The 144,179-nt window shown below is 44.6% G+C and overlaps 4 protein-coding genes across 4 annotated transcripts in view; 2 read left to right on the top strand and 2 right to left on the bottom strand.

The window, feature by feature from the left end:
• Positions 1–15,366: 15,366 nt before the first annotated feature.
• FOXI3 (forkhead box I3) lies at positions 15,367–18,045 on the bottom strand. Its single transcript, XM_074865011.1, has 2 exons — positions 17,346–18,045; positions 15,367–15,956 (listed from the first exon to the last, which is right to left on the bottom strand). Exons 1-2 carry the CDS (start codon positions 18,043–18,045, stop codon positions 15,367–15,369), a joined length of 1,290 nt encoding a protein of 429 aa, XP_074721112.1.
• A 62,760-nt stretch (positions 18,046–80,805) lies between these two features.
• Positions 80,806–88,390, top strand: LOC141942057 (histamine H2 receptor-like). The gene is made up of 4 exons (XM_074865010.1): positions 80,806–80,824; positions 80,942–81,230; positions 86,447–86,623; positions 87,715–88,390. The coding sequence occupies exons 1-4, from the start codon at positions 80,806–80,808 to the stop codon at positions 88,388–88,390; spliced, it is 1,161 nt and encodes a 386-aa protein (XP_074721111.1).
• A 3,533-nt stretch (positions 88,391–91,923) lies between these two features.
• Positions 91,924–136,380, bottom strand: EIF2AK3 (eukaryotic translation initiation factor 2 alpha kinase 3). Its single transcript, XM_074865482.1, has 17 exons — positions 136,055–136,380; positions 129,351–129,480; positions 114,418–114,612; positions 112,317–112,447; positions 110,036–110,270; positions 109,612–109,774; positions 108,113–108,250; positions 107,492–107,614; positions 106,683–106,903; positions 106,227–106,339; positions 105,070–105,192; positions 103,661–103,810; positions 101,892–102,660; positions 97,342–97,509; positions 96,678–96,779; positions 94,191–94,253; positions 91,924–93,112 (listed from the first exon to the last, which is right to left on the bottom strand). Exons 1-17 carry the CDS (start codon positions 136,315–136,317, stop codon positions 92,936–92,938), a joined length of 3,264 nt encoding a protein of 1,087 aa, XP_074721583.1. The 5' UTR covers positions 136,318–136,380; the 3' UTR covers positions 91,924–92,935.
• Positions 136,381–143,498: 7,118 nt separating this feature from the next.
• Positions 143,499–144,179, top strand: part of RPIA (ribose 5-phosphate isomerase A) — a 17,918-nt gene continuing 17,237 nt past the window's right edge. The window contains exon 1 of the mRNA XM_074865481.1: positions 143,499–143,746. Coding sequence (XP_074721582.1) covers positions 143,564–143,746 — 183 coding nt within the window. The 5' untranslated portion in view covers positions 143,499–143,563. The remainder of the gene's footprint in view (positions 143,747–144,179) is intronic.

The following is a 144,179-nucleotide window of genomic DNA, read 5'->3' as shown; positions in this document are numbered from 1 at the left end:
TGTTCCTGGGGTAATGTTCTTGGGATCTACTTGAGGGAATGAGAAAAGCAACTTTGTGTGTGTGTAAACCTTACAGTGGAGGACCCTGTTCCCCAAAAGGGTTAATGCAACCTCTCTTTTCCCCCAATAGCTTCATGGCCCTAACAGCTTTCATTGTGAAATGGGTGCAGGTGTGGGCTATGCTTTGTTGATCACAATCCCTTTTGCAGAGGAAGCTTTGAATATGTTTGACATAATCAGCTCACAGCCTTTGCCCGCACTCTTTCATAAACAGGCCATTTTCACATCCTTTTCATGGGATCCGACAAGCGGAAAAATAATTAATGTTACCTCAGCCTAACAGTGACCCAGCTTTGATTCAAAAAGACGGCATGTTGCATAAACTAACCATTTAATTGACTGATAGAAAAAGCCCACATGTATCAATTCTGCCTCCATGTATTATGATTACTGGGGCTTTGCAAGGATTGTGCTCCTTGGTCATAAAGCAGAGCTTAAATTTAAGCCCATGAAGTGGTTTCAGAAGGACTGATTGAGCATGAGCTGGGGATTATCTGTATTTATGGTGGCAGGACATGGGAGCAGAGGAATATGTCAGTACCCAGCCATCATGGCGCATGTTCAGGTTATGTCCAGGTTATGTTACATGTCCTTGTGTGAATTGACAGTGGTCAAACATTATCCAACCACAGGACATTTTGGATGCTGATGGCACTACACTGCCACATTGCCATGACCTCAAGGCCAAAGCTAACTGGTATATACCACAGTTAGGACGACGCCTAATATGAATAGGACAGAGTCACCCTTGTGGTAACCCACCAAAAAGAAATGTCCAAGATGAATCTCAGTTAAATTCAGATAGGGTCTTGAAGTAGCTGTGGGTTGAACCAATGAACCATCTCCTCTTGTGGTTGTAGAAAGGCAGCCATTTTAGTAGAAAGTGAATGAAACCAGGATCCTCTATTACTAACCACCATGAGTGACCATGAGTACAGTGTGGAGGTGTCATGCACTAGTGGGGCAGTGTCTCCCCAGGAGTGGTTCAACACAAGCTCATCACTGGCTCACTCAAAGAGAGTTCTGGTGGATCCTCTCATATTCTCCTGGACAAGAGGGCTCTGCAGACCACTGGGCATCCCTTCCTCACCACATCATGCTATAGGAGCAAATGAATCATCTTGAAATTGCTCTGGTTCCTCTTCTCAGGCCAACCATAGGCATAGAGCTTATGTTCTTGTGCTGTTAAATGGAAGGGCTTTCATAAAAGCAGCCGTGCAAGTAGGTAAAACCAGGTAGGTTGGTATCTCACCAGCTCTTACAATGCAGTGGCAGAGGAGTGTTATCACAAATTCAAACGGAAGACATTTGAACCCAAGGGAAGGAAAAGTCTTTCCACATAGGTGCACCTGGGCCATCAGACCCTGCTCTATTAGATGTCACTCTTGTCCAGAGCTTAGAGGATTTTAAAAGGATATTGCCTATTTCTATGCTTGGGAACAGGAAGGAAGACTGAAATCCTCCTCGTCATAAAGGAGCAGATAATAAACAGGAGCTGGACCTTGGTCTGATCCCAGCAAGGCAATATCTGTGTTCTTAACCCATCCTACCCATGGGGATCTCAGGATGCTTAGAGTCCTTCCTCTGGCTATTTGGCATCTGTACAGCCTTGCTGGGTTGGCAGACACCTATGCCAGGCTCAGGTCCAAATTTCTGGGACTTGCAAGCACAGCATCATTGACCAAGCTGGAGGAAGCTCCTCCTGGCACCACTAGTGCTTTGAAGGTGTGCTGAGAAAATTGCCTTTACTAAATCCACTTCAAGGAGGGTATTCACCCTGCAGCATGCAGTCAGCATGAAGCCTTGGGGTTGTCTGGAGAGCCTCCAGGAAAGGTCCAAGTGAGTGGTAAGAAGCTCACCTCTTGCTGCAGCTGGCCAAAGATCAGGCTGTGTGCCTTCAGGCGGGATGATATCCAGGTTCCATACCATATTTCAGAGGTAAGGTGCCTTCCCCTCTGACATCCAGCACTGGGCAGGCAGAGGGAATGTCATCCTGTCTGAGCCAGGAAGAGGAAAAAATTCTTCAGATAACACCAGCTGTTGAATGCACCACCTTACATGGCCCCCTGCCAGTAATTCTGATGCAAGCCCTTCTTGCTTACACAAGAATTTCCCCCTGTAATGTAGGAGGGGAAAAGATTGTCCTTTCCCATAGTCTGAAAAACCCTGATACAGCAGGCCAGAAAAGCACTTAGTGAGACAAAGAGATCGATACTTGTGAAGCACTTTACCAGGGCTTTAGAAGACACACCGATTTGCTGGTGTAAGGACTCCTGAGCTCAGTGCAGGTGCAGCAGAGGTGGGTGAAAGGAAGTCAGTGCATCTTCATAGCCACAGACCCTCAGAAAGCTGCTGGAGACACATCACAGGCTGTTTGTCATCGAGGTGATATCAAGTGCCTTCATGATTAGGTCAGCTAGGAACAGGTGCAGAAATCCCTCTTCCTCAGAAACCTTTACTGTTCTCCCAGTGGGCCATTTTGTGTCCCTAGCAAACATTGTCTTTAAAATTATCATAAATACTGGAGAGGGAAGAGCTGGGGAGCAACCATTGTAGTTCAGCTGGTTGCATTTAATTTCATACCCACTAACACAATCCTCTGTATTTCCTCCCTGTCCTTTGATTCTTCATGTTTCTGGCTTGTCTACCATGCTGTTCACATTGAATTACTCTCTCTGTCTCTCACTCATTCTCTTAGCTTTTTGGTTGGTCTTCTCTGAATTTTTTCACAGCTATTCCATGTCTTTTCCATGTCCAAGTACTCCAGTTCAACCTGCTGGGGAAGGAGGGCCTGAAGAAGCAGCACTGATCTGTGGGTGTTCACCAGTGGTGGTGATGGTACCTGTGGCCACAGAGGCCAAGATATGGTTCCTCCACTGGCTGGTGTGCAACCCATGAAACACCATGGAAGACGCCTCCACTGTGCACCAGACCTAAGACTGGTTGCTCCAGCTCCCACATCTGTGCCCAGCTGGGGCTGGGTGACCTCTCTATGCCTTGGAGACAGACATGAAGTTTCCTGCTTTCCCTGCTATGCGTAATGCCTCTAAAGTGAGCCTGCACAGGCAGGGGCATTTACTTCTCTGCTCTTCAACTTAAAATCTGTCCCCAGCACAGGCATGCCGTGTAGGGAGTATCCCAAGCTTTGCTGCTTAATGGTCCCAGCCTGCCCTCCTCTGAGCTGCTCTATTCCGTCAACATGGGGTCATTGTCCAGAAGTCCAGTGAGTGACCCGACTGCAATAGAGTTGTACTTTCCCTGGAGATGTCTGCAATGGGGCAGCTTGCCTGGGTGGGCTGGGGTGCCCCTGCGAGCTCCTAAAGCTGAGAACTGGGGATATTAAAATGACTAGGTGTTTCCCAGGGCATGAGGGTGGGCAGCAGAAAACAGGTCTGAATTGTTGCTTCCTTGTAGTGATGTTGGGACAAAACTATTCGGTACTTGTAACAGTGACACAAAGGAAGGGCTTGTTTAAAACCCAGTAAGCACATCAGAGACAATCCTGCAGCCTACCTGCCAGCCCAGGGAGTGCATGCTCCTCACACCTGATCCATCTCTATTAGTCCCTAGCACACACACCTTCTCCAAGCACCTCTCTATCTTATAATCAGCCACTGTGTAATTCCCATTCATTGGTATTTGGGAAGTCAAAAGGCTGAAGACTAGGATGCTCTTAAGTACCTAATTCTGCCGTCATAGGAATAAAGTAGGGACACCACAGGCAGCTCTGAGATATTCCTCAGAGGGAGACACAGGCAAAATCCTGGCCCTGGTCAGGTTTTATCTTCAGCTGGAACCAGAATATGCTTTGAGGCATGAAATCCACGAACTGTCTAAAAGCAGTGCCATCACATTCACCTTTATTTTGGAGGAGGCTACAGATTTTATACCCTGTGGGGATGGCAGCTTGCTCGAGGACTGATCCTGCCAGCCTTACTTACAATGGGTATTATCTTACTCTACCTGTTAATTCCCGCAGAGCACTGATAGAGTAGGATGCTCTTCAAGATGAAGGTGTGCGTGGGGGGATCAGCCCTTGGTAGAAGAGTTTTAATGTGAAATAAGATCAAACATCGCAGCCACACCTCTACCTCCAGCAGTTTCAGCCTACACAAGAAAAGGGAACGTGCAGAGAAGCAGAGTGCTGGTACCGGTGCAACTTCTGGAAGGGTTTAGAGAGGAAAGAGAAATTGAAGGAAGGGAAAGGGAAAGGGAAAGGGAAAGGGAAAGGGAAAGGGAAAGGGAAGGGGAAGGGGAAGGGGAAGGGGAAGGGAAGGGAAGGGAAGGGAAGGGAAGGGAAGGGAAGGGAAGGGAAGGGAAGGGAAGGGAAGGGAAGGGAAGGGAAGGGAAGGGAAGGGAAGGGAAGGGAAGGGAAGGGAAGGGAAGGGGAAGAAGAAGGGAAGAAGAAGGGAAGAAAAAGAAAAAGAAAAAGAAAAAGAAAAAGAAAAAGAAAAAGAAAAAGAAAAAGAAAAAGAAAAAGAAAAAGAAAAAGAAAAAGAAAAAGAAAAAGAAAAAGAAAAAGAAAAAGAAAAAGAAAAAGAAAAAGAAAAAGAAAAAGAAAAAGAAAAAGAAAAAGAAAAAGAAAAAGAATGTCTGGAGCTGAAAAGTAAATTTGGCTCTCTACTAACATCCATGGACCTAATTGGATTTACTGCCTGAGTGCAGGAAAACTTGAAAAGATTATGGAAAGAGAAAAGAATTTGAGATTAACACATACAGTACATTTCAATACAGGTGTCGGGACAATTAGAAATGTAGTTAAGCTTTGGAAAATCTTTATAAACCTGGAAGGGATTTAAGTCTGAATGTGATTTGGTGTGCCCAGACCTGATTCTTCTAGACCAGCCAGGTGTTGGAAACATGTGAAAGGATGGTTTGGGGGATCTTCCTCCCCTCTGTCAAAAATCTTGAAGAGAGGGAAGGAAAACACAGAGAACTCTGTCCCCACTGGAAAGCACGAAGGGATATTTTCCCTTTACCTCCTAGGACTGGTGGTGATGGACTCAGAGCAGCGATGCTGGTGGAAAGTCTGCGTCGGTCAGAAGATAAACCTGCCTGTGTCCTTCCAGTGAAACACAACTGGAGCGACTCACTGGTTAGGATTGCCCATGAGGGCTGTTTCTCTTCACTGCTTGAGCGGCATTTAACAATCAGAGCTATTGAATTCTATTTCTTGGTGTCAGTCAGTCAACCTGGGCCCAGCGTGGCTCCCTGTGCTGCTTTCAGAGGAAATGAAGTTGTCCGTACTGTGAATAGCAGGATGCATCCAGGGGGATTTACATCAGAAGAGGGACTTGGCCTCATTCCTTCAACAATTAGAGAAACACAGTGGTTTCTCTAAGTGTTAGAGCAAAAGAAAAAAGACCTCTTCCATGGGCAGTGAAACAAATGAATGGTTCCTGATGGCTTTGTCTTATCTCACTTAACCCCTCTCTCCCTCCACATCTCCCACCTCGCCCTCTGGGCATGCAGCAGCATGGTCTGAAGGCCAGGGATGCTGAATTATAACTGTTTCCCTGGGGGAGGCACTAATTTGGGTCTCTGGCCCCTATGCCCTTGATGGATTTCATGATATTTGCAGTATTATGGGGAAGGAATTGATCCAACCAGAGCAGATCTGCTCCCCTGCATTTGCACTAGAGATCTAGGGACTGATTCATCCATTCCTGAAGGAGACCTCAAAAAAACAAAGCAGGTGTATCGCACCAATTACTCCAGCTCAAAAGGGAGACAAGGGTGATTAGCTCAGATGCAGACATCTGTGCTGGATGAAACTAATCCCACTCTTAGAAAGAGTTGAGAAGTTTTGGTGAGGATCTGAGAGCCAGACATGTAGGTGGGCAGGGAGGGCAGGATGCAGCTTGCAGGTAAGACACTGAATCGTACGTGTCTGCAGGTGGGTGTCTATAAGTGAGCGAGGTGTCCAAGTTCTGTAAGAAGCAGGGGAAATATGCTCTGTACAGTCAGAGGAGACTAGGGAGTGAGTCACGCAGTGAAATGTCTGACATGAAGTGAGCTGGGGCAATTCCTCTGCTGCAAATTGACATGTTTTTCTAGACTTACTGAATCAACACTGCTTAACAGCTGAGGATCTAGTCACAGTGGCTTGGCCAGGCAAAGGCCACTTCTGAGGTCAGTTCAGAAGTCATCCCTCCTCCTGCTTCCATCATCCTCCCCGCAGAGCCACTGAGCATCACTTTCTCCTAGTGGAAACAGATTGCCAGTGGCAAGGCGAAAGCAGCATTCCTACATCCAAAGCATTTCATCAAACCAGAGGTCAGGAGCTCATCTGTCCACCAAAAAACTGGGGAAAAAACTCCCCCCACCCCTGGGAACGGGGAGAGCAGATGCTCTCAGTGCATTGCAGCAGCTATGTGGAGGTGCACAAGTGCAAGGAGCACGTGTTACGTGGGGAGCAAAGCTGCTGCTTGGAGAGAGCTCAAACTGGGTGGAATCAGATCAGTATCGCTCCTGGATGGAAACATGATTGCACTGGGGGTAGAGAAGGGACCTGAACTGCTGTAATTAGATTATCAGATCTCCAGAGCAGGATTCGGCTCAGAATACATTTTAACCCTTTCTTCTAAGATTGTGGCATGCAAACTAAATATTGCTACTACAAAACCTGAGCAGATTTGTAATGCGTGTAAACAGCTCACAAGTTTCTGGTCACTGCAGCTCCCAGCTGCTGGTATTATTTCTGGCAGGTCTAGCACATTTTCAGGTGTTCCGTGGTTAAGAACACGTCTTTCACACTGTGAAAATCCCTTGGGAGAGAACCAGTCTCTGACTGTGCAGGTGACTTGTGGGGTTTAGAGGGAGGAAGATTAAATGCTGCTTCATTCCCTAGGCAGGAGCAATGTTCCCCCAACAGCACCATGCCCCTATGTAAATCAGCTATAGGTAAGATTTAGGCAAGGAATGCTGTGATCCACTGTGCTTTCCTGTAACAGCACCAAGGAAGGACAATTTTAGAGCCATGCCAGAGCATTTCAGGCTGACTTGGCAGGGAAAGGACAGTTCTGTGACGGAGGCATTGGGAAGCATGGATTTGACACCTATCTCTGCTATAGCACTGCATGACCTTTAGCAAATCACCTTCCCATGATGTTCCTTGACCCCTTGCAGTAAAATGGGGCCAGTAACACTTCCTCGGTCATACTTGTCTCTTTAGATTGTCACCTTTCCAGGGTAGGGAATGAGGTTTCACACTGCGACAAGCAGCTGCTGTCTGGAAAGAAACAGCGTTCAGCACTATGATAAATAACCTTAACATTCATGACATGCTCATTGGTCTAGTCTTCCCACTGCTCACTTATTCCCTGAGAGGAACAATGAAAACAAATACAATCCCTTGTTCAATTATGAACATTCCCTGATTCTTTGAAGGGTCTCCTTGGTTTCTTGTCAGGTCTGCTTCCCTGCTGTGCTGCCAAGGATAAGCTGCAAATGTTGAAGAGGAAGAAGACGGTAATTTTTTTCTCCACCAAAGTATGACAGTTCTTATTATCTTTTGACACATACTGCCTTGGCTACCAAACCCAGCTGCTCTCCATCAGCTCAGAGGGGGTTACATGCAAGCAGGGACAGAATGGTCCCTGCCTTTCTTGTGAGCTGAGAGCTCTGTCTGGAGAGGCTATGGTTTATTTTCACTTGCTAACTTGTGGGAAAGCCACAAACTCATGTTGCCTTCACTAGGATGTAAATCCATTTCCCTGAACTTGAAGGTGAGCTCTGGTCTAATGAAGGGCCCTAATGAAGCTTCACCAGCACAAGGACAGGGTGTCTGGCTATTGCTCTCATGAGTATTGCTCTCCTGTTGTCCAGCAAAGGTTGTCCAACCTTCTGTCACTGAGACATCTGATGGTTTTGATGCTACTGATCAGATAATGATTTGGGCTCACGATTTCAAAACTGCTGCCCCAGGTGCTGGGGACAGCTTAGGGTGCAGTGGAGCTGCAAATCCTGATGCACCACAAGTCTCACCTCCTGCCATCTCCAGCCAGGCTGCCCTTCACAAACAGCTTTTTCTAAAAGAAATGCAGAGCAGCCTGGACATGTAGGAAACAATATTTCCCTGCAAAACCAAAAGCTTTACAGTTCATAAGCAGTTCTTGCAGCAGGAAAGAGAGAACGCACATGACATATTGATCATGTTGCACTGCTGGAAGGTGCCTACACTGATTAGGGCAGTGCATGATCAAGAATAAAATGAGTAAAAAAGCTCATCAAACCTTCCTGTCTCACCTCAGAGAAATTCCCTGGCTGTCCCCAGAACTTAATGAACCAAAGTAAGACTGAGATGCTGCTGTGTAGGAAAAGGAAACGCTATGCAGGAGTTTTCTTCTCCTATAACTCTCCCATGACAAAGGAGTCTCGTCCATGGGTTAGGCCTGTGTCTTGCTTTGAAACCTCCTTGGACTCCTCAATCTCCGGTGGCCATGGTACTATTTGTAACCAGATATAAGACCACACGTGAGAGATACCCTATATCTGCAGATATCCATGCATTCCTGCCCTGAGGGAGGTCTAAAAGCTTGGCCTAAATCAGCTGTCCAGGCTTCCTCTGCATTGGATGGAGAGAAATAGGACCTACAGAGTGCAACTTGTCTGTCCTAACTTAGCCAGGTTTTTTTTAGGGTGAGAACTGCTACAGCAAGCTGAGTGTCTTTGGTGCTCCTGTACTCTGCACTGGTGAGGCCACACCTTGAGTATTGTGTCCAGTTTTGGGCACTTCAATACAAGAGAGATATCGCGGTGCTGAAGCGAGTGCAGAGGAGGGCAACGAAGCTGGTGAAGGGCCTGGAGAACAAATCCTATGAGGAACGATTTAAGGAGCTGGGGCTGTTCAGTTTGAGGAAGAAAAGGCTGAGGGGAGACCTCATCACTCTCTACAACTACCTGAAAGGAGATTGTAGAGAGGTTCGTGCTGGTCTCTTCTCACAGGTGATTAGTGACAGAACAAGAGGGAACGGCTTTAAACTGCAACAGGGGAGGTTCAGACTGGACATTAGGAAGAAATTTTTCCCAGAAAGAGTGGTCAGAGAGTGGAATAGGCTGCCCAGGGAGGGGGTGGAGTCACCATCCCTGGATGTGTTTAAGGGTCGTTTAGATGAGATGTTGGGGGATATGGTGTAGGGGAGAACTTTGTAGAGTAGGGCTGATGGTTGGACTCGATGATCCCAAGGGTCTTTTCCAACCTGAATGATTCTGTGATTCTGTGAAATCAATAGGATTGGCCAGAGCTTGGCTCCAGCCTCTACTAAGATGGAAACTTGAAATGATGCTTTCAGTCACACTACTACAAATATAGAAACGTAAAATGGCTCTGCTGGATCAGACTGTCAAACTCACTGTCCTGCCTCACAGTGCCAAAAGGTGGTTGCCTAGGGAAGACTATCCCATACAGTGGTACTTCCCCAAAATTCCCATTCCCATGCTCCAACACTTTGCAGTTCAGGAACTTTTTACCTAAAGATTTCCTACACTCTGCTGGCTTTCCTTTCTATGAACCTGTCCTGCCTCCATACAAGCTTCCATCCTCCTGATGCCAGGAGATCCCCAGGGCATCTCCACCATCAGTACGGCACCTCCACCTCCTCTGGTCTGCTTTGAACCTGTTGCCTGGCAGCTTCACTAGATGTCCATTGTCTAGACTGGAAGAACACTTACACAGGTGAAAATATCATTACTCCCCACATACAATATAATTTGGCCTCATTTGAGTATCATTCACTTTGCCGAGGGAAGTCCAAGCTTGGTTCTGCTACGTGTTAGCTTTGACTCCCTCCACTTTCTTGGAGCTGAGGCACTAACCCTGTGTGTTTCAGGATTGGTATTTGTGGTGGCCCCAAAGTGGTAGGGTAAGGTGTGGGTTCTGCCACCCTCTGAACCAGCCTGGGAGGGAAATGGCATAGCTCAGTGCCGCTATTTACTTTAATTAGATATAAAAACAGCACCACCTGAAGAGTCCAAGGGCAGATTAACCACTGGTCCTGACCTGATTTGTCACTGTTTATTGGAAATGTGGACCTGCTGCATGGCGAGAGCTTTGCTTTGTCAATAAATCCCAGACACAATGGACTGCAGGAAAGGGAAAATGATCCGAGGAGCCCAGGCAGACGGGGGAGACGCCTTCTGCTCTCCTACGGCAGCCAATTGCCTGGATCAGGCCTACGATGTTTAATTCACAAATGTGCAATCTTTAGTTCCTTTTACGTGTCCCCAGGCAGTCTTGTAGACACCACCTGAAGTATATTAGAGCCTGGCTGATTATGGGTCTGCTCCAAAGCCCTCTGAAGTCAGTGGGAGTCTTTCCCCTGACTTCACTGTGTTTGGGGCAGGCCCTGGATGAATATCCCTCAGGTTAGACAATTTAATCATCCATTCAGCAGTACACAAAGCAGATCACATACACTTTTAGCCTGCATTGTATGGTGTTATGAAACGAGAAGATTATTTGATATGATTCAGAGATAGCTCAGGTATAAGGTAAAAAAAAATATAACACCTTTGATGTTTTACATTACACTTCAGTTATTCCTTGAGGGGCAAATTCTCGTCACCTTACCCAGGTGAATATTGCACTCGGTAATTTGGTCAAAAACATTCCATCAACCTTCTTTTTAATAGAAAATGTTGAGGGGGAGAGATCAGCTTGATGGAGATTTCTGCCAAAAAGAGAGAAAAAGGTAAACCCATGTTTTTCTTCTTTCAACAATCAGAGAAAAAAAAAAATCATTGGGAACAAAAACCTGTTTTGGAGAGATTTTCTAACAGGACAATAAAACTAGTCTCTTTTTTTTTTTTTTTTTTTTTTTGCCAAAGCCTAAGGAGAAACAATAATTTCCCGACAATTGCAGTCTCCACCTGGCACAGTTATTTCTAGCTGAGGCATCAGCCATCCATGCACCATCAGCCAGGCCTGATTCTCATCTTGCCTCTCTTGGATCAAGCTGCAAAATGAGGCTTTGTCCCTCTTATTTTGTGTGCTATCAGAACAAGACTGACAAGACTACCTTTCATGAATGAGCAGGGTGGAATTTAGGTACATCGCACTCAAAGTCGGGTGAGACCTGCAGGGCTTGTGGGGCCTTATCTCAAGAAGTCTGATGAAGATTTTCTATTGCTAGAAATACAGAGAAGGCAAGGGCAGGATTATCTGTAGTTTCCTTGAACGCTACTACTTCTTTTGAACTATTCCTAAAGATTTCAGGGAAAAATCATCCTCAAGCAGTATAAAAAAGGCAATAAAACCTTCCATACAGGCACGATGTACTGTGCCCAACTTTCACGGACTTTGTGAGCGACAGGGGAAATCAAAAGCCTCCTCCTTCAGAGGAGATGCAAACCAAGTCCATGGCCAGTGGCAGTAATTGAAGCCCTATTTCCAAAAGAGTTGGCGAGTGATGAAACCCAGTGCGGATGGCTGTGTTCTGCCTCTTGAATCCCCTCCCACCGCCCTGCAATATACTCAGTATTGCTGGGGGTGGGGGGTTTAACTTTACTGGCACAAGAGTTTCCTTTGTTGATGGGAGCTGGGTCTCCTCTAGGGGACTGGGCTGATCCAGCTGTACTGGCAAAGCCTTTGTAATGTGGAGTAGCTCAAGTGCAGACCTGCAGTGGGTGCCTGCCTGAACCTTTGCTGGCACGTCGATAAGGCCAGCGCTGAGCAAAGTTAAACGACCCCGTGCTGGAGAAGTGCCACACGTAGGAGCCAGCAAGCATCTGTGTTACCGATCCAACGCGTCTCTCGAAATACATTTGGACTGTACTTCTGTTCAAGCAGGAACTGCCTTTTTTAGTAGTTGTGTGTGCTGGAAAAGCCACAGTCCCTGGCTGGGAGTGTCGGAGGGTACAGGCAGCACAGGGCAGAGGGACCTGGCAGTTGTGCTTGCAGTCATCAGCACAACCATGGTCTCACATTGAGTATCGCTGCGCTGTATCAGTCTTGCCCAGTTGAAGTGGCATCTTTCTAGATGCCTCAAAAGAGCGGAGAAACCAAGCAAAGATAAGATTTCCTGCGACGCTTAGCTTTAGAGTCCAGCAGCTGGGACCCTCCATGAGATCACTGCTCCCTCATAGCCAGAAGAAGTCATTTCACAGGGGGATTCCTGTGGCTGCCAGAGCAGAAAGGATGGAGGCCTGAAGTTTGAGCCTGTCTCCAAGAGGATATTTCTCTGCTGACTTCCCTGGGAGCCAGCTATGCCCTGGGTTGCTGGACTATCATCTGATGCAGGCTGGGAAGAGGCTCATTGTCATGGAGAACTGCCCATCCCAGGCATGGCCTTGGCATTTAGAGGAGAGTGGGGACTCTCAGGGTGGGACCAGCAGGCTAATTGCCTTTGTCTTCCCCCTCCTTCAATGGGGGAATCCCAGTAAATCCCCAAAACCCATGACAATAGCCCTGCTGCTTTTAAGTGCCTTCCATTAAACTCAATCCTCTTGCCCTCCCTCTCCCAAGATTTGCTAAAAGAAGAGTCTCTTTTAATGACAAAAGGAAACCTAAAAGGCTGCCATTAGCTCATTTACTTGGCTCCTCTCCTCAGACTAGGTGTCTATTTGCTGAAATCTACTCTGAAAACTACTGGTTGCTTTACCAAGACCCCGCCAGCCCTTCGGGTGGTGTGTCCCCAGGAGGGGCCGCAGCCCCGGGTTCCAGCTAAGGACTCACTTTCCCTGGAGGGAGCAGGATTTGGTGCTAACGGCAGGAAAGGTGCACTGGGGACAGTCAGACCTTCTGAGAGCCCACCACCACCCCTCAGGAGCAGGGCTGGAGCACTGCAGTGGGACAATCCTTCCCTGGCTCTGCTCTGGCAGGCTCTGGCTATGCCACTACCCAACCGATGTGGCACGAGAAGGTCTGTTCAGCCATGGGGTATTTGCTGAGGACATACTGCCAGAGGCAGACCACACAGCAACACAACCTTGCCACTGATTCAGGATCCTCAGGAGCAAACTTTTATGGGTACGGTCTGCAGAAGCATACAGCTGATGGAAGTGGCAGAGGGTAAATCCTGAAACAAATCTGGGTGGAAGAACACGAGCTGGACACGTGTGCGTGTCCCACATTGGCTTGCTAAGGTCTGACAACAGGCTGGTGGATCAGGGAAGGGGTGCAACGGTCACTTAGATACGGGCATTAGGTAGTTCCTGGTTTAAATGAGGACCTGCTCTAAATCTTGTGAAGATGTTGGGAATCCCTCCACCGCTTCTAGATCAAACTCAGCATTCCAAAATCCAAATAAAGCTATTCCACATCTGGTGCGATCAAACTAGAGCAGGGCAAGACTGACCACTTTGTCTTTTTGCTACTGGCAGTCTGCCCTTTCCCTCCCATTATCACTACCACTGCATCACCCGAGACGCAATTAAAAATCAAGACATGGAGGAATTACCCCTAAAGCCAGGAAGATGGTATCTGTGCTGGGAAGGGGTGAGCGAGAGGGGGATGAGGCAGGAGTTGCCACCCGCCCACTGGTCTCGGCTATTGCACAAATGGCGGTTGGCCGGTGCTGGGGCAAGTACTTGGTCCCGATCCCAAGCACATGGAAGTCATCTGACGTTTCGTCATGGCTTCATTATATTTTGGATCAGGCCAGTGGTTTGTCTTGCATCACCACCCTGTATGTTACGCAGGTAGCCAGTGAAGAGGCGCTGCGTGCCACTGCCAACAATTTTGTTTTCCGAATAGCCTGCAGGGATGGCCTTACATCACGGCAGATGCATATATGTTAACTAGCAGCAATTTCATGCTTAACTTCATTACTGATGCTACATTCCTCATGAGGACATTTATATTTATGCTCTACCCGCACACAGCGCCCAACAAACAGCTTATGCCAACGGCAAGAATTGGGAGTTGATCGTTTTGCATGATGGCTGCTCTAGGACGGGTTCGGGTCCCCCTTCTCAGCTAGCCTGCCACGCTAAGCAGGTGCAATCCTATTTGAAAAACTGATTTGCAAAACGGATGGAGCCAACAGACGAGCTCAGACTTCGTACCTCCTGCTAGCTAGCACCACGCTGGAACCAGCCCCGCTGCTTTTACTTTTGCAAGCTTTTATTTTTTTAACTAAACCAGGCTGAAAAAAGAAGTTGTAATTCAGACCACTGACAAAAACAAACAAACAAAGAAGCCCAGCATGCCCGCTCTGCACAGTGAGACTATGAGACTCAGCAAGTCAGCTCAGATGCGTCTAAGAGCCCAGAGAAGTCTTTTTGTCTTACTGTGCAGATGAAATTGTTTATAAACCTTTGCACCTTTTATCCCAAACCACGTGAAAGCAAAACCTGTCTCCCACAGAGTTTTAAAATACCTCAAACATACTGAGGAACAACCAGGCAAAAATCTAACAATTGTTAGCATTTTATTCCCAACAGCTGTTCAGCCTGAAAAGTTTCATTAATACACTAATGAACAAAAACAAAACCAACAAAAAATTCAAAACAAAAAAAAACCCAACAAAAAAGAAGGGGAAACGAAGTAAAATAAACTTTAACAAAGTTTAAAACACATTATAAATAAGTACAGCTCCAGAGCATAATTTACAAATATAAAACCACATAGAAACATATGTACAGAAGAGTTACATTACGTACAAATATGTATAAAAATACCCCAGTGTTTATTCTCGTGCTAAAGCTGCATGGCTAGAGTTATCTTTGGTACTAAGCTCAGGGAAAAAGATTGTTTTACAAGACACGGCCCTGGCTGTACAATATGCCAAACACAGGAAGACCAGATGAACCTCTGTGGGTTTCGAGGAGGTTTTGGGTGGGTGTTTACCCCGAGTATCCCCCCCGTGCATTGCATATTGCAGGAACAGGGCAGAAAGCAGGGGCTTACAGAGGCAATTGCTGGCAGAAGAGTTTTTTTAATACATTGTACAAGGCACTTCATAAGAAATCTCTTCATTTTTTTTCCTGTTCTCTTCTAAGACTCACTGGATGTCTACACTTGGCTCCTGCTGATACCGCTTTATGGTTATAGTTTTTAAACTCCTTATTCTACATTCAGGATTAGAAACCTCTGAAAACATTAATTCAGTTTGCTTTCGTCTGCAGAATTTATATGGCAAGCCATCTAAACCACCTAACATTTTCCAGGATGGGGAAAAGACTCTGCATCTGCCTTCTGCTGGTGTGTTCTTATTTTGAAAGGTGAGATCTGTCTTCGTGGAAGAACTCCTGGGAAGTGTCCACATTGAAATGCTGTTTGCAAAAGCATATGGTCCTCCGTGCTGCCAGATACACCTGCAACTCCCATTCCCTTTGCAGCGCTCGCCGGCTGACTGCCCCAGCATCCTACACCTCCGTTCCATCCCGGGTGTAGATGAGGCTGTTAACCGTGAAGTTGTAGTAGTGGTTGTACTGGGCTCCCTGGCTGCTGCTGCTGGGATGGAAGGAGCTGTAGTAGGCGGGCGAAGGTCCCGCAACCCGCTGCAGCTGGTCTGGTGAAGGCACCTCCTGAGAATTGCTGCTGGAAGGGGTGAAAGTGCCACTGCTCAGCTGTCCAGCAGAGAAGTTCCTGTGATGCAGGTCACTGCCGAGACCCCCCGTCAGCCGGCTGCCTCCGCTGCTCAGGGAGCTCATGCCGCTGAAGAAGGTGCTGAGGCAGCTAGGCGTGGATGAAATGATGCCGGAGGGAGAGGAGCTTTTTGGATGGTCCCTGGCGGAAGGCGAGGGGTCCAGCTCTGGGGGTGGGCTGTTTCCACAGGGTTTGCCTGCGGCTGGGATAGGTCGCTCTTCCTCAGCCTTCAGGCCCCCCAGAGACGAGGCCGCAGATGCGGTCGCAGGGGTGTTGGGCTCTGAGCGCCGCTTGCGTTTGCGACGGAAGTTCCCGTTGTCAAACATCTTCTCACAGTTGGGATCTAAGGTCCAGTAGTTTCCCTTCCCTGGTGGAAAACAGGAGAAAAAGAGAGAAAGTCAACTTCTGAGGCAGCGAGCCCCACCGCGGGCAGATAAGCAATATCCACGTCCTGTCCGAGGGGCACAGAACCCACATCTCTCCCACACTTGTTCCTCCTCTGCTGTCCAGTACAAGGGTCCAAAACCCAGCTCCAGGACACCATCACTGTCACCCCTCCAATGCCCAAGTGAAGCTTAGTGCCGCAGGGAGGAGGAGAACCTCCTCACCACAGAGCATAAACCTCCCTGGAGGGTCTGCGCCTCTACCTCAGACCTGGCCCACGGGGATGCGACGCGGGGTTCCCCTTGCTCTGCCTGCAGCCACCTCAGCAGTGGCTTCTCAGAAAAGCAGGTGGGCTGGCGCTACGCGGTACACTGAGGGGACAGCAGACAAGCTGCCCCCCGCGCCCAAGACTTGGTGTGAGGGGGTGATGGTGGCACCGGCTGTCCCCACACGCCTCCTGCCCGTGCCCGGGCCTGGCGGGAGCGGTGACCCCACACCGTGTGCCCCGAGGCTCCACACCGGCGCGTCCCCTCCCTGCCCGGCCGCCCCAGCGCTGTCCGCCCGCGCCTCCCTCCGCCGGGCACCGGCTGTGTGCCCCGGGGCAGGGCCGGCGAGCGGTGGGCTGGGAGCGGGGGGAGCCGTGAATCACGGCCGGAGGAGCCGGGCCTCGCACAACCGGCACTGCCGGCCTCGGCCCAGCCGGGCAGCTCGGGGAGGGGGCGAGGGCTGGGACCAGCCGCCCCTCGCCTACAGCTTCCGCGGGGGGCAGCGCCGGGCCCGAGGGGGGCGAAGGGGGACGGTCGCCTCACAGCGACCGGCCTGAGGGGACAAGGGAGCGCAGTGTCCTCCGAGGGGACAAGGGAGCCCGGTCTCATGTCACTGGTGGCCCCGAGGGGACAAGGGAGCCCGGTCTCACGTCACTGGTGGCCCTGGGGGGACAAGGGAGCCCGGTCTCATGTCACTGGTGGCCCTGAGGGGACAAGGGAGCCCGGTCTCATGTCACTGGTGGCCCTGAGGGGACAAGGGAGCCTGGTGTCCTCACAGCGACCGGCCTGAGGGGACAAGGGAGTCCGGTCTCCTCATGTCACTGGTCCTGAAGTGACAAGGGAGCCCGCTCTCCTCACAGATCCGGCCCCGAGGGGACAAGAGAACCCGGTCTCCTCATGTCACCGGCCTTAAGGCGACAAGTGAGTCCGGTCTCCTCGCGTCACCGGCCCCGAGGGGACAAGGGGGCCCGGTCTCCTCACAGCGCCCGACCAGAGGGGACAAGGGACCCGGCGGACAAGGGGGCGGCTGCCGCCCGCTCTCCTCACGGGGGTTCCCCCCCGCCCCCCGCCCCAGCCCAGCCTCCCGCCCGGCGCGGCGGCCTCACCGGGGTCGTCCTCGTCGCGGGGCACCTTGCGGAAGCAGTCGTTGAGGCTGAGGTTGTGGCGGATGCTGTTCTGCCATCCCGCCTTGCTGCGCTTGTAGAAGGGGAAGTTCTCGGCCACGTACTGGTAGATGTGGCTGAGGGTGAGCTTCCTCTCCGGGGCGCTCTGGATGGCCATGGCGATCAGCGCCGAGTAGGAGTAGGGCGGCCGCACCAGCTTCAGCAGCTCCTCCTGGCTGGCCAGGCTCAGCCAGCTCAGCTCCGCGCCGCCCGCCGACGGCGACCCGGGCGCCGAGGGGGACCCCACCAGCTGGCCGCCCCGCGAGCAGCCGTACGAGGCCGGCGGCAGGAACGGCGCGGCGGCGGCGGCGGCGGAGCCGGGCGGGCCCTGCAGGTAGGGCGCGGGGCTGTTCATGCCCCACAGGTAGCCGGCGTTGGCGGGCGCCCCGTAGTCCCCCAGCGCGTACCCGCCCGCCCGCTGCCCCGAGGAGGCGGCGGCGGCCGCGGCGGCCGCGGCGGCGGCGGCCGCGGCGGCGGCGGCGCCGGGCGGGTGGAGGCTGGGCTGGGGGTAGACGCTGAAGTTCTCGCTGCAGTACACCGCCATGTCGGGGGCTTCCTGGGCGCTGCGGGGCTGCGGGGGCGCGGGGGCGGCCGCCGGCGCCGAGGCTCTGGGCTGCGCCTGCTGCAACTCACCGGCGCTCATAATCCCTGGCCATGCAGGGCGGCCGGCGCTCCCCCCCGCTCCTGTCCTCCGCCGGCGGACAGCCAGCCAGCCAGCCAGCCAGCCAGCCAGCCAGCCGCCCCCCCCCCCCCCCGCGGCCCCGGTGGCCCCAGACCAAAAAATCCCGGGGGGCTGCGGCGCGGTGCCCTTATAGGCGCTGCCGTGCTCCCGGTCTCCCCGCCCGCGGCCGGGGCTGGGCGGGCGGCGGCGGCGCGCAGGGAGCAGCCAGTAGCGCGGCTCCGCGCCGGGGCGGGAGGCGGAGGGGGGCAAGGCCGGGCCCCAAAAGCGGCAATGGGGGAGGGACCGGCGGGGCAGCTGCGGGAGGCGCCGGGGATTTGGCTGCCGGCACTGCGGGGGCAGCAGCCCCGAGCCTGCCCCCCGCCGCCCCCCCTGTGTGTGCGCCCCCCCCCCCCCTTCTTTCCCCGACCTCGTCCCGGGGGTCCCTCCGCGCCGCCCCGGCCCTGCCCGGCCGCCCCTTCCCCGGCGCTCAGGGATCCGATCCCCCTTTCCCACGGCTGCGATCGTCCCTGATCCCTTCGGCCCCGAAACCGGCCCCGAATGGAGGTCTGGGGGAGATTAGCATCGCTGCGGTTGCCCCGACGGGAACGCGAAGGGTGAAATTCGCTTAAACTCTTGCTATTTATGTGTAATTTTGCCGGCCGTCTCACAACAGCCGGCGCTGAGATCGCAGTTAATTAGCTTTGGATAAGGAATTGTCCGAAATTAAACAAACAAACAACATCGGCGTGTTCGCCCGTACTGCGGGAGGAAAGGGCTGGCAGTGGCGGGGCGCGATTTAATGAATAAAAGTTGATTTTCGCCTTCGTGCTTCGGGGGAAGCTTGAGGGAAAACGCATCCTTTTGCAGAGAAAAAGCTCTCGGTATTCATAAACGATCCCAACACCCCGGGGTTTATTACGGGGACCAGCTCCGGCAGATCCTTCTCGTCCGGGGCAAAGCACACGATCGGACCCACACGTATCACAAGAAAATTACGGTCAACGGTGCGGGAGAATTTAGAGAGGCTTTGTCAGTCGCTTAGAAGATGTAAATCCCCGGGTCTTAAACGGGATTGTTATTCGGCTTTCTGCTGGTAAAAATGCCTGAAAAAATCCCCTTTCCAGGTACAGATGTGAAGCGCTCTCCCCAGGGTTGCGATCGCCGGGTGTCTTGATTTGACACCAGGATTTTGGGGAGAGAGGAGTGTTTGGGAAAAGTCATTGCGTTTTATGTCTTCGATAAAATAGTTGTAAATGCACACGTAAATCAGTGAAGCTGAACCAGGGCTGCTTTCCCAGGCTACCTCCAATCCCAAACTTTCATCCCTCATGTGATCCAAGCAGGGGTGTAATAACTGGAGGATTTTCACCATTGTATTTTGTTGAAAAACAAGTGGACAGACAGTTTGGAGACAGGGAATCACTTAAAAGTGAGTGGAATAAAGAATTATGATTTGGGGTTTCCTCCTTCAATAAGGGGAGGTGTTTGTTTTTTTGGTTTTTGGCGTTTCGGTTTTTTTTTTTTGGGGGGGGTGTTTTGTTTTTTTGTTTTTTTTTTTTTTTTTTTTTTTTTTCCCTGTTGTTATTTTGTTTCTGTCACTGTTGCTGCTGTTGATTTTATTTTTCATCTTTTGGGGAAAGAGCTTACCGTGTGTATTTGGATAGACAGAACAGCAGGAGAAAATGTTACATTATGTTTTGCAAGGTGCCTTTTCCCTTCTCAGCTTCCTTGCCTTCATTATTTATAACAGCTCCGCATCTCTTTGGAGAAGGGTCACACTGGAAAATGCTGATTTGAAGTCTGACCGGACAGCGGGCATCTAAAGCAAGTAGTTTGTGGGGAAATCACAGCTAGAAAGAACATCTAAAGGACAAGAAGCAGGTAGATTTCTAAAAAGCAACTTCTCTCTGTGTTGGAGGAGCTAAGCCGAAAATGTTATTCTCTAAAATTACAGCAAATCTGTGTTTATCCGTTTTCTCAAAAAACCCACGATCGTTGTAGGAGAGAGAGGAGCAATCACTGGTATCGCCGTATCGCTCGAAATTGCGATTTTTGCTTCAGGGATTTGATGTATTTGGGCAAAGGCAGAGCCATCTAGAGGAACAGCCCGGCTATGACGAGGCGGGGAAGGCAGTTTCCCTCAGAGGCATGGTACGCTGCCTTCGAGTTTTCTTTAGTTGATTTCTCTGCTTCCAACAAAGGAAACGGGTGAGAAAATAGCGCTGAATTAGCTCTAATAAAAATGCGTGTCCTCAGAAAACTCCAGCTTGCTTTACCAAATAGTAAGAAACATGAAACAAAAATAGCTTTAGAGAGGTTGTTACATAGCTGGGATGGCACGGATATGCAAACCAACACTTAATTTAAAGAGTGGAGAGAATAAAGCTTTGATGGTGTGACGGCTCTAAAAATGTTTAATTTTCTTAATGCATTTATCCTGCAAGTAGCGTGCCGCGTTGCCTCAAAACATTGTCAGCTCTCAGTACAAACCTGTTGCTGTTCCTTCTGCCAAGGCACGAGGAGAGCAGCATGAAGAGCTCCAGCACTCTGCGTCTCTGCTTTCTAAATGTTGCTTTTTTCCAGAGAGGTTCTGGGAGACGTTTGCTTTTCGGAAACGCACCAAGAAGCTGGTAAGCCAGGTGCCGAAACGCAAAACCAAAATCAGTTTCAAGGTAAGAATCTGAGGCTACTGACCATCACTGTGAGCGGATTTGGGGTTGGGCTTGAGCAACGCTGTGGAAATTACTCTGTTATTTCCAAGTCGCTGGGACATTTGTTAGCGCTGGCGTTACGAGTGTGGCAGGGAGCTCTGCTGGGTAGAGGAGCCCGTGGCACCGGGCAGTCAGGGCTGAACCGTATCCCCAGCCAGCTGCGATTACCTGCAAACCTCTCCAGCCAGCTGCCTTGGAAAGTGTTTCAGAACTTCCCCAGGAAAAGTGCTGCAAGAGAGCCAGGTCCTTGCCATCCCTGCCTTGTGCTAGCCACACCATTCGCTTTGGTGTTGTGCTTGTCCTTGTCATGCACGTGGCAAGCGCTTTTCCCCCTGCTAGGAAGACACTGTCTTTGCCTCTAAGGCCCTGCTCCTCTGAACATGTAGGTACAGGCTTAACTTTCCTGTTGTGAATCTCAGGTGTGTACAGCTGAACACGGAAACCTGAAAAGGCTTCAGACCTGAGCACCCAGCCTCGCAGCGGGAACCCATAGCTGCACCCACCTGGGTCTCTCTCCCTTTCCCAAGGATGCTGAGGTCTAGGCACGTGTTGGAAGATCAGGACCTAATAGCCCATATTGGCTGCTGTTGACTTTACCAGTAGGAGAGAGAGAGACCAGGATCCCTTCAGTGGCACCGAATTGCTGCAGTGGAGCAGGAACCACAGGTTTGGTTTGTTTTGGCTGCATTTGCAATATAAGTCTCCCTTTTTCCTCAGGGCTGGCAAGAGACAAGGCAGTAACTACTCTATGGCCCACATACGATCTGCACATGAAGAATTCTTTTATGTCTTTCTCCAGACTAATCAATGAAATTGGAAATGGGTTCATCATCCTCAGGGACAAGACCGGAGAATTATCTTTTCTCTTTCAGTGGTCCAGTACTGTGGCTCCACTCTCAAGAATATGAAGGAATTGACTAAGAACAGCTCAAATTTAATTCAAGCTCTAGTACCACCCCCTTATTTGCAGCTAAGCCTATTCCTTCCTAGACTGGATACTTTATACCTATTAATATGCTCTAAGAAATTATCTTTTTTCACTCAACCTCTGATCTGTCCTGCAAATGGGTAACAGAGAATATCTGATGGTGTGCAGTAGATGTTTAACTGCCATAAATTTGGGAAGGGTGTTCTGTGTACGTGTATACAGGTTGAAGTAATTTTTATCCCTTACCTAAGGAGAATAATGTATATTCCTTCCTCCTTGTATCTAGTCATCTATTGGACTGAAGTTCTGGTGATCAAATTTTGCCAACTTACCTTATGATAAGATCAGAGGTTTTCAAATCTTTCGTGATTTTTCAGACCCTACAACATTTCCTGGGGAGGTATCCTCATTCCACAATTTTCAGGCTACTGACAACAGGCTTGGATTGATTTTGTTTCCAGTTCACGGTCTCCATAAAAACACTGTAAGCTGCAGACCGAGGGTTAGCATTTTGGAATAGCAAATATTTTCCCGGTGCGTTTATATGGTGCTGAGTGTGATGGAGCCCCTGGACTCTGCCACAGAGTGAGGAATAAATTCTAGTTTAACACCAGCCGTAGTTACTCCAGAACTTTAGGCTGCTGTGAGCGAACACCATCGCTGAAAGAAGCAGTTCTGCTCTGTGTCCACTCCTGGCTGCTTTTTCTGGCTGCTGCGCTCGCACAAGAGTTTCTGTGGCTGTGGACTGGGGCACTGATCCAGGTTGAGAGGAACACCCTCTTCCCAATCCTTTTTTTTTTTTTTTTCTTCCCTTTTTTTACCCCCTCAGGTTAGTTTTAGCCTGGGCCTGCCTAGTCCCTTCCTGAATGAGAGCTTGTTAGCAACTGATTAGCCAAAGTTTTGATAAAAGCTTCATTGTAACCTCTGTAAGCTATCCGGAGCTGTGCTCCTAATAAAAGTGGGATTAAATAGACACCTTGGGAGTGAGACAGTTGCAAGTGGGAATTTCAGAGTTTTGGGGGACAAAAGGATGTGGCCAGGCTTCAGTAACTGCGTATCAGAAGTGATTTTACCAAAACTGGGAAAGAAGCCTGACTTCTAGTTTTTGGGGGAAAGAGTAGCCTGGCATGAGACAGAAGGAAGTCAACTGTTTGCAGGTGGATTAAGCACACTCTCCAGGTGTTTGGAAACACACTCTCAACACCCTGCATTCCTTCTGCCTCTCCTTGAGTTTAAGATTCATAAAAAGTATTTAAAAATCCCCGTTCTGATCCCACGAATTTAATCCTTCCTCATTTTATTTTTGCAACAATACAAAAGTCCACCTGACAGTGAGGTGTGACTAACTTGGTATATCGGATAGTGCCTTTTCTGGGATGAGTGTTTAATCAGGGGGCTTCATCCCTCCTGTTCAAAGCTAGAAGTTGACCTGGGCTGAAATAAAGCAACATCCCTGTGCTTTTTACGTGGTTTTGATGTGTAATGCAATACTTGAAATGGAGTTTGGTGCTCTGGGTTGGTTGCCCTGTAGTGATCACTCCTGTTGAGTAAGATAAAGGCCAATATCTTTTGGTCTTAATTCATCTGAATAGGCCATCTCTGCCCTGGAATGAGTAATGGAAGTAGAAAACCATAAAGATAAATTTATAGTCAGCTAAGGTAAAAATAATCAAAACTACTGGTAGATAAAGGCAGTAGCTGCCATTACCACCACCACCAGGAAACGGAGGAGCATTAAATTAATATTTCTTTTCCATGTTTGTCTGGGGGAGAAGATCAAATAGTGTATTAGTATCAGTTGCTGGTGAAAGAGCATTTTGGGCTCCATTAATAACTAGGGATTATGTTAAATAACAACCACATAAATTAAATATTTTATGATCAGCCAGTCCCGGTAATTCACGTCTGGGAGAAGTCTTGGAGCCAGGAACATACTGTGTGGGCTATTCATGCTGACTTTTCATTTTGGGACACTAGAAAGATTTTAGAGGGCTAAGAAAGCTGATATTGGCTCATCATTTAAAAGGACTGGGCAAATTATTTGGCTAATGCTAAGACAGTCAGCCTGTCACTGTTAAAGGCAAGAAATACCAGGCACATCACTTGATTAATGACTTCCTAAAGGAAGGCGATGGAATTGATGCACATGAGTGTATGTATATAGAAAATAGGCTTTGTCAAATCAATTTGCTGTTGTTCACCAGTAAAAATGAGCAACTCTTGATGTAACTGATTTATGAAACTGTTTGGTTAATACCATTTTGGAGGTGGATTTTAAAAAAATGGTATAAAATCAACATGGTGCAAAATAAGTGGATTTAACTGGTTGAACAGATCTCAGAATGTCACTGTGAAAATGAATCCTTGAGTGTCTTTACAGGGAAATCCTGTGGAATCTGGTTCATTATTGTGTTTCTGTCATTGGTTTGGGGGAAAAATAAAGAATCATTTTCCACTGAATGTGTAGAGTCTAAAACTGGGGCTATGGAGTGTTAAATAATGAAGAGGACAGTTCACTGACACAGAGCTACCTCCATCTCTGCATGGGAACTGGGAGCAAATGGGAAGAGTGTATTTCGATACAGAGAAGCAAAAGGACACATTTAGGAAAAAAATCTGAGATTGATGAGGTGATGGAGTCCATCTCAGAAATTAGTAATTTTTTAAGAAATTGTTGTGGTTCTTGTGAATAGTGAGATGTTCCTTGTTGTGATCTTGGGGTGAATGAGGCATAGGAATAAGGAATTACAATAATTTCACACTGGCACTGTATTGAAGTGTGATAGCACCTATAAAATCATGAGTAGCAGGGTAAAGTAACAGGGGTGAAGTTGTTTGTTTACCATCCTGTCAAAGGTAAGAGCTATGGGACATCAAATAAAGCTGGTAGGAACCATGTTCCTGAGAAGATAGCACTGCACACAGCGTGCAGCTATGCCTTGAAGCTTCTCAAGGAACTCTAATTACTTACTTATGGGTGACTTGTTTGCAGTCTATAAATATCTATGCAAGAGCAGAAGTATGGGGATAAAGGACAAAGTCAGAACAGGGATTGGTGGCCAGATCTGAAGCAGGACCGGCAGAAAGGGCTCAATTCAGCTGCTCATACAGGGGTGGCTGGGGCTATCTGAGGTGCTTTGCAGTCTCCAGTGGTCTCCCACTGGTACTGTTTCAAATATGTCAGGCACTGCAGAGATCCCCGATATCCTAGGGAACCTCAGACCGCTCTAAACACTCTTGTGTGCAACTGAATTAAGTACAAAGTATCAATTTTTACTATTGTGCATAATTATTAGAACAGTTTACCAGGACTTACTGTGGATTCTCCACCAATTTTAAAATCAAGATGGGACATTTTTTTCTAATACTTGAAAGAAGGCAGCTACTAAGAGAAACCTTAGCCTGGATCCTTCTGCATGCCTGGGGGCTGTCCACAGTGATCGTCCATGTTCCCATTTTCCCACCAACAGTCCTACCTTGAACATTGCACTATACTCCAGCTCCACACTCAAAGTTTTCCTCAGTTGGTTTGCTGTCTTTGCGCTGTGTTTAATTTTGCCCAGTACAGACAAGTTCAGTGATATTTCTGTCCAGATTTTATTGCCCAGCCAGGCAGGTGATTTTGGTAACATAGATACTGCTGTGATGCCTAAATAAGAATTGCTCTCTCTTGGAAGTGTGGCTCTTATGAGAAGGGCTGAGCACCTTGTTGTCGCCTAAGCCAAAAACCCACTCATGAAAAGTGCTCAAAAGATGCAGAGCAACATGTGCTGAGAGCTGCAGGGCTGTGTCTGCCATGAAGACTACTGGCAAGAAATGTTTTGAGCTCTGTTCAGTCTTCTTGGCCGTGTAGATGCTATCTGATATCTGTATCTAGGTCAGTGTCTGATGAGGGGAAGTGGTCCAGCGAAAGGATTGCTGCTAATGGAAGGTTTGGCCAGCAGAAACGGGGCTCTGAGATCACTTTGGGTAAAATATCACTGCTAATGAGCAAGTTAGAGATGTACCAGCATAATACTGTGTGACTTTTGAAAATCAGGTGGACAGACAAGGTAGTGTTGCCATATGGGAAAACCTCATTTTAAGACAGCGATGCAAAACACAAGAGAAGCATCAGCAGGAACACAGCAGTAAAAAGAAAATCCCAGTCAACTCAAGGTTTGTCACCTTTCAGAAATCAGCCCTTCCGTTTAGAACCATGGAACAGGTTCATATGGGCTCCTATGACAGATACCAAGGAAGAATTTCCTTGATTTCTTTGAAGAATTTCAGGCGATTTTGCTACCAGTCAAGGCATGCCTAAGCCTTACCTTGGGAGTGAACCATTCGTGTACCCAGTGACTGATGTTCGTGACTGATTGGCACATGCCAAAGGTTGGCAAACACAATACTAACCAGGAGCAAATATGGCAAGTGCCTGCAAGCTTTCATGAGGCTCTGCAGACTCTACATATGCTAAAAGAAGTGCAAGTGAAAACCAAACAGGCAGCAGTGCTGTAAAGCTCTGATTGGCATTTAGGAAGACCAAAATTAGCAAGTAGCAGAAGAGAAAGCACTGGGTATCCCCTGGAGCAGTGGTCTTCTGCAGTCATAACCTCATCATCTGTCTCAACAACATTTATTTGACATGGCTTGGTGCGAAAGAAAGCAGCCAGCTGCTGAGCCTGGGTGTTGGAAGACATCCTCCACCTGGCCAGTGCTAAGCACAATCCATAGGTGAAAAGACATACCCTGAGCAGGCATACCCAGAGCTGGGCAAAAGTCAAATAGCAAGGGCAGTCAAGGAGAATTGGTTTAAAAAGCAAGGCAGCATTAAAACATTCTTGTGAAAGTCCAAATCAAGATGGTCTTTTATAATAGACACTAAGGAAGAAGAACTAGTGTATCATCCACAACATTCATGCTGAGGAAAGCTCCCTGCTTTCAGAAGAGGACAGGGTGAAGAGATGGGTGAAATATGACCAGAGTTTTTACAGACGACTGATCAAGAGATTAAGAGATTTTCAGTGTTTGGGAGATTATAACGCTTCAGGAGCAGGATGACAAGAAGAATCTTGCTAGCAGAGGCTGCAAAGAAGGGTCAGGAGACCGAAGAAATCTGAGGGGCTGAGAATGGATTGATGGGGCTGTAGTGTGGGTCATTGTCCCAGTCAGGCAATTGTGTGTTATCAGGGAAGAAAAGATTCCTCTAAACAAGGAAAAGTGTGTCCTAGTAAGTGAATTCCCACAATGGTGACCTTCCAAATTGTGTGCATTTCCTGATGCTGAAGCAAATTTCTCACTGTCTTCCTTGCTGAAGGATTCAGAAGGTAGATTCAGTTTCCACAAAGCAAGGGGGACAGTATAGCAAAACCAGTGCAAGAGGCTGGTCACTGGCAAGTTCAGAGATATCAAGAAGAACTTCAGTTGCTCAATTTCAAAGAGTCATTTGACCTGGTGTGTTGCAATAGGTGTGTGGAGTGTCCTAGGGCTATATGATATGTGTAAGAAGCTCTGAAAAACATTATGAAGAGGTGAGGTCAGCAGTCCTGGTCAAGAGCAAGCTGAACAACTGGTTCAACACAATGACTGGTAGCAGACAGGGTGACTTGATAATTCACAGTAACTTCTGGAGTTGCCTGTAGAAAGTGAAGGATGGAGTTGGAGTCAGCAAGGACTTTGGGCAAAGTCAGACAAGGAGATCAAAAGCCCAAGGATGATCACATCTTCAGTGGTGGTGCCAGTTCATCAGATGTGCCAAGTCAGGTTGCTGTGTCCCATGATGAATGATGCAGATCAAACGTTGGCGTGAGCCAGATGAAGACCAGGAGGAAAGGGAGAAGGGATGAGAACTACACAGGCAGGTAGCAGCTGGGTGGACGAGATGGACAGCCCCATTTATCTGAGAAATTTCACCACACAGGACAGCAACAGATCCTTCTACAGAGATCTGAAGGAGGATGTAGCTGGCGCATGTGGGTGTAGATCATCTGAATCAGTCATGAAAAGACACAGACAAATCATGGATGCAAAAATCAGGCTACTCAGTGGGTCCCTGTCCCTGCTCTATGTGCAAAGAAATGGATGGTCAGGAAGGCAAAACAAAAAAAGACAACTGGTCTTTGCAATGAAATGTTACCGATTGTGAGACTGTGTCAGAAACGGTACAGTCAGCAGTAGGATGTACAAAAGGGACAGTCATCTGTGTGAGGAAACTGGCTGCTGGCTGGCCGGATAATCGCTTTCAAGGTACCCTGTTCTTTGTTCTGGTAAAGGGAAGAGGATTAAGATTAGGAAACAAGATTATTTGTTTTCATTTTGATTTTTTTGTTTTACAGTTTTCTCAACAGAAGTGTGGACCCCTAACTACTGAATTTACACCCACCTCTGTAAACTGCTATTTCTTAATCTTCCTTCATAGACCCTTTGGGTCTGCAGTCTGTGGATCAAAGGGGTGGATGACATAAGAAAATGAGTCTGTATTTGCTGAACACAGTGAGCACTTGAGAATGACTTGTGACTGTCCTTTATGGTCATTAATCTGCAGGACAAAAAAATAAAGGGCAAACCTCTCTGAAAGTGGAGATGGCAAAGACAAGGGAACTGAGAGGGAAAAGGGGCAAACAGAAGATTTATGCATGCAGCAGCTTCAAGTTCATCCTTGAGCAATCAAGCTACTTTGAGGTTCCAAACACTGGACCTGTGACACCAGATCACTCTAATGGGCCAGGCAGACAGAGCCCTGCCAGACAGAAACCAGCACCAAGCGTGCAGAAGACGGAAAATCCAACTCAAATTTCCACACTCCCCTCTTGATGGGTAATCTGGCTTTTTACAAGTCAGAAGCTTTCTGCAGAGCAGTGAATTCACGTTGTGTAGTCCCAGAGTTTTGGATGGGATCCCTAAAAAAATACAAAAATCAAATGTGCAGGATGGAGAGAACCAGATGATTTAATCTGGGTTGTAGGAAGGGTGAGTGAGATAGAGGTGATTGAGCAGCATCAAAGGGTGACAATCAGTTTGAATTTCCCCAGAAGTGATGTTGATGCCTGTGTTGCTTCTCCCTGTGCTTTTTCTTTAATTAAATACCAAATGTTCCATTAGTAGTTGGAATAACACGCTGTTCTTGGGGAAAAGAAAGCCCAAGTAATCCCTTTATCTGCTAAAATAGATGATTTCTAGTAGATTAAACAATGGCCTTTCAGCTACCAGAGCATAGTTCAGGCCATAATTGAAGTCCTCTCCTTGGCCTCTCCTCGGTCCCTCGCAGCCAGTAGTCCGTAGAGCCCCATCATCAGAGATAACCTCGGTGACTCTTGTCTGCAGTGAGTGTTTCTCCAGATGAGGAGATTAGTCAGAGATAAAGCATATTACCTGAAAATAATAAGTGATTACGGTCCCGGACTGTCTCTCCACATTCATTTCATGCTGGTTAACCCTTGCAAAACTGGCTGCTGATAGGGTTTAGGTCTTTAAAGAGGAGGGAGGGTGAAGGAAGGTTTCCCATGTCTGAGTGGAAAAGGAGAAATTTCGCCTTTTGTTTTCTGTTTCTTGCCCTGAGTGGGGATTTCTGGGCACAACAGGAGGCACTCGGCTCCTTGCATTGCTGCAGCCCGTGGTCCCTGGAGGAGCTGGAGCTGTGCCTTGCAGTGTTCTTGCAGGGTGCCACCACCCTCTGCCTCCCCGTGCTGGTCAGCTTGAAGCTGCGAGGCCTTAAAACTCCCTTGCAAGTCATCTACCATTTAGTTGGTAGCAACATAGAAAAATACTGGATGCCCAGTACGTACACACTGGCTGTATTTCCACTGCTGCATTAAATAGGATCAGGTCGTGGGCCCAGTCAGTGACCTGCAGTAGTCCATGCTGTTAAATTATTAGCATGAGCCGGGCATGTTCTGGGGTTAACAGTACTCTCCCATGCCCAGGCATGGCTCAGAGGCTATAAACTTCTCAGTGGGCAGTTTCCATGGGACGTCTGCTATGGGGAGTGCTGGCTGGGCTCTGTGGATGTGGGGCCAAAGAACAGTTCCTGGTATTTTTTCCAGCATGGATGTAGCTACTCTGACCTGACAACACAGACCCATTTATAGCTTCCGTATTCGTTCATCAACAGAAGATCCAGAGAAATACAAAAACCTCTCAAGGTTTTTACAGCAAAATGTCAACATGTCTAGGAGAAAAAAAATGAATGTACTGTGTTTTTCTAGAAATTCAGGTTGGTTGCCTAGGTAGGATGGAGAGAAGAAATGTAAAAGAAAATTCAGGTTGAAGAAATGCTTTGAAATCTGTTTATGGGGGATTGCTGTTGTTATCACTGCTGGGAGTGAGCTCCTACGCTGCAGAAAGCAAGTGTCCTGATGGGAAGATCTTTTCCTTGGTCTCCCCGCAAATATTACAGGTAAAGCCCTGGCCCTGTTCAAGTCACTATAAGTTTTGTTAATGACTTCATTAGGACCATTGCCATTTCATTCATAAAAGGCGTCTTCCCAGCGCTTGTGCCATTACAGCATCTTCTGTCTGTCATCAGGCTGGTCTCTGTGAGTGAGGGACGAGCAGGTTCATCCTTCTTCCTTTAAATGCTTCATCAGCCGCTCCCTTGAAAACTGTAAATAAAGGCCGCTGGGGATAGCTTTTCTGCTTGACCCCTCACCTGAAATGAAAATAAAGGTGACTGAATTTCATCCTGACGCAGAGCTCCTTCCCGGGCTGGCTCTTTCCCGTAGCTGTTGACAGTTACCTGCCAAGCCCCATGGTTACCTTTGATTTTGCCGTAATGACATCTCAGTACTTAGGATGGCTCTGGGACTGTAATCCTCTCTGCAGCCTTAACCAATTTATGGGGTAACCTGAGACCAGGCTCTCGCTTCCCTGCAATTTCGCCTCTTGTTAACACTTACCAAAGGTAGCAACAAACTAAATGCAAAAAGTTTATTTTATTGCATGCCTAGAGTTGACCAATATCTGCATGCAAGCCTGCTGTAAATCTCTGCATTTAGAAGGTAGCTGCATGCACCTGAAACATTAAAACTGGACATACTTTATTTCCCCAAAGTGTGCTGCTAAAACAAATGCTTTGTTAGCAAAAACAAGGCAGCGCTCCAAGGAGCTGTCAAGAGCAGAAGTGAGGATTCAGCAAAGTGGGATTTATCCACAGTTTTGCCACAGATTTTCTGTGTGATCTGTAACTTGCAACGTCTTTAAAATCCTTCAAGTCAAAGTCCTTTTATCTGTCTCGTGTGTTTAGACTGTAAGTTCTTCAGGGCCAGGGCTTTTTTGTTTGCCTAACAGCTTTTATAATAACTCTCCTCTGATCTTTAGAGGATCTACCTGTGTGTGTATAATACAGTTATAAAAGAGCAGTCTCAGCTTCATCACATTAAACAATCCTGGCATTGGAAGAGGACGTGAGTCCTGGTACCTGCTCCCTAACCTGTATTAATTGGTTTTTCTATAGGAAATCTCAGGGCAGATGATTTACATGGTGACGGAAGTAGGAGGTTGATCCCTGGGGAAAGCAAACACTTGAGACTTCAAGGTGGGATGACTTCGGTGGCACACTTCTCTAATGACCATCTGATCCAGGAGGTGCCCGTTTCCTAAGCACAGATCAAAGGCAAAAGGTGACTTCTGAAATGACATGCAACCACCTCTTGCATTGCTTGAATTCTCTCCTTCTGCTAGCGTTTGATCTCACTTTACTTTTCCTGTCACTGGAAGCAGGTGGTTGCTTTATTCTCCCTGGCAAGTTTAGATCAGCTGAATGTCTAATGGCTGCAGTGGGAAAATCTCGCAGTTGCGTATCCAGTCCAAACCTTGGTGCAGTCAATGGAAAGGCTCCTCTTCACTGTAGTCAGTTGTAGATGAGGTCTAGATGAGCTGATTTGGAGTGGTTATTATCCTGCCAAACTTGCCTTTAAGAGGTAGATGTGATTGTATTGCGAGGTGAGACTCAAGCTGCCTGAAACCCATGAGCTCGTCCAGACATGTGCCATATGGCCTGGGGATTTTCCATGGTGTGCTGTAGATGCACATTTCCCCTATATTTATTGCTAACAAAGGCTCGTGCTTGTTACTCTGGGCTCTCAGCTCTATATGATGACACCTGACTGCTGGTGAAAATGTCAGGCTCTTGGCCACCATGAGAACTCTGATGAATGTGATTGCAAGTGACAGGCATAAGTGAAACCAATGTCATATTGTAACCAGAGTTACGTTAGAGCCTCCCCAAGACTTGGGTCACTTGTGTGCGCCGCTCTGAATTTCAACTGTTATTCCTATTTGTCCGTAACACAAGGCGTTGTTCTGCTGTACTCGTGTGAGCCTATCTCTAATTTTAACCTTCTCCTTCCAAGGAGAAAGAGAAGCGGAATTTACCTAACAGGCAAGCTCTTAACAAAGCCTCGGATATCTGATACACATAATGGTCCCAGAGGCATGTTTACTTTGGACTGAGTGAGTGAGTGAAAACCATTTTGGAAGGACTTTTTCACCTCTAGCGACTTAACCTAACGAGGAGAAAAGTGATGTGGTTAAAGGGCTATTTAAACAATGGCATTAGTGAGCAGATTTAGGTTCTCCAACAATACATATATGTATTTGCCTTACACAGGTGCATAAATATGCATTGATTTGTATCACAGGACACGTTGCATAGACAGTGATGAGATTTCAGCCATCCTCTGCCGATGGATGCTTTTTTTGGGGGAGCCGTGAACAAACAGCTGATTGTTTTAGCAGGCTACAGCAGAGCTGCCCAAAAATTTGGGACACCACCACTGAGTTCACCAGCTGCCCTTGTTTTCTGCAGAAAGGAGTGTCTGTGCAACAAGGAGTTTGACTTTGAGGGCTCCATCCTGTAAGTGATTTAGGTGGCTGGAAGAGAGCTACAGGTGCCTCAGATTTAGGCTGAAGGATGCTGCTTATTTCTGATCACAAGATGCCATAAATACCCCCACCAATTTATCAAGAAAACTGGAGAGAAGCACGAAATTAAAAACCTCATGGGAAACCTTCCCATGCTGGAGTGCTGCACTACCATGAAAGTTCATGTTTTTAGACCCAAACAGGTGAATGACCTCATGCTGACAGAATAGGCTGTCAACACCCATCCCTTGAAGAAGAGTCTCCCCTTTGTGCTTTGTCTCCTCGTGGCGATAACCTGAATGGAGATTCACAGATTACGCCCTGCCTCTTTCACGCGATGGGGGTCCTGCTTATCGATCACTTCTCTCTTTCAACATCCTCATGGGGGCAATGAATCTTATTCCTAGCCCAAAGAGCACTTGTCAAGAGCTGAGTTGACAGGAGGGTATGTCCTCCTTGGCCATGTTTTCTTGCATTGAATTGTTAATATCTGAGATGGTTCACCTGAACCCTGCCGGTACCCAGGGCAGCGCCTTGCACAAGAGCAATACAGGCTTAGGTAGCACCGTTGACATTTCACATGTGGAATAAGACAGCAAATGTGGGAAGTTAGGGCCAAACAGAGGTGAAATTCATCTCTGTCATGTCCTGTATGCTACTGCAGTCTTACAGAGGCTATGAGATCAACTTTGCAGAAGTACACAGGTACCTCTAAACACAGGGAAATGTCCAGCAGGATGTCAGGAAGGAGCTGCTCAGATCAGGTATACAAATCTCATTGTTTTACATTATAATTAAGGTCCTTGACTTTAATTTAAACTCTTCCCATTGGTTTTAAAGGACCTGAACTCAACTATCATGCATTAGGGCCCACTGGAAAATTCTCTCAAGGTGCTACTAAAATACATAATTGTCTGCCTTTGACAATCTGGTCCCAGCTGTCTTGTAATTTCCTTGTATCCATGCACATAGCATGATGGAGAGAGGTCAAAAGCACCTAGCACCCTCTGAAAACCTCCCTGGCTGTTCGGGGTGATCATTGTCTTGAGAAGCAGGGGCACTTCCATTCAGGTACATGGTTTAGGCTCCTGACCCTGGGAATCTTGGCCATCACCTCCCTGGCATATTGTGAAAATAAACAATTTATTTAAGAGCAATTTTCTCCTGCAGGTGTTTATAGCGCAATGCTGGTTTCAGCATTAAATTCTGTCTTAAGAGATATGTAGGCTGCTACACAGACAGCAGCCATGCAGGGTACAGTGAGCCCTCTTCAATGAACTGCTCCTAGGGGTGGGTAAGCGTTAGAAAATACAGAAAATATTTAGTTGAGGGAAGTTGAGGAGGAAAAGGCACAGGTTGGCTGGTCAAAAAAATACTGACAAAGCAACCCCATGGCTGAGATTCGCAGGTACCAATGAAGCGCCTGATGCTGCTTTGTGTAGCCCAGCAGACTAGAAATGATCACGCAGTGGTTAATGCTGTCGGGAACGGACAATTCCAGCTTATGTGAAGCCAACACAATATTTCCATGCACTCCAGTTGGATGTCTCCCTCCTGGTGCTTCTTGTGTGCAGCCCACGCTGAGCGCTGTGTGCGGGGATGCCAGGGGAGGGCTCTGACATACAGGAACATCCTTCTGCTGAGTTCCCTTGTATCGGGGGGCTCAAGAGAAATATGGACCATTGCAGGGAATTGGTATTGCAGTAGAGAAAATGGCACTGCAGCCCACAGTATGTGAAGGAAGTTTAAAAGAAGTCCATATGTATAAAAACACTTTAGAAAAAAGGCATGTGGCTGGTTTTATTTTTTCTCCATATCTGAATTAGCAATGAGGAGACAGATAAGCTCCCTCGGAGGAGGAGGAAGATGAGAGCTGGGAGTTCGGTTCCTACCCACTTCTAATTGGGATTATGTTGGCAATTATCAGTCCCATCATTTGGTATTTGGGAAGAAGAAGTGGGAAGCTGAGCAGCAATAGTGGGCTGCTCCTGCATGAACTATCCTGGCAAAATGCCTTTTAATTTCATGTGAGCTGTGCCTGCGAGAAGACAGAAGGATCAAGCCGTCATCAAGGAAGATTAGGATTTGGAGCCAGGTTTTGGAAATTGTCTCCTATCTCTGTAATGAATCAGACACCTTAGGTGAAATTTGGATCCTACTGAATAAGCATTTTGGTTTCTGAGTTTAGCAGGGGCCAGGATTTCACCCCTAACTTCAAATATATCCAAACACTGCTGTGCCTGCAGCTTGGAGCTAGTTACCAATGTTACATCCTAAAATTGTATCTATCTCATTTATTTTAGTCTTGTAGGACCTGATTCTGCTCTTCCAGTAACTTAGGGGGCTTCAGATGCTGAGTTCAAGATGACAGGACTGTCCCTCCTTTACCATGCTGCTTTACAGAATTATGATATTTTAAAAGTGAATCTTTTTAATTTAAATTATTCCTGATAATTTAGGTATTATAAAATAATACCTAAATAAAATAAACCAAGTGCAGACTTGGTTTTATTTACATCAGAAATAGTATCCATTTTCCCTGCCCTGGAAGGAAGACACTCTCAAGGGCTTACTGATATTTGTGTGTTTAACTTTAAGGCAGAAGTTTGTTCCTAATTAATTGAATAAGTGCTTTAATCCCTGGCCTGAGGGCTTCCCATAGAGCATTAGCTGTATTAAGAAGGAAATGGAGTGTAATCCCTTTAATATAAGCACAGGAGAACATGAGAGTTTCACATTTCTGGAAATAATTTCTTTCCTTGTTGCATCATTTATTCTAATATCAATTTGCATAAAATACAGTGGGGACGAAGGGCTTCTCCCTCTGCCTGACTCCAGTGCTGAGCTGTTAGCAGCACATGACCCTTGCCACAGTGTTATACACTGGAGCCTAACACTGTGCAAAGAGAAATAACTCTAGAAATTCAACTTATTCCAATGGTGCCTGTGAACACAGGTCTGTGACCGGCTCTCCTCTGTGGAAGATCCTGGAGCTGAGATGTCATCTTTCTGACTCATGCGTTATCACCAGCATTTACTACTATTTGCATTACTGTAGTGCCAGAGGATCTCGTTTCTGAACTGATAGCCAAGCTCATGTGTAGCTACAGGAATTGGACTCTTGGATGAGATTCAGCTCACCAAACCCAGGCTTTCTGAGAAAGCATTTTATTTCTTGCCCAAGTAGATATCTGCACTGGTCACATGAATTGGGCTAAACAAGCCAGGAAGCCAGGAGGGATCAGCTCAGAGGGAGCCGTCCTCTTTGTGGACATCTAAAATTAAGTGAGATTAGTCTTGGATGAGGTGCATCCAAACCTGGTTAATGCTTGATATTTTTTCATGAGACAGAAGACTAAATCTGAGCATCCCCTGCTGTATTACATTGCAAGTCATCAGAGGAAGAGAACTGCAACATCTGGATGGGACAGTTCAGGTGTACTCGACCACCCTCCAAGACCAAGTGGAGATCCCTGCCTCCTTACTTCTGCAATGTTTCCCACCCTTCCATGCAGTGAGGTAAAAATGCTGTTTTCTTCTGGTGAACACACCCACAAAGTAGGTCCTTTTCTCTCCAGTTTCCCCATATTTTGCTCCCATCTTTATCTTTAGCAGGAGCTGGGGATGCTTCAAGAGCTCATGAAGGACAGGCTTTGTCCCTCTCCTGGCCACGCGTCCCCAGCATGGTTGGCTGCAGCTGAAGGAGTGGGTAGCAGCTGCCCAACCCTCCAAGAAGCCCTCACCCCACACCTTCAGGGGGCCCACCCTCCCACCAAGGCCTCCAGGGTTCTGGAGTGCGGGTGTCACGAAGGGACAGAGTTTTCCCTTGTCTCTGGAAACACCATGGCCATGCAGGCACGGAGGGATCCCATTGCACACATACCCTGCCCAGGAGGGGACACCCGTGTTCACCCCCTGGCTGGCTCTGGGGCTGCTGGTGGTGGGGTCCCACCACCTCTTCCCTGGTGGGTCCCACCGGGCTGCATTCCCTGAGGTGTCCAGCTCTATCCATGCTGGTTGCTGGGCTGGACAGGTATATTTTGCATTGCTGAAGTTGGATGAAGTCAACCATACTCTTAACTGCCAAATTGGGGTGCATAGGGATCTTACAGCCCCAGATGAATCCCCTTCCTCCTGCCAGTACCCACCTCCAGGTCTCTAGATCCCGTATCCCTTGGAGCAGTGTGGAGGAGAGGATCTGGTTTGCTGGTTGTTAACTGAGTGACTTTTCTGGTCCAGGTTCCTGGTTCACCACAGTGGACACAACGAGGAAAACAGTGCACTCGAAGGTGAAATACACACAGGACTGTCATCCTCACTGGTGTTTGGGTAATGGGTTTGCAGGGTCTGCAAGGCTGGGAAGATAATAGGAGTTGGTGACAATGTGGTTCTGGGTCCTGGCCAAAGGCAGCCACTAGTCTGGGAAGCCCAGAGGGGGAAAAGAGTGAAATGTCAGAAAAAAGGATTCAGAACAGTAAATATTGTCGTAGTTTAACCCCAGCCAGCAATTAACCATCACACAGCCACTTGCTTACTCCCCCTCCCACGGTGAGATGGGGGAGGAAATTGGAAAAAATAAGTAAAACTCGTGGGTTGAGATAAAGGCAGTTTAATAGGACAGAAGAAGAAGGGAAAATAATAATAATAGAATATACAAAACAAGTGATGTACAATGCAGTTGTTCACCACCCGCTGACCAATGCCCAGCCAATCCCTGAGCCACGGTGCCCCCCCAACCAACTCCCCCCAGTTTATATACTGGGCATGACATCGTATGGTATGGAATACTCCTTTGGCTTGTTTGGGTCAGCTGTCCTGGCTGTGTCCCCTCCCAGCTTCTTGTGCACCCCAGCCTCTGCTGGCAGGGCAGTGTGAGAAACTGAAAAGTCCTTGACTTAGTGTAAACACTGCTTAGCCACAACTAAAACATCAGTGTGTTATCAACATTATTCTCATCCTAAATCCAAAACACGGCACTGTACCAGGTACTAGGAAGAAAGTTAACTTTATTCCAGCTGAAAGCACGACAAATGTATTCTTGCCCATAATGGGTGACATTGTTGGCACGGCATGAGGAGCCCTCCCTAAGGTCCTGTGTGCTGGTGCAGTTATTGGTTCCTTTTTATCACACGATGTGGGAGTGCAGACCCGTGCCTTGGCTGGCCAAGCCACCCCTGTGTGGTGGATGTGTTCGTGTAGCAGTAGAGCTCACAGTAGCACCTTCTATGACTGCACAGGAGCTCATCTCCCCCAGCCCTCTGCCATGCATTGACAAGTTAATGCATTTAATGCTTTAGCATAAAAACAGCTCTCCTGGGTCAGCCTGAGGGCTCATCTCACCCAGTTTCCTGGCTCCAGCAGTGCCCATGGTGGATGCCAAGGGAGAAGACACATATACAGCGCTTTTTCCCTGAAATCCTCTCCCCATCTCCAGAAGTTTGCACTGCAGTGATTTTCAGTGTTAGGGCAGGTGTCACTGGCTTAATATCCCTTAGCAGAGTTTTTCTCCGTAATTTCTCCAATCACTTTGCAGAATGAGTGTTGACATTAGCCAGCACTTAACTTTAAATATGTGATAAGCACATGGGAAATATTACTGAAATAGAAGACGGAAGCACATGCTGATTTAACCTGAGTGACACTGGACCTCAGCAGCTGATCAAAGTATTTCAGCAGCTCTGCCTCAGGGCATCTGAGCAGTCAGAGGAGGCTTGAGAAAGGCAGGAGGAAGATGTTTGTTGCAAGGGACCACCTGAGACAAGAAGAGCCCCAGAAACCATTGCCAAAAGAGTGTACAACTTTCCTGGCCACCCCACTCGGGGCTCGACTGAGCAAGGGGTTTCCCCTGTTAGACTGGCCCCAGGTGGCCCAGGGAACAGAGGCTGTGCCCAGAAGAGCAGCTCATCCTCTCCTGAGCCATGAGGGAGCATTTTGGGTTTGTCTCACTGCTTTTGAAGGCTTCCCCCAAGTCCTAGCAGCTCCTTGTGTTTCTTCCTCTCATTTCAGCTACAGGAGTTTGTACAAGGGAGACTACTGGTGGTGTGAGGAGTACCAGCCACCCGATGAGGAGGACATGCAGGTACCGTGGGCTTTTCCTTGCTTGACTCTAGCCCATGGTGCCAGCTCCGCTCTCACAGCCACAGGACAGCTGGGGACCGGGTTGGTGCCAAGGGGACAGCAGGCATGGGTGCTGTCTGCACCAGCACGGTCTGCTTTGGTCCTCACCGCTGTGACCCCCCCAGCAGGTCACATCATGCCCAAATGCCCTTGGCTTGTGTCTCCATCCCTTCTGCGGGAAATCCCCCTTGTGCCCTCCAGTAAAGCTGTTTGGGGCGGGCAATGCTAATTACACTCATTAAGTCAGGGCACTAACGACTGCTTGCTGAACCGGTGCCTAAGCCTTGGACTCCTGTTGCTCCCCGTGGGGCTGATGGAGTGCGTCAGGATTAGACCCATCCCGGTACCGCCTTGAGGAGGGGGATTGCATTTGGGATGGAGATGGCTCCTTGCCCTGACATGGGCCTGAGAAGACTTCTGCAGGGAAGCTGAGGTTATTTTTTCCTAATCTCCTTGCAGTGCGAGCAACCCCCTGAGCTATTTAATCTGATTTGCCTCGCTCCGCCTGCCCTGGCTTAATTGCTTGTGGCAGCGTGGTGGGGACAGCTGTGGTTTGCACTGGGCCACTGCGGAGAAGTGGTGGGGGGCATGTTCGGTTGCTAAAGTGCTTTGGGCTCGTATGCTCATGAGAGAGGAAAAAAAAAAGTTCAGGCTGGGGAGGAAAAGGGGGGGACAACAACAGAGAAATCATTGTATGAAGGTGCCCGCTGGGGCAGAAGGGCTGTCTGTGGCCACTGCTGCCATCCTCGCCTGGGCAGCAGCCTGGGGAGCCCTCTCCTCTCCTCCCCTCTCCCCTCCTCCTGCTCTGGGGGAGCGCTCCCGCTGCCAGCAGCCTTCATTAACGGTCCTGCTCCGGGCTCCCGCTGTTCTCTGGGGCTGGCGAGCGCTTCCCAGGCAGCCCCAGCCTTAGGTGGCTGCTCCGCTTCCAGGAGCCGAGATCCTGCCTGGGAGGGCAGGGTTTAACCCCTGCCTGCTGGAGCACAGTTTCCGAGCTGTGCATCTCAATTTCTTTTTTCTTTTCTGCTTTTCCATTTTTTTTTAAAATTGTTGTTGTTTTTGGAAGGCTGCATACTTCCTGTGGAGGTCCTGATGTAGTTTGAGAGATAAGAAGGGAGGGAGCACCTGAGATATGTCTACTTTCCTCTGGTTGCAGCTCCCTTTGACTCTTCATTAAATCCCAAGGCCTGCAGAGGAAAGCTGTCCCACTGGGTAGCATGATGATGAGGTACTCGGGAGGCCCAGGTTTCCCTCTTAGCCCTGCTAGGATTTGTTTTTTTTTTAAGGCGATAAAACCACTGTGCTGTTTTTATCTGTGAAATTTCAGATGGTAGCCTGCTCCCAAGGAGAAGATGGGGAGCTCCTTGGGTTAAGGCAGAAAGCACTGGCTGGTGAGCCATCCCCACTGTGGGCTCCTGGAGGCTCCTACCCCTCTGGAGATGCCTCATGAGGAGCTCTGGCCATCCTCAGTGGGGGAAGCCCCCAGATACAGGTAGTTCCCATAGCTCTGCAGCCTCCACCTGCCCTACTGTCAGTATGGCAAAGGAGAAGCCACCCTGGGAAGACCCCTGAGGAGGTGGAGGCACAAACAGAAACCTATGGAGATCCGAAACAACGATGGACAAACCCCATGAGGATGGTCCTTGCTGGCCCCAGCAGCCTGACAGAGCTCACAGCAGGGGAGTCTCTGAGCCCCTAGAAAGGAGCAGCTGGCTTGAGATGGAGCTGTAGTGTGCAGCTGAAGAGGCTGGAGCCAGCAGACCCCCCCAGGGCAGCCATGCCAGCATCCCCATTAGCTTTTCCTCGACATGAACCCTAGAGCCATTCCCTCTCCCACCATCAAACGGCTGCTTGTGCCGGGGCTCACTCCTCCCTTCCACCTGGGGCCAGCAGAGTCCCAAGTCATAAAATGGGCAGAAAGAGGAAGCCATGATGGTCTGTGCATTTTTGATGACAGTTACAGAGCTGCTTTGTGGCTGTTGTATCCCCAGGGGTGTTGACCCCACCAAAGCCCAGGCTTTTCTGTGGGCAGGTAGTGTTGCTTGATGGCGCTTTAGCAACTGTCCTTCCCGCTCACTGCATCTCCATTCACGTGCAACTTTTTTCTGCAGAAGCTGCAGATTGCAGACTCCCAGCTAAAAGGCAAGGAGGGTGCCATATCCCGGGAGGAGCGGGCGATGACCTACAGTGACAGTGTTGTTGGGGAGAGGACCGGAGTAATCCCAGCACCGAGCAGCAAAGCCAGCAGTTGTGCTGATGATGCAGGAAGGAGGAAGCCAGAAGGCAGTGCCTAAGGCCCCAGGATCTTGCAGCAAAGAAATCACTTTCCTTCAGTCCTTCCTGTTGCAGAAAGCTACCCACCAAAGTACTATCCTAACACCGAACTGGCAGCAACCCAGGCAGAGAAATCGGAGAGGCCACAGGCTCTCGCTGAGGCGGAGAATGAGCTGTCTTATTGCCAGCATCTTCCAGCTGCTGCTCAGACTGCTGGAACAGCAGGTAACCCCTCACACCGGCGCCAGCCGCTCGAGAACAGCTGAGTGGCCGTATCCAGCTACCCGAGGGGCTGTCTGCCTGGGCCTTTGCCAGCTGAGCCCCCCCTGCCCGTGGCCTGTGGTGGCTGGACACGCGCGGATGGCGGCATCCCCATGAAGTGTCGGTGCTGGGCTAAGCCCAGTGGGGATTAGCAGCATGGGCACAACACCCTGTCACCGTGAATATGCAGTTCCCAGGCCAGCTCAAAGCACAGGCATATGTGAGCTGGAATCTTAGAAACATCTGCAGAGCCATGCTCAGTGCATGAAAAGCCCCTGCTAGCAAGGCATCAGCACTACAAAGTCTCTAAGGGTTTTATCTTCACAGTTCCTTTGGGACAGAGGGAGATACAGTTAACCCCATGTTGCAGTTGTGAACAGAAGCACAGGGAGGCAAAAGGACTCTGTGGCTGAACATGAGTGATTTGGGTGGTTCAAACCAGCAGGCCTTAGTGCCCAGGGATACCTGTCTGGAAGCAAAAGCTGCAAAGAAGCTGGTAGCCAGCTCTCAGCCATGCCATTTAACAGCTTGCTTGCATGGATTCAAATGCTGATGGAAGTCAGGAAAACAAAATTAGTGGTCACCAAATATCACCGAGCCATCTTCAACCTTCCCAAAGTGGTGGAGATCTTCCTCTGAGCTCCTGTGTGAGAGGGAAGAGGGCAGAATCTCTCAGCAATACTCCCCAATCAAACAAGAGGACATAGAATCATAGGATCATAGAATGTTTTGAGTTGGAAGGAATCTTAAAGATCATCTAGTTCGAACCCCCCTGCCATGGGCAGGGGCACCTTCCACTAGCCCAGGTTGCTCAAAGCCCCGTCCAACCTGGCCTTGAACACTGCCAGGGAGGGGGCAGCCACAACCTCTCTGGGCAACCTGTGCCAGTGTCTCACCACCCTCACAATAAATAATTTCTTCCTTATATCTAATCTAAATTTACCCCCTTTCAGTTTAAAACCCTTACCCCTTGTCTTATCCCTACACCCCTGATCAAGAGTCCCTCCCCATCTTTCCTGTAGCCCCTTTAAGTACTGGAAGGCCTCTATAAGATCTCCCCAGAGCCTTCTCTTCTCCAGGCTGAACAACCCCAACTCTCTCAGTCTTTCCTCACAGGGGAGGTGCTCCAGCCCCTGATCATCTTCATGGCCTCCTCTGGACCTGCTTGAGTAGGTCCATGTCCTTCTTATATTGGGGGCCCCAGAGCTGGACACAGCACGGTAGGTTGGGTCTCACAAGAGTGGGGTAGAGAGAGAAAATCCTCTCCCTTGACCTGCTGGCCACACTTCTCTTGATGCAGTCCATGAGCAGGGATGTCCTCTCTGTTCCCTGAGCTCACGTCTCCCAGGGTGGGACATCTGTGTCTGGATCTTTTCATGATCAGCGGGGAAAAAGGACACAGCCATCTCCTGTAGCTTAAATGCCACCTTGAGGATGAGGTGAAGTAAGCCCTGGCAGGTTTTCTCTCCCTCCACTCTCTAGGAGTCTGGACAAGCAGCTCAGAGAGGCATGTCTCCATTTGAACAGTCCATTTAGACTCCACTTAACATCTGAGGGCTTCAAGCATCTCCTTGCCAAGCCCATCTGAAGCTGTCTTGTACTAATGACAAAACTACTGTGGACTTTTCCCTTCCTGCTCTGGCCCTGTGTAGCCCAGCAGTGCAGTATTTCCCACAATCTTTCCCTTTCATACACAAACCTCCTGCAGAGGGTCTCAGCTCCTTTTAGCACTACAGGGCAACATGGAGACAGCATGGCTCCTTCCACTTGCTTCGCATCACCATAAATCCTTCCCCTACTGGCTTCATGAACCAAATCAATGCAAAACTGATGCATCTCAGCAAAGCTCTGCTGAAGTAAATGGGTCTTCCCTGATTTATGCCAGCCAAGGCTCCATCTTGAGGCTGTTGTTTGCTTGCTCCCACCCAAGGGTAGGATTTGGGTGAGTAATTGATGGTGCTTCTCCACTAATGCACCCTTTTCTTCTCCCATCTCTCAGGGATGTTGCTGTGCAGGCAGAAGCTGGCCCCGTGCTGGGCCACCTACCAGCAATTTACCCTGGAGACGTGCCAGGCAAGGCAGCATGATGCTCAGCAAAACAGGAGCATGATCCTGGGCTCATCTGTTTTGGTGGAAGGTTGGTGGATGGAGGTTGTGGCAGCTGCCCCATGCGGGTGACTTGTGGCCTTTCAGCCTGCCTTTGGGTTTTTTAATTTAATGCGGGAAGAGAGTGAGGAGGGTGAAGGGAAGGTGAATGACACTGAAAAAGTCCACAGAGTCCCTGTAATCATCTGCCCATCAGTGGGGAGAAGCAGGGCAGAGAAAAACAATTATCTTCCAGAGAGGTTGGAGCATTGTAAATAACATTTCTTTCATCCTCGTTTCCATATGGGCCACCCCATGCAGCGCAGCTCTGCGCGATGTGGCCTCCCTGGAAATAACGTCGCAGCACAGGAACTGCTGCTGCGACCACTCGGGTTGATTAACAGCCTGACATGGTCATGCACGTGTGAAATACCTGTAACTCCTGCCTCAGTGAAAACAACAAAACCACTTTACTAATGACTCATTACAGGAACGTGTCATTTTTAAAATACACAGAAAATCTGAAATGTCTACAATGGGTGGCTCTCCTTTGCATGTCCTCCCTGCTTTTTTGCAAGAGGTGGCAGCATGTTTCTCTGCAGGGAGATGTGCTCAGTCAGAAGGACACACACGCAGGCTATTAACATACAGATGGGGCATCTCTGGAGAGCAAGACAGGAGACGGCCCCCCTTCAAACCAGCTCCTATGGGGATTTTGGGGAAGATAGCCACAACAGATGCGATGGTCCTCACTTGGGGATTAAGTGGACCCTGGATCTCTCCTCTGGTTTAGTCCCTGATTAAATATAGCAGAGATGCATTACTCTGGCATGATGAAAGAGTAAATCTAGACAGTAGGGGAAAATATACACCAGCTGACAAGTCAATGTCCAGAAGGGAAGAGCACAAGATATCAGTTCCACATCTGCCTTGCGTGACTTCCATCATACATAAAAGGCTATAGAAAATAAGGGTTGAATAATCTCATCTAAAAGACCTTATCTACACCAAGGAAGTGCTTCTTGCATTTTCCCTTGGCTAACCCTTCGGTCGTGGTAGCTACAACAGGAGTGCTGAAAGCATAAACAGCTGATGAAGCTCAGGAGAAGGGGAATGCTCAGACTGTGGGATAGAGGAGCCCCCAAAAAGTCTTTCAGTTATTTGGGCTCTCTTTCACTAGAGTGCTTTGGCCCTGACTGGAGAATACTTACAACACACATTTCCAGTCGCTGGCCAGAAGCCCATGGTGGATACTGTAGAGCAAATAAGAGCCTTTCTCACATTTCCCCTGAAGATGAGCACTTAAACCAGTAAGAGCGAGGTGGTCTCAGGGGAGCGTGGGGACATGGTAAGAATAGGGCTGGGAAGTTTTGGAGCTGGTTGGGATTGGAAGGTGTTTCTCAAGCATATTTCTCCATGTCCATGTTATGCAATGAGCTCAAATGAATTCCCTTGGGGCCAAATCCTTTCTCAAAGCCTGCTCAGCCTTTTCTTGAAAAGTTTTGCAGTGGGGTTGATAGGAGGAGGGAGACTTCTCCTGGGACAGTCTTGTCCCCGTGGAAAGAAGATGCTGAGGTCCCTGTGGGGCTGGGGGCGGGAGGCACGTCTCAACATTTCCACACCCAGTCTTCCCCTGGGAAAGGGCTCTCTCAAATCAGACAGGAGCTGTTTGCAACGTGACTCATCCGCACACTATGAACAAACAGGCATAAACTGCTCCTGAGCTCTCATTTCTCACCGGAAAGGCAATTCCTCCCTGCTGCCTCATCCCCCCACCTCCCCCTAACACACACATATATTTCAGCTCTGCACTGAAGTCTCGATTTTGATCTATGATCCTGGAGTTATGTGTGGGCTGGAGGCTGAGCCTATGTAATGGTTGATCTAGGTGGGAGATTGGTCCCAACGACAGCCGTGTGTGTTGCAGCATCTGCGCCCCTCCTGATGGAGACAGGCTGTTCCTCCTCTCCCCCGTGCCATCAGCATATGCTTTCATTTGCTCTACGCAGTTTCCTGGCTGGGTGGTCAACCGCTGCGAAGGGAGGCAGGTCCCCTCTCCTGCTGCACAAAGCAGAGGCTGGAGGTCCTCTTCTTATCTATCCCTTCTCCATGTTCTCTGCAGGAACCGCTGCGTATCCGAGTACAAGGACAACTACAGCATTTTCTTGTGGAGGCTGAACTGCTCTTCTCAAATCCCTGCTGTGGGGCTGCGCTCTGGGCTGTCCTCTGGGAAGGGGATTGCCATAAACACAGCCCAGTGAGCGCTGCTACAGGTGTAAGTACCAGGATTACCCATTTTTGCACTGAGAGCTGGGAGTAATAGTGGGATTTCAGGGATTGAGGCAGTGGGAAAAAGTATAAACAGTCATGAGACCTGGTACAAGCTACCATGAGACCTGAGATAAAATGGTAAGAGCTTTACTGCTGGGATATTCTTCGCAGTAGCAGCGTTTGTCCCTGCTCATTGCAGGAGGATTGGACTAGATGACTTTCAAAGGTCCCTTCCAACCGAAACCATTCTAGGATTCTATGATTCTTCTGGGCTCCTAGAAAGTGATTTTCTAACCAGATCTTATTAGAATATTTTTCACCATGAGGGTGGTCAAACACTGGCTGGAGACCAGAGAGGTGGGGGAATCACAGGGACATGTTTCATGAGGTGATGAGACAAGGTCCAAGCAACTTTATCTAAGCTGGCCCTGCTCAGCCAGGACACCTACATTATTCCATAATTTTCTGATTTATTTTAGGATGTGTTAACTGTGCTGTTCTGTGATTACAGCTCCTTAGCCCTCCAGGATGTCTGTGCGATATCGTCCATGAGAGACCCTAAAACCCTGGAAACGTCCTCTCATCCAAACCCACCGCCCCGTCTATCAAATGTGAAATGTCTGGCAGAGACCTTTTTAAACACATATTATCATTAAAATCTCCCAAGAACCTGAGCTTTTATCATTATCAGAAAAAGGCTTTTTTTGGGACAGTGCAGGCCACAGAGCTAAAAATCACTCAGGCAGTTTCAATCTGTGTACTTTAAAGAAAACTTACCAATAAACTTTGCCTCGCAGCAAGAAGTAGTATGTGTTAAACAGCATTGCTTGTGTTAATTTGCTCTCTAAAGCCTTGTGCTCTCACAGGGCAGGAGATACCTGTGTTATCCAGGGTGTCTGACTACCAGCCTTGCAGAGCTCTTTCCCTTGTTTTGTATTTAACACTTTTTTTCCAGCGTTTGGCCACCAATTTCAGCTAATGCTGGGTAAGTGGGAATTGAGTTTGCTCCGTCTGGGAGATTTCTAGCATTTCTGGAAGGAGCAAGGCTGCTCCCAGCCTGAAGATGGCAATGCAGAGCTGCTGATCTGAGACCTGGGAAGGGATGATGTCCTCGGGCAGGACTGTGCCCATCACAGCCTTTCTGCTGAGCCCTGTGGCTTTAGTGATCTGACTCTGAGTCTTCTGAGTTGATGCCAAAATTAGCCTGGAGTAGATGGTGTAGAGAAGTCTCTCCCTAGCACCTAAAAGTTATTGCTTTAAATGAGACATCCGTGCGGGATTGGGGGGTGAGCAAGAGATTCTTAACAGATACAGCCAAAATATGAAAAGATAATAATAACGACAACAAACAACTTGTGCTACAGTAGTATCAAGCATACCTAGACCTGATGGTGACAGGGACTATGTAAACACAGCAGCATACTGGTCCCTGCCCCGAGGAGTTTATCATCAAAGGGAATCACCTCTCCTGCTTACTTATACTCCACAGATGTTTCAACCCATCACCACTTACCCATGGCAAATTTTACCATTAACTTGCTGCAGGACCTTAAGAAAGTCACGTGCACGGCTGCATTTCCTTGCAGGAAGAGAAGAACCGGTGGATTTAGCAAAATGATGTCTGGCAAGGCCAAGCTCCAAGCAGGTGATACAGGGAAGTTCAAGGGTCCGGTGTTTCTGCAAAGCTGCTCCCTCTCCCCACTCTGGCATGGGACATTACTGATCACAGCCCATGCAGCGTTTGGGTGGCACAGGGTATTTCTACTGTAGCTAAGTATAGCGGGCTAGTGGCTGCAGAATTTGGAGGACAGAAACAATGAAACTGCCTTTAACTTAAGAACAGGGAAAAATACTTGCTTCCATCAGAGGCTCCTGGGGAGACAGAGTTTGATTTCTTTGGGGAATGAGACCATGCGAATAGAGATGTTCTTAATGGGACATGTACTTTCGCACCGCTTAAGATTAATCCCATGGCCTCACTGATAGTTTTCGCTTATGAAAAATCATTATCCTGCCTCCCCATGCTGGAGACAGGCTCCTCAAGCTGATTTCAACATTGCTCTGCTGCAACAGTTTGTTACACTGACAGGGGCTGTGTCTAGACAAATGCTTAGGGCACATATACAAGGTAATTTCAAGTCATCTTTACTAGGAAAAAGTATGTTGCTAAATGCTAATCAAAACGGGCAACCATGGTGGAAACAAACGGCTGAATCAGATTATATGGTTGTGATACACCCCGTCAGGCGCACTAATGAGGATATTCAATCAGGCAGACGGATGCTGGATTTGCTAATGTGGTCCTTAACTGTGTGCCAGGGACAAGGGAGGAAGCTGCTGATATTGAAGAAAAATGTCCTTCCTGGATATCCTGGCAGTGTGCTTATTTAGGTGCTTCCCAGCTTTGGAGACCAGACTTAGAGCTTTCGAAACCTGAGCTTGCACATTTCAGCCCCCACATTCAGCCTCTTGTATCCCCATCTCCTGCCATTTTCTCTTCCCAGAATTACATTTATTTTCTTTCAAACCTTTGTTTCTCCAGTCCTCATTGCCCCTTCCCAATATTGGTCTGTCTGACATGGCAGTGATTGCTGTTAATGCTTTTTTTCCCCGCCAATCCCCTGCTATGGAAATGGTGATGGTCCCAAGGCAGTTCCAGCACACAAAAGGGTGGGCAGCGGTCAGCATGGTGCAACGTGCCACTTCAGCAAGCTCTCACGAGCCACAGCTATGTTTTCATGGGGGACATTCGGGCTGCATGCAAATATATCCAGATGACAGAAGGGAGCAGCCACAGAGTTGGCTTCCCTATTTCCCTGTTGCCTCCAATGATGCTCCCATTTTTTGGTGGATGGAGCTTCTTCAGGTGAGTGATGCAGGCTTAACATTGAAGAGCGCTGGGGTCAGAAGAGGTGAGAAGCTCTAGCTAATACTGGCATTACCTCAGCACAATCCATTTTCAGTCCTTCTTCTGCATGACCTGGGCTTACAGCACCAGATAACACCAGCCATGAGCTCACCAGGATTGAAAAAGGGTTGCAACATTTTTATGGAGAGCATCAAATTTTACACTAGCAGCAAAGTCCAAGGGAAAAGAAAAAAACAAAACCCAAACAAACCCAGCACAGAGAGATCCTCCAGTTCTTTGGTGGGAAACTCACGGAAGCCATGAGAAGGACAATCCACTTCAAATCCAAGTGTGGATAGCATCCCCAGAGCACTCAGAAACGTGCACAAGCTGCACAACCCACTGAATACAAATTTTGCAGGTTTTCTCCCCAACACACAACTTCAGGGAAAATTACGTTTTTGGTAAGGCTGAAGCGATGCTTTTTGTGTGAGTGCTTTAGTGCCATCTCCTGGGTGGAAGAGGAAATTCTCATTTTGGAGGTGCAATGTGTGGTCTGAGCACCTTTGGCTGTGCAGGTTCAGTCATTTAGCAACTGGGCGTGTGAGTGTGGCATCAGGGTACCACACTCTGCCTCGTCCTGCTAAATTGCTAAATACATGTCTTCCTTAGGTATGTATGGAAATGTCTGTTCGGGGAAAAAGATGCTCTGGATTTATCCTTCATCATCACTAAGAATCTTCAAGTACTGTTTTCAGTCTTTAATTTTGTCTTTTGTATTTCCCAGCATGGAAGAACAGACAATGCTAAACTTGCTTTGTGCATCCTTTATGGGAGAATTCATTCAAAATGATCAGAGGTTAATCCAATGATGACGATTTCTCTGTTTTGAGGCTTTCTACATCTCTCCATAAATTGTCTTATTGGACATTAGAGGTGTAAAACCTCCTTGTTGAATAGATTAATGAATTACACAGTGCTGGAAGACCGGCTAAAATATGTCTGTGGCCATACTGGTCCCCACTACAGAACATCTACTTCATCAAAGAGTGACTGAACCCTCAAATGTGTTTGATGCTGTCTGCAGCTTTCATGGGAACAGACAGAAAACCAGCTGCAACAGCTTCCTTGGAAGAACATGGTTAGGAAGAACTAGTGGTTTGTGACAGAATAGGCATAAATTTTCAGAGGTGTTTGTACAAATATAATTAGAAGCTGAATTTGGCCCAGCAGAGTCACAACATCGGTGCTTGGGATCTCATTGGTATAATGTGAAATTCATAAAAACGCCTGCAGTAACACTGCTTGGCCACCTACACTGCTCTGCAAACAGCATTGCTCACTGAGCAACACCATTTCTTGGAGGGCTGGAAGGACATTCAAGGGCTGATCCTCAGCCCCATCACTGAGCAACTTTTCCTTCTGTTTTGAAGAAAATTCTTCCCGTGGCCACCTCTCAACCTGCAATCATGCACTAAGTCATTCAGCATGTGCTTAACATTAAGCCTTGTAAATAGTCCACTACCCTGTTTGGCAATTAATAGTTAGAGCAAAACAACTTTGAGCACATCTGTAGTCACACGGCTTCAGTGGTCTGAAAAGCCGAGTTCCCATGGATCACCATGGAGAAGCGCTTCCCTGAAGAGGACTCCACCAGTGCAGCATCTCTCATCTCTTAATCACAAGACAACTAACTACATGCCTTAAGCTAGAGTGTGTTTAAGAGTTTTTTTGAAACAGGTTCTTCATGTGATGTTTAATAATGTAGCAGTCATGGAGAGGGTGGGAAATGCCCTTCCTCAGAGGGGGCTGGAATAGCAAGAGTTAATGATGCAAAACCACTGTCTGCTGCAGCCAGGTCTCCTCTGGTAAGCCTGAGCAGAAGTTATCAGCAAAGGGAAAAAAATTGTCAATTAATATATTTCACCAAACTATGCTTCTTGTCAAGGGATGATGATTAAACAAAGCTTTGGGAGGAGCATAGTTTTAATCAAACTTTCTTGGGCCAGTGATGGAGCTCAGAAGAGATGGAGAGAGAGAGAGAGGAGAAGCAAGAAAGGCTTACTGCGAAGTAATCGATGGCTCGGCAGTTGAGAACAAAAGCAACTGTCACTCTTCCCAATTTTCCTAAAATCAAGTTTTTTGCTTTCCAACCAGCCTCGACCGGCCTCATGCCTGTTTCCATGTTGTTTCTGCGTGGCCACTCAGGTTCTGTTAGTGTTTGGGACCACATCTGCTGGGCTTGACTGTGGGACGCTACCTTCATAGAAATTCATAAGCACTTAAGTCATCTTCACTGCCTTTATCTGAGCTTGCTTAAATGAAGAGAGATTCTTTGGTTTGGTTAAAAACTACATGAATCATCCAGTAGAAAGTGGAAGAGAATGTACTACTGAGAGGTAATGACTCCATTTATGGTCTACAGATCTCCCCAACGTTGCCGCAAGATAAAAATGAGTTTACAGTTATAAATGACTACACAATGATGGCAAGTCCTCTACGTGCAACTGCTTGGCCTGTGCTCAGCTCAGAGCAAGGTACCAAATGCTTTGCCTCAGTTCTCCCTCTTTTGGAAGAAAACATGCCTGCCTGCTGTTGGGCTTGGCACAGGCACTTCACGCTTCATGGTCAGCCTGCATGTTGCTTGCTGGATTTGCCTCCATCAGATACAAGCCATGCTGGTAAAGTTGTTGGAATTTTCCACTGATCCTTTTCTTCTTTTGTTTTTAATTGGAAACAACATGTTCTGTAATACTAATATTTTGATTTTGCCTGTATTTTTCAGTTCTCCTTTGGTGAGATCAAAGGGCTGCACTGACCCCAGTGTTTTACTTTCCTTTTTAGCTGCTCAGTCATTGGACTTTAAGAAAATTGTCTTTTGGGTGGCCTGAGCCTTCCCTCTTTACCTTGTAGGTCATTCCTGGTGCAGAGGACACATCTCAGGTATGCTGGGATCATATGGCCTTCATCAGACCTAAACATTGCCGTGCTCCCAGTGAACAGTGGCGCCAGCCAGGCAGGCCTATCCTCCTAAGGAGAAGCCAGTCTTACGTTAAACTAAGCCTACATGAAACATTTCCTCTTTTTTTTTATACATTGTCAAATTGAAACATACTATAATATTTGCAAATTCAGTTCTCATCCTTCCTTGGCCAGCTGGGGACATACAGCTGTATGTGTTACTCAACAGTAAAATGAGATGCCAAAGCAATAGGAAAAAGAAATAGATTTTATTTATAGGCTGCATATCTGGGGAAAATATTCCCACAGATATATGGCTCCTGGCTGGGTTGCTGATAATGAGACAATTAATTAAATAGGTCATCAGGGCAAACGGTCAGCTCCTGCTTTAATCAACATGTGAGTCTTCCAACCTGGCTATACCAACTGTTGGTGCTTTCAATCTCAGTTCACAGTGTAAGATTTCACGTTATTTACCCAAGGAATGTGCATATAAAAGACATAAATAAATACAAAAAGTAAAAACAAGCGCTTAAGTATTTTATTTCAATCAAGCTGTCTTCAGTGTCATGTAGGAGAGCAGATACCAGCTGAGATTTCCTACTGTGTATAATTGCCTACACCTCTTCAATTCAGCTGTGACACCTTCTAGTGAAAAAACTAATTTACCTGGAGGGTCAGATCAGCTGCATTGCACCACACATGACAGAGTCTCCCAAAATCAGATTGTGTTTCTCACTATGGTGCGGTCACCCTTGTGTGTTCTTGCAGGGACAGGTGGGCTCACATACCCTGAAAGCTGCATCCAAAGGCTACTGAATTCCCTGGAAAATTTTCCACTTTTTTTTGAGAGGCTCAGACTTTATAACACTTGAAAAAAATTAGTGAGAGGAGCCCCCCGTTGTAGCTTGCAGTCCCACAGCTGAAAGTGCTCGCCTTGCCCATCGCCCTTCCATGCCCTGGTGCCTGCAGCAGTCACAGTTCCTTGAGATAAAACCAATACTGCTGCTAATACTAGCCTGCAGGGTTTATGCTAACTGTGCCTTACCTTAGCTTTGCAAGCTGAGTTAGGCTTGTTTACATGATCGTGCTGCACACTGGTGCTGGCTACCAGGTGTGATGAGGCATAAGATGGGTTAATAGCAGAGCCTTTAAAAATAGGGGCACTGGCTCAAAACAGAGCCCTCAAACCTACAAACAACCCCCTGAGGCCGTTGGAGAAATATAGCTTTGAGAACTGGAAGAACCTGCTTCAAGCCTAGCAAAGAAATGAAGAATTGGTGAAATAAAGGAAAAATAGTTGAGCAGCAGCTAATGCACCTGGGGAATAAGATGCCCTCTGAGTCCATGCAGTGCACGGGGACTGGGACAGAGGTCGATGGCTGAGGGCTGCATAAAGGCTTGGACATCTTATACAAGGGCAAGACCTTGAAGTTGGAGGAGGATGAGGGGCTCATTACAAGGGATGAAGGTCCTCATGGGGTCACTGGAGCAGTGAGCATGCTGCCTGCCCCAATGCCCTGACTTTTCAAGGACCTTTTGATGCGAGGAAGGATGATGGAGGACTTGGTATGGTGGCACATGTGCCTGAGTCAGATGGTGATGATGAAACTCTTAGTTACACCAGTGTATTTATGCCTGTACAGTGCTGCCTTGAATCCCAGCTGGTACACTTACAAGGAATGATAGATATTCAGCAGTCATGTTGCTTGCATCAGTGTCCTGTTTTCATAGTACAAAATAAACGGTTTTTATTCCAAATGGGGCTGCGCAACCAGCCCGAGAAATGCCAGCTCTGACGCCCTGGCTTTACATACAATTCTTTCTCAACCCCATATTGTGTTTGTAGGAAAAACATCAAAGCAGCATTTTTGCAATCTTTGGAAGTTATCTAACTTCAGACCTTTCTGGATGTCCCACTGAAAGAGGTGAGACATGAAGGAGGAGGAGACTATAGGAAGACCACATGGAGTTCCTCTGTTGACTAAGAAAAGGCTGGAGGGCTTAGGAGATGAGGGCGGTGGTGTAGATCTGTGGGATAGAGAACAGCTTGGAGATCCCCAGGCATCTGGGAGTGCCTGCAGGGCATGGGGACCAGCCTGTCCTGTTGGGATCAGGGTACGGGGTGTCAGCTGAGTGTGAGGATGGGGTGTTTTGTGGTTTGAGGAACAAATTGCTCTAGGTTAAAAGGAGTTTGGAAACAGTCTTTGAACTAGAATCAGGCCTTCTCTGTTCACTGACACATTTCTAGTTTTTAAGAAATAGGACAGGAAAGTGGAAGAACTTGAGAAAAGACAATACTTGGTCTTCTGGAAAATTACTAGGGTCTTTTTCCATTAGTTTTTGACCTAATCTGATCACCCACTTTTCCCAGGGCAGAGTCAGCTGTCCCTACAGTCAGCATCATCCTAACCATGCTAGCACACGGTGTTTGGTGAAACCCATCTGAATTTTTTAATGGCTTTGTGGACAAAAGAGTTCATTCTGAATGAACGCTGCAATGAAGGGGATCCTCCCTTCCCCCCAGATTTCACCTCTGGAAAAGAGGGGGAAAGTGCCCAAGTGTGAGCCCCAAAATCCCAGGCCTGGAGCTGCTGGAGAAGGAAGAGCTGGATGGATTGGGGCTGCTCCTGGGGACGTGGCTTGCACGACAGGACAGAAATCTCAGAGGCTGGAGATGAAACTCTCCCACTGAATCACCTCAGCTCTGCAATGCAGGTGCTTTCCCGTCGTTGTATTCCTGACTGTTTTGACCAATCTTCAGGGGATGACCAACATCTGAGTCATCCCCTCATAAAGCTGCTCTTTGATTCATGCTTTCCACGGTTACTGCACATCCTGTAATAGATGTTTTCCTATTCAAGTACTGGGAAGGTTTTTTTTCCTTGGAGATGTCAGGAACCCAATCCTCTGTCCTTGATCACTCAAAAACTTGACCAATATGAAAAATTAATAGTCTTATCTGTGGATGGTACTGACAAGTGCTTTTTTGTTGTTTCCACATTTAAACAAACCATGGAGAATGGGTTTAAAGGGAATCCTGAAGGCATATCTAAGCTGCTAAATGAGAGGGCCAGGGAAATCAGCTGAAGCACTGGACCACCATGGTCTCCATAACTGAATTGGTGGCTTATTCTATGGGTCTCCAAGACAAACCTATTATAGAGGATTAGCCTTAATTAGCATGCATGAAATACAGTTCCTGCTGCTCAGCCTTGTGGCCAGGGTTTGGTCTTGACCATTTTTTATTTAGCACTGTGTGTATATATATTTGTGTGTGTGTATGTATATAAATGTGTTTGTCTCGACCTAATTATAGGCACAATACTGTAGTTGCAGGAAAAATAGCATGTGCACCCCACACCCCAGAAGTCTGACATCCAAAGTGTCCAAGTTACAGCTCCCTTTAATCAGTCCCTTGTGCATTATAACATACCTCCTGCAGCCAGTTGCCATCTGCCATATATCTATTATGAACCATTCATTAATACAAGTCTTTTATCTGCTTGCTAAGCACCCAGGCAAGCTCCAGTAATTATCAGCTTTGGGAGTTCAATTCAAGTTTTAATGCCATACTTGGATATTTTCTGGCTCCACACCTTCCTCCATACAGTACCACTTACTGTGGGCCAACCTTTGCTCATCTTGTGATGCTCTATAGACATTTATTAAGAGATGTACAACCCTGATAAACATTCATCTCTTCCAGCCTGCGTCAGATGCCGTCATCATGTAGTTTTTCTGGCAGAAAAGACTGCAGACAGTTGAAAACAGATGGTTGCATATCTGATGCAGCATGGGAAGGAAGCGTATTTAACTGCCAGATCACAAATGGTAAGTGGTGATATCCATTAATGCCAGAAGCATAGCGGTGGTCCCTGCATGCCCTTCACCTCCAGGTTAGCACTAACTACATTGCCAGGCTTGGCCACACACTGCATTGCACTGTGACAAATCACTTTTCTTGTGAAGAAAGCTCAGTGATATTAACTGAATTTATAGGAGCTGAATATAAATCTCCACTAGCAACTCATGAAATCTGTATTTTCCCTCCCAATCTATGGGCAGAAATACAGAATCTGTACACTGCTGAAGCCTATTACAGGTCAGTGGGCATTTTGCAATTATGAAGTAGGATAAGCAGTTGCTTCAGTCAGTTTATTTATTGTGCCAAGGGCAAGATGAAGCCTCAGCTTTTCACGTTGTGAATAAAATATTGAACTCCTGGGGTTTTGGTTTGTTTCGTGGCAATGGATAACAAGACAATTGGTTTGGTCTAACACTGAGCTGGGAGCATCAGCACAGCTCAGACAACATTATAGTCAGCCTTTTCCTGACCTTCAGCCTCAGACTCTTTTTTTTTTTAACTGCAGAAGAACTTGCTCCCAAGTGCAGACCACTGATGACTACCAACACAGGTGTGTTTTACCGCTGTGGGGTTTTGAATTCAAATGCTCATAGTGTATCAGTGATACAATTTGGCAAGGCAGCAACAGAGCACCGGTTGGAGTCTCATGGAGCACAGTTTGAAAACCAGTATGGCCATAGATCTCACTGGGGCATTTATAGCAGGAATCTCAAGAACATCTTCAGGACAAGCAAGAGCACTGTAAGTAGATTTAAATCCTTCATGCATTCCTGTTCAGACACATGGCTTGTTTTCCTCCAGGTATTTCCAAGCTGAAGTGAGCACCTTGACCATTGCTTGTAAGGCTGACGATAGGATGTGCTATGTGTAATGTATGCCATGGGCAGTCTATACATGACATGGAGGAGTGGGTGCTCCTCTGTGGGGCTCTCAGAAAGCTGTAGGTCTGTCCTGCTGTGGAGATATGTATTGTTTTTGTGAACAGATCTCCAAGTGCCTTCAGCAGCCCTTCAGACTCCAGCAGATTCCTCCCCCGTATTTGTTCATCCCCAGCTGACATCCCAGCTGACCACGCTTGGCAGGCACTGTCTGATGCATTTGCTAAAGGATTCCTGGAGGCAAAATGGAAAATAAAACTTTTCTTCTTTTTTTTTTATTTTTTTCAACATTGAAAATGTGTTTTCTAAATATGTGCCACTTCCCAAAGAGTTCCAGTAATCAATGGCTATGCTATAAAGGGATTTAGGTACACAAGTCCAAATTATGGCTTTGAAAGCTGCACCTAGCCAGTACTAGAAGTCCATTTGTCCCCGTGGTTTGGATAAGAAGGGTCTTTAGGGTGTTGTCCATCTGACAAAGAAAGAGGATCCTGATTTCTCTTCAGGGATGGTCTAAGCCTATCTGTAATTCACATTTAAGCTATCATCCCAATTTTCTCATTTGGGACTGGTGCTCAAAACAAACCTTTCAAACAGGACCTCATCTTGAACATCCACTGAGAAGACAGAGGCTGGGAACCAGACTAGGGTGGGGAATTCTGTCTAAACCTGCTGTGGTGTGGTTCCTCGCCACTCCGAGTTCCCACCATGCTTCAGGACTGGCAGGGACCTGCAGGTCTAGGCTCTTGCAAAACACAGGAAAATTGCTAAGTATTGCAGCAAGGTGCTCTTTGGTGAGGGTGACCTGAAATGCACACAATATTCATCTCACAGTACTATTATATTCTTTAGGCACTCTTTCCCTGAGTTTGGTGCCTTCAACTCCACCATAATACAAGGGGAGAACCGGGCATTTGGGAAATGTGATCCAGAATCAGTGGGAAGGGGAAGCTACTGAACATGCCCACAGGGAGACGTTGAGCCCAGCCCTTCTTGGGGATATCAGGCAACTTCCCCTACTTTGGATAGGCAAGAAGAAGTTTCTCCTGCAGTTCATGGCCTTTTTTGTGCGGCTCAGCCAGGGCTGCCTCCTTAAGCTGGGATCTGGTGGTAAAGGGCCATGGCCAGGAGGGGATGGCACTTGGATAGCTGAGGAAGAGCATCTGAAAAGTTTATTCTGTTAATTTGTTCTCCAAAACCAGTTTCTACCTGCTATCAGATAAAAAAAAAATAGAATCTTTTTTTCTCAGTTTAGAAACAAAAATTCTTTTGGTTTCCCTTTTCCCAGTGTTTTTGCCAGCTTGAAAAAGGTACTGATGGGTCCCATTTAAAGGGATAAAGAATGACGGATAACAGGAAACTAAATCTTTAAAAAGCAAACAGGCTTTTTTTTCTTAAACACAGAACTGGAAGGGTAAATTTAAACCAGAGCACTAAACCAAAAGAGGCAATTTTTCATGTGTCAGAATTTGAAATGAAAAATATAGATTGGCTCCAGCCGCAGTTTTTTTATACCACTTTTATCCTTGATAGGGATGAGGGTGAATCACAGGAGAAGGATTCCACTTCAGAAGGAACAGCCAAGTGTGACACTGTCACCAGTAACCTATAAATTATACATGGAGAACTGCTGCTTGTTTAATCTTACACTGAAAGCCAATCTATACATCTTCTAGTTTGCACTGATGGAAGTTCACAGGATCTCCTGGGTACCTCAGCAGCATGTTTTGGGTGAGCATTGCTTCTGCTGCTAATTCCCTACCTCTGATGACCCAGTTCTGCCTCTGCAACGAATTTTCACATCGCTGCAGTAACATATTTTCATTATTTTATGTACACCACAAGCCGGTGAAGAGGTGCTGCTAGGTACCTCCACCTAAGGAGTTTAAAGATAAATAAAGAAGGATATTTTTTATCTTTGAAAAGATATGAGCACCAGATTTTCCCTTTATTGCTTTCATATAGATTCGGCCTTACAGAAAAACAATTTCACTTGAGATTAACTTCTCCTTATAAAACATTCCTGTCTTCACTTTAGAGTTGGTTGTTTTTCACTGTACGTGATTTATTTTTCAACCAAACTAAAAAGATTTTTGCATTTTGGTAGGATTTTTAATTTTCTAACTAAATGCATCAGCAGTTTACATTCAATCAGGTTTATGAAGATTCAGAAATAAGTTTCCCTTTCCCTGCTATTGAGCACAAAAGACTGAGTTTCAGACTCACCCTGCTAACAGAAATGTTTTCTGTAACCTGCTGTCCCATTGGTATGGGATTTTGTGTGTTTTGGGTAAGCACAGAGCAATAAGTAGACTGAAGTCTTTTAAACCAACCTCATCAGCCACCTCTTCTGGGCACCAAATGTTTAAACACCCTCTCAAGACATTGCACAGAGGAGACTGTAATGCTTTCTTTTATCATATCTTTCTTTTTTTGATCTCTTCAGGCATTTTTTGCCTGGCTCATTCTAGTTTTTAAGACCAATCTGTTTAAAACATGTATTATCATTCAAGTGGCGGAGGATGTTGGCGCAGATCAATTACTGAGCACGCTCTTGCTTTAACAGCCTAGCTGCAAAATTGCATATATTGGTTTTGCAATCCACAGAAGCACGGTGCCCACAAATGAAATGCTGCTTATTTTTTAAATGACAGTCTTTCTATCAGAGGAACCTGGGGAATATGTTCAATACATAAATCAACATACTGGGAAAAAGAAATAGAGTTGCAGGGTTCTGATCCGAGATCTTCGATTTTGTGAGTCATGCAATTCACAAGCAAAAGTTAAAAATGTTCTTGAGCTTTAACTTGTACTTCAGGGGTTGCCAAACTTTACTAATTGCTGTGTCTCTTAAAAAAAATACGGAGAAATTTCATATGCAAGATTCTCCTCCTAATGCATGTTTAATTAAAAACTTAATTGGCTTGAGCTAAGTATTTCTGAACTCTGGTAAAGTAAATGAGCATTTAAAGCTCCCTTGAGGCCATCATAACAAGCACTAGGCAGCAAAATAGGATTTCGTTTTACCAAAAATAATGACTTTGACACGACACTATGTAACACCAAGACCTGTCAAACACCCAAAAGGGAACTGGGCAGGACTACCAGGTCTGAACTGGGCAGTGTGGGGGGACCCTGGACTGTTGCAAGGTTTTTTTCTTTTGCCAGAAACTGTTTTGTTTTCTGTTTCCCAACAATTTTTTTCTATGGTTTTTTTTTTTTTTTGGGGGGGGGGGATGTTTCTATATTTCTGTAATATTTTTTCTTCCTTTTAATGGAGTAACATTTCCCAAGCAGTCACCTCACTAGAAAGTGCTTGAATTGCTCTAATCAGAGCAGCCTTTGAGGACATCTTGTGTTTTCATTAAAAAGGAAGAGCATATGGTGCTCTCCATTAATACTCTGTGCAACATGAACTATAAAAAAAAAGAAAAAAAATACAATTATCAGGAAAAAAAATCTTCATATCCCTCTTAATATTCTGTAATAATCTAGAAAAAAATGTCTGGGAGCCTAAGATCTGATGACCCGTCAAAGGAACCTTGGGAAATGCAGGATTCTGTATTTGGGGACTTGACTTGTAGCTAAATCTCTGCTGGGTTTTTCCACACAAACCTTAGACATTTGAAGACCACCCAGCAGAGGCGAGACCATAGGGGCAGTCCCAGGGACCCTGCCCAATAGTCACTTAGAGTCAAAAAGCCAGAGCTCTGTCTCATGTAGGGTCTGATTTTAGCACATCAGAAACACAAGTCACCTGTTGCCTTGTCTTTCTCTGTAGACTCATGCCCAAGCCACAGGGAGGTACTTATCACTCTGCATTAATGTAGTGGAGAATTTAAAATGCTTTAAATTCAGTCTCTTCCATCAGAAGTGTTCAGATCCTCCCTGTAATGCTTTGGGAACCTGTCAATCACTTAGAGGCATCAGAGCTGAAGTTGGCCACCTCCTACCACTGGTTACATGGCTTGTGGAAGTCTTCACTGTCTGCAGTGTCAGCTCAGGGTATTGTCCTCATTTTATTCCTGGTACAAGGTGGCATTCAGCCTTCAGAGTCAAAGCACTCTGCTTCAGTCAAGGTTTTAAAGGATGAACACTAATTATTGACTATGAGTTTCTGCAAAACGCAGCCAGTTCCAGCTCCTTCGTGTCAGATTGTCCAAAGGCTCCCGGAGATGCTCTGCCAGCAGTGCCAGGCAAACTGCTCTCCTGTTGGCTGGTGGGATGAGAAGGTTTCCTCAGCCCTCACACCGGGTTGTCCTCCTGCACCTGCCCAGCCAGCTAGCCCTCCTGGATGAGTGGAGGGGACAGGAAAGCTTCTCCTGCTCCTCAGACATTTTGCCATGTACTTTAGCTCCTGAGTTAGCCACTGATCTCAAACATCTGGAAAAACAAGAAGAAATAAACTCCCACTCTGGATGAACCCACAACACACCAGTGACAGAGAAACCACAGATCTCCTCTGATTTGAATCCATATCTCTGTACTCCCACGTGTTCCTGACTATGTACACATATGTCCCAGCTGAGAGGACCTTTCGGATAGGAAATGAGAGGACAGCATGCACTTTTGGTGTTGTCAATCTTTATTTCTCTGTAAAGGGGTTCTTTTTCTGTTGATTTTGACACAAGACCAAGAAAAATTCCCATCGTGACAGCTGAGTACGTATTCTCCAGATCTTAGAGAGGTCCTCGGTGGTGAATGAAGAGTACCTCAGGTCTGTATGTTGTCTAGATAAAGAAAAGTCCTGCTTAACTCACTCTGAAACAGAAGAGAGCTGAGAAAGTCTGCCTGAAATTGCCTTATACTGGGCTGCATCCTGCTTCTGGGTTTGCCTGGTGGCTGCCTGGTCCTCTGCAAGAGGGTGCAGATGTACAACGCAAATGTACAAGAACAAACCCTACACTGTAGGGACTGAACTGGGCAGCTCACAGCTTCAGAAGTACCAGGAATTCAGGCAAACATCACCATGCAAACTGCTTTTCCAGATAAGGAGATTTTTTAATAGGCTTGAGGAAACGGAGATAAAGCAACCCCCCAGGTCCTCTTCAAAATACGCTCTGCTTATACCGGTCTTGCTGAAGTTCAAGCACTCTGGTGTTCAGCCCAGTGAGAGGGGGGAAGGGCCCTCAAGGCACAGCTGTCATTTCTTTGGGTTGGCTCTCCTGACTTCAAAAGGGGAGAGTTGTACAGCCTGAGTGATACGATGCAGAGAGTAAAGCCTTGCTTCGGGTACTGTTAACAGTTAGACTCAAACTCCATGCCTCCCACCAACCTCCTGGCGAGTCTGAAGCTTGCTCTGTCCTTGATCTGCTTTTGTAGATGTGCCTGATTTGGGAAATGCCAGCTTTGTGGCTATGGATGGTGTCACTTTAGATTTAAGGGGTGAATAATGGTTTCATCACAATAATAAGAAAAAGGTAGCTTTATGAAGAAAGGAAAATGAGTCAGAACATATTATAAACTGTGTTCTTGTTTATATCTGATTCTTTTTCTATACTCAAATTTTACTTACCTAACTTGATTAAAACTGATTCAGTAAAACTACCAACATGATTAGTCCAGATACCAATCCTTTGAATCCAACCTATCTCTATCTAGCATAAATTATATTTATCTAGTATAAGCCAGTGTCAAATAAACAAACATAGCTTGGCTTGTATGAAGGACTATTATCCCTGGTTTTTGCATTGTCTGATTGGATTAAAAGGGGGTATCTCTGTCATCACCTTTGGATATAGAAGAGAGGTACCTCTCACCAGCTACTCAGCATCCTTCATCTGCCAGTGCCTGCTCTTCCTCCCTCTCCAGCTGAGCTATTTGTGAGAGCTTTCTAGGCATTTCAGTCAAAATTACCGAGGTCAGCTTAAATGTAGCTGACAGGTCTGTATCTAGCAGCTGATTTTGACTAAAATAAATATTACTGTGTGCACACAGGCAGTCCTCTGGCAAACCACCAAGAGATGTGGTGGCAGGAACATGGGGCACTGATCCTGTGCAACCCAGCATGGGTGTCACTCCCTTAGTGCCTCTGCTGTGAATACGCGCAAAGCCTGCAGGCAAATGCCTCCTTTGGGCAATAAAAGAGGCTTTATTTAGAGCCCGATCTAGCACCTTCACTGGACATTGGAGCAGCTCCATTGACAAAGAGTTAAAGTGCAGCTTTGTCAGAATTTAAGCATTTAAATACAATAGACCAAGTATTAAAACAAGCAACCCAAATATAAAGAGGGCCAAGCACCTGGGATGTCACAGACACCTGTCCCAGGGAATTTCTACCAGAAAAACCTGCTTAGAAACCTAAAATCCTCCTGTGTGTGCCTAGAGGAGCTCATGTCATGGTTTTGGGTAAACACCTAACTACTTATCTCTAGACCGATGCTGTCTGGGAATTCATACATAAGGCAAGTCTGCACTGAAATCCTTCCAAAATCAGACACAGCATGGTAGGATGCACAGAGGGGAGGGAACAGCTGACTTTTGGGTAATAATAGTAATAATTTAGTCCAACAAGGAGAAGCACAAAATCCTGCACCTGGGGAGGAGCAATTCCATGCACCAATTTATGCTGGAGGATATCCAGCTGAAAAGCAGTTTGGCAGAAAAGGATCTGGGTGTCCTGGTGAACACTAAGTTGAACATGATCCAGCAATGTGCCCTTGCAGTCAAGAAGGTGGGAAGCTTTCTGTTGTGTGCAGGTAATGGGATTTCAGTGTAGCACAACCACAGAGCTAATATAGACACTAAATCATACAGACTTTTACTCCAGCACTCTGCTCTCTGAAGGATGGGAATAGAATTCATGGAAGAAAGAAGAAGAGGAGGAATATTTCTCCTTTTATTATAGAAATCCTAACTTTTGCTCGGTAATTTTGAATCCCAATTTCTCATGAAAGCAGTCTTTTGACTGAAAAATGTGACATAGCCACCCTACTCTTATTAAGTACAGTTTCTTAGTGCATGCACACACATATCCATAATTATATACCACATCTTTGAATACTCCATCTTAGATATGTCAGTGATGGAAACTCAAACACCAAAAGCACATAAAATGGAAATGGGAGAAATGTGCATGTCATTGAGATGACAAAGGCATTCAGCAGAATTAAAGATTTCCAAAGTCTATTAAGATCAGATTGCCAGAACCAAAACCAGCCACCAAAAATAGAATAACCAAAAAGTAGGTAAATCTATACTTTAGTATTCCAGATCAGGCAGTGGAGAGCAGACAGATTGTTGTTGTGAAAGGAGGTCTTTGGGGGTCCTTAGAACTCAGTTTGACAGTTGTCAACGGAAATACATTTTTGGACTTTGTTCATAAATTATTGGCTAGATAAAGTAATTTATGTTATAGATCCACACAGAGACAGCACCTGGTGCGCTGCTTTATGCGAATGTCTAGGAGAGAATTACTGAGCTGGAAGATCAGGGGGAAAGGGGAAAGAAACGCAAATACGAGAAAACAAAGAGCTAATATAGAGATCTGCTGGGCAGGTACAGTTCACTGTCAGGGCAGTGTCCCACCCTCCAATTTCTGTTGTCCTCACCAATGATGCTGTAAGTTTTTCATTCCCTTTCCCACTTTCTTTATATTTGTTCCTGGAAAGGATAGGGTTTTGATGAGGTGAATTTTTGTCCTGCTCCTAAAGAGTTGTGTATTCCAGCTCATATAGTTCATCTTCTTAGCAGACAACATGTACTATCCTCTATTCAGCCTGTTTTAGATCATAACTTAGCAAATGAAGTTTCTCTCTTTCCTGCTCCTTCTGAAACCCAGCAGATGCAACTGCGCAGTGGCAGAGGGCACAGCTGGGCATCCCCAGCGGAGGTGCCGGGAGCTGCTGGTGCACTGCACGCATGCACTTAACAACCTACCAACATGTGCAATGATTCTTGCTGGATCCCAAACAGTTTCATTTTTTACCTTCCTTCACTGACCTTGCATTCATATTATAGCCCTTCTCTTGTCATCCAGATTTTATGACCAAGTAAGATTCACACATAGTACAAAAAAAAAAATTCCTTAGAGCATAACATCTAATTTTCAACACACGCTCCTTTAATCTCTCCAGGGCTTACTTACTTTTGGAAGAAAATACCATTGCCAGAGTTTGATTTCCCATCACGGTGAAGCAACATGTTTCTCATCCTGCTAGTTTAAACACATCCTCATTTCTACAAACACTCCCATAGATATTCAGATCAGGTGTGTATTCTCAGCACAACTGTGGGCAATTATCCCACACTTTCCAGTGGAACAGCAACACTTTAAACGGCTCTGTACAACTTTCCACCCATGGAGCTGCAAGGCATATTACAGCATTAGTTAAGCTTAAAAAGACAAGCGATGGTATGGTTTTTTATATGTGAATGTTCTATGGATTTAGCATCACCAAGTTACTGAAGTTAGTAAAATTTTTTTATATATTGGCAAGGGAATTAAATGATACAGCTCTAAGTATTTTGTAACTGTATTTGTGATTTTATTGAGAGGCACTATGGGGGGGGGAAATAATATTTTTAATTTAAAAAAAAGGATATTTGCTGAAAAAAATTGTGTGTAGATCAGGCTTTAAGGTTTGTAAATTTTTTGAGATCCTCAGGTGAAAATCTGTATTAAAATGTGAAATATCAACCTTACCAGACAACATTTTATTCTTCAGCTATGAATCACATCAATAAACAAGCTTCCCGGATTTGAGATTAAATACCTGGGAAAAAAGATTGTTATTCTGCTGTTGCTGTGCTCTTCAGCATAAGGTAGACAACATTATGTTTGTATTTATGTCCATTCCCCTTGATCTGGATGGGCAGTGATAAGATTTGAAAGGAGATATTCAATTAAAGCTAAAAATAAACCACAGTTATATTTGCCCAATGACAAAAACGTAATGCAGCTGATTGTAGAGGAGAGCACGATATCTCAATGCAGCATAGGATGGTCTGAGACTTAGACAGCCTAGAGCCAAAAAAGCACCATGCCTAGTTCTTTTACTTTCCACAATTTCCCTGTCTACCTGAGCATTTCTTCCTGATTTGCTATTTTCTACTGTGAATCTTCCCTGAAGATCAGGCACCACCGTCCTGACATCACCCAGCGAGATAAAGTCTTTGCTCCAGGCACGTGGGAAGGAGCTGGCGGAGTGGAAGCGCACACGTTGTGCAGCTCAGCAGCCAGCCTTGGCTCGAACCATGTGGGGAAATGATGTGCATGTGAATGAGACCGAGCGCAGCGCTCCAGGGGTGGGAAATTAAACAGCGAGGGGATGCGTTTTCAAATGGGATTGTAAAATCGAAATGAGAATGGCTCTCGATGGAACAGACAGGTCCTGGCACCAGGATTGGTGGCAGCACATCAGAGTCGTGAAAGTTAAAGAAGAGCATTTAAGAAAGGGTGTGTTTCAGAAATACACTGCCCACCTCGCTATGAAGGGATGAGTTTCTTCAAAGTTCTCCAGGGGTTTTGTATTTATTTATTTATTTTTAAAAGCTTATCTATAGCAGATTCATCCTGTCTGATGCTCTGAGACTGAGACATACTCTTTTGGCCCCATCCTCTACTCAGCCTGATGCTCTTCTCTTTGGCTCTGGTCTGGCCTGACATGTGTACTACCCAGCAGGACCCCAATCTTCAAGTGAGGTCTGCAAGGAAGTAAAATGCATTCACTATGCAGTACTGTGTGAGAAGGTGCACCCTGGTGAGGATGTCTGGGGTCTCACCATGGTGTACTGGAAACCCTCCTCCCCACTCCCTGGTCCAGAGCAGGGCTTTCAGGCATCAGCCTCACCCCTGCACAGGACGTGGCCATGAAGGTGTAATCTGGAGAGGGGTCCACTTTTTGTTTTAAAACATGCGGCCCAAGTAACGGTTTCACAGCCCTTTATTTCAGATGCAAGACTAAATCTGACTTCCCAGGTTAGAACTGGACAGTCTGATTAAGGCAGGGCAATCCCAGAGAAACACTCAGATTGTGTTTGTGATACAAGTGTAGCTTGTGTCCCATCCAACACACTTCCTGAGGTCTATCTGGGGCGAGAAGTTCAAGTTACGATAACAGAGACTCGGTAGGAGCAGGTCTGGGCTTTGGTTTCTGTGGTTGCTGCAGAAACAGGGTGCATGAGAAGAAAGTCATTCCCAGGGAATGCTTGTGTTCAAGACATTGTCGTTCTTAGGTGTTGCCAAATGTGGATGTCTCCTCTTTCACTTGGACAACGTTCTGTTTTTTCATGTCTTCTGGGCTGTACAAACCATAACGCCCTGTGATGGGGATTGCCGTTGAAGGCACTAGATTGTCTTTTAGTGGTTTATCTTCTAATGTTTCCAGCACACAATAATCCCAGATGCCCAGTGAAATCTTCCTCCCATCTTCTCCCAATTACTCAGTCTAATCCTTGCCAGCCTATAATCGAGCCAAGCAGCTTTGTGAGACACTAATGCGTTTCGTGGTTGTAGTCTGCTTGCCAGCATTTATGACATTTGGAAAGACAGTGGTGAGTCATGCGAGACAAATGGTTAGTGCCGTCTATTTTTTTATGTATGTATATAATTAGCTTTTGCAGCACAAGAGAAAACAGCCCCTGTCCAGCTTGTCAGGAAAACAATAAAAGGGAAAAGAAATTTTCTTTGGCAACTTTTTTCAGCCTGACAAGTGGTTTCAATGATAAGTTTCTTAGATGGCTTTTTTTCTCACAGTTAATAAAATAATTTCAGCGCTGTTGCTAGAAATACATAATAGAGCCATGAAACAGAGTTGTTGGAAGCAAGCAAAAATATGGCACCTGTTCAAATAGATACTGTGTCCTGTTACAATGTGTAGGATATACCGTCTTTTTTCCTCCATTTTTTTTTTATTTGTGGGCATTTAGTGCTCTCTTCCCTCTCAGGACACTGTTGTCCACTGGTTGTCTTTTCTTCCAAGGACAGTGAAAGCCTTTTCCCTTGGTGGTCTCTGCAATAGATCTCTAGTGTCTACTCAGTAGAATTTCTGACTAGATTTGTATTTTTCTCCCTCCCTCACATCAGACATAGTGTAGTAGTTAACACACAGAACGCAGGGTCTTTGTTTCAGGCCATGATGTTGAGTCATTATGCAGTTTTTGGCAAGCAACAGAGGCTTACAAATACGTCCACTCATTTCTGATGACTCAGTTCGAGCTTCTTCTTACCTCTTGGGCTTAAATTTTCTGAAGGTCTTTGAGAACTCAAAGTACACAGAAGACTTAGTTACACAACCCCGCTGCAATCCCAGCCAAGGTATCCCAATCTAGATGCTTAAGAATGGAGGTGCCCATAATTAGAGAGTACTCTGGGGAATGTCGGTCTTACTCACTGGGTTTCGGTTTATTCCTCATTAACATAAGGGTAAAAATACCAAGACTACTTCTTGACAATGGGCTTTTGTTTGCAAAACACAGTGATCCCTCAGGTGAAAGTGCAGTGGTGTAAACAAGGGAGAAGAGTGTGCCCATGTTGAAAACCTGACCATCTGATAACTAGGACATGCCCTTTTACAGGCAAAACCATTTTGCTTAGACGTACCATCAAATTTCTGGAGAAATCTCCCACACAAATACAAGGCATCTGCCCAGCAGCTACAAAGAGATAAACAAGCCACTTCAGAGATGTGAGCAAGCAATTTCATTAGCACACTTCAATGCAAGCTAACCAAAGTTCCCAGAAAGTCTCCTGATACGTAACAGCTGGTCCTACTGTGAAAATCATGATTACTTTCATGTAAACTCAGGGTTATTTTCCTGCCAGCCTTAGATACCTCTATTTGAATTATAGAATATCTCAGGTGTAACTATGGCTGTTGGATTAACAGTCAGTGTGAAAGGAGTATGATCTGGCAGCATCAGATCTATTATCCCTCTATCAGATAAAATGCCCGAGGTCTCCTCAAGGTGTGATGAAGAGTCAACTGAAACTGCTCACTCCTTGTGGAGTAAAGTCTGTGTGTGGCTGAGCTGGAATGAAGCCACAACAAACAATTCAAATGTTGAAGTAGGGGAATGCTCAGGAACTGTCACCATTCCAACTCATGGGCAGTGCTATGCCATTTCTGTTTCTGAACATGGTTTTTCAGCTTACAAACCTCAAGGGTTTGTAGCTCAAGGGAAAATCCATAATTGAGCAGAATTTGCCACATAACTCCATATATTAATTAAATTGGTTCAGTACCTACAGCCTTGCAGTTGAGGGGTTGTGGACAGAATTATGGGGAGAGTGACCACAGGTCCTCCTGGAAACCACACTTCGCTTGTTTGTACCAACTTGAAACCCCTGTAGAATAACAGAATAGGGATTTTGAAACTCATTTTTATGAACAAGCAGCTGCGAAGGATACACTGTCCTCTTCACATGAGTCACACAGGTTATATTTCAGAAGTTCCTTGAATACCCTCCTCTTTGCCCTGGTCTTTACTGCAGCTGTCTAATCCTGCTCTTTGTCAGAGATTATATTTGCATTCTCAACACCAAGAAGAACTGGGGTGGATCAGCACTTGGATGGGAGACTTCTACTTCATTTTAGAGTTTGGCTTTGGAAATTTTGAAATTACAATTGCTCTTCTTCCTCTCCAAGTGGGATCTATCCAATGACCCAAAATGCCCTGTAAGACCAAAATCATTGAGCAATTCCATAAAAACCTCCTGATGCTTACACTTGCTGTCTTGAGCCAGTTTAAATCTTGAGGATTGCTTTTCTTTTATTCTTTCTATAATTCCATAACTATATATCCATCTTCCTGACTTGAATTAAGGGATGCTGTGATAATAAATGTCTGATAAATGTTATCTCAAGATCCAGTAATGTCCATGGATTTCAGTAGGAATGTTTTTGGGATTTCTAGTTTCCTTGAAAACCAGGAGGATCCTGATTTTTCAACAGAATAAAGCAGGCTGCAGTTCAGCTAGGGCATGTACAAACACATGGGGGTGTTTGCAGGGTTAGAAGGGTATCAACAGAAACATCACTAGAAGCCAAATGTGGAAAGCCAGTGGGAGTATCTGTACTATTTACTTCCAGAACATAAATTAGACATGACTGAGACAGGAAAAATTAGGAGTGTATATCCCCTTTACAGCCATTGGAGAAAAGTGAGACCAATTTTGGGGTCAGAGGGGCAAGTGGAAGCACTGTAGAACTGCTGAGCTGAATACCTGTGGCAGGCAATAGGAGTTATCTCTTGGTGTTCATTTTAAGAGTGAATATATCAAGGTAGAAGGATTACAAATCCCACCTGAAAGAGAAAATATAAATATATGGGGTCTGATGAGGGAAAATTGAAATGCAAATTGTCAGACAGAATTCATCAAGTGCAATAAATGTCTCAGACTCAACAGCACATAAGATATTTAAAAAGCGCAATCCGGGAGCACAGCAGGTATTGTGTGTCAAAGGAACTTCATTGCTTGAGCTGATGACTAACACCATTTATTCAGAAATCAAGCGTAGCACGCCAATGCAACCTGACAGAAAGCACATCTCAGAGGCAGCTGCCTCTGATCCGCAGTGCTGCTAGAAAAGCAGTGGTTAGCAAGCATCTGTGGTGGCTTCTGGTCGGAAACCTTGTCAATCAGCAGAGCTATTAAAGAGCTATTTAACAGTAGAGACAACTGTTTGTACAGTCTCACACCTAGCTAAATCAAGACAGGCAGGAAAGTAAATGCTCATTTCTTCCTTTTACCTTTCACGCAGCTGCCCTAAGAAAGGTGCTGAACAAGGGATAGTGCCATCAGGAGAGGCTCCCCCTCAAAAGACAAAGGAAGAGAAAGCACAAAAACAAACCTTCCACTCCTACAGGCCTATTTACCCAATTCCGTGTGATTTACAGGCCTTTACTATTTGTTATTCTCTGTGCATTTGGCAGATCTCCTTGTGTGATGGGGTTATCATATGCCATGGCAATATCTCTACTGCCGAAGACTTGATGTCTAAAACCCACCTAGAAAAGTGTTTCCTCTTCTCCTTCCACTTGGCTATCTAATACATTCATCTGAGATCCTTCCCCCTTCCCAGAGGTTTTACCAACACTTTCCAAGTGGGTACCAAGGGTAAATGAAGCCTCAAAGCATTCCTGAGTATTCCACGCCCCATACCCTCTTATTTGGCAATTTAAGGAGATGTGTTGCATTCTACCTTTGGCTGTACCTCGGTGTCTGCATGAACACAGCTCTACCACTGTTCAGATTTTCTGAGATCAAGCTGCTTTTGATATGCAAAAGACTCTGAAATGTACATTTCCTACTACTCTTCTTGTTGCCAAGATCAGAAAGTCAATGAAATTCTTTTTCCTCACTCCTCCCTTTCCAGAGAGCATTGCATATAATGTGAAACCAAAACCCCAGCAAGCAATGACACAGTAGCCTAGAAATTCCTGCTTGAAAATATCCTAGAAATTCCAATAAATATTAATTGTGCCATGTTTTTTGATGGTTTGTGAATGCTTACAGGTGATATCAATCACGGATGACATTAATACAAGTGGTTGACACAGCATTTGCAGCACTTTGTCCAAATCACTTCTTGCTGTTACTTATCTTTGTCAGTTTTTTGAGATCGGTGCTTGAAGAACTGCAGGCTTTTACTATTATTCTTTACTCTGTAAAAACTCTGTTATTCGAGCCTGACAGCCTGCCTAGATTACCTGAAGATAAGCCACAGCAAGAGGAAAGTCCTGATGCCTGAGCGAGGCAGAACCCTCCCCTGCGCGCCGGGGGGGGCAGCGCGGCCGCGGTACCATGGACAGCGGCAGCTGCGCCCACACAGCCACCGTCGCCCCCCTAATGAGCAATTAACTCTAATTTAGGGACAGAGGCGAGGTCTTTCGAGGGGTTTGAACTATGTTTGCAGGATACATTCAAGGGAAACGGAGGAGGAGAGAAAGAGTGCTTTAGGAAGGTTCTGTAAAAAGAAAGATAAACTATACATTATTTAAAATGACAAAGTTTTTCTTGTTTCTGTATTATTATATATAAAGAATATATAAAATATGTATTTGTACATACAAATATATATTTAGATATGCATAAAACTATACAATATTATACATACTGCATATTGCATATATTATAAAATTTAAGATATACACGTTATACATAATATATATGATGCAATACATAATATCTATAGTATAAAATTCATATATCATTATACGAGATATATATTTTATTACATAATATATTTATTATATTATGTGTTTATGTAATATATTATATATAATAATTTATAATTTTATATATTATATATAATCTCATTCTATTTGTTGATGACTGGTTGTCAGCACTGGAGAAATAACAGAGTTTGCTACAAGATTTTTAATAAAACCCTCAATCCATAAATTATTTTTTGTTACAACTTCTTCTGTTTTGTTCATCTTCCCTAGACAGGTGCTCCCATTTGGCTCAGTGGCACTAAGAGCGTGAGGAAGGAGGTCAGAAAGTGCCTTCAAGAGTTCAGTTTGCAAAGAGGATTGGTGAACAGTACATGAAAACATTTCTTCAGGTTTAAAAATTGTTCTTTATGAACAGAAATAAAATATTTTGCTCAAATTTCAAGTTTTATAAAAGCTTTTTTTAAAAAAAATTAAATATAAATTAGAAGATAACTTGAAACATAGTAGTAATGTTAAAGTGTTTAAAGTCTACCTGGAATTTTGCAAAGCATTTGAAACTGTCCTGCATGACATCCTTGTCTCTAAATTGCAGAGACATGGATTTGATGGACCACTCAGTGGATAAGGAATTGGTGGATGGTCACACTCAAAGAGTTGTGGTCAACAGCTCGATGTCCAAGTGAAGAGCAGTGACAAGTGGCATTCATGAGGGGTTGGTGTGGGGACCAGCACCGTTTAACACCTTTGTTGGAGACATGGACAGTGGGATCGAGGCACCCTCAGTGAGTTTGCCAACGACACCGAGCTGTGTGGTACGGTCGACATGCTGGAGGGAAGGGATGGGCCATCCAGAGGGACCTGGACAGGCTGGAGAGGTGGTGAACTTCATGAAGTTCAGGCTGGTGAAGTTCATGAAGTTCAACAAGGCCAAGTGCAAGGTCCTGCACATGGGTCAAGGCAATCCCAAGCACAAATACAGGCTGGGAAATGAGGGGATTAAGAATGGCCCTGAGAAGGACTTGGCGCTGTTGGTGGATGGAAAACTGACTATGAGCCAGCAATGTGCACTCACAGCCCAGAAAGCCAACTGTATCCTGGGCTGCATCAAGAGAAGTGTGGCCAGGAGGGTGAGGGAGGGGATTCTCCCCCTCTACTCTGCTCTCATGAGACCCTCCCTTCAGTGCTGTGTCCAGCTCCAGGACCCCCCATATAACAAGGACATGGAGCTGCTCAAGCAGGTCCGGAGGAGGCCATGAAGATGCCTGGGGGGCTAGAGCACCTCCCTGTGAGGACAGGCTGAGAGAGTTGGGGTGTTTAGCCTGGAGAAGAGAAGGCTCCGGGGAGACCTTAGAGCGGCCTTCCAGTACTTAAAGGGGGCTACAGGAAAGATGGGGAGGGACTCTTGATCAGGGGGTGTAGGAATAGTAGAAGGGGTAACAGTTTTAAACTGAAAGATGAAAGCAAGAAATTCTTCACTGTGAGGGTGGTGAGACACTGGCACAGGTTGCCCAGAGAGGCTGTGGCTGCCCGCTCCCTGGCAGTGTTCAAGGCCAGGTTGGACGGGGCTTTGAGCAACCTGGGCTAGTGGGAGGTGTCCCTGCCCATGGCAGGGGGGTTGGAACTAGGTGATCTTTAAGATTCCTTCCAACCCAAACCATTCTATGATTCCATGATTCTATGATTTTACACGGAAGTTGGCAACACTGACTTTTTAAGAAATACATAGAAGTTTGTTGACTAAAGTAATGAAATCAATCTAGATTCACAAAATACTGTGATCCGCACATTATTTATTTCTCCACACTTATAGAAAATATTTTATCCTTATTAAAGGAGAATACAGAGATGAGATTGTGTTTGAGTGTGATACAAATTCATTCTTCTTCCTTTCTTTCTTGTTTTCTTGCTTTCTTGCTTTCTTCCTTGTTTTCTTTTCTTTCTTCCCTTTTCTCCTTGCTTTCCTTGCTTTCTTTCTTTCCCTTCTTCCTTCCTTTCTTTCTTTTCATTCCCCAGGTGAAAAAGCATACTTTAAAGTGGATTTTATTATTTTCAAAGGGTAATCTGCTATTTCTGAAGCAATAAATATGACACAAAATGTTCCAAACATTCTCATCCATCACACTTTGATTGTTAATGTCAAACACAAGTTTGAAACCTGAAAGGCCAATGTCGAGCCAAGAGCTGAGCTATTCCAGGGATACGACAATAAATCTGGGTTTCTTTTTATTCCACCAGCTCTGTTGAAGAGGTTTCCTCTCCAGACTCATTGAGAAACTTCAACAACGTCTTTGGTTATGGGTGAAGCCACAGTCTGAACACTTAGTGATTGCTTTTGGGAAACAAGTGAGAAAGAAGGACTTTTTGGTGATAGCAAGTGTGAAGAGTTAGAATCATAGAATTGTTTAGGTTGGAAAAGACCTTTAAGGTCATCGACCCCAACTGTTAACCTGGCACTGCCAAGTCCACCACTAAACCATGTCTCTAAGTGCCACATCTACACATCTTTTAAATACCTCCAGGGATGGTGACTCAGCCACTTCTCTGGGCAGCCTGTTCCAATGCCTGACAACCCTTTCAGTGAAGAAATTTTTCCTAATATCCAATCTAAACCTCCCCTGGTGCAACCTGAGGCTATTTCCTCTTGTTCTATTGCTTGTTACATGGAAAAAGAGACCAACAGCCACCTTGCTACAACCTGAGTCTCCCTTCAGCCTCCTTTCCTCCAGGCTAAACAACCCCCGTTTCCTCAGCCACCCCTCACAAGACTTGTGCTCCAGACCCTTCACCAGCTTTGTTGCGCTTCTTTGGATGCGTTCCAGCACCTCAATGTCTCTCTTGTAGTGAGGGGTCCAAAACTGAACACAGTATTCAAGGTGTGGCCTCACCAGTGCCGAGTACAGGGGGACAATCACTTCCCTGTCCCTGCTGGCCACGTTATTTTCTGATACAAAATGAGTTGATGCATTTGGGAGCTATCTGGGGGCATTGTTTTAGCACAGGAGCTATGGACGAGGTTTACACACTCCCATCTTCATGTGTGACACTCACCCAAAGGGAGTCACTCACTCAAAGAACCATATTTTTATACCTTTTCTTGCTGAGTTCATTTTCTGCCAGACTGTTCACCTGAATCAGCTCCCCGAGGAGTCTGAGAGGTTCCAGTCACTCCTTCAAGCCCGGACCTGCAGCTGGGAGAGGGACCTGTCCCTTCCAAGAAGCCAATTTAGCCACGTTTCCCCCAGGGACATGCCTAAACAAGCCAGTGACCAGTTTCCAACCCGGCCAGCTCTGCTCCAAAACCCAACAGCCACCATCCCATTGCACCGAGCCCGACTTGGCCTTCCCGACAAGGCAAGGAGGGGCTGGGCAGGTAACATCTCACCAACCCTAGCGCTAGCAGGTGCCTCTTAAAGTCTGGGATTTTTTAGCATTTTGGTTTCGTTTATGAACAAAGCACCCCTTTGCTTTTAGCGACAGGGAAGCCAATCCGATGCCTTTTTTTTTTTTTTTTTTTTTTTAAATTTTTATCCAGCTGTGCTGTTGCCGTGCCCGTGCAGCTGCTGTGTGTTAGGAAGGACTGGTTGGAAGGCAGAAAAAAAAGCACCGTTTCCACGGGGAGTCCCCGTGCCCGGAGGGATGAACCACCTCCCGGCTGGGCGCGGGGCGGAGCGGGGCGGGGAGCGGGAGCGGAGCGCGGAGCAGGAGCGGAGGAGCGGAGCGGCTCCCCCGGCTGCAGCGGCGTCCAGCTGCCGGTAAGTGCCGCCGCCCGCATCCCCCTCCCCATTCCCGGGCAGGTTCTTGCGACCCCTTCCCCGGGTACCCTCCTGCTAGGGAGCCCCTGCTCGCCCCGCCGGGTGGGACCCCCTCTTCAGCAGGCTCCCCCCAGGCAGGACCTGTACCCCCCGGCTGAAGGATCCTCCCCCCACGCCGGGCAGGGCTCTCCCTGCTCCTTCCCCATCTCCGAGACAGACCCCCCCTTCCCAGGCAGGACCCCCCCGGCCTCCCCCCGGGCAGTCTCCTCCTGCTCCGGGCTGGTGCAAGGAGGGATGTACCCTCCAGTATCGTTGGGGTTTTTGACCCCCAGGAGGTGAGATTTGGCACCCCAGGGGTCGGTGTTTTTACACCCCAGGGGTTGATGGTTTCGTACCCCAGGTGTTGGTGTTTTTTGCATCCCCGAGGCTGGGGGGTTTGCCCCACAGGGATTAGGGTTTGGCACCCCAGCTCGGTCTCTCCCCTAATGCCAGTGGGCACCCCCATGTTTGTGGCACGGGTTTAACTTTACCTTGAGTTTTACTGCTGCGATCGCACTTCAGTCCCCTCGCTCCTCAGAGAAGCGGTTGCAACAGACCTGCTTTTGGTGTGGAAGAGCTTCTGCTTCTGGTAGGGCGGGGGGGAGATCTCAAAGAACAAACTGCTGTCTGTGCGGGCTTGATGTCCTGCATTGGGACAGAAACCACCAGCCTTGCAGAGCCAGGCTGGGAGCCCTGAGAGCTGCGGGAGTCCCTTGTACCCTGCTGCTGGGAAAAGCACCACGCACCCAGCTCAGCGGTACTGCTGAGCTGCTTCAAGCCCGCTGGCTGCATTCAACGGTCAGCTTTGAAGGTAAAGATTGCACGTTTTGCTGGGTTTCCAGACCTGGGGCTGGTTAGCCGTCAGAGAGGTTGTAGGAGTTGTTCTGCGCTGATTTGGGGATGAAAAGAAACCATCTGTGCCCTGAGAAATGCTGCCCTTCAAATGGGAATGTTGGATGGAGGAAGAGAGAGAAGGAAAGTCAGTGCAAAGGCTCTCTTGTGGTGTGGCCTCATTGAATGTGTTTTACAGGTGGAAGCATCCCCAGGGATGTTCCTCTTCCTTTATCACTGCACACCAGCCTTGCAAATTCAACAACATATTACTGAGCTGCTGCAGCCTTGGCTTGCAGCAGAGGCGAGGAGGGAAATGTGTTTTGAGGTCCTGGGGCAGGTGCTGTGCACGCTGCCATACACTGATTCGTACTTGGTTGAGTGGAGGAGCAAAGTCTGGCAGCAAATATATTTCCAATTTTCATAATTCCTCTAAGAGTTTCAAGCGCAGTCAGCCTTGAGATTGAAGAGCTTTTTTTTCCTCCCCTGCCATCGAAAGATACCATTTAGTGATGAAACTAACCTTCTACTTGGGATTTGTCTGTTGAATAAATTAGGTCAAACTTTTTGTATATTAAAGGAAAACAGCTGAAATGATGGAGTTGCTTCGCTCAGCCAGACTGAGAGCAGAATCTAGCCCATCAGTATCTGAAGAGAAGCAAAACTGTAATGTCCAAATAAGAACAACACAAACCCTAAGGCATCTGAGATTCCCAGGAAACCTGGGATGATCCCACATCACGATACAACTGGGTATTTATCCCACTGATTTAAGAGGGCTCCTTACAGGAAAGGCTGAAAGACTGATGTGAAAGAAAGACAGTGTAACCACATGAGCTGCTGCAGCTCATAGGAGAATTTAAAAGCTCCAATATTTAAGTTGTGGAAGTACATCCCTGGGAAGGACGGCACATCCTGCTTTGTCCCAGAGATTTCCACAGAGATGTTAAGATTGTATCATCCCCCGCTTTCCGCTATTAACAATTCTCCAGATGGTTCAGGAGCAGCACTTCTTAGCAAGAGATAAGTTGCTGGCTGCCCAGTCAGAGGCAAAAAGGATGAGAGACACCAGCATGGGTGTTTGGCTGTGACAGAGGCTCTGGGTGAGCTTCCAGTGACTCTCTGCCTGGGAATTCTTGAAAAGGAGCCAGGAGTTAGAGTTCAAGGTTCAAACCTGAAGTTTCAAGCATCCGTTATCCCTTCTTTTTGTTGTCAGAGAAACCATGGATGCCAAATGAGGAGAGTCTCATTTCCAGCCCCTCAGCCTGTCTTTGCGTTGACCAAAGAATAGTATGACCAAGAGTGTGTTTCTCTAATGTTTTGTGAGTGTGGGAACATTTGTCTCCTGTATTTGTGTATCGTTGTGTCATGCTCCTGGATGTATCCTGCGTTAAGCAACCTGCTGTTAGTTTTTCACTTGGGAAGACCTTTTAACCCAGGCTGGTGGCTAAGGTGGTACTTGAGGAGCACAGAGAGCTTGCAAAGATGAACTCTAATAGCTGTGTCCTAATTCTGTTTGAAGTCTGAGTGCAGTGTGTGTTCACAGATCGGTACCAGAGCAACGTTGTGTAAGTAATGATCCGCTTTAATTAGAGTTGTACTAACACTGATACATACTTAACAACCGTGTAAGCATAGTCATTATTTGCAGAAGGAAGACGTGACTTCTGAAGCTTTTTGTTTCAGTGTTACATTTAAAAAAACCCAAATAACGGATCCAGCATTCTCATCTATGATTACTCAAGGCCATAGGCCAGTAATTTGACAGTGACTTTTTAATACCTGACTTTTTAAACCTTAAAATTTGACATTGATTTTTTTAAACCATTGACTTTTAATTAAACCTGATTTTTGCTCTTCATGTCTTGGGAGCCTATCTTAATGCTGCACGCTCTTCTGGGAGAACGTAGGGCTGACTGGTTGATGTCCTGTGCTTACACTGGTTGAGGGTCAACTCAAGGTGGAAATCAGAGAACTGTTTCCAGACCTTGCAGAGGTCCCAGAGGTGTGAGGACACCAACATCTCCCAGCAGGTATGGGAGATGGACGTGAACAATCTAACGGACCTTGCAGCGGCAGGTTCTGCAACTTGGCTGGCTGTGCAGCCGTGCGTTGCCACCACATGGCTTTGTCCCTGTGCCGTCTGTGTGGACCGTGTAGGGAGGAGAACAGGCTGAACAATTTTTCTGCCAGAAAGTGTGGTTGCATTGAAATCAAACTGTTCCACAGGAGTTCATCCAGTTTGATGACATCCTCAGTGGGGCTGTTAGAAAGAATGACATAGCTTGTCCTCTTTCCTGTCAATAACATGAGGGCTGGAGACAGGATGTTGGGGGTTTTTTTTATGGGGTGTTAGGAGGATGTGGAATGTTGTCCAATGAATGTTTTCATGAAGATTGATGTACTTAAGACTTTTCTCAGTGACCACTCAGGGGCCTGCCACAGAGCTTGATGTCCAACAGACCTGCTTGTTGTCAATGCTGGAGAAGCAGGAGAACTTCAGGTCTCAGTAAGCAAGTCCCAGGTCTGGTGAGGAGGGGCAGAGGAGGAGCTTTCCTCCTTAATTTTTTCTAGACAGCTTTAGTTATTTCTTTATTTTTATTTTTTATTTTTATTTTTTAACTTGAATGAAAGGAAATCACTAAATCCAGCAAGTAAATAGAAGTCAGAGGAGGGAGCTGAGAAATTTGAAGGACGAGTAGGTGCATGTAATACACGATTACTTCCAAGGAAAAGGTCAGTCTTGCTTTTACAAAAGGCAGTCCAGCCTCACAGTCATATGGGAGTGCTTGAGAGAAAGTCAGCAGGTATGTGGATGAGAAGCACCTAGTTGGTGTAGCCTGCTTGGATTTTTGAAAGGTTTTCAATATGGGTTCTCATGGCGGGGGCTTTTAAGGAAAGTTAATAGTCCTGACTTAAGAAGGATGTTCCTTGTGTGAATAAATACTTGTCTAAACAGTGAAATGCAGGGGGGAAGTGGGTGGTGAGTTACCCTGGGGAAGAGGTCAGCAATACTCTTTACAGGGGTAGGAGCTGGGTTTTGTGGGGTTCAAAAAAACTCTAAGTGGCAAAATTGTGAATTGTGGTGATATTTGCATGTGAAACAAAGTTTAATCAGGGCATGAAGGATAAGACCTGACAAAGAATTGCAGAAAAGCTTTTATGAGGCTCAGTGAGCATTACAATGGAAGAAAAAATTCAACTGTGAAGTGATGGAGTTTGGGGAAGATGGAGGGAACCTCATTTCATTCTATTTTCCTATCTAAAGCAGTGGGCTCCGAGCTGACTGTTACTGCTCAGGAATGAGATCTTTGGATGGCAGCAGGCAGTCCTGTGGAAAGGTCAGCTCGGTGCTAAGTGCCAATCAAAAGCAGCAAACCATGTTAGGGATTGTTATGAAAGGGAAGCAGGACAAAACAGAGAACATTATTATGCCCTTATATAAATCCACAGTGTGTTTACCTCTTGGAAATTTTTTGTAGTTTTGGTCCAGCTCAGAGGAGCAGGAGGATGGCCAAGAGTCCTCAACTGCTTCTGTATGAGGAATGAGCAAGTTGGCAAAGACCCCTCAGCCTGACAAAGAGATGATGAGGGGGCTGAGGGATGTGACAGGGATTAAAGAGTCCACCAGCGGCATTGAGAAAGTGGATGGGGATTGCTTGTGTGATGTCTCTTCCAATACAAGGACCAGAGGGCAAATGAAACTAGGTGCTGACAGGCTCAAAACGAGCAAAAAGAGGTGCATAACTGAGCTGTGGAAGCTTTTGCTATAGGAGGTCACGGATGCTAAAAGTTTGCATGGACCAAAGGGGAAGCAGGAAAATGTCATGATTTAGAAGACCTTGAAACCATCTTTAGAGGTAATTCTGAACCATAGACTGCTGGAAGGAAAAACAGACATGGAGGAAATTTTGTTCCATGCTGCCTTGTTCTTACAGACCTCCTAAGGCAAAGTTTGGCCACTGTGAGATAAGGCATGTTGAACTACATGGACATTTATCCTGAACCATTGTCATGCTGCACTCAGTAGTGATGCCTTGGAGATGTGGGATTGACCTGAGGGTACTGTGGAAGCAGAGCCCAGTCACAGGAGAAGTGGCAGTATTCAAATATAACAATTTGATGTCTTGAAATATTTCTATCGTTTTCTTTTCCCACAAGTTTTGTCTTTGTGTTCCCCTTAGCCACACCAGTGAATTCTGAGCTGCTGGAATTTTTGCAGCGCATCATTTCCACCTTCCCAGGTACCTGTGACACCACTCGGTCAAAGTCTGGGAACTGAGCCGTGGACACGAGCACGTGAATTTCCTTGACTGACAAGTCCTCCATTACAGAGTTGGGAGCATCCTCTCCCAGCTGGGCACAGAAGAAGACATGAGTCTGAGGTCACTGCTGCACCTGAGACATCGCAATTACTTGCTTACTTGCATTAAACTCCCTCTGTGGTTGCTGGCAGCTCTGCATGGCCCTTCAGACTGTAGGATGGAGCTGCCCACCATGGTAGTAAAAAGCTTTTAACTTCAGAGTCTAAAAAAGTACCAGGACAACCCAAGGCAGAGCACATAATGAATAGTGGGGTTACGAAAGCAGTCAGCCTAGGCAAGGAGCCTCACCTGGTCTGTGGGCGGCAAAGATGATAATGAGAATATAGAACCATAGAATGGTTTGGGTTGGAAGGCACCTTGAAGATCATCTAGTTCCAACCTCCATATTTTGTGGACATAGCATGCTGTTCGGTGGGATTTAGCAGAGCTGCTTTAATTTTGGATTTCAGTCGCTTGTTTGTCCTCTCTCTGCTCTAAGCACATTTTTTGTTTTGTATCACGCTTCACCTGATGATGCATTTTCGTTCACAGGAGGGCTTTTAATTGCCATAAAGGACTTCAGCCAATGCTGCACATTTATCCTCAGCCTCAGGATTTCTGTCACTTCTAATGGACTGACAACCATGGAACAGTGATGGCACAGACACAGCAGGGTGTGTGGATTTTTCTTGAAGTAAATGAAGCATGAACATTATTTCTGGACTTTCTTTCGTAGACCTACAAGTCATGTGTATCCTTATTTACATTTCCCCCCCTTTTCTCTCTTTCAGATTTTAACAGTGAGAAGATGCTGATGGACAGAAATGAAACTTGGCTCTCTAATTTCTCCTCTGCTGCCTCTTCCTTTCTGAAAGGAGGCGGCAACCGGGCAGGGATCGGCATCCAGGAGGTGGTCATTGGCCTGATACTAAGCCTCATTGACTTGATAACGCTCCTGGGAAATACAATAGTCTTCATCTGCCCAGTGGTGGAAAAGAGGCTGCGCACCGTCACCTATATGTTTATCATGTCCTTAGCCACGGCAGACTTCCTTGTAGCTTGTCTGGTCATGCCCTTTAGGTAAGAAGCAAGATCAGATGGCAGTGTGTGTGTCCAACATCATTTCTCCTAGCTCAGCAGCCCAATTTGAGCAGGGCTGGCTAGAACTTCACATGCTGTGCTTAGAGCTGGGCTCTCCAAAATGCTTAACTGTGCGTTGGTGAATATATGTTCTTCTGTGCCTCAGTTTCCCCACCCTTTATAATGGGTCCCCTTATAATGAATGGAGAGTGACTTCCAAAGGTATTTTTCCTGTTGGCTACTGCCGGTCTGAACTAGGTATCCAGCTTTTTTTGCGATGAGGCCCCTCTTCCAGGACTGGCTCTGCATTGTATGTGGGGCCAACATGGTTGCTAGATGATTTTGCATGCTCTGTTTGGGGAATGTGAGATGAGGGCTGCCACTGGTGTGTCAGCATTAAGTGCAATGACTGTTTTGATCCTCCTTGCATTTCAAAGGTAGAGCAAACTACAGAGTATATTTTTCCCTTATTTTTCTTACTCAAGAATGAGTATGGAAATCAGTGGAGTTAAATTCTGTGCTTGGAATTTTACACTTCTTTAACCTTATCTTTATTTTCTGGTAGTGGGAGGGGGAAGTAAAAAAGATCCTTTAGTGTAAGAAAACGGATGATTTCATATTACTGAACTTGAAGGGCTATTGCAGAGATGTTATTCTTCATATTCTTGGTGAAACACCGCACTCTGATTGCTCCTTCTGGTTCAGACATACACTGCTGGGGTTTGTGGGGAAGGCTGGTGACCTCGCAAAATAAATCTTTTGCCTGCATAAACAGACTAGAAGAATTGCAGTTTGCAGTGGGATCACAAATGGGATTCGCTGCACTTGGGGGAATTGTTTTGCCCCTACTGGCTGGCTGCATTGCACATGGATAACTGACAGTGTTGACATGGTGACAAAGGCCATCTCCCCTCTCTCTGTGTAAATGTAAGGAATTTATTTTAGTATAAGTAGGGTAATTTAGGCTTCCCCTATATTTAATGGAGGAAGAAGCACTTCAGAAGGCAGTTGTCCCTGCTTGAGGTTGATATTTACAGGAACTTCACTACCTGGCTAAAACATAGTAAAACAAATCCAGAAACCAGTTTACTTGTAGGTTCTGGCTGTCTTGTGCTGCAGAATGGCCGTAGGACTGTATAAAGTGGGGAGCTGCACTCTATTTAGTGTTTCTGGAGTAATATGAAGAAGCTGAACACTTTTCATGGTCTGTGCTTCAGTTCTTGCAGAGCTGCTTACACTTTTGAATTTGGCACCCAAAGCTATTTTCCCAACAAGCAATTACAGACTGAGTTATAAGTTTATAGTGTAAGGTGAAAAACAAGCAGTTAATGATGCCCTTCAAAAAATATTACTACCAACTTCAATTCTAAGCTTGGTGAATTTTTAAGTCCAGGTTCTGAAATCATCCATCTGTATCCACCTGTCTCTCCCCTCCACCTGGTGCTACAAATATCTGCCCTGGGGGCTTGGATTGCAGCTTAGTTGCAGGATGATCTAACCTGCTCCTATCCTATCAAAGTCAGTGGGAGTGAGGGTAGCGACTTAAGCAGGAGATTTGTATCGCTGATAGTGGGGGTTTTTCTCTGTGTTGGAGAAAGATGGGATTGTGGAAGTGCCTCTTTGCCAGGCAGGGGTGGGAAGGGTCTCCAGGTTGGCCAATCTTGTTCCCTGAGGATTGCCAGCAGCTCTGAGCGGGTGTGTGGGTGAGGACCTGGCTGACCTGGGAGGGTTGCAGAAACGATCCATGTGCTTCTGTCAACAGTAGCACCCGCTATTTTTTTCCAAGAGAAGCTCTGATGTTTCCCACTGCGTGGATGAGGTCACTGCAATAAAATGCAGCAGACCATTTCAGCCTCCTAGAAAAACAAGGTGTCAGTCACTGAAGATTAGCTAAAGGAACAACCTTTCTGCTACCTGGCAATTCCCTGGCCTATTTTTTTTTTTTTCCTTTCCATGTTCTTGTTAAACCCAGACATCTGAGGTTTTTATTCCAGTCCGACCCAGGTGTCTCAAGGGCTCCTCTGGAAGTACACAGCACTGCTTGCTTTTCCATACACTCCAACCATCCCTCAGGAGCTCACCATCTCCATTACCCCAATCCTGCCCAGAAATGGCAGCACCCCATGTGCTCAAACAAGACAAAAGCTGAACAATTCCTGCTCTGAAGTGAGTTCCAGTGATGATCTCTATCACTGCTTCCTCTCTGATTTTGCCTGTTGTCTACTTGATGACTCCTCTAGTGTCTCCACATTCTGCTCATGCTTGGCAATATCTGTCCTCAATTTTTTTTCTTCTAAATGGAGTTTGGGCATTTCTAGTCACCCAGCATCCTCATTACTTCTGCCTTCCACCTCCTGATGTGGTATTTGCAGTCTAGGTGTTGGGAGGGTATGGTAGCAAAGAACAAAAGCAGGTGGGTGTCTTGGGAGCTGTAATTTCCTCCGTAAGACTGGTAGCATCCCCCATAATAAGACTCCCATCCCACTGGAATAAGACCTCTTTCTTATCAGGGGGAAAAAGGCACTAGGTTTTGCTCAGTTAGGAATGCAAATGGGAAGAAAATTGGACAATTCCTACTTCTAGGTTCCCAGGAAAACATGGAAGGAACAAGAAGAGGCAGATGAAAATACGTTTCATTGGAAATCTGTCTGTAGCTTCTCATGCCCAACAAGAAAGGACAACTGGGGAACAACAAGAAAGGGCACAACAGGGATGAAGAGGGGACTACAGCTGTGAAGAATATGAGGGCAGGGGAAGGATCATAGAATGGTTTGGGTTGGAAGGGACCTTTAAAAGTCATCTAGTCCAACCCCCCTGCAGTGACCAGGGACATCTTCAGCTGGATCAGGTTGCTCAAAGCCCTCTCCAACCTGGCCTTGAATGTTTGCAGGGATGGGGCATCTACCACCTCTCTGGGCAACCTCTTCCAGTGTCTCACCACCCTCATTGTAAAAAATTTCTTCCTTATATCTAGTCTAAATCTACCCTCGTTCAGTTTAAAACTGTTACCCCTTGTCCTATCAAAGTATGGTAGAGGGCATTACAAGGAGGGGAGGGTTTCCATGAAAACCAATGGCTTCGCTATGCCACCAGAGAGAAAATAGCTACCTAGGAGAGTGTCTTATTTAAGAAAAGAAAAAAAAAAATTACGAAGGGGATCAAGGAGCAGAGCACAATTGATGCTTTCTGCCCCTCCCGAATGTCTTGGTGTTGCCTGGGGTAAAGACTTGATGGTTCTTGGTTGGCCATGTGGTGAGGAACGGACCCTGCCAGCTCCATCGGGCCTTGTTCGGTCCTGCTGATGGAGTGGCTGTTGTTTCACATCTTTCCCACCATCTTGGCTTCGTATCTATTTGCTCTTCTGAATTGCAGTTTGCTCCTCAGTTGGCATGTTAGCACATGCCAAAGAGAAGGAAAAGAAATGATCTTTGGAGCCAGTTTGGCTCGGGAAAATATGATAGAAAGGAAAAACAAGGTTGTCGTCTGGTGCCTTAATTTCATAAGAGTAAGACTTCTGCTTTTTTCCTGGTTTGGCTTGTTTGCAGGAGCCGTTCAGCTGTGCTTAGCTTGTCATCTGGCTACTCCAGCCAGCCCAGTCATTTCCAGGCTGAATATTTCCAGCTACTCTTTTCTTTTGCAAGCGTAAGTGAAACACAGAGGGGACTTCACTTCTGCTCATACTGTGTGTTTCTTCAGGATTTTATTATTCCTTTTTAACCAAGATAATTTCCAAGCTGCAGAGACCTTTTACATCAGAGAAGAGGGAACAGGTATCCACTACCCTGTGCTCTGAGAACATCTGCTAGGTCGGGTGCATCCCACCAGATGCATGTTGATGAGAGCTGGGTACCTGCTTAGCAGGGATGTGTGTGCAGGGATGTTCATGACAGCAGCATGGTCTACTTCTGGAGGGCCACGGTGCTCACACCACAGGCTTTGCAGCATCTCTGGGGATAAGGAGGGCTTCTGAGGAGTGGCAAAAAAGCACCCAAGTCCATTACTGGACCTGTGCTTCAACTCCCATAGGTCTCTTTTCCCCACTTGAAAAAGAGCCACGAAACCTTTGCATGTTTGCGCAGTGGGATGCTCCATGCTGCCCATGTGGAGGCCACCGTGGTGTAGGGACAGATTCTGCTGTAGATGAATGTTTGCTAAAATTTTTGCCTAACATCCCACATAACAAAGAGCTGCCAAGGGCTGGGGCCCTTCAGCAGCACTGTACCCACCTACAGCAGTTGTCGTGCTCTAGAACAACCTTCACAAGTCATTTTAATGAATTGTTGCTAATTAGACGCAGAGCAGGCATTGGTTTCTAACTCCTCTGACATCAAGTTGACTGTTTCTGCCCCTGCCAGACAGCAGAGCCCACCTGAGTTCACTGCACCGCAGCAGCCCTGCTTTTACTGTATTTGACCAGGAAGCTGTGAAGTTCCAGGATAATTAAAGCTTTGCAGGACTAGGCAGTTACTCAGCCTTTCACATCAAATTCACACACAATGGTTATTTCAGCAGCACCCCAGGAGCTGCAGAAAGCTGGTGAAAGAAAGGGGAAGCGAATGGCATCTAATTGAATGCTATAGAAACATGCATCAGCCTTCCTACAGCTGCCATATGTTCCTTCCTTCGCTGCTCACTTCTTACAGGCCTCTCTTGACTTTGTTAGAAATAATTTTGGCATAATGGCTGCTTTTTGCTGGTGTGTTTACCTCGCTGAGGCATTTGTGAGTTACGTAATGTACAAGCTGCATAGGCTTCCTCCCAGGATTTTTTTTTTTTTTTTTTAACCTAGAATTGAAATTCTCTAGTTTTGAAGCATGAGACTAGATGAAAAATTAGTTTCTTGGAGGAGGGAGCATCTTCCATGCCCCAGGAACTGAGGAGAAATCATAAAAGTCTGTGCTGCATAGGGCACTGGAAAAAGCTATGCTAAACAAAGCTGAGCAGATGCAAATTTGGGGAGCTCTGGGGTGCAAAGCGCCTCTCTCAAGGCACCTGCTTATAACAGAGTGCAGGCAGGAAGCATAGGCTTGGCCTTTTTCAGCCACACCCTACCTGTGGGTTATTGCCTTGAATTGCATTTTGAGGATGAATCCCTGCTGTCTACCTGAGCTGCACACCCATCTTTGGTACCTCTGTGCTAAAACCTCTGTAGAGTCTTGAAGAAATGCATTAAATCAGTCCTTCTAGCTTTGATTGCTACCCTTTTTCTCTTGCAGTATCATTTACGAGGTGACGGGGATGTGGTTGTTTGGGAAGCTGTTCTGCAAAGTCTGGATCTCCTTTGATGTCATGTTCTGCACTGCATCCATTGTCACGTTGTGCTTCATTAGCCTGGACAGATACTGCTCCGTGGTGACCCCGTACCACTATTCAAGAAGGATGTCCCGTGGCAGGTGAGTGGAGTCGCTCCTCACTTTGGGTCTCTCCAAATTTTTACTTGGCCACAGCCTGTATTGACTTGGGACCAAACGAGTTACTGACAGTTGATGCCCAAAAGCAGAGGGATGTGGCAAAAAGATCTTCGCACCATATAAAACTTTGCAGAAAATTTGTGATGTGGTGCAGGAGAAACGGAGCATGCAGCTGAGCTGGTCTGATGGTGCTCCTAGGAAAGCACTTTTTGAGCTAAGGATGGGTCACAAAATGGGGTAGAAACCAGTGACGTGGGCCGACTTGTACCTATAAGTTCTGCCCTTTGCAGACATTTCATGGGAATTTCCCCAAGGACAAATGAGACCCAGATGAATGCATATAGCACCAGTCTTCCCCCTCTTAAACTCACAATGTTTTCTAAGTGATAATATTTGGGGAAATGCAGAGAGAACAGGATGAGTTTCTAAGCTCCTGCCAAGGTTTCATGTGAAACATGGAAATGAGGACTGCAGGGTGAGGAAAGTTGTCTGAAGGTGGGCAGAGAGGACGCTGCAGCTGCGGGGTGCTTTACAAGGTGGGTTCAGGCTCTTTTGGAAATGTTCTTCCCACTGCAACTCCTGCGTGTATGATTCGTGGAGCGTGGGTGGTTGCCAGAACGAGGAGGGGGCTGCGCAGCATCCCGTGTCGCAGAGCAAGTGCTGCAGTGGTTCTGAGGAGCTAGTGTCCAACAGCCCCATCCCTACCGCTTCTCAGAGGATAACAGCCAGATATTAAAGCTGAAACCAAATAGAAAAATGTGCATGCTGTTGTTTTAAATATTAAAAATCCTCTGTAAAACCTTTCCTCCTCTTTTGGAGCCAGCTCTTGAGCATCCCTTACACTGACCCCAATCCTGTAAACCACAGACCCAATTATCCAGTCGTTAGAGATACTCGTGTATGGACTTGTTGTAACCCAGCTTTTTCACTGCTCGGCCACTTCTCCAAGCCCTGGGGGACTGCTGAGCAGTGATATCCCACATGGGTTACCATGGGGATTAAATCGTACTGGATGTTCTCAACTCAAAATAACTCAGACCCTCTCTCCCCTCCCCATCTCTTTCTTTTCACAGATGCATTGTGATGACCTGCATGGTCTGGGTATATTCCTCCCTGATTTCCTTCCTCCCTGTCATGCAAGGCTGGAATGAGATCCCCGGGGTGGACTTTGATGCAGGCAGAGAATGCATCTTTGTCACCAACTGGATTTTTGCCATCGTGGCTTCTGCTCTGGCATTTTTTGTCCCCTTCATGGTCATGTGCAGCATGTATTTCTTCATCTACCGAGCTTCACGGCTCAAAGCCACTCGTATCATGTCTCAGACCCTGGAGATTCACTACCACCCCAACAGCAAGCGGCAGAACCATCTGCAGCTGGAGAACAAGGCCACACGGACCATCAGCATTATCATTTCAGTCTTTGTGCTGTGCTGGCTGCCGTACTTTGTCCTGAATGTCTGGCTTGCTGCCAGAGGCACCGACTCCACCAGCACAGTCTTGGTTGACACCTTCAAGATCATCACTTGGTTAGGGTATTGCAACTCCACCATCAACCCAATGCTCTATGCTTTCCTGAACCGGGACTTCCAACGGGCCCTGAAGAAGCTGCTCATTTGCAGGCACAGGTCTCAGGTGGACATTGGAGAAGACATGGTTTCCATAGCCACGTTTTCCAAGACTGCTCCAGACCTAGAATATAGCATTACCGTGCCAGTGCCCAATGGCGCCCTGAAAGGCAAACCCAAGTAATAGGGATTCAGAATCAGTTGCTGGAGGTGGTGGTACAGAAAGTGCCAGAGCACATCCTAATGGAAAAATAACGGGTAGGAAAATAGGGGAAGGAGGAGCTGGAATGTTACAGCTGGGGGCATACGGCAAAGATGCATTTCTTCATCTTCCACAGTTTTATGAATAAGGAACTTTGATATTTTTGGGGCAGTTTGTTATAACTAACGGAGCTAATTCCTTCCTGGGTAATTTTTTTTTAATGAGCATTTCCTAAGACAAATTCAACCTTCATGCTGGGGAAAAAGAGTCAGTATGATAATGTAAACTTGTCTTTGTGTACATCCTGGTGATCTACAATGTAAAGTTGGACAGTATGTCTTTCTTACCAAGCCACTGTAGCTCTCATCTTGCAGCTTACATTACAAATTTGACCAGTTTTAATAGCTCCACATGTGTCAGTCAGAGTTAGGAAGGGTGTGATCAAAGAGCAGAGGTCACTTCCTTACGAAGGCACCCCTCTGCAGTCTGGGCTGTTGCTCAGGGCTGTTCACTTGCTTCTGAAATATTGAGATGTTCAGAGATTTCAGTGGCTTTCTGTGAATTATCTGTGAGTTTCCTTATTAATTCTGGAAGGGAATATCCTATGTGGCAAACCCCATGAGATGAGCAAGACTTGTAACACCGAGAGCCCAGGGGATTCAGAGGGGACTACAGCTGACCGACACCAGCCACAGAGGGGATGTAAGAGGAATTCTTACTTGTGTGTTTTGCACTGTGATGTCTAATGCCTTGGTGCTATGAGTGTAGCTATAGAGTATTGCTGGACCACACAGCCATAAAAAAATGATAAATGGGAAAGGTTATTTTTACCACTCCTGAGTGCTTGTCTGGACTTCAAGCAGCATCAAACATCACCAGCTCCCCGCAGGAGGGCCACAGAGTACCTTACTGAAGGACTACCCTGAAAAGACAGGACTGCTTCTGAATGTCTCTGAAGCATCGTAACAGTGAGTAAAAGGAGCTGAGCCCCCAGGACCACAGCTTTTCTATAGGACTGGTGACCGCTCAAGTCAACAGCCATCACTTCCCCTGGCACGGTTCTGGTGGGGTCTCACTCTGGTTTAACATGGGAGAGTCACTGCACTCGGAGCCTGCTCTTAGACCGATCTTCCAGGGACATGAAACACTTCAAGGCTTTTTCTGAGTGCTCAATCACCTACTTCGGACAGGCAAGGCTTCTGCAGCCTGGGAAGTCTTGCAAACACAGCAGAAAGATATTCAGGCTAACATTTAATGCTAAAACTACTGGACTGAGGCACTCAGAGGGGTGAAGAATGTCACTTTGTTAATAAATAAAAAAGTGGGGGTGTAGTAAAAGTCCTGAGTCCTTCTGCTCTTCCAGCTCAAACATAGCAGAGGACTGTCCTCAGAGGTGTCACAAAAAGCAAGTAGCTACTGCCTGGAGCAGCTCAGCTGCTGAAGGCACTGGTACAAGGGCCAGAAATTCTCTCTCAAGAGCCTGGTAGAAGAAACAGCCCTGAGCTGGGCTTGCAACACTGGTACTCCTGTCAAATGACTCTTCATGGAGTGGGTTAGGTCTCCAGCTCCTACAACTCCAGTAACAACATGGAAGCAGTGAGAATACACAACCCCACCCTTATTCTGGGGGAATCATCTAGGTCCAGTGGGCACAAAGGTGCACGAGGCAGGATTCTTGCTCCTGCCACCCAGTTTATTTTGATAAAACTGGACAAGGAACTGATAAAACAGGACAAGGAATTGTGTTTCAGCCCCAAGAACTACGGGGGAGGGAACTGAGGGATAGGCAACATCCTCTGCAAGAACAAGCTAAGACCACAGTGCTGCACAGTGCAGCACAGCCCAAGAGCAGAGCTCCCTTTTGCAGGGCTGTAAGCTGGCAGCTGTCCTCCCCTCCATGTGCAGGTGTCCCTCTGAAAAAAAAGTTGGTAGGAAGGTGCACCCCAATTTCCATGGCCACAGGAAGGCTGATAGTTGGTTTCTAGATGAAAGGCAAATAAACTTGTCTATGAGCCAGTAGATGTTCTTGCCACCAGAGCCATCATGTAGACTGGGATGGACTCACAGAGCTGAGAAAAGCCTGCCTTCATTGTTTTCCCTTCCAGGATGTGAGCACAGAGCAAATGCACATCAGACCAAAGGCTGTTGGGTCTTTCAGTCATGGTTGACCTGTCATGGCCTGAGCTGGCTGAAGAACATCATCCAGGAGGACAGGGATGGAACAGTGAAGTGTAGTATAATTAAAACCTGACTTACAGAAGGAAAACAACATGGGAGGTGCATCCCTCTGGGTAGCCTGGTTCTGAAAGGCTGGCAAAATAGTCCTGGCACTGATGGGGGTGTTGAAGCCCAGGTGGATATTTCATAGCACAGAGAAGTGTCCTCCTGCAGCAGTGGGGCAGAGCAAGTGGAGATGCCAGAGGCAGGGAAGGGAGTGCTTGCAAGTGAGACCCAAATTCAGAGGAAAAACACTCTGGTTAGGGAAAAGACTTTCTTAGTCAAACCCTGGAGCAAAAAGGAGCAAAGACTGGGACAACACTCCAGCATCCAGTGTTAAGAGAAGTAAAGACTCACTGACACAGGCAGTTAAGAGTGTGGCCAGGTGCTTTTGTGGCTGGGCATGCACCACACAGAGTAGGATTTGTACATGCCTTCGAGGGTGAGTGTAACATCCCAGAATACACGGACACACCCAGTATGAACATGTATGCCATCTTTGGTACTGAAATGCTGCAGGGCCCTTGGAATAGGCAGCTACTTACATCCAGCACAGATACACAGCAAGTTAAAAATACCTTATTCTTAATTTCCTGTGCTCCACCTGTAATCACTGAACTGGCAGGGAAGCTAGAGAGGCTTCAAACGTGGCCATTTAACTGTGTTTACAGCTGATGCTAACAGGGAAATCCAAAGCAAGAGGACACACTTCTGGTTTAACCCAGCTAAATTCAATAAAGTTCTGTTTCTGACCAAATATTCACTGCAGCATTCTGGCTTCAACTGGTCAAGCCAGCATCTAGGAGTTATCCAAGAGCACAACACAATCTTTGTAACCCACTGCTGCTTTATCAGAAGGCTGCAGTGTCAGCTGGTTTAACTGGTAGCTGTAGTGTCACACCACAGTACAGTGATCCCCAGAAGGATTTGAACCCAGCACCTTTTTAAGAAACTTACTTTGGAGCCTCCAACTTCAAACATTTAAGCCTGCATAAATGCATTTTCCTGTTTTACAAAAACAGTTCTAACAGTGTAACAATTATCCCCTCAAGACTTTCCTCTCCGTTAACAGTTGAGAGATGGCCAGTTCAGAAGAGCTGGGCTCTCTTCTCTCTTCAGACAGTGTCTCCGTGCCAAGCAGCATGTGCATCTTTGCATCATCACGTGCGCTGTGCAAGGGATGAGACAGAAAAGCAAAGCAGGTTACAGAAATGCAGTGCCCGCCCCGTTCCAACTGCACAAGGCTGCCACCTGCAGCAGACACTGATGCAGGCTTTGAACAGAAGCAACTACTGGGCTTTTTTTATAAATAAAAAAAGTTTATTAAATCATTTAGACTTGAAAGAAGTCACAATAATCAATGCACTCAACAATTATAGCAAGTGCATTCTGTACACCACCAACCCAAATGGATTGATTCTGTATTTTATAAATAAAAATTAACATATTTACAATGAGAAATAAAAGCATGGCATTAGGCAGTTAAATTAGCAGATTACACAAATGCCTACCAGTTGATTTTTTAAAAAGTACAAATCTACAAGATTACATACGACATGTATGACTTCATTAGGTTTAACTTTTCAGAATCACAACATTTTTGTACATAATTTTTACTATGGCTCTTCCAACCACTGCCTATAAAACCCCATTTTTAAATGGCAAAAAGCTCCTTTTCCTTCTCTAGAGGTTTATCTGTATAAAATGCATTCCCTAAGATCTACTATAGTGCAGAAGTATGAAACAATTTCCTCTAATGACTGGCTATGGAGAGTGACAGTATGTACAACTGTGGTACTTTTTTGCTTTAAAAATAGTGCAGATTCCCAGTTTACCCACCAGGGACAAAAATGGAGTCATAGTTCATTTCAAAATCATCTTAATTTCACCAAAGAGCAAGTGATCTGGATAGATACTCACTAGGCTTAGAGACTGTAATTTGCTCTATAAAAATACAGTATTTTAATTCTATTTACATGTTACAGATCTCTCACTTACCCAGCAAGCTGACATTTACAAGCTTAAAAAAAACCCCACAAACCCAAAAAAACGATAATGGAACACAACATTGGTAAAGCACAGTAGCTGGACCCATCCACCTATAAGAAAAATGGAATGTGAAAAGTGTGGTTACTGGCTTTCGTTGGCTGTCAAAGTAAACGAAAATCTGTCCAACACGTCTTACACATTAAACATGGCAAAAAAAGTTTAAGTAAACTATTTCCAAGATAGACATTCTGCATCATAGGATCCTTCTGCTGAACAATCCCTGTAAAACCTGCCGAGTGGAAGAAGTGATCCTGAGGATAGTTATTTGCTTGGTTGTCTGGAATGCTTATTTCCTGATAAACTCATTGTCCGTGACCTCTGCCTAAGCACTGGTTTTGGTGGGAGTTCCAAGTCTTCAAATACAGGATTTTCTATGATTGCTGCAGCCTCTGGTCTTTCAGTGGGACTCGGAGAGAGCATGTCCTTCACCATGGTGTACTAAAAGAAAACGTGACGTGTTACGTGAACCAATTCATAAATTCGTACTTATTTTATGTTTTGACTTCAATTGTGGCTGTATGAACAAGTGGAAAATGTCTCCAGTTTTCTTCTGAGTAATGTGGGTATTAGTGCTTTGGCACAGCAGCCAGAAGTGCGTTAAATATTTGAAAATGTATCACTGTGCATACATTAAACTGTCTTTACTGTCAAGGACTACAATCAATGTGGCAAATCAAATCTGACCCAAGATTCAATAGAGTTACAGAACCTTTACATTATTTGCAATCAAAAAAATTTTAAAACATATGAAATATAATTTATGAGTAATTTTTAGCTTCATGTTTAACCCACCATGTTTCAAGCCACATAGTAATTTTTCATGGCAAATCAGAGGTTTTGCTTTAAATATACAGGTAGTCTGAATATCTGTCTCAAATTTAATCAGAATTAGTGTCTTGCTCCAGCTGAGCACAGCACATCACATCCCCTGGGGCAGCCTGCAGCTGTAAAGCAAGAAAGTCTAGTCTCATTTAGCTGCTGGTCTGAAGCTACCATGAACACCTGAAAGCATCTCAGCTTTTTATTGGAGATCACCTCCTCTTTATCTGTAACTGTATCGCTTTAAAGATCTGACTAATAAGAACACAGCACAATTTGCTCATCTCGTTTCCCTCTTGGCAGATCCAGTTCTTGGGAGTCAGATCCCATACAGCCATGGTGCTACCTACAGCCTCCCCTTTACCTGTCCAGAACTCTGCACTTTCTCTCTGTGAATATGGATTTGTTGCAAGAAATCATGTCAGGATGTAAGTGAAATGAATGACAGCAAGTGGCAAAGGGAAGACAGGTAATATTATACAGTTAACGGAGGTAAAACTGTGTGACAGAAGTATCATCATCCACATTATCATAATGTTACAGCTTTGAAACACAGAAAAGTACAGGGATAGAGAAATGCATCTTAACATGAAAGCTATTTTTTTTCTCCATTTTTATCTACAAACCAATTGGAAAGCAAAGGAAAAAAGCTACAATAGAAGAAAAAGCTACAATTAATAGCATCAGATATACTTACCTCTTGTGCATATTTCTGAGTGAACAATGGTGGAAACTTCAAATTTCTAACATCACTTAAGGTCTGCAAAAATATTAAGAAAAACACATAACTTTTCCAAAATACCATTCTTCAGTAGTATTACTCTACTATTCTTCAAAAAATATGCAAACAAATCAGCCTGATGGAAAATAAAAATTGGTTTAAAGTCTTGCTTTAGTGGTTAAAAATCACAACATAGTTAAATGGGCAAGTTGCTGCTTCCCCAGGTATACACCCTGAAATAGGAATCATGTTACAAGAATTTTGATCTCTGCAGTTTTAAATCAGCCAGGTACACAAACTTGTACTTTCTCACTTTGGTTCAAAGTCAACAAACCTGTGCACCACCCATAATCACCAAGATCACTTATACCAGTATTAAGACATAAGAAATGTCTTAATAATGTAAGCACTAGTCTTTAACATTCATGGACTAACGAGCAGATTTATCAGCAGTTTCGAAAGCAGTCATGTTGCGTATTTCTGTGTCATTAAAAGGCAGTTGATCTCCTTTAGTGTTTCTTCCACAACAAGCACACTGGCTCCATCTAGTGACACTAATTCTCCCATGTTCAGCCACCCAATTATTTGCAGCAGGCTGCCTTATGAATTTAAGTTCTGCAATCGCCAGCCACCCATGACCGACTCTAGCATGATTTTAGCGCAGAAGGGCAATATTCAGCACTTAATTTCTTTTAGGAAAGATCTCCTTTTACAAAAGTTTGAGCACAAAATATAAGAATTCTAAAGTTAAAACAAAACTGAATTCATTATTACTCAACTGAAAGTATAAACTGACCAGTTAATAGTGATGGGCACTAGTCAAACTCCTGTTCAAGAGAACTGAGTTTTATGACAATAAAATGCTTCAAAAAAAAAAAATTGTTCTCCACATCCAATTCAGTTTGCATTTAGTGATCAGTTTTCAAACACCTAATTTGGATTCCACTGCCACAGACTAACTGCTACCAGCTTGAGACAGAGGCAGGTCACACTCCACCTCTGTTTTTTTTCCCAGCCCTTTGTCACAAATTCCTAGAATTTGCTGGGCTACCTGATCAGGCAGAGCATGTTTTGCTTCAGCAAGTAGTGCTAATGCTTGGCTGATGCCAATGAAAACTTCAGTGTAACAACGTGGAAACAACTACTGAAGTAGCTAAACTCCAAAACTTGACAATAAAGGGGTGGCGGTTTCTTTCTGATTTTATCAAAAAGAGTGGAATGGCAGTGAAAAATCACAGAAGTTAAAGCACTCTTTTTACTCTCTTATGAAGTAAAATATTGGAGTTAGAGGCAATTTAGGATTCTAGAATTGGGATCTAGTGGAAGGTGTCCCCTGCCCATGGCAGAGGGATTGGAACTAGATGATACTTTAAGGTCCCTTCCTACCCAAACCATTCTATGACTCTAGGATTCACTCCGATTACTTGCTTTGCTTCTATACTTGTGACAAAAACTGAAAGGGCAAAGCTTGTAGTCACTACTGCAGGAGATCCTGAGAATCCAGGATAGTTCTTGGGTACGTGTCTCAGTAAAACTGATTTTATTTAGGGAAACTGAAATTGGTTTCAGTGCAAGGGGTTCAAATTAAGCACTGTCATTCCTCCTCTAGACTTCACTCTTTTGTCCCATAAAAAGCCTGAGCATTTTAGGCAAGAGAACGCAACCAAGCATTTGGTCAGGTTCCATTCATGGTGTGGTCAAGTTGCTTCTTACATCTCTGCTAAAAACAATCCATCTTCACATGAGAATTTAAACTGTCAAGCACATACAAATGATAAACACAAGTTATGACGACTCTTTCCTGTATAGGTCACTGGTCATCATATACAAGAGGAAAAACCTTTCTGCTCCTGTTCTCAGTGAACTTGTTCCTGAGCAAGATGGATCTCACATGCATTTTAACAGCAAGGAAGAGTTGTAATGCACCATCAAACCTCTCAAATCCACATTTGATGCAGTGAAGGTCATCAGTTATTGGGAAGATTGTGCCTGAAGCTGAGTGAGACTCACAGCTATGATTTACTATAGGAAAAGAAACAGCAATTTTCTACTAATTTTTCTGCTTTGGGTAAAAAAGCACTGCAGATGCAAATGAAGGAAGACATGATAAAAATGCATAGCACGCTTCCAATTCTCAAATAAAACACAAGCCGGTAGGCTTAAAGTCACAAGCTGTATTTGTTGCTTGAGTTCTTGGATATCCTAGTTCAATAGTTTCTCTTACTTGGCTTGACAACAGAGGAGCTTTGTAAAGAAATTAAGGCCTCAATTCAACTGCACAGATTAGGAAGACTGCAATTTATTTTCAATGATTCAGGGGGTCTGTACAAGGCTGATAAAGAAGTTGTGCTCCTAATTGCAAGGCTTTTTCAAAACTGAAAGAACTTCTTGCAAGTGTTTCACCAAACGAACAGCTATTTTAAACAAATGATCAAACTGAGGATAATCCAATAGCATACATACCCTGACCCTCTCCATCTGTGTGCTGAAAGGGTAAAGCAGCTCAAAGAGTATCAGTCCCAAGGAAAAGATATCCACTTTGTGAGAATAGGTGTTCCCACAGATCTGAAAATTCAAAATCAGGGTTAGGTCAATCAAGCTACTCAGTGCATGTAATTATGTGCAATGTAAACAACACCCTTCCAAGTCAACATATGGAAGTGATTAGCCCTGTGCAGAGCTGAAAACTACAGGACAAGCACACTGGCAAACTTCATCAAATGAGCATGGGTGAGCAAGGTCATCAGCTGATCATCAGCTCCTCTTTGCAGATCCAACTGCAAGGCAAAATGTTTCAACTTACTTAAACCTCATGCACAATAAGTGTGTCCTTGCTCGATTAACTTGATTGAATATTATACAGTTATCTTTACACTATATCAAAAACATGATAAATGAATGCATCTAAGTACGAATCATTAGTCACTTTTTTGCTATAATAAATAAATATATATTAAAATATTAATTTTGAAATTCAATTTAGCTCAAAACTCTACTTTGATGAGAAAGAATTTAAGTAACTTGATTGCAACAATTTACTAGAAAGAATGCCTGATCTTTGAGTTGCTGGGAATCTGGGTGTCTTCCAGGTGCTGCCAGATACAGCTTTAGAGCAGAGAGCACAAACCTGTTCTGGGCTCATGTAGAGTTTGGTCCCTACTTGTCCTGTGTGCCTGGCATACGCTGGCATTGGGGTAAGTACTGATTCCTCCTCCTCATCTTGGTCCATAGCAGTTACCAGTCCAAAATCCCCAACCTTTACTATGTCATCCATTGTGAAAAATATATTGGAAGGCTAAGAAAACAAACAGGTGAAAAGAAAAGAGTATGTAAGTAATAAACAAGTCTCGGTGTTTCAGTAGATGCAACACTGTGTTCTGATTCAGATAAACCATGCTCTCAAAGGCTAAAAATGCTCATTAAACTTCAAGTTAGCAGAACCAGCTAAGAATCTTAGCTATTCAGGAAAAAGGAATTACTCCTGCATTAAATAGTCTCCCTTCCTGAAACTGAGACTGCTCATTTCTTGTTGTCCAGCAGAGGTTTAGTAGCACTACATAGGTCTGCTGAGTAACATACACAGAAATCAACGGCCCCTGGGAACAGCACAGGTAAGATATCCAACTCTCCATCACATGGCAAATTCACACCAGATGCTGGAGTTCCGACTCCTAATCTTTTTTATTCTAATCTCTGAGTGCTGAACTTGTTTGCAATATTATCAACCAGCATATAGCACGTCATCTCAATGTTAAATTAGAGATACTTTGGAAGTCTGGGAACAAGCTCTGCTTTTCACTTGGTACTGTGCAGTTTAATTGTGGGAAGAGCTGTTTGCATAACAGAATTAAAAGTTTATTTTTGATAGAAGCTTAAGAACTTTGCAATTCACAAGAGCAGCAAAAGCGGTGATCTGACTTAACTTTACTGCCATCCTTGGCTTAACCTACTGATAAGGGGAGACTGGAACTGAGATGCCCCCTTGCTAATGGTACATATCTCTCAGATAGTTTTTCAAGAGACCTGCATTCTGGCTGATACAACAGCACACACCAGATGAATGATTATTTCTTTAAAACATGACCGCTCCACCTCAGTTACAACTAAAGACAGACACACAGTTTTGGGAGAAGAACAGCCTGATCCTGAAATGGGGAAGAAGCAGCAGGATTATGTACAGGAAAAGGGCCGAGGTGTGGTAAAGAGGCAGGTGGTGCTGGGCAAGCTCCTCTCAGAGGTCCTGGACTTTCAAGGCTGGGAGAACATGGTCCGTGCATTGTTGACATAAACCCTGGAACAGGAGGAGGCAGACAGATAGAGGGCAATATTTTTCCACAAGATTAAAGGACTACAAAGCTGACCTATTTCAAAGTTCACTCGACTTCCTCAGTTAAAGTCAAACCTACTCTGTGCAAGAGAGAAACAAGACAGAAAAAAGGCTTCTTGTTTTTGTTAAGCAACGGACAGCTCTGAGATAAGCACTACAGAAACAGATAGATATAACTTGTTAGCTCCACAGTGCCCACATCCTGCTGCTAAAACTGCCTTCTGAGCCAGGTCTTATCTCCTGCTATATTTTCCCATAATGAATGTCATGTCCTTCTGAGTCACAGCTCATTTAGTACACAAAAGCTACTATCCTGTAAACCCATAGAGTCTCCAGGCTCTCTCTGAAGCATTTATACAGCACCTACCCTCTGACTGCACACCACGTTGCCAAAAATCTTTGTATCAGAATTTTAATGCTCGAGGCTCAAACGTCTCCATTAGGGATTTGTATTCCATTGCCTTGATCTCCATTCCCCTCCTCCTCCAACAAACACACAAGAAGTCAACAAGATCTGTCTTGCTCCACAGAGTAAACTCTTCTTAACAGAAAGTTTTATTTCTTGTACTTCTCTGGCTGAAAACAGACTGTCTTTGAATGAGCTGACATATAGTTTCTATGGATTAAGGAGAATGGACTCTCTGCTATTGCAAACTGCCAGCAAAAAAAATAAGCCATCAAGACCACATTCAGAAAGAGGAAGTTTTAGGCAGATGCACACAATGTTGATTTAAATCGGAAGAATACAACCACCCTCTAGCTTAGTTATCTTGCCACTTGCACAAAGAAGCTTCTTTCCAGATTCTTCAATCAGAATTCCCATTTTTTTTTAAAGAGATATGAATAAGCTACTCACACATCTGGAAGACTGCTGTTTAATTCAATTAATGCTGCAAAACATATCTAAGACTGTTCTTGCAGTTCTGTGAAACTCAATTTCTTTTGAGCTGTCAAGCATGACCAATGGCTTATCCTGGGAATAACAGTAAATTCACTTGACAGACAGGCTTATGTTTCTGTATTTCAATTTCTTCAAAAGAATTTGAACTGTGACCTATTCACTTTACCTAAATTCCTGCCATCTTGTCCTTATGGTATCTCTGATCAGTAGGAGCCTACTACTTAATGCATCTCAATGTGCACTGTTAATTTAAACATTTAAAACATCTTGAATCTTTTAATATGCATGCATACAAATTTATTTTCACATTGGTCAGAGTTTTTGCTGGCACCAACGGGAGCAAGAACTGGCCTCTGCTATCAGCTAGCTTTGCCTCTAGCAAAGACAAAACAGCTTTGCAGGTTATTTGCTTCAGTGCTGGCACAAATTTAGGGTGGCATGACCAATCTCCTGGACAAATTACAAAATTAGGTGAGATATGTTCCTAGAAGCTTCTGAAAACTACAGAAAAAAATTAAATATAGTAGTCGTTGTTTTAACCAAATTAACACATAACAGACAAACTTCCAGGATCCAAAAATAACACCTATACACACGTGGGAAGTTTTCCAAAGCAGGAAGTTGTTTGTTCAGGGAGAGCCTTTCCAAGTTGTTTATACTGAGGTAAACAAAATAAAATCTCTTGTGCAAATTGCTGCCAACTTTTAAGATGTTCCACCAAAATGCTACACAACTGCTGATGAAGACTAATACAGCTTTAAGTGAAGATGTACCTAAGCTTTACTGAACAGTGATCTCAGTAAGGACTACAGAGCTACAACTGACAGTACTCTTAAGAAAGGTTATTAATTAACATGTCAGGCAACATATTAGAATAGGGATTTAATTACTTCTCTGGTCAGTTTCCCAAGCACTAAAGATCTTTCAGATAACTAGTTCAAGGTAACTGCTTAATGCTGATGGGGAAAGAAAATACTTGTATGGGTTCATGAGTTCTTCTAACTCTGACATACCCTTTCACTGTTACTGAATTTGAATCCCCTTTCACTGTCACATCTGAGACAGCATTTTTATCTTTTGTTTCTAGTGATACCAAAGGATTACCAACTGAGAAGCTACAACAACAGTTATAATCATTTCAGTATTTACTCCACTGAGGTAGGTATTAACATCTCTAATAAGCAAAGAGAAACAGTAGCTGTCTCTCCACTGTTCGGCAAAAGCAATCCATTTCTCAGAGCTCATTATTAAAATAAGACTAACTTCAGATGGGCTCTTTAATTAAATTATGGTATTTGGTAACATATACTGACACTTCCAGTGCTAAAAATTCCATCAAGATTAGGCACTAACAGAATCAGAAGCAAAATGAAAGAAAAGGTACAAAAAGTTACACGAGCTAAAAACCACCTTTCCCAGTCTTAACTGTCTGGATGTTATCAGACCTTAAAAAGATTATGAATCCTTCAGAAAGCATTGTGATAGTCAGCACTGACTCAGAATTCAACTCCAGGGCAGTTTACATTTCAATCCTAGAGCACTAATACTCAATTTTTACTTTCTTTAATCTGGAGTAACACCACTGCTCTTAGGCAGTATTGCCATAGAAAGGAGGAAAATACCAGAATTAGAATCATAGAATCATTTAGGTTGAAAAAGATCTCAAAGATCGAGTCCAACTGTAAACTTAACACTGCCAATTATCTGCTTCACTTGAAATGGTAGAACAGGATCCAAAATAGTTTTCTTTGCCACACAGCTCAGCAATGAACAATCCCGTATAAAGAACCTGAATTAAAAATGCCATAAAACAAATGCAACTGATCTGTGCCAGGTACAAGAATCCTTGCTGTAAGAAAGACTTTAATTGCAATAATGAATGAATAATGTTTATTTCCTGGAGCACTGCACCTCCAGATTATTGTACAGATGTTAACTCAGCTAACCTGTGCTGAGGTCACTGATAAGAGTCAACTATTTTAGCAGGATTTGTCTCCAGTGCCATATTACTCCCCCAAAGAAAAAAAAAAATTTACTTGTATCCACACACTCACAATCTATCAGTTTAAAGCATAACTTGACACTGAGCTAAACATCCTGGCACTGCTGTATTAGGAGCAGTCAAATTTGGAATTGCTGATGCTCAAGTATGTAATGTAGTGGAGGGAGAGCTACCCTGTGATGCCATTTGAGTAAAGTCCATGCATTCCAGGAATTTTACAGCACCAGAGACTTCTGTATGATACTCTGGGCACAAATAATTCAAGTTATGATAGCTCCAAAGATAATCTCACAGTACTAAACCAGAAAACGTTTGCTTATAGGACACAGCCAGTGAGATAATCAGTTACAACCAGAATTTGGAAAGTTCAGGCATTCAGTGATGATCATGCCAATAAATAAACAACCAACCCCAACACATTTCTTACAATAACCTATCGATACAAACCTTGAGATCCCTGTGCATTAATCCTTTGCTATGCAGAAAGTCAACTGCTTCAGCTATCTGCAGAAATATCTGCAGACACTCTGTCCTTTCCCTCTCCTCTATCATGCATCTTCTGCTCATCCAGTCTTTAAGGTTCTCTTTCCGGCAAAGCTGCATCTGGATGTAAAGATACACCTTTGGAGAGGTGGGCTTGACTTTCTCGGCAATATTTTTAGAAAGGTCCAGGCTTAAACTTGTTGGCCTTGGTGGAGAAACAGAGAGGGGACTTCCTGAAGCAGATTTCTTGTTATCAGATTCCTTTGTACTTTTTCCCTTATCCTCAGAAAGACTCTCATCGTGTGAAACATCAACTTTATCTTCCTTACTAGAAGCGTTTCCACAGCCAGAATCCTCAAACACAATAGAAGATGAGGTCCCTTCCCTCAGGTGTACAACAGGAACAGCTGAAGAACAAATTTCCAAGGAGTGACCCAGCTCGTTATTGTTGATAGTACTGTCTTCTACATCACAGCCTGTAAGGACACTGTCCTGAAGGTTTAACAGTGGATCTTCTGACTGGTGTAAGTCTCTGTTGTCCGTGGCAGAAAATTCCAGAGGAGAAAACTGGCTTCCGGATGAATCGGACTGACCACAGGGTATTCCCACGGACCTTACCCTCTCTGATGAAGTAGCAATAACTTCGATGTGCTCCTTTGTAGAAAATGGCTCTGTTCTTATCTTAAATGATGGGACATCCATCGGACTGGGAGAACTGAGTGGCCAATCAGTGCTAGAAGAACAAAACGGAGAGATCAATACTACAGAACTTCATTCTACTAGAAATGCATTTTCAAAAGCCCAGGTTTTAACAACTGCTACCTCTGAGAACTGTGTCATGCCATAACGGTAAATGACTACCCAAGTGTGGGAATCACTAATAACCAGCATTTAGTATCCCCTTTTCTTAGCGAGGATAATGTTTTCTCATTGAGACAAGAGTGTTGATAAAGGAAAATTTAGCAAGCTCTACTGCCTGGATTTCCAATGTGCAATCAGGCTCATCTTCAGCTTGAAAAAATTCAGTCCTTTAGAACATGCATTGCAATGACTATTTAAAGTGCCTTGGAAAAATTACAGCTGTGAAATGTTAATTTGATCCCTGAAATATAAAGATCACTATATTCTAAAAATTGTTAAGATGTTATTATAAGACCGCTAAACAGTCTTTTATTAGGCCTCATTCTTTAAATGCTAACATAGACCCACTTTTTCCTTTCTCTTAACGTCCTCTAACTCCTTTATCTAATTTTCCATTTTTAACCCTCTTCTAAAAGCTTTGTAAATCATCACTCTGATTATCCCTATTTCTGCTGAAATAAGTTCACTGAAGCACTGGACTACTGAATCAGATCCATCTAAACCAAGAAAACAAAGAGAAGGAAAGCAAGAAGGAAAGGAAGAAAGACGACAAAGATGCCAAAGTTTAAAATTGAATCACCGTAGCAAAGCTCCAACCTCCCAACCACCCAAAGATTCAATTATGGAAGTTAAATTAACTACAAGATGTTTCCTAAGCTGAAAGGACGACCTTAACACAAGAGGACCCAAAAATTGAGAGACACTATGCACAAGTGTGATATATTTGTATGTTGTTCAACTGAAAAGTTGACGAGCTAAGTAAATAACCATCTCTTTCTTGCGTTCTCTCCGTATTCCTGGATCATCTACCAGTTCTTCAGTTCTGTTGATGTACAATCTCAAATTCAATTGTTTAAAGGCCCACAACTTACCTTTCATCTTTTAACCACTGTTCATCCATCTTTTCCTGCCATCTCTCAGGTGGAGCTTCCAGCCACGCATTGAAATACCGAACAATACCCGGATGCTCAAGTTTAGCTAATGCCTTGACTTCCCGCATCACCTTTTCCCGAGCCAGCTCCCTACAATTTGGGGTGAAGAGAACAACAGAGACATGGTCACATAAAGCAACAGCATAGTACAGAATTTTCTGCAAAGGAATGTAATCAAAGTTAGCCCAGTATAAACCAGGCCAGTAGCACTGCTCTTCTACCAAAAGACAGGTATGTCTTAAAGTCCCCAGAGTAACTCCTTTAGGTTAGAAGTGTGGAGGAGCAGTATGTGCTCATAACAGCTATGTCTTTAGTCATCCCTTTTCAAATAATTACAGGCAGCAAAACTGAGAAGAAAAGGTTCATCTTGCTCTCAACTGTTTAGAAGGATAGAAAAAACACCACTAAAAGCAATATTCTACAGGGATGTAGAAGACACTGATGAAAAAGAAGACAGACAGTAACACCTTAGTATTTCTTTAATTGGCATAACATAAGGAGACTGCATAAAGACTATCTCCATTCTATGGACAGGAAAGGAGGTAGCCTGCTATCTTATTGAAATAAATAATCTCTCTTCGTAAGACCGTAACTGGATCAAGTGAAGTCAGATGGTTTTATTTAATGGGTTTGAATACGCTTTGAAAACATGAATTTAGGCTACCTTAAATTTCTGAACAAAATTTTTAATCTTAAGTAGTCACGCTTATTTAAACACATTCAAAAGAAATAGTAATTCTAGATTTCATAGCTTTACCCCCTCCCTCTACTGGCCTGCCTGTTGCTGTTCTAACTTGAGATTTCCAGAAGCAGTGTCTCCCATCTCCCACTAAAAGGAACTGCTGCAAGCTCTGTGTAGGGTAATTCAGCAGCATGGCTTGACCACCTATGACTGAAAGAAAAGGTAGGGGTTGTGGGACCAGAAAATTAAACAAATGGACAAATGGAGTCAGAAAAGCTGGTGAGGAAGAGAGAAAAGAAAGAGAAGGTGGAGTAGGAAGGGTAAGGAGAGGAAGGAGAGAAGCAAATTAACAGCGCTACAAATAACTGGTGCTGTTATCAAAGGCTCTATTCATCAAGGAAATCAATGAAGTTCCCATGTAGCCGCAGCATCCTCACAAGGGTCCTGCTATGCAAGTATTTTAGCCAAGCAGGTCACCCTTCCGCTGTGATTACATATGGCAAATTCTCAATGCCAAAACTAAGTCAACCCCCCCCCATTAAAAAGTATGTCATTCATCCTAATGTAATATCTGGAAAATCAGTTCCGGAACAGATGGTTCAGTGTAGGATGGGATCCCACTAATCATTCATTACTTATTTTTTATCTGAGCAAACTCATTGATTACCTGTTAGGTAAACGGATCCTTTTGATGGCATAGTTGCAGTCATCCACTTTATTTCTGGCCTCAAAAACTACTCCAAAACCTCCACGACCCAGACACTGAATTGGTTCAAAATCTGTCAGATACCTGGGAGGAAAAGGGTGTGAGAAAGGGACAGAATGGAGGGAGGACAGAGGAGAAAAACGCATTATTATAGATAGAAAGTCATTTATGACTAAGAGTGAAGTATTTCTGTACAGGCAAAACATGCTGAGTGACTTGAAGCATTTCTCATCTTTTTTCCCTGTTCACTCACTGAGGCAATCAGATGGTTACCTATTTAGGAGATGGACAGTTGCTGATTATGCATTTATCCAGTGTCTGTCACAGCCCAGCAAGATCCATTATGTAATGAAGTTTTTCAGAATATCAGATTGTATGCTTACTGGATCTTGGCCCATGAGTATGTAGCCTAAATTTCTATACCCAAATTAGGTGGTGACAGTTAAGTATTTTCTAAATCATGATTTGCCTTTAACCCCACCCCAAATAACTATTTCTGCAACTAGTCCTTCTAAGCATCCCCGAAACATCACTGTTCTTAAGTCTCACTACCTTTCTTATTCTTTGCCATTTTATATACTCTATTTCTTACTTTCAGTGAGTTACAAATATACAGGAAATGGTCACATTTTCTTCAGAGTATCAGAACATGCCCCTATTCACTCTTCTGTCTTAACCAACTCCTTCATAACAGCACAAAGGTTTGTTCCAAGTAGAGTCTGCTTATTCTGCAGAGTATATAAATCATCATCTGCTTCCATCTGCAATTGCCTTTCACTGCTTTATTCCATGAAGACAGAAACAGAGGGAGTAAACACTGATTAAGACCTTCAGGAATCAATCCTCCATGTCACGCATCAGCAGGAAATACGAGAGCAACATTCCTGATCACAGGTATCCTGCAGACTCTCTGGGATTGCTTAGACTAATCATAACTGCAATCTCCCATTGGTAACAGGGTGACAGGGTTCTCTGGGTCAGTTCCTGATTATCCTGCGAAGTTGGAGGACTAGGACAAGGGTAGGTAAGAATAAGTGAACACCTACTCTTTCCTCCAGATAGTATTAGTTGTCACACTGACTAAAAACCCTGTACGTGTTGTTTTGAACTGAGCTCACCTTGACACGTATCCAGAGTTCTTGACATCACTCCAGCTGCTGTCTTTAACATCTCCACAAGTGGGCTCATATTTACTATCAGTCTGACACTGTGTTTCAGATTCCTTCCGCAGCTAACAAGGGTTACCAAAACAAGAACAAAAAACAAACCAAAAAATCCTTAAGTACTTGGGATCAGTTTGTACTCCTAGATATGGCATTAAATAATTTCAGTGTAAATATCTCTAAAGACATCAGATACGGTTAAAGCAGTCTAATCTGCTTGCTGAAGCAGTTAAGCAAATTGTACGTGGCAGCTGACAGCCTTCACAGATGGATTAAACACAATAAATTTAGGCTTTTGATTTTGTTATCTCATTAGTGAACTTATTACTACTACTCGCCGCAGACTCAAAACTGAAAGAAAACACTAGAACAATACCTTCTGTATTTAGGATTCAGAAAAAAAATACTTACTCTGCTGTAAGGATGGGGATGGAAAAGTTTGCGTACGATAAAAGTTGTGGCCACAATGCAAAATATAATGGTGCCAACAATTTCTTTCCACCAGTGAAGCAGAAGAACAGGATCTTTTTTGCGAATGTTCTTGTAATTGGTATCATCAAAAAATCTAACAGTGATCTGGGTGCTACGTTTATTTCTCTCTCTCTTGTAGTAGGGTAAGTAATAACCATTATCTGTGTATAAAAGACACAAAGAGGGCATAGATTTACTTGTAGGTAACTACAAAACAATTTTGTCTTCTCACAGGTTTCCTCAACAGACACAGGGTATTTTTATTTGCATACCCCATGATTTTAAATGGTACATAAGCAAATTCAGTTAATCAAGGTTGTGGACTCCACAGCAACCATGTCTCCCAAAGTTTGCCACTTCAGACAGCCTGACCAATAGCTTTAAACCAGAGTATTTTCGATATGGAAAACTTCATACCGCCAGGCTGAGTCTCCAGCACTGTTAGCAAATTCTGAATAAAATAACTCACAAGCTTTATCCACTTGGGCCACTTATCAGTGGCAATGGCAGTACACAAAATACCTCAGCAGTAGCAATTTCTGGCACTCTGATGTACCTTGTGTGGTGCTAATTGTACATACACCACAATCTGGAAATCCTACTTTGGGCAATAATTTCCTAGTTCATTAGATGTTAAAAAAAAAATACACATATTTAAGATCAAACAAATGGTCATTTATTGAATTTCAGATAAAAGGTGGGTAAACCTGGCTATTTGAAAGACTTCAAAATTTGGAACTTCCACTTACCATATGGATACTGCAGAACTGAAAGTGCTCCATTACTATACTCTTCGTGAGAATACTTGTCATTGCTGAGACACTTATCGAACTCATCAGACCCCACCAACACTGGAGTCCTGGAAGGAGAATCTAAGCATAGAAGAGACACAATTTTCTGAACTGTTATAAAAATTCTGTTTTGTAGAGAACTCCAATTGCTTAATCTTAGAAAATGTCTCTTGGACAAGACCATGAGAATCTAAATTAATGCAAGGGAACATTAAGAAGGGAATTTTAAGGTAACAGTTACTTAACACCTCTCCCCCTTGCCAAAATACTAGCTGTGGACAAGTCAATTCACTCATATTCACATCACTGCAAAAAACTTCTTCCTCTTTTTGTTGAAAATTTTGATTTAGAAGACCCAACATTTCATTATTAAAAAGACCTTATTAAATCCATAGTAAAAGAAAGCAGACATGAAACACTTAATTAGAAAAAAATTAAACAATTAATAAAGCACAGAGATAGTTCCTGAACTGGTTTACAGCTGGAAGCATTAGACTAGTTTGAAACATACTGGAAATCAGGAAGATGTCCTGTTTTTCAGAGCTAAGACAGTAAATGAAACTCTGCATTGCTACTTACGGATTAAGGGCTTCCATTTGATTTTGGGAAGAGGAATAATGGCATTATCATTCCTGGATTCCAGAGCCTTTGGGTTGGTTGGGAATTTCTCAGAAATTCTGACTGATGACTGAAGATACAACTGGCCCCTGTACATACCTAAGTAATAAACCAGAGAGCATATTAGTCTTAAGATTTAGTTCTCTTCGCCCTCAGAATAAAATTGCTCAGTTAAAATATGTGATTAAAAACATTTTTTTAAATATTTCTTTATATTCATAGAATGGTTATTCTGAGAATCTGAGATACTGACTCTGATTGCTAGGCTGGATGAATTCACGTAGTATATTCCCTCTGTTCTGGAAAAGCAAGAGATCAGGACATCTCATTTTCACTGTTGGAGAGCTGGTGCTACAGAAAAATGCCAGCAATTTTTAAGAGCTATAAAGCAGCTGGGGCTTTGAATAGGTAAGACTCTTTCAAACTTCCTACCCTTGTTAATGCTGGTACAGACTACTCCTCAACAGCCATTGCCAGGAAGGCTGAAACAATCTGGCTTCTTCCTACTGTTATTCTTTAAGTGTGCAACTGCTAACAGGAAAGGTACAAGGTGTAAAGACTTACAGAAAAAAAAAAAAATGAAAATCTAAGGCCAACAAAGTCTTAGAAAACCAAAGCACATTTACCTCCCAGAAACACAGACAGCTGAGAGGAAGAAGGACCTGGGACCACTCTATTTCAAATTGTCACAAACCACATCAAATGAATTCTGATAGCTGGATGAAAACTTAAGACACATAAAACCTTAACTGAAATTTCCGCATGGTAACTACAGTTACTATAATGAGTGCTGAGGAAAAAATCAATGTGATGAATTAGCAGGCTGGAGGGAGATACTGCTTATTGCTTACCAAGCAATAGGACTGCCTCGTTAGCTATAAACCTATCTGTAAAGGTTTCAAGACTTTCAATCATCTACAGTGTAGAGAAACTACAAAGCAGTGAACACTTCAGAATCAAAATGGAAAAGATTTACAGTTTTGAAATGTTTTGGTTTTGAAAAGGAAAAAAAGGAAAAAAAAAATCAATCTTTTAACTATCACTGCTTAGGCTAAACAGTCATAAATATTAATTCTGCCATAGCCAAAGGTATGCTGCACCTTCTGTAATTGTTAGAATTTCTAAGACGGGTACTCAGAACTCTGGCTTTGAATGACAACAGCAAAGATCACCAGAGCAGGCTAGGAAGAGATGTGTTCTCATCTCTACTTTTCGAAAGTCTTTAAATCAAGTCAAGGTGCCTTTCTGGGATATATATGTTAATGAAGCCTCAATTTTGGGGCTTTAGAAATCAATGTGGGTTAAATTTAACCGCCTTCATTATGCAGAATCTCAGACTGGACATGTTACAGCTCCTCTTAATTGTAATCTACCAGTACAGAAAGATCTGCTTTACTACAACCTCAACAGAAAAAAAAGAGTAACATTTATTACAGAAAATGCCACAGTCGGTTTCTCACCCAAATAGACGCTGGATTCTGTGGCTCCTCTGGCAGCTTCCACAAGATCTTCTTCATCTTCCAGTACTTCATTGTTCGCAGTGTAACTTGTGTCATCAAACAGACTGATTGGAATTACCTTGCCATCCTTAACCAGCCATGCAGAAGCAATTGGAGTACAAAACTGCAGAAGAGAGAGGTAACTGGAAAATTAATGTTGTATTAACTAGATATAAGAACAATGCTAAACAATGTGCATAAATTCCATGGCTTAGTTCTTGTAACAGATGTAGCAGCTCAATGTGAGAACTTCAGTTAAAAAAATTACAAGCAGATGTGTACTTCTTTACAAAGGCAGAACCTGAAACCCAAGATGAAAGACTTTATTTATGATGCTGCAAAACATCTACTTTTGTAACATTTAATATTCTGTCTTTTCCCCTACCTGGTATTCCCATTCCAGATGTCCTCCTCGTCTGTTAAAAGCCATCACTTTCCAGTCAGCTACTGAGACCTTTATCACTGTATCCTTCATCATAGCTTCCTGTTCATCCACATCTGAAATAATTTTTGTTTCTTCTTTGTTCATGTTTGATTTAAAATTGCTCTCTATATATCCTGCTCTAGTTTCAATATCTGGGACATAGCGCAGCTCAAAGTGACCAACACTGAAATTCCACCTTAAAGAAAAAGAGAAAAAACTTTGTAGAAACTACTTGTATATTCCAAGGAAGTCCCAAATCCTCTGTCCAGAAGATTCTTAAATTGAATTACTTATATTTGGCCCATATTTTCACAATAAACTCTCAGACTGTCAGGTGAGCACAACTGTACCAGGAGGGGGAGTGCTAATCCAGAATACAAACCAAACTGAGAAATCTTGTCCAACGTGATGGGCAGTTGAAAAAACAGCTGGTGAAGTAGGGCCAATGGCATTAAAGGGTTAGTATATGGAGAGGGCAATTAAAAATCATCAAGTAGTACAGCTGGGTCTGTTTAGCAGGAAAACATTACGTAGCTGATGAAATCAACAAGTATAAAGCATTTATGAAGCAGCATTCTACACAAGACACGTTTCATTAATAAAGCAGATTTAATTTGAAACATAAGGTTTTCCAAGTGGAGGGAGGGACAATGCTTTTTTTTGTTTGTTTTAATCCCCCACACAACCTAACACAGGATCTGACAGGTATTTCATGAAACCAGGACCACTCATGTCTCACAGGTGAACACCAAAAAAAAGACAACTGTATAACGAACACAGAGTTGTCTTGCACAGACAAAAGCTCTTTAATTTTTGTAAGCCAACAAATTAGGGCAGAAACTTAAAAAATTATTTTCAGAAACAGAAAGAATAATTCTTTTATTTTTTCCATGATACAGCCCAATGCTGTAGAGGAGATACATATGGGAAAGGATGACAAGTTTGTGTCTTGAACAGCAAGAAGGGGGAAAATATTTCTTGAACAGTATGTTTAGGTACCTGAAGTTTCCTAAGACCAGTCTGGCAGCCACTAGGAGCCCAAACTGTCTCCTTAAAGAACTTACACCCTTATGGTAAAATTTTGGCATATTATATGCATTCAGTTGATTTATCAAAAGTTTTTCCTTCTCTGGAATAAAACCCCAGATCTATCCTGTAAACTCCATAGCAGCCATACCACGTCACGAGGAAAGCACCTCTATTTCTGACTATAAAGACAGTTGGATTCTGGTGCACAAGATGTCACACCATGTTTTTGAAAGATGTACAAAGGAAAAAGCACGTTTTAATGACATACGACTCTCTGCCAATATCAGTCTCCAAGAAACACGGAACCCAAGATTTCTCTTTTCAGACATCTGATCTGCTGTTCTATTGGAGTTCTAATTAGGTTCTCTCTGATACACTACAGATGCACAACCTGTCAAATCCCACTGCAAACAGAAGAGGGAGCAGCGGAACAGGGAATGGCTAGTTCTTCACTAAAGGGTTGGGCAGTTACTGTACCTATGGATGGCAACCAGCCTTTGAAACTTGTACTTTATGAAGTGGGTTTTGGTTGTTTGGGGTTTTTTGTAGAATACATGTCTGTATTTTTATAGAAATCTTGATGTATTAAAACTTCAACGTGACAGCATTAGGAAAGTCACAGACTGAACCAGTTTCTACAGCTTGTAAAGAACAGACCACCTACATTATGAAATGAACAAAGTGGACTTAAGAATGGGACTTTTAAAAAATAAGACTAAAGACATTTTAAAATATCAACCTAAAATGAAATCTAAAGACATCAAGTATAAAAAAAAACAGTGACAGTTACCATAAGCAGGTGAAGAACTTAAAAATGAATCAGTAGGTCATAACAAGACGTTTAAACTGTCTCCTTTTGTACAAAAATCAACAGTTGGAACAAACACTAGACTTGTGCAGTAGCCCAGTGATAAACTCTTGAGGTATGCAAGGACAAGGAAAGTAATTTTCATTTGATTGAGAGGAAATAAATGTGCACATATCTTTTCTGTCTAATCATCTATAAAACGGAAGTCCAAGACATTTTTTGAAAGCACTGAAGAGCAAAGGGGTTAGGATCCTAGCCAACTGTCTGGTGCATCCTTTTGGTTAACAACTTAAAACTCCCTTGTGCAACTCCTAGTCTAATGAGAGTAAAAAGAAGATCAAATCCTTAAAACATTACATATTAAGAACTTCTTTTTATTGGATTTCTGAACAACTCTATACTTACTTTTCATTGCCACTGCGTGGTCCAACAGCACGGACTGTCTTCTGGGTTCGATGCAATAGGAGCGTCTCTTCCTGTTCTGTTTCATCGTCATCCCACCGGCGACAGCCCATAGCTGAGCAGATGTACTTCACCTAAGGGACAAGGCAAGAGACTCGCACATGCTTCGAAGTTCTGAAGAACTTCAATACAAACAAATGTAAATCAACAGTAATGTTCAACGCTAACAATCCATACAGCACATTTTTGGCTCGCAGGCAATTTGGAGCTCCGTGACTTTAGATGCTCAACTTGAGGGATGTTGAATAGCCTGGTTTAAGAGATAAGGGCTTTTCAGAACTATTCAAAAGATTCTAGGAAGTCTACAGTTTGGGCAATTTTGACTACCTTCTGACTACATTTTGCACATATTTCTACGTCTAACAGAAGAAATCTTAACTCTATTTTCCCGCTATTTCTACGGATATCCAAAGAACATTCCTACAAGACCCAAAGCATAATTCTTCTTTCGTGCCATATTTGTCTCAGCATAACTCTATCAGCTTCAAATGAATTACTACTGATTTATCTAAAATAGTGTAGAGCCTTCCGCCTTTGCCTTGTCAGCTACTAAAGGGGAAAGAAGACCTTATTTAACTCTCACAGCCACACAGACTTTCCAACAGCCCCAGTCTCAAACAGAATTTGGATTATATGAGCACTTGTATTTTCAAAAGGGAGCTGAACACACTTTCAGGAAGTCTGAATTGACATTAGACTGCCAAAGACAACAGACTGCCCAAACTCTTCATGAGGAAGAGTCAGGCACTATTTCCTGCATGAGGCACCTTTGCTACTATGAGCATAAGCCAGGAATCAAAGTAAAAACCGAAATTTCCACTTCCTGAACAGTGGGGGAGGAGCAGTCTGTTGGTGCACAGTGCCCTCTGCTATCAATGAGGAAATCAAAATGATTTCATGAACTCTTGTTTTCGGTTTATGCTCTTTATCACTAGTGATCCCTCTACACCATGCTATAGAAGGCTTCTAATTAAAATGTATGGTCAAAATGAAAAAACTGATTTTGTGGAAAACTAACATTGGAAGTTTGAAATTTTTACAGTGAATCTATTTTTTTTAACTTGTTTTAAAATGCACCAACATTTCTGATTTAGCAAATGTCTGTTCTTCACTACACAAAGTATCTGCAACCATCTTATTGACATCTGACATTAAGGAGGGGGAGGGGGATGTCAATCCTAGGACTCTGAATAATGCAATTAATTCCTGTGGTTTCTCTAGCCTTTTTTTACTTCTGCATTTTTCAAAATATACAACTGTTAACCAGTAGATTTCACAAGAAAGATACGTTCTGAGCTAGTCAGATAGCAAGCAGTTTTCAACTTAATTTTTGCATATTACTTTAAAACTTAGCAAGAACTTCTAAGAGATAGTAAACTCGCTGACAACTACAAGCCTTAAACTTTTGTATATGTTGAATGTTTTTGTTTTCAACCAGCTATCACTCGTTAGTTGTGAAAAATCTGAAATTAGTTGTGAAAAAAGTCTTTCACCTAAAGCTTTCTTTGATATGCAGTAAGCCAAACAGCAAAGTGTACTTCAAGCAGAGCTATATGATAAAGCTGAACTTTCCCAGCTTGGCAGAAAGGGTCATCCTTCCTTTTTTCCCCCCTCACCTCTGGTCACAAAACCCCTGTTCCTCTCCTTGTGCTGGCTCTGGAACTCCCCAACCCCTCGCTGAGCTGGCTACAGCTAACCCAGCACAAAACTAATCCAATAAAAAGTGAGCAGTTTTCTGTTGGGTTAGCAAGTTGAATCAGCTTAGCAAAGGGTGAGACAAGTGCTAAAGCCAGCACAGGGGATAGGGCAGGAGCTCACAGGCAGGGGGAGATGGCAGTGAGGGACTCAGCCATACCACCTAACTGCACCAGCCGTTAGCCTTACTCCAGCCCACTGCATTTGTTGCCCAGAAAGCTCAAATTCTGCTCTTCTGTGCCATCCAGTTGTATACATGAGCTGTACTGCAGTTTAAATCTCAAGAGCAACCTATTTGCAAGACAGTGCTCAAAACACACATACACAAGGCAACTTTTGAGGCTCTTACCTTCCCTGAGTATGAGCTCAGCCCATAGGTTGTCAAAGACTTTCCCCCAACTAAGACAACGTCCTCGCCAAATTTGTAGGATGACTCGAGAAGAGATTCAACTGTGAAAGGAACTGCTTCCATGCTCTCTCGATCCCGATCCCACTGGAAAAGGTCCCCATCCAAGGAAGGGATTATCATCTTATTTCCAAATACCTAAAATAATTGACGGTTAGCTACCGTTTAACCACAATTCTATCAAAACACACAGATCACAAATGGAAACAGAAACACTATATAAGCAAGTACAGCACATTATATTCCAGTGTCCTATTTTATGGTTTCATATCCCAGAGTCTTATCCAGGCTTATTTTTCAAAGTTATACTGAAGACAGAAAACTTTCGGGCATTCAAATCAAATCTGTATTTCACTATTCTTAGTTAACAGTTCAGTGTGTGACACTTCTTCCACTTTAAGCAAAACATTTTAAAGCTTAATCTGTTCATAGATTAGTATTTATCCGAACTGTAGCAAATACAGGGAGAAGCATTCTTGAAAAGACAGTCATTAGTTGAAGTGCAAATTTTGCAGATTATTTATGATAGTTTCAAGACAATGGCATTGCAGGCAAAGTTCTACTTCATGCTTGTTTTTTTTTCCAGAGCTAGTTTACTGCTAAACACAGAATCAATCATTCTGTCTAGATCAGAAGACTGAATTTGGTTTTAAAAGAAAGGCAGAGGCTGTATGTGAACTCTTTTACAATTAATGACTACTCCAGAATATGCATCCTCCTGTAAAGCAGAGAGCACAATTATCATCGAGGTCAGAGCTCACATTTCACCTCTGCCTTTCCAGACAGTTAAATCTAACTTCTCCTCCCCAGAATGTCTTATGTTTAAGTATACCGTTCCTTTAAAACTTGCCTGGCTTTTTCTTAAACACACAAGTCAAAAAAAAAAAAATCTTCACCAGGATATGGCGTTTCATCCATTACACTGAGATTTTCAAGGAGATCCTAGTTCGGAAGTATGAGTCATTGTCAATGAGTACTAAGGGACTTATTAAGAAACTCATTATCAGCATGATAGACCATAACTAATACTGTGGAGCCACAGTGGCTGTGCCCATCAAGAACAGTGAGAAACTGTAATCCACATAAGATTAGCTTTTGAGGATATGGATTAACACGGAAAATTTTAATGCTTTTTCAGAACCTCTGTCCATTTGGACAGTATCCTACAACATAATTACATTAAATTCAGATACTTTACACATTAGGATTTAAAGACTACTTCTGGTACATGTACATTAGTCACTTCAAACAAAATATTCCTGCTCAGACTCCAAGGCACAGATGTGTATTACAAAGCCATACAAAAGATCCAGAAGGTTTCTGGTTATTATTTCTGGAACCATTATGAGGATCTGAAACCACAAGCTTCTGCATGATTAAAATTCTCTCTAACATGAGACTTTATTCCTCTAACTGGGTCACAGACGAGCAAACAGGGTTAAGCAAAGTTGGGATTCACCTAAACAAGGAGGGAAAGACAAATTTTGTAAATGCATGCATGTCATGACTAATACCTCTTCTTACACTGCTTGACACACCTCATTCAAAGAAAAAATTGAGGCAAGTTACCCGACAATACTGGTGACTGTATTTAAGATCCCTAAAGGATCCAACACCGATGCTTTCTGGCTTTGAAAAGCCTCATGATGACTGACAATTAAAATAAACACTCCTCTCAGGAGCACAATGTGTAATTGAAGAGATGATAAAAATAAACCCCTGAGAGTAACTTGGAAGTTCTTTACAAAGCAAAAGGAGGTATGTTCTTTCCCTCCCAGGTATCTCTACCTTATGGCAAAAAAGGCCAAACATCCTGGAAGAGATATTGCATGGGATCTGTGATGCACAAGAAATGTTGCATTATGGCCTATACCATTGGTGAGGAAAAATACACACACATAGCTCTATATGTATGTTTACAGAAATAAACCAACAGAAAAGCAAAAATTTGTGTGTGTGTGTGGGTGCTGGTTGTGTATGTGTGCCATTTGTAGAAATCACCTGATCAGTGGAAAAGTAAAGCAAACAAACAAGGTTTGCATAAACATTCATATTCAAGAGCAGCCTTGTGATCTTGAGAAACAAAGGCATGCAGATTTTGGAAAATACCTTTTTAAAAACAAAAGATGCCAGTGCCAAAGTTGCAGCTGTAACCATGTTGAAGTATCTTGTTAAAACACTCAATACAGAAGAGTAATATCATAAACTGTTTTTGTCATTTATTCTTTCAGAAATGCATAATAATTTTGAAGACAACTTGGAGCCTGTGCAGCTGTTACTTTGCATTAATAAATCCTCTGTAAGGTTTCTTCCCTGCATATGGTCCAGATACCTGCAAGTAGTTTGGAGGCCCATGCTCACCTCCAGCAATATGAGACATTCCATATATAAATACGAATGAACAGCAAAGGTTCTTTTTATAAGCAGCTTTCCAAATATACAAAAGCCAAACCAGCTCCTGTACCACTGTTTCAGCACACAGAGCCCAAGCCTGGCAAACCCAGCCATCGACTGACTTCGAGTTGGATCCTGCAGAAATTCTACTGGCCATCAGTCAGCTAAATTCATACAGCGTGGTCAAACGAGACATGTGCCAGTGGCAGCCAGACAGCTGTTTGCAAGTTCAGACTTTCAGATACGCTTGCTGGAAGCCAGAACCATAATGGCTTTGTAACACAGTGTGCTCCACGGGCTGCAGACCATCCCATCAGTTTGTGGGGAGGCAGCGGCGATGCAAACTGCCCGGGAAGCACTGCTGAGCAAGGGAGACTCTCAGTGGGCAACTCTGCGAGCTCTGGAGACAGCGTGACACACATCACTTCAGCCTTTCCCTTGTCCTGAAGCTCCAGGGCCTGAGTAGGAAATTTTCCACGAGCAAACAACAGGCAAAACTTCAGCCATTTCTGGAAACCACACACCCAAATTCCCAACACGCATGAAGCTCACTCAGCAATACACACTTGTATACTCCCAAGATATGGGTCAAATCAGGTCATGGCTTGTATGCCTCCAAAAATACCCCAACAGTGGGGCACTGCCTGCTCATCTGTTACAACCTTGGTCCCCATAAGCTGCGGAGGATAGATGAGACCGTTTCGGTCAGCTCTGCTGATCGCCTGCTTGTGCTCCCAACCTTGAGGGTGCCTACGGGAACAGCCTGTCCTGTGTGACATTGGGAAAGAAAGGCTGAAAAAAGACTCAATGGCTGTTGGTGAAAAGGAGCACAGGCAGCAAAAAGAGCTACTGCACTGAAGGACAATGCCAGCGTACGAGCAGATGGGGTTAAACTGACCGTAAATGTAAGCTAAACATTTGGGTTACTAACCACCACAAATGTGGTATTTCACAATAGAAACAGAACAGAGGGGGAAAAAAAAAAATCACCTTAAGGTGAATCTATCTATAAATGGGATTACATGACATAGTGCTGACAAGGGACTGCACCTGATTACCACCAAAGGTGGTCTTTTACTAGAACAGCTTTATTTGAAGAATGGGGCAGGTATGCAAATGTGCAAACTTGCGGGTGCCCACATACGTAACAAAAGGCATTTGTGGCCACTTGTGCTGACATCTTTTAAAAGAGCAGTTTAGCCAGAAGCTTTAGAATGACATTAATAATAACAACTCCTATCCGAGTTATGAAGCTCATTCTCTAGTACATCAGAAGCAGCAAAGGGACTTTCCTTGAAAGTACTAGCAACTAGCATCGGCATGCAGCTCAGGTAAAGGAATGACATCACCCTGTATCTCAAAAGCATTACCTCATCTCCTAATCCAAGGAGTGAGTCACCCAGGCAGTCAGCTGCAAATCTCTTGGCACAGAAAATGTAGGTTACCACGATGCACTTACACATTCCTCTGATCTGTCAATGTAAATAGCTATTTGTTCAGCTTCACTGGTCAGCAATATGGCACATAATTGTTAAGTGGCTTGTCTTTCAGAAGTAACACTTAAAAAAAACCCCACATTAACTATCGAGCCCTAAATGAGACGCTGCTCTTTTGCTCATTAAGAGTTTGAAGCTGAAGTTCTCCATTGGCTCGGCGCAGGGTGCCGCAGCCCTATCAGCGGCGCTGGCTGCTCAATCTCCAGGCCGACGGGTGAGGTAATGCAGTTTCTAAAAAGCCTTCACAAAAAAGCAAAAAGGCATAACGATCCTAAATGGCATACGCTACCAGGGAATTTGCTGTCTAGACTCTTTACTGGAAAGGAGGGCACCTCACGCGAGGTTCCACAGCAGGTTGATCGGTGCAGGAAGAAAGCTGCTGATTTACAGCAGTGGAAAAAAGAAAGAAAAAAAAATTTTGTAAACAGAGATCAAAACAAACTGAAGTACTAAAGCTTCCATGAGCTGTTTAACAGTAAGCGTGACATTCATTTCCCATGCCTAACACTGTTTATCACATGAAGCAAAAATCAAGCCTGCTCACATGCAGGCACATCTGAGACAAGTCTGGTGCCATGACAGTCAATATTATCGTTTTCAGATGGGCTGGACTTTCCAATAACTCCAAGAAAATAACTAAACACAGGTGAAATCTTCTCCTTAGAACAGGAAGTGTTATGTCTTTCTGTTTTTCTAACACTTCAGCTTGTGGTTTTCAAACTCTACTCTTACAATAAACTGTGAGAGCTTCATTCCAATTACTAATTAACTAAGACTAACCTATATAATCTTAAATGATAAGGGTGCCAATTTTTTTTCCTCTATGATTATCTCTACAATAGGATCACTGTAACAAACAGGATCAAAGCCAACATCAGGCATGTTCTTAGGAAAGCTACTTCTCAGTGAGAACTATGTCTTTTAAGCCCCTTTAAAATTAATCTAGGCAACATATTAAAAGACATAAATGGCAGCTTCACTCTAAAGAGTAGAAAACAAGAGTCTGCACAAACAAACCTGGGAAAGAGAAAGCAATTACTGTATGTTCCACATTAAAAAAAAAAAAATCATAGGCATACAGTAATACAGGTATTCCTACTACAAATGTTTACAGATTTTTTCAGGTGAAAGATACATATATATACACACACACACACAGGGCAAGGTCTTGAGATGTCCCAAGCTCAGGTTGGTCTGGAACTGATTTATCGTCTGCCCTTTTTTGATATGCACGTAGGGAAGTATCTGCACAGAGGCAGTGGTTTATGACTTCTTTCCAACATAAGAGGTTATTTCTCCTCTTCAGCTTGGATTTCAGGACGTTGATTCATCTGTTTTCCCTTCAGCTACCTGCAGAAATCCTGAAGTACGGGGTACTACAAGGATGACGGTGTTCTATTACTAACAGGCAAACCCTGATCAAACAGGAGTACACTGGGATGAAAGGGCCAACTAGAATCTAAGGAGACGTTTTTCTTCAAACTTTCTGCAAGGCCCACAACATCACCACTTCCTTAGGAAGAGAACAAAGACCCAGGCACTAGTACAATCTTTTGAAAAACAAAGGCTGTTAAGCTATTCCACTGCCTAAAGCACTGGTAAAAGAGCAAAGTATTCTTCAGAATACAGTGCTGTTCAACCAGCCAAGGAAGACAAAAATTGACTGCAAAGGGGAGTCCATGATTTACATCAGTAAAATTCTGAGACATGTTCAAGGGCAATGAGGAAGCTGAAGCAGGAAATATCAATACACAGGTGGTTGTTTTGTCTAGAAAAAAAAAAAACTTTCCTCCTTGGGAGTGCGGTTACTTCTGATCTCAGCACTACACTTGTTTACTAAATGCATACCTGTTCCTGACTACCTCCTGCTTCTGTTAACACGTGTTATGTGCCCGGAGTGTCTTCAAGACCAGGAGCGTGAGAAAGGCTGCTCTTCAACATCTGATGAAATCAGTATTTTATGAAGCAGTTTATGGCGGCAGGATTATGTGGCCTTCCTCCTCTGAAGAGGTAAGAGCCAGCCCATGCCAGAGCGGCACATCAGAGAAGCCATGAAAATAGGTTTCACCTCAGCCTGGGTGTGACACACCAGAAGGGCACACCAGCTCTGCACAGCAACAGTGAGTGTAGATGTTTCTCAAACTTCAGGATGATTTTTACCATCAGGCTGTATGGCTCACCCAGTAACAGTTCACAGGATCAGTCAAGTGACCAAACCTGGCCCCCTGCTTTTGCCCACATTAAGTTCCTTATGACAGTAGTTTACATCTATTTTGGTCTTTCTTCTCCCTCCACCATGCCCCACAAGCTAGTAGTTTCATTTTTCACTGGTTAGAAAAGCCTGGGCCAAGTCATAGCATAACTTTTGTGGTCCTGTATTTTGTGTATGATGAGCGCATGAAGTGATGTTGCAATCCTCTGCCTGGATGAGTACTAGAGAACTTGTTTGAAAACTCCTTTTTTCTCTCTCTTCAAATCAACACCTGCAGTGTCCTTTCAACACCTTTAATAAATGACTATAGTGGGTATGTCTGTCATGATTCTATGCTTCAGATCTTAAAATCTGATCAGGTATAAGCTACCAGGGTGCTGGTCAAACTGCATTTTACACAAACAGTGTAAAAAGCAACAGACGACAGCAGCACAGTATCTTGAGAATTATTCTCTCCTTTTCAGTGTCAGGGGCACAGTATCTTGTTCGGCTTGAGTTTGCCATTAGAAGAATTAGTCCTACTCTGTCCTCTGCCCTCCATTGAGCAGCCATGCAGGGAAATGGAGGAAGTGCAGTGTGTTAACTAGACAGCCCCAGCTTCAAAAGAGATCAGGTCCCCAGTACTGTTTGCTGTGCAATCAAACAGACCCTTCTTCTGAAGACTAGCAAACTAAAATACCACTGTTACTTTAATCATAGTCAAACAAGACTTGGGGTTTTGACTACAGAGATGCCAGCCTGCTCTGCTGCCATGGTAACAGACTTTTAAAAACTGTTCTCCTTAATAATAATAAAAAAACCCCACAGTGCTTTAAGAAAGACTTTATTTTGACATTATTCCATCCCCCTCTTTAACATGGCAAGTTTTATTAATAAGAAAAGACTGCAACAGTCTTCTGGAACTTAAGAGCAGTCCTTTCTGAGACAAACCAGAGCTGCTGCTACAGAGCCCATCATTGAGCTCCTTAAAACTAATAGCACATAAGGGAGAAGATTAGTGAAGAAAATGAAAATTACCCAAAACCTTGCCTTTTACAGAAACAGGCCCTATACAGGGACTCATTAGCCACCACGTCAAAATTGGTACTGTTCTAGTATTGGGAAGTTTTAAGACGATGTTTTAAGTCCACCTCCACCTCCCCAAAGCTCTCCTGCAGACTACCTGGGCTCCCACAGCACCACCTGGGAGCTAAGTAAAATGCTTCTCTTCAGAGACAGGGAGAATGGGCAATAGCAGAAGCCCATGTCACTTTGGGGGTCCAGCATTTAAGCTGATTTCTCTTGGACCTTGTGTGTTTCTTTCCCTGGCCCTGCCTTGACAGGATTTTTTTTTTTTAAATAAGGACACAGAGTTAAGTGTGTCTTAATTAAGTCACACAGTAACTCCTATGGGAAAAGAGAGCCCCATACAGGAGGGGAACAAAACATGGCACATGCAGTCTCCCCTTTCAGGGGTGAAAAGAAAGTAGAGTGCAGTGACTCTGACAAAGATTAATAGTTACCTGCATATGGAGGCCAAAGTCCAGAAGAAATTCGGAAATGAGATGTCAACGGCTGTGCTGCTAGAGGAATGATTTGTTAAACGGTTTAAAATGCTTAACACTTGAAACAGGCACTTTCTTTTACAGATGAAGATATAGGCTGAAAGTTCGAAAAGGCTTTAGGGCAGAGTAAATAACTTTGTTGTGTATTGGGCAGCTGAGCTCCAAATATCTAAGTTATCCATTCCCTGTGCTGAAACAGGTATTTGTCCAGGCATTAGTAGAGTTGATTCATTTTAATATCTGAAAACACTAGAACTGCTAACAGCTAATACAAAACATGTAGTGTACCGTACGTAATTACATTACAAGCTACTATGAAGATAACTAAACAGAGACAGTGAGCTGATGGTAAATGTCCCTTCCAAGATTTGCAGCATTTGGACCATGTCTGTGAGCATGACAGATGGCAGCTGGTCATAAACATTAGCCCAGAGTGACTCTGAGAAACTTTCCTGGCTTTGTTTGAGGCAGAGCATCACTTGTGAGGACTGGGGAGAGCTCTGATATCATACAAACCACAGGATCTCGTTCTGTAGCTTCCCACGTGTCTCGTAACAGAAGCTGTCATCCTCCCAAACATCCTTACAGTACAAGCGAGAGGACACATGTCAGCACTTTATCAGTGATAACTACATCAAGTGTCAGCAAGAAAGCCATGAAGTGCAGTTATAGGAAGTCTCTTGTTTTCTTAATTGAACAAGACATTGAACTAAGATGACTGTCTTTGAAGATGGGCAGTTTTGATAAATACATAAGACCACTTGTCTAAGCAATAGCCCTACTTGTCATCTCAACAAAAAATCATGATGCTGTGTCATACTGACCACTAACAGAGCTCAGGCATCCTTCTGCAATTCCCCTCCTTCACAGGTTTGCCACTTCACAGTAAAAAGTTTGGTTGCATTGCCTAGAAAAGCACAACTTCTAGCTATCCAAAGATTTTAAAACAATCAGTCTTTTGCCAATGACTTTTTGTTTACTAAACATCATTAGAAGTTTGTTTTCAGGAGAATTATTATATATTTTTGTTTCACCAAGAAAGCAGCAAAGATCTATACTCAGAAATCCAAGCCTGTCACATCTTTATGGCCATGCACACCATGCATATTTCCAGCAACATAAGTGAAAAGAACTGCTTGTGCCATCAGGAATCATAATACATCTATGTAGTTAAAAGCAGTCACATCTATTATCTTCTTGCAAAACACAGGCTCCACTCCCCTTGATAGCCCTAATAAGCCTTCTCTGCCTCAATTGCAATTAGAATTTATCTTCCTTTGAAGTACAATTCTGGACACTCACTTCTTATTCATTATGAGCTTTTCCAGGACCATTTAAGACACTAATATCTCTCTCTACCCGCAGGCAGCACAGGATCACATTTCCTTTCCCTGCAGAGGAATCGAGATGGCAGCTGATAACCAGCTGTGGGATCTCTTAGTACACAGCATTCTCAGTTTTAAACTGGTCACCTCCAACAAAATTGTTGTTATCAATACCCACATCTTGTATTTCATTCAGTACAGTTTAATTCCATTTCTATCATAGAAAACCTGTACGATGAAGAACTGGATAATGTCCCAGTCTTCCTCTACAGGAATGATACCTCAGCTTTCAGAGCATCAGATGGCCCTAAATCTGTCTTGGTAGCACACAAAAATAAGGATCAGCTACAGGACACAAAGAACTCTACTAGTATACTCCTCCAGACAACTAAAATCATACCACCTTCATCTGCAAGGAAACAGATTTTCCCCAGATTAGTCACCTCAATAACAAGTCCATTGATTTACAGCAATTTGGGGGTCCACGTCTGGTCACATCAGATGGAAAGTAACTTTAAAGCATTAGTAGAAATTTTTAAAATTTTATTCTTCATTTTCTGGAGTAAAACTTTGCCTTAGGAAGTTTTGCACACACTTTAAAGCTTAAGAGAACCAAGTTGTTATTGTATATGGAAATCTGATCCCGCTGCACAGCATTTGCTCCTGCAAGCAGCCTGTATGGGGCACAAAGACCCTTCCAAGTGCTAAGCAGGAAGGATTGCGTGTGTTGCTGATGTGTCCCATGCCAGATGTTTTAAGATGCACAAATACATTAAAAGTTAACACTAGGGAGCTAGACAGCACCATTCATTTTTTAGCAGAATCCAGAAAGCCATTTTCTTAGAATGTTTGTGTAGTTTGAAATTAATCTCCTTATTGTTTTGCCCAGTGATTGTTTGCAGAGTCAGAACAGATTTTTACAGGTTTAATAGAAATGCATAATATTCAGCACTGCATTGAACAGCTGCTATAATAACCTTCTAAGTTAAAGTATTCAAACAAGTCTGACTGACAAGTCTTAAGCATTCCCACCCAAGCTCAAAACAAACATATCTCAGCTTTTCATTGGATGATATTTACAGGCAGTGACTTAACTGAAAACTATCTAAAGTAGAAAGCTGTGGACCAAACAAAAACCTCATTTTTATTCAGGCTAATAAAATGCTGCTGCAGGGGTGCCCTAAGTGGTGGGTGTGACTTTCCTAAAACTGATGTCACAAGATTCCTCCTTCAAAGAGACTATTAAATTATTTACCCTCCCCTAACCTCTGGGAGGGCACATAAAAGAATCCAGAAATCGCTATTCAAGCCCCTCAGAGGGCGTTTTGACCTCTTGTCTTGCCCTGACCCGCTTCAGTGTGGGTTTTGCAATTTCTTCTGCACCAAAGTGTAAAAGGCCCAAGGATGAAGGTTACTGAATTTCTTCCCCTGTCCCAAAGCTTCTGGCTCTTCTCTGGCTTGACTGGGTACAGAGTTTGCCTTATCCAATGTGCAGGAAAGTAACAGGCAGTCAATACCTTAAAGTGATTCCCACATGCCTGGACACTTCACAGCCAAACTTAGTATTTCTTTTGGGGAATCAAAGCACTGAAAATTTGAAACTGTTATGATGCTGATAAAGGGAAGGAAAAAAGAAGAAAGATACATTCAATGCTGTACATTAAATCCTGTCACTAGAGGAGTTTTGGACATTTCAAAATCCTTCCCTAACTCACTGCTCTAAGTGTCAGTCTGCCCTCTCTGAAGGGCAAAAAAGGAACAATCTGCTAAAGATATCTGTGGGTTCACTTTGCCTAAAAAGCAGTTAGTTTTCAGCTGACTTCAGTATAAAACTTCTTTGCATCTCCACATTTCTCTGGAGGACTATTCCACAAAAGCATGACACTTATGTCCAAGAAAGACAGATGTCTAAGTTTGTAGAAAAGTTTATTTTATGTGGCTATCACAAAAAATGGCAAGAATTTAATATATACACAATGCAATTCAAGGATACCAAGAGCCTTCAGAGGGATAAGAACATTGACAGATTTTTTGACATGACATAACCCAATTATTTCATTTTTCCAGGATACAGTGGTATGTTTACTATGACTGCTATAAATGTCACCCTGTGGACTGAAACTCATTTTGTCCCATGATCCCCAATCTCTCAAATAAGGAAATAAGATGCTTACTTAGGGATTAATCTGTAACAGCCAAATCATGAGTCAATGCAGTTACTTTTATCAAGTACATCCCAGTGTAGCCTCTGCCCAGAGCACTGAAACTACTATGACTGGAGCTGCCCTGTCAGGCTGAGCTCCCTGCAGCGTTCCTGACTGTGCAAAGAAAAATCACATCAGTCGTGAACATATTTTTAGGCTGTTACTCTCATCATCACCACCAAGTACCCCACTTACTCTTCCCTTTCTCATCAAATATCAGCTACCAGCTTTTTCACAGGAGTATCTATACCATTTATCCAGTCCACAGCAGGCTTTTTTCCTGTGTCTTCTCCAGACTCACACTGTCCCATCAGTCACACTGTCCCATCAGTCATGCTAGACACCACTGGCCAGTCATTTTAATGTACAGGTAACTTCACACTTTCATTTCTTTCATATAATAGATCCTCATAAAAGAGACAGAGGCCCATTAAGTAATTTATATAAAGCTATGCAGGTAAGAGAACACATCACCTTCATTAGTAAACAACTAGTCTCATAACGATGTGCTATGAACCATTTCCAGTGCACGAGAAGCAGTTCTCTATTTTCACTATGATTAAGCATCATTATTTTAACAGGCTGATTCTCCTAAACGTATTCTCTTCTGTCTAAGTACAGACGATGTATTCATTACAAAGCTAAATTTTAAAGAGTAAATGAAAGTGTTTTCATTAAAGTAAGCTTCCTTTTAGAAAAGTTGAGATTCAATGACTTAACCCTGAACTTCAACAGGCAATCTTTGTGTGCAAGTAACAAGAAATCTTGGAGTTGTAAACATACAGCTTTTATAGAGAAGGGCTTTTCATTTAACACAATGGATAGGGAAACAAAGTTTTTAAATTCTTATGCACAAGACTGAAGTGCAGAGTCATACCTTTTCAGCACTGGCACCCTGACCATGATTGTTTATGTTGGAGCTTAAAGCCAAGGAATTAATTTTACCGTTTTAGTTACTCAGACACACAATTAGTAGTTCAGCAGCCTTTCCTTTCTAATTGATCTGTTCACATGACAAATGATGAACATCTCACTTGTCAGTGTCTTAAGCAGTAGTTTCAAGATCTGAAGTGTTTGACAGAGCTGCTGGAACATTTGAAATTTTACTACCTCACTTTCCTCATTAACAAGAGCTCCAGACAGCCAAGCTGACATTTCACAGTTTGGCAAAGGAAGTAACTACAGTTCTATTAAACACTGAAAGTTTGAAGATCTAATGTCTTTTCTTAAAAGGCACTTGGAAATTAAATTGATGCTTTCACACCAGGACCTGGAACTACAGTTCACTGCACTCTCACCCAAGATAGTTAAAAAAACCCTCATCAAAACAATTAAGACAGCAGTATACACTTTCCTCACTCTGAAAAGAACACAAATCTTTAACACTGCAGGTGTAATGCAAAAAGAGTTTCTCATCTGCCATTTCTTGCAAGAAGATGTAATTAACAGCTTACATAATGATACCGTTTTATGATGAAGATAACATTGTGGTTGCAAGCACAGAGACCTTTTTTACCTCAAAAATGTTGGAAGAGGAAGAAAAAAGCCTCAATAGTTAGTTTGAGAGAGTAAAACATAACATGACACATGACCAAATCAGAGAGGAAATACTGTAGAGTGGGGAGATGACAGACTCCGAGACTTTCATGAATTTTTTGACCCAAACACAATTGTCCCAACAATTTTAATGAGGCCAATTACTCACTCTAGTAATGTCTAGATTCACTGCATAGTCTTTCAGCTGATACCGACAGCAGATTAAATATTTAAATATTTATTTTAAACATTTAAATATGTAAATGTTTAAAAATAAATATTTAAATGCTTAAGTGTAGCTTATTTGGAGCATTCATCGATTCTGTTTCTTGTTAAATTCTGTATTAACAGCATTTGTTTACATGACAGTAAGTCTAAAAAGGCCTTTATTCATAACACTTAACAGCTTCTAAAAGGCCAGAATGAAGTTTTACTTCCAAAATTAGTTCTCTCATAGGCTCTGCATCTTAACTGTCAAAATCCATCAGTGTCTTTGGCCACAGTTGTAGAAATGAAACGACTTGAAAGCCTATCTGAAAACTTTCTATATGCATAATAAACGCTTTTAAAAAGTGTATTTTTATGACTCCCACAACCTAACTTGTAGCCACAAAAGGGAACTAAATATTGCATGGACATACTACACTTTTTGTTGTATAAGCACCAACCTTTGGTTTCTACAATCATACCACATCAGAAAAGGATAAAAACTCTGCACAGACCAGTTGAGTGATAAAATCTAGATTTGCAAAAATACTTCTATAGTATTAAATGCTTGCATCCAGGAAACCTTTAAAAACATGGGCTCATGTCTTAATTTGTAGTGAAAAATCAAGCTTTTATTTGCACAGATTTCAAATGTGTTTTATAGCCGGTGGTTCTATTTTCACTGTGGTCATTAGAAACTATTTGCAGCAACAGGTAAGAGATCAGTATTTTAAGTATCTAGTACTGAAGGCATGTGTGAAAGACCACAGTTTATAACTGACACCTTCCTCTTTACAGTTCTCTTTTCAGTTTTTGTATTCTTTTCAATTCTGCTCTACAATATATTTCTTGGGGGAAAGGTCTTCTTTTCTACAGTGTTTTTTCTTAAGCATAAAAATGCATCTGAACAAGTCTCAAAAAATTACATCCATAAATAAAATTATCTCTAAGAAACAAAAGAACATGAGTTAACATTCACATTACTTTTGCAATCTGAGATACTTATTACTAGCTCTCATACTTACACTACTAAAGCAACAGACCAAGTCTTTCCTTAGACTTCTTTATACCAAAACAGAGGTCATGTAAACAGACAGCAACAAAGAACCACAAGCAAGAAGCTCAAACCTGAATTCAACTTTCATTCTCTAATGCTCATCATGCAAAAACATGATATAGGACTGGCCATCAAATCCAACCATCCACAACAGTGAAGGACCGTGCACTTTGTCATCACCACAAACTACCTCTTAGTTGGTATATTTATTCCTCCTAATTCTAGGAGACAATGACTCATGGATCTCACTTCCAGAAAAAAAAGCAAAAAATTTCCTTTTGATTTCTAGCCTAAGTTTATTCAAAGTGATGGTGGAAATAGCACCAAACAAGAAATTTAACTCCAGATTTCCTTCTTACAGTTCATCAGCAAGAAGCGATGCAACCCTTTACCACTCAGTACTTCAGGGTGACCTTCAGCACTGTTTCACTGCTAACACGTCCTATTCCACAGGCAGCCTGCTTATCTAGTATAAAAAAAAAGATCCTTTGTTCATTTGTTAAGTCACAAGGACTTTTGCTTTTCTCGAGGGAAAAAAAAAGCCAGTACTTGCCAAAACATACTCTAGTAATACAAAGCAGATGAACCTTTAATTTGCTTCAAATTACAAGTAACTTGTTTCCAATCAGCATTACATACAATTCCCAAACTCAGTTACATCATCTAGTTTGATAGTTATCGCATACGTCAATCACAAGACTAAAATGCTGACACATTCTAGTTTGAAATGGCAACATGATGTAAGCACTCCAAAAAAAAGTTTGAGAATAGCTACCAAACTTTATCCCTACTAAGTTTGCTGTGTTATTCAACATCTGTCAAAAATGGAGGAAGTTTCATTCATTGTGTTACACAAAGCTCTGTTTTTAAATATTTAGTCAGGAAAGAGATTGAGCCTTACCTCTGGTTTACTGAGACTGGATGACACAAGAGAACCTGATCCCACATCCAGATCCCACTGTTTTCTCCCACTGTTTTCTGGATCCAGTGCAGCAATTCGTCCATCCAAAGTGCTGATAATCACTAGAGATCTGCAAGTTGGAAGCATTCACGGTCAAAACTACAGCCGCACAGAGTTTATCTATTAGCTGCTTTCTGTATTTAATAGAGTGCAATTCCAACTTTAAAGTTAAGTCTATATATTCTGCAAAACAGCAATTTAACTTGGTAGCTCTACCTAGACCAACAAGAGAGTAGAAAAGTTGAAGTTTCTGGCCTCATGTCATAAACTATAAGACACTTTCAGAGTTCAGTTTCAGGTGAAGGTAGTTGACTTTTTGCTCCCCTGTGCAGGTGTTAACACATGGAATGAGATCATCTTCTTTTGAGATATTTATATGAACAGTATAGATCCTTTTTTTCCCAGTCCCTTCAACACTGATCTTTAAAATGTCCTTTCAAAACAACCTAAACCTGAAACTATTAACCCAGCAAATCAGTACGTAAGAAAACATTAAGTCACAACTAAGTTTTCAATCCCTCCGGATGAAACATCGAAATCCTGGAGACTTAACAAGTCTTAGAATAAACAAAGTCTCACTTCAGGCATACACAGGACACTAGAAACAACCTCCAACATCTGCAGACAACAAAGCAAGCAAACCCTCTTACACAGCTTAGGCTTTAAGTAGCCTATCTGTCTGGGGATACATGGTAACGGCAGGCTAGCAGTTGTTTTCTACAGTGCCTGCAGCTCATCAATTTTAGTACATCTTGTTTCTTACACAGCAGTACAATTAGAATAAGTATTTCTGGTTGGGCTAGCATTCAAGCATTAAAATAAAATAAAACAAGCCAAAAAAACCCAAACCAAAAAACTAAACAACACAGAGACAAAACACTGACAAGGCATTTTTGAAGGGCTTTTTTTGCCTTGAAGATTGTTCCACTCTGACCTGAAAAAGCTGGGATGTGTTGGCAGTTTTGGCTTGCAGCAGGCTCACCAATCTTCAAAGGCTGTGAGGGTAGAGCTTGATCACTTTACAAACTGCTTGCACTGAGTGGGGGGGGGGGGAGGCTGGATCTAGTGACCCAGAAGGACCTTTATAGACATTGGTTTCAATGAGAATAAGGAACTGTGCAAATAAACCTGATGGGTAGATTAACTATTTTTGCATGGGGGTGAAAGAGCAGTGGGAAGTAATGCACAGACAGACACGTATATGAATCATTACTTTAAACAGTAAGGGACACTAAATTATTGTGTAGAACTGAAGTCAAATGTATTCACTTGTCCAAAGTTACTACCAGGGTAGTAAGATGAACTTTAGAGAGGAAATGATGGTGGCTATCTTTTTTTTTTTTTTTAAAGAGGGAAAAACGAAAATCATGATCTTAAAACATGTTCAAGGATAGCAGCTTATTACATCACCTATAACAAAGGTAATGTAAAACACTGCAGTCTTACATGTAAAAGTAACCCACACATTTTATAAGACCTTATGTTGTACTATAGCACTGTATTGTTAATAAATAGAAAATTAAATACATCTTTAACCGGTACCAAAAATAACATATCAGCTTCTACTTCTGAATGTGGCCAAGCATCACATGCCTTCAAAAGCTTAGTTTAAGAAACTGTTAGAAAAATACCAATTGTGCAAATATTTGAACAGTATAATACATGAGTTTTTATAAGCTGAGTACATACAATTATTCCAACTGTACAGAAATCAAGACTAGGTTAATAATAAACTGGGTTGCAGGAGACTGACTATTCTCAAGCACTGTAACAAGGGCTTGCACACTAAACTGTTTGCTTTATGGTAAAACAATTTATCTGAAGCCCTCTAGCATTGCATAAAAATATTATTCCAAGTGGGTCTACTTAAATTTTATGCTGATACAGCTGACAACTAGGTTATAAAAGAGGTAGAAATGTAACCAGAAGAGAGGGAAGTTTGGCAGTAACTGTGTAGAGAAAAAAAATCCTAAATTTGCACTGTGAAACGTTTCCTTCCCATCTACTCCCATTGTTTTTGTAATTCTTCCTGCTTGACTCTCCCTCAAGTAACAAATATTTTATGCCTTTGTATCTTACCTTTCCATATTATCTTTCCCCACCAGACGCAAACCTCAACCTTCCTCAAGAATTATCTCATTATTTAAGCCTCGCCACTGCCACCCAAGACAGCAGTTTTGGAATCTGTACCTGCATCATGAGCTCTGGTCACCCAAACCACAGTGTAACCACACTTCAGCTGATTAGGAAAGTGGGAGGGTGGAAATATTTGTGCCTTTAGAGGAAACCTTTGTACTAATAGCACACACTTTGAGAAACTGGTTTAACCAACTGCTTCTGCATACCCTAAAAATCCTGACTTTTCTTGGGTGCAATAGTACTTTTATTAGTCCCCTTGCCCACCAGCTCTATAATGGACTTTGTTTCACAAACTCCACCGACTGAGTAAACACTTCTTTGAGACAGTCCTGAGGAACAGGACTGGCTTGGCTATACCTAAATCTTGCATGTGGCTACCTTCAGAACGGAATAGGTGCAAGAAAAGCATTCATTTCTTTCTCCTTTTTCAATGAGTGACTAATTTTGAACTAAATAGTCATGTTTCTGGTCCCATCTCCATCTTGCTCTTTAACAATAACCCTGCATGTCAGAAAAAAAATCTGCTAAAAATCCTTACTCTTGTAATAAAATACTTCATTACTTACTCTATTTTTCTATACATTAAAATTGTAATACCTGTTCTCCCCATCTCTGACCGACTCCAGTGAGTTAAAAGCCTGTCACTTGAATTCTAATTGGCATAAGATCTGCAGTTTGTCTACATGTGCCCTAGACCCATGCTAGTGTTATACTTTCTCACTCTCAGATTTTTCTTTTTACAGGTTTTCCCCCTTTCTCTGTGAGATTCCACTGCCTGCAGCTTTGCATACTGAGAGGGTGAAGTGGTGACAAGAGATCTTCCCATTTTTCAGGTAGTCTAATCAAGCACTAGATTAACACATTCTGAAAAAGCAGTTTAGGGAACTACTTCAAGGAATTATTTCAGTGCTGAAAAACAGGCAGGCAACTTGCTTTTTGGCATCCCACAGTGCTGTAAGATTACTGTAGTGTATTATGACCAATTCTTACAGCAAATTCTTACAAACACCAGTAGAATACAGCCATGATTAAACAATAGACATCCTTTTAGCCATCTCTTTGCTGGCTGAAGGTTAGGACTGTACCTGCAATTCTATTACATTAATCTGAAATCATGATATTGTGGATGCATCTTTGGGACACCTAATTGACAAGTTGCAAGGAAAAGAAATTCCCATGTTAGCTTCTATTTCGGTTAAGCCTGATAAACTCTGTTATTCTCTGCAAAACAGTACCTCATCACTGGCTTTATCAACATCACCTCCTGACTAGGTAAAGCTTAAAGACTACCTTGATCAAAGAAGACAGCTTCCAACAACATACAAGTTTTCTAAGAACACTACCAAACTAGACCTCAATTCTGCATACCATCCCACAGAAAACACAAAATACTACCCAACTTAAGGGCAAAGGTAAAAAGGTCAAAAGTCACAACTATAATGCCAAGGAAATGAGGAAGATGCAGCATCAAGGCTGCAAATCCCTGAAACGGCAAGATATTTGTTGAAAGTAAATCATGGATTACACTGGGGAGTGAATCACATCACACAGATAATAGGGAAGGAAAAAAAACCCACCAACACAAAATCAGAATCACAGTAGTCTCCACAAGCCTGGACAAAAAAAGATACAGAAAGGAATCACTCCAAACCAGGCAATTACTTAAATCCCAAGATCCATCAACCAGGCACCTGAAAAATGAACATCAGTAAAATGAAGACACCTACATACTTCACCTTGCCTCTAGCTGCTGTTCCAGAATACATTATGAACCAAGTGATGGAGGAGAAGAAAAGCCCTTCTGGGCCCTTGCAGATGGTCAGCAGGACTAAAGCAAGAGGCCAGTACAAACGAAAATATCTGTTATCACAGCAGCTGGCAGAGACTAAGCTAATACTATATAGTCAGATTTTATTTGCACTTTGTCAATATGAAAACACATCTGGATGTACTTCCTCCACCCCAACCACCTACAGACAGCCCCTACAGTTAAATGAAATAGTTTTCTTACTATTTCCTATTCTCTTTCGCTCACAGATATGAGCTCGTTACTGAAGTGCAGTTATAATATTCCCCATCGAAACGGTGCAAAATATCTACCACAAACTTTCACATACATTGACAAACGGCCAGTGCTGGGCCTTAGAACCACTCTTTATACCTCATCATGAACACAGCCCACTTTCTGAGATCAGGTGGACTGAGCACAGCTCTATTTTACAGAAGTGACAGTATCTGATTTACCTATGAACAGAAGGGCTAAGATTGCAAGGGAAGATGTAAACAGGGTAGAAGAGGAACGCTTATTTAGCTCTACATCCTTTCACTGCGCAAAAACTTTGTATTTATTCAAATAAGTTGTTTATGTTAGAAAAACAAAGCAGAACTTACCATCATTTTGGTACAACATTTACCACTATTCCTGTTTCAGTTAAAAGAGAAACCAAACAACCACCCTAATACCCTCAACCCTCAAAAGCTATTTGGGACACTGCAAACACAGCTGTTAGTCAAACTTGAACTCTAAACAGCTATTCCAATTTCAAAACCTGCACGTTTGCATGTAAAGAGCACAGTAATTCACTCACCCTCACATTTTCTTCTAGGAAATTAAAAAATCCTCAAAACCAAGATGATTATATTCATTTGCCTACAGCAAAAACAGTTGGGGTTTGGGTTTTGTTGGGCTTTTTTTCCATATTATATTGACCTATTATATTACACGGATATTTTATTGCTGAAGAACAGTTAGCCGAGGCGATTAGAGATCTCAGAAATACAGATTAAAAAAACAAAGAAATGCAGGCAAATACTATGACTAGGCAGCCATTCTATTTTTATTTGATGACAGCAAATCTATTCCTACATGCTAATCAATTAGAGAACAGCTACATTTAATCTCAGGCTTAAATTACTAAATTGAACATCTTTAGTGTATTGTCCTTAGCTCCATTAGTCAAGCAGAAAATTCATTTTTAAATATTTTCAGGGCTAAATAAAATAAGGTCTTATTAAAAATTCAATACAGTATAATTGTAATAAACTAGGTAGGATTTTGATAAACTGATACAAAAAAGAATGATCCTGTTGCTAATAGGTGAATAGATTTTTCTCAAAGAAAACCGGATGCCAAGTTATCAGCCAGTTTCTTGCTCTAAGTGAATGCTTGGGTATACTAATAAAAAGCTTGGGGCTTTTCATTTTTAGAACAGCTTCTCAAATAGAGTAGGCATTTAGTCATGTTCTTCTTCCTTTAAACTCTGGCTGTGGCTTATCACCTCATCTTTCTCAGCCAATTCAGAAACAGACTGGAAACAGCTCAGTAACATTTCTGCACTTGAGTCATTCATTAAAATCTTCCTTCTGCCAGAGCTTCTTGCCACATGCGGTTATTAAACATCTTGTTTCCCCATGTTATATTCTGAAACTTGTTCGGCAGTTTGTCTTGCATGTTTTGGCTTCCCTTCAAGCATACACCAGTGTCTGTGTTTAACAGACAATTGAGTAAACAAGAGAACAGCATTTTCTTTAAAAGAAAAAGATGACAGAAAGGGATACGATGCTTTGAACAACTGTGAGTTGCAGGTGTCAGGAAGAGTTTAGACTACAGATGCAGCACTTTTGGGTCTCCTTCTGCAGGCACTGCATTGCCATCCCGTAACAAGTCAAGGAAGGGATCGAGACTTGGTGTTACCAGGGTAAGCAGACTGGCCAGATGTCACAGAGCATGACATCCGGCAGCTTATCTGTCTAAGAATGAAGCCACCCTTTCTTCTTACTAACAGCCATGGAAAGGAACAAGTCCCTTCGCAACGATGGGGTCCTGAAACACCCTTTCCATACCGCCACGGCCTCTCCCTTGCCTCTGTCCATCATTGCAGCGCTACTTCGAGCCGCACCACGGACCCCTTCACCTCTTCCACCGCTTCGCCCTGCGCCTCTCCTCCCACCTTCAGATTTTTCCCTGCGTGTCCCTACAGTCCAACCCCACGCACTAGCCTGTATCACCCTCGCTTCTCCACGCACCCCCTTCCCAACGCACCGCTCCCCCCTACGAACAACCTACCGCCCAACTCTCCCGCTTCGTCCCACTCCAACCCCAAGGGCTCTTTCCCTGCAGCGCACCCCTCCAAGCCCACTCCTGCACGACCCCTTCCCCACGCACGACCCCCGGGACTCTACAGCTCCTTTCCCACGCACCGCCCCGTTCTCCAACACCCTCAGTTGCTGATGCCAGCCTGGACACAGCCCCCCCTCCCCGCCCCAAGACACCGACCCCTTGTCCCCTGAGGCGCTGACTCCCGCCCTGGATACCGGCCCCCGCCAAACACCCCCAAACCGGGCGCTAACCTCCCCCCCCCGCCCCAGCATCTCCACACGCCGACTCTCCTCAGCAGCCCTAGGCACTGACTCCCCATCCGGACAGCCGACCCCCCACCCCCACCCCCAGGCCCGAGCACTGACCCTCACCCCGGTCACCGACACCCCCCCCTCCCCCCGCCTACCTGCCGCCGGTCCGGGCCTCTTCGCTCTCCTCAGGCTCCTGCTCGCCGGGCGCCGCCGGGGCCACACCGGCCTCATCGTCCTCCACCGTCACGTCAGCGGAACCGGCCGGCAGAGCGGCGGGAGCGGCGGCCGCCCCCAACCCGAAAGCGGCCTCCACAGCCGCGGCATCGCTCGGCGACGGCTCCGGGCCGCCCGCCGCCACGCCCAACAGCACCAGCAACGTGAAGGCGGCCAGAGCGCTGCGGCACCGCGGCCCCCGCATGGAGGGGCCCCGCCTCGCCCGCCGCCACCAGCCGTTAGGACATGAACGCTGCCGCCGCTGCCAACGCCGCCGCCACAGAATGGGCGCCCGCCGCAGCCCTCCCCGCGCCGCCCCGCGCCCCGCCCCACCCCGCCCGCCACGTACCGGCACTCCGCGCGCAACCGCCCCTGACACCGCCGCCCGCCCCTTCGCGGCGGAGAGGGAGCCCATTGGGCCGGCGCCACGCCGCTCCCCGCGCCGCTTCCCCTTGATTGGCGCGGCCGGCGGCGGGGGCGGGAAGGAACGGTGTTTGTCAACAGAGCCGCCGGGCCAATTGGAGTCACGCCGCTCTCTCCCCTCCCTCTACCGCCGTCCCGACCAATCGCAAGCGCATGATTCACCGACCTGCTCTGGGATTGGCGGAACCGGCGCGCCACACGTGCTGCTGACTGGAGCGCCGGGCGGCGCGGCCCCGCCTCTTCCCGGCCGGCCCCCCGCCGGGCTGGAGACGTGGCTGTTCCTCCGTGTCGGCAGGGAGGGGCCAGCGGCGCGCACCACCCGCCGCGCGGGACGGGGAGGGGGGGGGGGGTGGACAGGGCGACGGGTAAAGGGCCCCTGCGGAGCGGAATGGACTCGTCGGGCGGGAACGGTCTGAGGGAGCGGGCGAGGCGCCGACACGCCTATTCCCACACCAGCACACGCCGGTGCCGCTGAGGGGCCCGTAGCGGCCATCCCGCTCCGAGGCCGGTGGTTCATATTGCCTCAGGCACCTTCTCCAGCTGAGCGCCTTGGCTCCTTCAGGAAAGGGCATGGTGGGATCAACTGGTCCCCTCAGGAGCTCACGCCCTGGTTAATGGCTGTCCCGGCGGGCCTGGCTCCCGTGGGCGAGCTCGGCTGGCCCGGTGTGATATATGCGACACAACATGGCGACCGGTGGGCCCAAGAACGGCTGCCCTGGTGTGTGGGCCAAGTGTCACAGCAGCCTCGGAAGCCATTTGTGGTACATTCAACTCAAGTTTCCTCCATGTATTCACAGATTTTGATTTCCTTTATCAAGCAGCTAACACCTTTGTGCCCTTCAAGGGCCATTTTTGCCGCCTTCGAGCAGTTACAGTTATCTCCTTGGCCCTGGGGAGCAGGAGGGGTGGCTCCTTCAGTTCCCATCACCGAGGCTGGCCTTTGCCCACACCACCTGTGTGCCTATGGCCTGCGATGGATCATACCATGACTTGTGCTGCTACCACAAATCTTTTTTGTGTCAGTATTCATCCCTGAAGAGGTAGGTATGTAGTTTATCAAGCCATACCTTTATCTTCTTAGTAACAAACCAAATTAGTTACAAACTCTTAACTTTGGCATCTCTTCCAGCCCTTACATTACAGTTTTCTGTCCCTCCCCTTCTCTGTTTTTTTCAGCATTGCATTTCAGAATACGGAGATCAGGGTGCTGTGTTCATCTGTATCCAGGGGTAGAGAAGGCTCTAGCATATCCCAAGGTGTGCCTACCCTTTGCATAGGGGCAAAGGCTGACTGTAGGCCATTACAGAGGCCACAGGATGCTTTTCTTGCTCTGTGTACATGTGCATACCTGAGATGCGTGGCTTTGCGCTTGGCTGTCTTCCGAGGCAGTCCCTTTATCCAGACCCCAGTGTACCATGTTTTGAACAACGGCCCTTGTCATCCTGATTGTACCACCCTGCTGATACTGACGTCATCTGCAAATTGTATTAGGAGTGATTTTGTATTTACTTCCCAATGACTAATGAAAATATTGATTACGTACATGTGTAGTATAGCATACATGATCCTGGAGAGACCCCATTAGAAGTAGCCTTATTCAGTAATAATTTATAACCAGTTCTAAAAAAAAGTAATCTCTGTGGCCAGTGTTTAATATATTCTTAACTGATGCTTTATTACCCTGGTTTTTTTAATTAAAATACTGTGCGTTTCTAAGTAAGAATCCTTTAAAAACTTTATTACACCTCCAGAGGAAATTGAATTATTTGTTGTCTTCCTGAAGCATGAAATGAGATTTCTATTAGACCTCTGAGTGGCATTACTAATTCTTTAATCCGAGTCACAGATTTTGGTACCACTTTTTTTGGAAATTAGCCAGGAACCGTTCTTACATCTGCATTTACTACATATCATACAACTGTCCTTTCTGAAAACAGGTACCAACCTGGCACTTTTTTAGCTTTCCAGAGTTGCCCTAGTATATCAAGATTTACTAAAGATGAATGTCAACAGATGAGGGGTCCCCGCAGCCTTGAGTTTCAGCGTTACTGGGGCACAGTTATCCCTAGAAGACAAGATCTCTGTTGGTTACTAATGGACTGAAATTTATCACATCACTGTTAAGTAACCCACACACATATCTTTCTGCTTCTTTACAAACATAGATCATAAATGTTCAATGAAGACTTCTGCATCGTTATTGACATTTTAATCATGTCCATCTAGTAATGGGCCTGTACCCTTACTAGGGTTTTCTGGGATTTAGCCTTGCCAGCTATGGATTTCCTTTGATGTCCTTCACTTCCAATAACTACTCTGCTTCTCATAACTTCTCATTTATACCAATACTTTTTTATTTCCTGCTTTCACCATTCTGGCTATTTATTTTTCATTTTTAATCACTCTCTCCGGTCCACTAATAAAACATGATTGTCAATGTATTTTCCCTCTTGATTTTAAAATTGTGGCTCTTTGATCACTCAGTGAACTCTTTTTAAAGAACGTGTAATTGTCATTTTTAAACTTCTACCTAATTTTTTCTTCCTGCTTGCACTCGTTATTTTCTGATGCGTTGGAAATACAGCTCTTTTAAAGCACCAGATGTATGCAAAGTCAGGCCATGAACGCTCCTCCCCAGACAACCACTGAATTGCAATCCAGAGGTTTTTGTTGGTTTTTTTTTACTTACTTCATTATAACAAAGTCCGACAGAGTTTACCTTGTGCCGCACGCCAAATGGCTTGTGTCATTTTTAGTAACTTAAATGACATTTTATTATTGTACCCATATGGTCTTGTGCTAATATTTTCTTTATTTAGATAACTCTTCTCTCTTCTCTACCCGTTCATACATTTATAAAGAGTAATCAAATTCCTTCTGTTTTGCTAAGCAAACCAAGCCAAAGGCTTTTATTCTTCCCTTACACTTTTGGCTCTCTGCTCTGCCGTTCATCTCACTAGCCCTCCCCTGCACCTGTTCCCATTTAAATTAATCCTTCTTGCATAGCGATGTTTGGAACAGTCATGTTGAAGGGTAACTAGTATATTTACATTTTATTTACATTTTAAACTCCATTATATTTATAGACTGTGCAGAAAAACTTCTGTGCCATGCTTTTTACAGTAACTTGTCTTTTGTCCTACTAGTTCTTCAAGGGGCTTAGAGACAGACACGCAGTGGCCACAGACCCCAGCAAGTTTTATAAAATATCAAAATACTTCACAAGTAGACTTGCACTTCTACCTTTGTGCTGGTTCCTGAAGGTTTATTATGCTTAAGGCAAAACAAGAACAGCCTTGTGCAAGTGTCCCTATCACACCCATGAGTATTACCTCATTTTCTTGTGTCTCCTCCCACCCCCTGCCCCAGATCAACAGTCTTCCAATTTTATTTTAGGGGGGCTCTTACTCTTAACAGTTTTTGAGACAGTCCATGTTTTCTTCTAGACTCCTCCTAGATTCCTTACCACCGAGGCATAAGGAATAACACTTGTAATCTAAAAGCTCTTTTCTCTTTTGGAAACATTTCTCTAAGTCATGAACAATGTTATTCACAAATCCCTGAGACAAACACTGCAATACAGCCATATAATTTTCTCTCTGCATTAAAAATTTGTGCCAACAAAACCAAACTTCCTGCTTTTTGCAAAGCATGACTCACAGTCTCCATTCTGTTTTGACTGACTGACATAAGAGATCTATTTCAATCATATGACAATATAACTTCAAATCTGACCAGCCATTTATGTGGAAATCAAAGCCTGTTCTTGCAGGATAGATGGATGGATGTTAACAGGAATGGTGTTTTACATAACTCCTCTAAAGATCTGCCTGCTTTTCTTGAATAACTTGCTCTCAGAGCAGCGAGGCACAGCAGCAAAAGCCCAGCATGCCACCTCGTGGCTGCCCTGTACCAAGGGCCACACGTAGTCCCCTGCAAAATTATCATTTATAGCCGGCCTTTTCTCTCAGGAAAATTCAGACCATCAAAAAGCTGCATATATTGTAATTAGTGTACCAGCACCCCTGCTGATGTCTTTCCACAAGCAGAATAAAACCAAGCAATTCTTCAGCCAACAGATTAAACTGGAGACGAGCAGTGAAGTAGGTGTTACTCAGAAGAAATGTCACCGAACTGAAGTTTGCAGGGTAAAAAATTAGGTTGCAAGAATGTAATTGCTGGGACATGACAGGCTTGGAGAGCCCCCGCCAACCAGAAAGAGCGTTTATCTGGAAAGATGAGTCAGAAGTGCTCAATCCTCCACTTGGTTTCTCCAGCGTGTTGGTGAAGTTTTACCTTCATAGGTCTTGATGTTTTTTAGCTGTTTCACATCTTATCAAATGAGAGACATACAGGTAATTGGGTAAACACATCTGCCCCCCAGATGCTGCTGGGCCTTCTCTAGGATTTCACTCAGGTTAGCGTGCACTTTTGCAACAGGTTTAAGCAGGGCTACGTCTGCTGCAGAAGGTGGTCCTACAGCCTTCCTGCTCCCAACTGATTGATCTTGCTGCCTTCCTCAGGAAAAGTCAAGGAAAACTGACCTTGATTTTGTTGGTTGCTTTACCTTTCAGAAAAAACAACTCTGCCAACACATGGGAGTAGCAGGAAAGCTTGGCAAGCCATGGACCCTAGGGTGGGAATGCTCCTTTTTGGGGATAGCGCTGTCTTAAACCAGAGCAGCTTAAGCCAGTTACAAAACTCCCCTTCAGAGAGATGTTAAGTTTGGCTGAGCCAGTTCTACCTCACTCACCTGGCAAGAAGAAACTACATGTCTTGCCAGCGGGTGAGGTGAATCAGCACGGGGGCAGAGGAATGCCAGAGCCAGCATAAACTCTGTGCCCAGGTTGAGCATGGATGGTGGGTGAAGGGAGTGAAGAGCAGGATCTTCCCTTTTGTCATCCACAAGCTGTTATCTCAGCTACCGTGTAATTTCCTAACATGTAATTTCAGCCTCGGATACAGAATTCAGCACCCAGAATCACGCAGCTGCCCTTACCAGCCTGATGGGCCAAGCTACTCCGATCAGCAGGGTGGCACTTCGCCAGGGTTAACACCTCGCAGGTACCCCCCCTGTGCAGCAAGAAAAATGTCCGTTCACACAAAGCAGGTTCAAACATCTCCCTCTGTACTGAAGCACATAGGATGAGAGTTGGCTCCCAGAGAGGCTTTGACACGGGACAAACAGGCTTGTACAAAAGGACTTTGAGCTGTTTGCAAACAGAGCTGGTTGTCACCGAAACTTAAAGAAAATCCATTTCTAAAATGTTCAGTGCCTTCTTTTTGTGCAAAGGCAAGGCTCAGCACATCATAAATTAAAGATTTTCTTGCATTCACTGAAACTGTAACTCACTGGCAGATTCAAATAAATTGCTATCAGAAAGCCCCATTATCTATAAGTGGAAATGTTTGCATTCCTCTGGGCAGATGCACTGCGAAATGTGTTTCAAGCCAAAGCCATCAGCCATTGCTGTGAGGATACAAACACGTGTATCAGCTCATACTTAACTTCTGGGCTAACTCCCCACTCTGGGGGGTTTTGAGAGATGCCCACATGTAAGGATGGGCTTCCTGAATCAGTGTAAAACCCCAACAACTGTTTTTTGTTTCAGGCAGCAGTCAAACATTTAGGATACTGAACAGAACACCCCCCAACCCAGTCAGCTGCTCCTTCAGTTTTACCATTAATGCATCGTGGAGGAACACAGCACTTTGGTCTGATCCTTTCCGAAACAGATACCCCACTAGATGTGCGTATTTGCACTTTAAAATGTGTAACTTGCAGGAAAGATCGTTGCCCACTAACAGAAAACACTGTATAACAATCACATGCTGCTCTTCATAACAAGTCACCTGCTCTGTGCAGAAAGGTGAGGCCATACCGCACTGAGATAAGCCTGGGTAATGATAATAGAGTCTTTGTTGAAATGCCACTCCATTGTTCACAGACTGGTGTGCTGAAAACCAGGGAAAACAAAAGGAAACGTTTCTAGCCCTTAAAAATCACAGTAGAATCACAGAGGTTGGCAACAAAACAAGTCAGTCATGCACAGAATTTGGAAAAAGAGCCAACAGCAGCTTTTCTGTTGTGTAAAGCAAAAAAAACCAAAAAAAGATTATTCTCTGTGCGTTGTGGTCTGACCTTGGAGTGAGTAATAAGGGATTCTCATCTGTCTTGGCAGAACTGCAGCCTGGAGAGAAATGGAAATGCCTGTGCATGGTCTTAACGTGGCTCCCAGGCCTGGAAATGCTGGTGCAGAGGTACCTGAAGGTTGGTCTGCTTCTCTTAATATTTTTCAGAAATGGTTTCAGCAGATGCCAACCCAGGATAGAGGAGGGGAAAAATATGGAAGAAAAAAAAAAAAAAAAGGCTGTATGTGCTCCAGGACAGACAAACCTCCAGTGGGTTTTATGCTGACCCGCTGCAGGGTGGGGTAAGGACTGGGGAGTGTTGGGTGGTCACAGCCTGCTCAGAGGGCCTTTGTCACATCCATGGTCCTCCTGGAGAGTCCCGCACACAGCATCGCTCCCAGCCTCGCCAGTCCTTAACCCCCACCACACGGAAAAACTTTCCAGCCAGATCGTGCTACAAAGTTTGAGTAAAAGTCCAGGGAAGGCTCTTCCCTAGAACCTCTGGCAGCGCAGGCAAAGTTCCAGCTGCCTGCCTTGCCTGGCGCCGGGCAGGGGCTCCCCCCGCCACCCTTCCTCCTCCCCCAGCACCTCCAGGTGGGACAATTCCCGACCCTCCGCACTGTCCGGGAAAGCCTCAACCCCTCCGTCCCCGGCAAACCCGATCCCTCGCTGTCCATCCATGTATCTCCATCGATCAAACAAATTGCTGCGGGGTTGCGGGGCGGGCACCCCGAGCCGAGCATTGTGGGCGCTGTAGTTCGCGGCTGGCAGCACTACAAGTCCCAGCCTCCCGGAGGAGGGGGAGGAGGAGGAGGAGGAGGAGGAGGAAGGGAGCCGGCTCGGCCCAGGCCTCCAGCCCGTGCGGGAGAGCCCCCCGGGGGGCGGGCCGCGGCGGCATGCGGCTCCCCGGCCGGCTCGGCCCGCTCCGCAGCACGCCGCTGGCTGCCCGGCCGCCGGGGAGGGCCAGAGCGGGGCCGGCGGCGGGGAGACGCGCCCTGGCCCGCGGGCGGCTCGGCGGCACCATGGCCGAGGAGGCCAAGAGGCTGGCTGCCTGTGCAGCGGTGGACAAGCACGTCCAGGTGAGACGGCACCGGCCCCCCGGGGAGACGACGCGGAGCCCCCCCGGTAGACGGAGCGGCCGCGGGGGGCACGGAGCCTCCCGGTGCACGGAGGGGCTTCGGGGTGCACGGACCTCCCCGGTGGACGGAGCAGCCCCGGGGTGCAGGGACGGACCCCGGGGTGCAGGGAGGAGTTCTGGGGTGCAGGGACACGCCAGTTCACGGAGTGGCTGTGGGGTGCACAGACTCCCCCAGTGCATGGATGGGCTTTGGGTTGCACGGACCTCCCCGGTGGACGGAGCAACCCCGGGGTGCAGGGAGGAGCTCCGGGGTGCAGGGATCCCCCAGTGCACGGAGTGGCCCCGGGTGCAGGGACAGGCTCCGGGGTGTAGGAACCCCCCAATGCACGGAGCGGTTGTGGGTGCACAGACCCCCCCAGTTCATGGATGGGCAT

Source organism: Strix uralensis, chromosome 4 (genome assembly GCF_047716275.1).
Source record: "Strix uralensis isolate ZFMK-TIS-50842 chromosome 4, bStrUra1, whole genome shotgun sequence".
In the NCBI taxonomy this organism is placed as follows: Eukaryota; Metazoa; Chordata; class Aves; order Strigiformes; family Strigidae; genus Strix; species Strix uralensis.
This window is presented reverse-complemented; position numbering and strand designations above follow the sequence as displayed.

What these genes read in the sequence shown, in the direction of transcription:
- FOXI3 (XM_074865011.1), bottom strand. Translation starts at nt 18,045, where the DNA reads ATGAGCGCCGGTGAGTTGCAGCAGGCGCAGCCCAGAGCCTCGGCGCCG. An exon ending in CCGCGACGAGGACGACCCCG is followed by an intron (nt 15,957 to 17,345) that starts GTGAGGCCGCCG and finishes GTTTTCCACCAG; the next exon opens with GGAAGGGAAACTACTGGACC.
- LOC141942057 (XM_074865010.1), top strand. An exon ending in TGTCTGGTCATGCCCTTTAG is followed by an intron (nt 81,231 to 86,446) that starts GTAAGAAGCAAG and finishes TTTCTCTTGCAG; the next exon opens with TATCATTTACGAGGTGACGG. An exon ending in AGAAGGATGTCCCGTGGCAG is followed by an intron (nt 86,624 to 87,714) that starts GTGAGTGGAGTC and finishes TTCTTTTCACAG; the next exon opens with ATGCATTGTGATGACCTGCA.
- EIF2AK3 (XM_074865482.1), bottom strand. Translation starts at nt 136,317, where the DNA reads ATGCGGGGGCCGCGGTGCCGCAGCGCTCTGGCCGCCTTCACGTTGCTG. An exon ending in CCAGTCTCAGTAAACCAGAG is followed by an intron (nt 114,613 to 129,350) that starts GTAAGGCTCAAT and finishes CAATTATTTTAG; the next exon opens with GTATTTGGAAATAAGATGAT. An exon ending in ATCCCCATCCTTACAGCAGA is followed by an intron (nt 106,340 to 106,682) that starts GTAAGTATTTTT and finishes AACCCTTGTTAG; the next exon opens with CTGCGGAAGGAATCTGAAAC.